Source organism: Magallana gigas, chromosome 1, assembly GCF_963853765.1.
Source record: "Magallana gigas chromosome 1, xbMagGiga1.1, whole genome shotgun sequence".
NCBI classification, from domain to species: domain Eukaryota; kingdom Metazoa; phylum Mollusca; class Bivalvia; order Ostreida; family Ostreidae; genus Magallana; species Magallana gigas.
In genome coordinates, this window is record NC_088853.1 from 1463670 (window position 1) to 1607848 (window position 144179).

Below are 144179 nucleotides of genomic sequence, written 5' to 3' on the forward strand. Positions count from 1 at the left end.
CAGACCACTTGCGGGTGAATCTAATAATTTCAGCTCCGGGGTAGGCTGTTTCGATGTTTTGGAGCCCGATGTTTTTATGCTTTTTTTCTAAAACCGTAAGTTTTACAATAGTATCTGTCCACAACTAATAGGTGCCATAAAAACTTCAGCCTACGGAATAAAATAACACTTTAAAAGGTCGACACCGCTTGATAATTACAGCACTAATGTCGACACGAGAGATGTCGGTGTATTTCATTTTTAATTTCCTTGGTGTACACAAAGGTCTGATTCTGTTAAACTAGATAGGGTACATTTACTTTCAGGTTAGCTTGACAGTCATAATGTTAGACTATAGGTTATAAACACTGAAAATTTTGGTCTTCATAGAACGGACATTCAGTGTTTCCGAGTCCGATTTTTTTAATTCGATTTAGATTAAATAGATGTAATAAAGGAGAGGTTATATCTTTTAAATATGAAATTGCATCAACACAATATATTTACAGTGTCATAACCAACTGCAAGTGAACCTAATAATATCATCTCTAGGGGAGGGTGTTTTGATGTTTCGGAACCCAATGTTTTTATTGTTATTTTCCCTAACTATAATTTCTACACTGGGACCTGTCCACCACTAGTAAGTGGCATGAAAACTTCAGCCCACAAGGTAAGAGCCTTTGTTGTTTCCGAGTACAATGTTCTTTGACCTTTTTTTAACATTATATAAAAATATCACTTTAAAAAGTCGACACCGCTTGATAAACAAAGCACTAATGTCAACAAGAAAGGTAAATAAGATGGTGTTTTTTTCATTTTTAATTCCCTCGGTGTACAGTAGGATCTGATTCTGTTAAACTTAATATGGCACATATACTTTTAGATTAACTTAACTGTGATAGTGTAAGACCAAAGGTTACTTACACTGGGAATTTCAGTCCCACAGACCGGGCATTCAATGTTTTTCGAGCCCGATGTTCATTATTGTTTTATTTGCTAGAGGGCCTAAATCTTTTAAAAATAAGTTGTATCAACACAATATGTTAACACGACCACTTGCAGGTGAACCTAATAATTTTTATCTCCTAGGTAGGGTGTTTTGATGTTTTGGAGCCAGATACTTTTATTGGTTTTTTTTCCCAAACAATAAGTCTTACAATGGTAGCTGTTCACAACTAATAGGTGCCATTAAAACTTCAGCCCACGGAGTAAGAGCCTTCGTTGTTTTCGAGTACATTGTTCTTTAACCCTTTTTTAACATATATAAAAATAACATTATAAAAGGTCGACACCGCTTGATAAACACAGCACTAATATCGACACGAGAGATGTATACGTCGGTGTATTTCATTTTTAATTCCCTCGGTGTACAGAAAAGTCTGATTCTGTCGACACTGCTTGATAAACACAGCACTAATGTCGACATGAAAGATATATATGTCGGTGTATTCATTTTTAATTCCCTTGGTGTACAGTATGGTCTGATTCTGTTAAACAAGATACGGAGGGTACATGTACTTTTTGGTGAACTTTACAGTGGAAGTGCTATCTAAATGCTTAGTAACACTGAAAATTTCGGTCCCCATAGAACGGAAATTCAATGTTTTCGAACGCAATATCTATAATTCTCTTTGTGTTAAATGAAAAAAAAATGACAAAAACAAACTCAACCATCTCAAAAATCCATAAAACAAAATACAAATTTATAGGAGAACAACATGGAACTCCAAAAAGAATCAGAGGCCTAGGAGGAGTGAGCATCCTCTGCTGACCGGTCGTACCCGCCGTGTGCTCCTTGAGATAATTTGGCATGTCATAATCGATGTAAATGTCAAAATCGGGAAAATGTCACAATAGGAAAAAAAACGAAACGTTGATTTTTTGGTTTGTTGTAAACAGATAGCCCTGCAATGACCTTGAATTGCCATTACATAATGGTCACTATGATATTTATGTGTACCTAGATGCTGCGCACTGAATGGTGTTAATGATAATTGACAGAATGAACTCTGTGACTCTTGTAGCAATGCGTAGTATTCCTAAATGATGTTATGAAACCAGGTCATAATACGGGCAGAATAATATCCAAATTGAGAGTTTAACAACATGTGACCTATTTGGCGATTCTGTGTCTGCAACGAATGCTCTAGTATTCTATATTGAGTCATGTATTGTGTATTCTATATATTAACCTTTGTAACCTTTTATGCCGTGTATGAATGAACGTATTGTGAGTAAGTGATGCCTCATACTAGGTGGGGGGGCTCCGAGACCCAGGACTCGGAGACCCACATCCTGCATCCAGACTCTTTGATTGGCAGTTTTGACGGTTTTGTTACTTTATTTAGAAATAAAATATTAATCTTAATTTTGAACACTAAATGTTCACTCATGATCGTCGTAAATGGGCCGAACTAGTCAGAACTGTCCATCATAAGTAAAATGTTATATATACCCATGTAAAATGATGTTGAACAGATTTAGATAGATTCCGCTTATTGAAATGAGATTGAGCAGACTCCTGATTTGGGCTGCTATTAGCTGATGTTATTGTAACTATACGATCACGCTTAATAAAACCGCTTGAGAAAGAAATACTGGACTTGTCATCTATAAGTTTGAGCTGACCCTCAATAGGATCCTGTAAGACGGAAGGCTTACATGAACTTTCTTGGTGCCAGTGACCAGGACTGAGCGAAGTTCAATACAGAGTAAGGTAAGAACCATTTCTATATGTCTCTTATAGCTATCTCGAAGTAAACAACTTTGTCTAAGCAACCAATATGGCGACAGGTGATGGGTTTTATAAAAAAGAACTTAGAAATCAAATGGAGCAATTAGAAAAACAATTTGCGGGGTTGGGTCAGAGCAAAGAAAACAAAGGGCAAGAAACAGGTCAAAAATCTTCAGAAAAAGAGCAGATTAAACAAAATACCTTTGAAACATATCATGATGCTAGGCCGTATGAAACTCGTGAACCTCGACACCGAGTCCCAGATCAGGATGAGGATAAAGATTTTTTCATTGGTCAAGTTAAAGCTATAACAGCCGCACTCTCAGTGCCCATATCTTCTGTGATAACTCCTTTTGAGGGAGATGCTCAAAAATTTAAACAGTGGATAAAGGAAATTGAAAAGTACAGTGTTATGTCTGGGAAACAGGGTCATGAGATCCCCATGCTTGCATACATAACGAGTAAGGGTTCAGTGGGGGATTATATTAAAAGGTATTTAGATGAAACGGATGCGTCTGAAGAAATCCCATCTTGGAACGATCTTAAGGAATCCCTTAAAAATAGATTTGCAGAAATAACAGATCCCCAACACGCGTTAGCAGTAATGCGTAAGACTCGACAAAATTCAAATGAAAGTGTTCAGTTGTTCGCCGAGAGACTATTACAAATCACGGAAGACGCCTACAGTAATGACAAACTAAAAGAGCCTTTGATACAACAACAGTTAGTAGATATCTTTTGTGACGGGTTGACATTCGACTACCTCAGAATGAAAATTTTGCGAGAAAACCCTAAAGATTTAGAATCCGCAATTCAAATAGCAATGCGAGAACAAAATCTGAGACAGAGGCTAGCGATAAGAGGGTCAAATATGACAGAAATTGTACAAAGTAATGACAACAGACGAACTCTTTCAAATTTTGATACTACTCTTCCCTTATTAAAGGATAGAGCAGATAATCGTACCTCAGTAGAAACAAGACATGTAGAACCAATGGAAATTGACCATACGCGAAATAGTATGTGCTTTAAATGCAAACAGACGGGTCATAGGGCTCGATTTTGTCCTCAAAATAAACCCCAAGTTAGATCTCAGCCTCAAATGAATAAAAGACTCAGTCAAAACAAACCCGTCCATAATATAGAGCAGAGACCCCGTTCACCTGTGGAATGTTGGAATTGTGGTAAAGTAGGTCGTGTGCGTGCAGATTGTTGGAGCTCGCATATGTATCAAAGAGCGCAGCAAAATCGGGGCAGACCATCAAATCGTCAAGGCCGAACATATGAATTTAGCGACCAAATAAATAAGGGACCATCTCAAAATTTCAAACCTCGCTCTTATTTTGACAAACAAAAACAGGAAAACTAAGACGTTCTTCCTTCGTTGAAGCCCGAAGAAAGAACTTTAAACAAAGACCTACATATGAAATTAATTTTACTAACAACCCCAGTAGCTGTTTATTAAAAGTAGGTAAAAATAAATTTAGAGCTTTGGTAGATACAGGCGCAGCCGTATCTCTAATTAGTAAGAAAATGTATGATAATCTATTTCCCCGCCCCAAGTTGTTTAATAATGACATCCCCTCTTTACAAGCAGCAAATGGCAATTCTTTAATTGCGATAGGGTATGTAAATATTTCCTTTAAGATTTCAGGGTTAACTTTAGACCACAAACTTTATGTGACAAAGGGACTCAACCGAAACATGATTCTCGGTCGTGATTGGCTCAAGAAAAACAATGTTCGTTTATACTTTGATCTTGGACTCATGCGTATTGATGGCAAAGTATACGCGGAACTTAAAGAAGATTTACATATCTCAACTATTGTAAGAACTCCTAAGACACTTATTATGAGACCAAACACGGTGACTGTATTCTATGGAAAAATAAATAACAATTTTCCTCTGGAAAAAAATGACTTGGTTGAAGTGAACGGCATAGACAATAACTGCATTATGGAAGACCCAGGACTATATTTAAAAGACGCCGTTTGTATAGTTCGGAAGGATAAGAAAGTTCCAATGATCTTCGTTAACCAAACTAACAAAAATTATAAAATTCCAAGAGGCTACATAGTAGGACGAATTACCGCATTAAAACAGAAGGAAATCTCAGAAATACAGACTACTCAAGACACAAAAGAAGAAATTGATGTACCTAGAAGATTTAAACACTCAATCAAAAGACTTGTGAGCAAAAACAATGATTTATTTGCAAAGAAAGACAGTGACCTTGGAGTGACTGATACTGTTAAAATGAAGATAGAAACTGGAGATCACCACCCAATAAAGAACAGACCCTACCGTGTACCCTTAAATAAAAGACAGATAATTGACAAGGCCATACTGGAAATGATGGACGCAAAGATAATTGAGAGATCACAATCGCCTTGGTCATTTCCCTTAGTAGTGGTGAAGAAAAAGGACGGATCAGACCGAATGTGCGTTGACTTTAGAAGCTTGAATAAGATAGTGAAACCCGTATCATTCCCGCTACCGTTGATTGATGACATCCTTTGTTTACTAGGTAAGGCAAAATATTTCACTGCACTAGACTTAAAGAGTGGATATTGGCAAGTGAAATTAGAAGATTCAAGTAAAGAAAAAACGGCCTTTGCATGTCACAAAGGACTATTTCAATTCAACCGTATGCCATTTGGGTTGAGTAATGCACCAGCAGTTTTTCAGGAGCTGATGAACATAGTTCTTCAAGGACAAGAAGCGTTTGCTATCGCATACCTGGATGACATTCTTATATTCTCAGAGACACCGGAAGATCATCTTCGTCATATTCAAGACGTTTTCAACCGCCTAAGAAAGCATGGACTTAAAATGAAGCTAAAGAAATGTAGTTTCTTCAAGGAACAGACAGAATATCTTGGTTTCATCATTGATGAACATGGCGTTACACCTGATCCAAAGAAAGTCGAAGCTATAAGAAAGTTACCAGCGCCCACTACAGTCCGAGAAGTTCGTGGCTTTATAGGTATGTGTAGTTATTACAGGAGATTTATACCGAACTTCTCTAAGATTGCAGAACCATTGATTGACTTAACCAGAAAATATGCAAGGTTCAAATGGACACCATGTTGCCAAAAAGCGTTTGACTTTATTAAAGAAAGTTTAACGGTAGTGCCTTTACTAGCATATCCAGATACTAATAAGCCTTACATCCTGTACACCGATGCCAGCGACAATTGTATTGGAGCGTGCCTTACTCAAAAGACAGATGAGGGAGAAGATAAGCCAATATATTACTTATCCCACAAGCTGAGTAAAACTCAAGAAAAGTGGTCAACCATAGAAAAGGAGGCATTTGCAATCCATTACGCCCTTCAGAAGTTAGACCATTATTTACACGGTGCTCAGTTTACTATAAGAACAGACCATAAGCCGCTCAAGTATATCTTAGAATCTCCAATGCAAAATAAGAAAATTCAACTATGGGCATTAAGTATTGCAGGATATAACTGTAAGGTAGAGTACATAGAAGGAAGATTTAACTGCTGTGCAGATCTCTTATCCAGATTACCGACAGTCAACCTCGAGTGTGAAGAGGAAGAACAATCAGAGCATGATGAACCAGATGTTAAGGACAATTTCTTTGAAGTGAACGTACTTAACTCCAATGCCTTTTCGCCTAAGAGATTGGCCAGATGTGAAGTTAAACAACACGACGAATTGGTCAAACCCTTTATTGATCTACCAGAAGGAATTAACATCAAAGAAAGTCAACAACACGATGAGCAGATCAAGAAACTGAAGAATCGGTTAAATAAAGGAACAGCAACGGCAACCGAAGAAAAGAAGTTTTTGGAAATTGATGGTTTAATGTACTATCTTTCAGATGGAGACTCAGAAGGCCCAAAACTTCGCCTGTATGTACCACGTGAGTTAGAACTTTTAGTAGTGCAACAGTATCATGACGGACTTGGACATATGGGAGTGGACAAAACATATGACGTTATCAGACAAAAGTACTACATACCAAATTTGTACAAAAGGTTATACTCTTATATAGAAGGATGTATAGTATGCCAAACGAGGAGCAATAAGAAAAATCAACCTCCACTTCAAGAGACAGATATACCACCTTTTCCAATGGCTAAAGTAGGACTTGATCTATCAGGACCATATCCAACATCCTTGTCGGGAAACAAGTACATAGTTTCTTTTATTGACATTTACTCTGGTTGGCCAGAAGCTTTTCCCGTACCTGATAAGTCAGCTGACAACATAGTACATCTTATCTTAGAAGAAATATATCCAAGATATGGCTGTCCTCTTCAAATCCTCACAGACAACGGAACAGAAAATGTGAATAAGAAAGTGGAAGAAACTTTAAAAGAATTGAATATCAACCATATCAAAACATCTTATTACAGCCCTCAAGGTAATGGTAAAGTAGAACGATTTCATAGAACTCTACATGACGTGATGGCTAAGAAAACAACAGACAACGCTCAAACATGGGATATTCATCTTAATCAGACGTTGGCAGCCATTCGTTTCCATCCTAACGATTCGTCAAAGTTTTCCCCATATTACCTTATGTACAACAGAGATGTCGTATTACCTCTTGATACGTTAATGAAACCTCGAAGGAGATATGCGGGAGAAGATCAACACAAGATCGCCCTTCAAGAACAGCATAAAGCTTTCCTGCTAGTACATCGTAATATGAAGGAAGCCAAGAAGAAACAGAAAGCTCAGGCCGATAAGAGAAGCAAAGATGAAAATTTTCAGGTAGGTGACCCTGTCTACCTTAAGAACAACAGAAGACAAAATAAGTTAGATAAAAAGTGGCTACCATATTATCGAATCATAGAGCAGAAAGGACCAGTTAGTTTCGTGGTGAGAGATCAATTGACTGGATTAACCACCAAATGCCATGCACGACAATTAAGACTGGCAGATATTTCGCACTGGCCCCTTTCACAAACTACTGAAGATGGTGGAAGAACTCTAAGAAAAACTAACTATGTGGTGCCACCAGAAGAGGAATCGTCGTCGGAAAATGAAGACATGCAACCTGAACCATTGGAAAGAGCTATACAGTCCAAACAATGGGAAAGAGAAGGATCTTCAGACGAAGAGGATATTCCCCTAGCAGAACTTCAAAGACGTATAAGAGCTAAGAATATCATGGATGATCAGCAGTATAAACACGAGAATGATCAGACCGTAGATTCAGAATCGGATGAGACCCATGAGTCAAATCAATGTGGTGAAAATAGTGGTCAAGACTATGAAATACCCTTAGATAATCCAAATGTACCCTTAGATGAAAATATGGAAATAGATGAAATAGTCCCTAAAGTAGGTCGAGGCTTCAAACCAATTCCTAAACCGCGTAAACTAATCCCTAAGCCCCGTAAGGAAAACAGCAAACAAAGGCATACTGAGGATTGTTTGGCTATTATGAAGCAATTACTCAATTTAGTAGGATAAATAAGTTAAATTTATCGTACATGTATATTGTAGATGTAAATAATCTTGAATAAGCTTAGCTTTGTATATATTGCACGCTTTTAAAAAGGTATGACAGGATGACCCCCTGTGACATAAAACATGTATTGAGATACGCCGACTAGCAAACGCGGACATAACACCTCGGTTATTTGTATGTATATGTGGAGTTAAAGAGACTTAACATATACTCGAAATACATGAAACAGCGACTAAGTAAAGAAACTGTAAGACTAATTTTTGTAAGTGATTTAAGATAATTCGTAAAAACAATCAAATTTTGCGATCAACATCTTGAGTTTGGGACAAGGTTGCTCAGGTTTTCATGGTTTAATGTCTTATGACTAAAGATATTAAAATTGTCCCTATGAATGCACTTATGGCAGAATTGCCAGTAACTAATTTGCAACCCATGAAATCCTCATCTTGGGTGGGAAGTCCCTGGATTTATGTGTGTTTAACTTTGGCAGTAACAATAACGATAGGACTTTGTATTAAGAAATGCAAAACTATTAAAAAGTGGGGTGGTATATGCTGTGGTGGTTGCTGGACAGGTTGTCGAAAAAGGGGTAGTGACGGAGATAAGAAAAGGTTCTTCCAAAGACAGTGTATTTTGTTGTGAGAATCCAGAGAAATGGACCTCTAGTGACATTATTGAACTTGAACCAATCCCGAAAGTCACTAGGATCCAAGAGAAACCCCGACGAAGCGGAAGAATCGCAACTCGCAAATTGACCAGTAACACGGGGACAATTTCGACTTAACTAGCACAACAATTTCTTGGAGAGGAGGAAAATGAATACTATCGACCGGACCCAGAGCTTGCACGTAAATACCTGGAAGAGAAGGCCGCGATGTCTACGCAACAGAGGAACGCAGGAGACGCTCCGCGAGAAGTCGCCTCGCCATCCGCGCCGACCCTCTATCCACGGGTGCCGATAATGGATGAATAATTGAGCTACAGCCGCGAGGAAGTTGTGTATTCCTTATGAAAGGATTGTGAAATTTAGCGAAAATTAAAAAAAATGTGAAATGTGTAAAGTAGAAATGTGCGTTATCTTGTGCTAATGTAAATCTTGTATTTGTTGATTCACTCTGGAGAAATTCAGGAAGAAACCGATGGACTCCGAACTTATGACGCTAACCTCGCCCCTAGGAAGGAAGAGATATTTTTGTGAACTTATAAGCATGCACTGACTTTTTATATATCTGTGACATCAAGCTTAATCATACTTAGTATTACTTTGATGATGAATTACGATTATATTCAACTATGGTTATTTCATCTTGGTCATTATTATCATACTTTATTCATTATTGTTTTCATGATTTTAATGCGATATAATCAAGCTATATGATTTTATGAACATGTATACATCCTGGGTATAGATTTGTTTTTATAGATGAATGGTGTTCCAAGCCGGAGGTGGAAACATGTCACTTGTTACTATCTCTTAACATAGATGTTCTGACTGGTATGTCACTAGGAAGTTCGTCTGATCAAGGGTAGATCAAGGACGCTTTCCTATTCCGGGCGCCAGGCATGAGAAATCTCCCTTCGGGATATTTCTTTTGTTTGGGGGACGTATGTAAACAGATAGCCCTGCAATGACCTTGAATTGCCATTACATAATGGTCACTATGATATTTATGTGTACCTAGATGCTGCGCACTGAATGGTGTTAATGATAATTGACAGAATGAACTCTGTGACTCTTGTAGCAATGCGTAGTATTCCTAAATGATGTTATGAAACCAGGTCATAATACGGGCAGAATAATATCCAAATTGAGAGTTTAACAACATGTGACCTATTTGGCGATTCTGTGTCTGCAACGAATGCTCTAGTATTCTATATTGAGTCATGTATTGTGTATTCTATATATTAACCTTTGTAACCTTTTATGCCGTGTATGAATGAACGTATTGTGAGTAAGTGATGCCTCATACTAGGTGGGGGGGCTCCGAGACCCAGGACTCGGAGACCCACATCCTGCATCCAGACTCTTTGATTGGCAGTTTTGACGGTTTTGTTACTTTATTTAGAAATAAAATATTAATCTTAATTTTGAACACTAAATGTTCACTCATGATCGTCGTAAATGGGCCGAACTAGTCAGAACTGTCCATCATAAGTAAAATGTTATATATACCCATGTAAAATGATGTTGAACAGATTTAGATAGATTCCGCTTATTGAAATGAGATTGAGCAGACTCCTGATTTGGGCTGCTATTAGCTGATGTTATTGTAACTATACGATCACGCTTAATAAAACCGCTTGAGAAAGAAATACTGGACTTGTCATCTATAAGTTTGAGCTGACCCTCAATAGGATCCTGTAAGACGGAAGGCTTACATTGTTTGGGGTGGTCAAAATACAAACCTTGAGCCATTACATTGAAGGTAGCATCAGGTGCTTAGGAGGAGTTAGCATTCTCTGCTGACCGGTCACACCCGCCGTGTGGTCTTTGTCGTAATCTGGACAAAACGGAAAAGTCCGTAGACAATTGGGTGTTAATTATGGTCTAACAATTTGTATGAAAAACTTCAGTAAGAATGCAATCCAGTGGAAGATTTTATTTGCCCACAAGGTCTTTGTATCGACCAAAGAACTTACGAAAAGATGACTTCAAACGAGACTGTTGATTGTCACGTTTATCAACTTGTTTGTCAGTAGCTTGCCTCGCCTTAGAAACTGTTCATACGTATGCCCTTGTATATCGAATTAACTGAGAGACAAAAACACCATATTCAGTTTATGAAGGTATATTGCTACATAAGTAAGGAAGGCTGACTATAAAAAAATTGAAGTCAACGCGTTTATCATAAAGTTTTGTTGTTAGGTTACCATCAATGTCCATTTCCAGTAAAATATCCAAATATGAAATAGATGACGCAGACGCTGTGGTATCTTTTATTTCAAGTTCACTGGGATATATTGAGTCGACGTCAGTAAGGAAATAACAATTGTTAATTGATAATACGTCATAGATATACCTGAATGTTGAATTGAAGGCCACAACGAGTGATTTATTTTTTCACGTACAAGTTTTTTTTAATAAATTCTGCTTCATAAGAATACAAAAAAAGGTCTGGTAACAATGGGGCACATTGGTACCCATGGGAATTCCAACAGATTGTTTGAAGACTTGATTTCCAAAAACTACATACAAGATGTTGCCTATCAGAAACTCAAGCATCTTTTTAGTGTCAACTTCAGAGTACTTGTGTGTGCAATCAGAATGGTTTTTAACAAAATATTTTTTTAGATTTCCAATGACAGGTAAGCATTTTCATGACTTCCATTTTTATAAAAGAAACAACAATCTATAATATCAAAAAACCTAGATTTTAATTTCTCATGGGGAATGGTTGTATAAAGTGTTGAAAAATCGTACGTTTCAATGCTATTGATTTTGGTAAGAATTGTGTTAAATAGATGTATTACAGGAGGACCTATATCTCTTTTAAAAAAATGTATCAACGCAATATTTGGACCGTGTAAGACCACTTGCAGGTGACCCTAACAATTTCAGCTCCAGGGTAGGGTGTTTCGATGTTTCGGAGCCTGGTGTTTTATTGTCTTTTCCCCTAACCATAAATTTTACAATGACAGCTGTCCACCACTAGAAGGTGCCATGAAAACTTCAGCCCACGGGGTAAGAGCCTGCGATGTTTTTTTCTTTATTTTTTTTTGAGTCAAATGTTCATTTACTCTTTTTTATACATACATGAAAACAACACTGTAAAAAGTCGAAAACGCTTAATAAACACAGCACTAATGTCGACTCGAAATACGTCGGTTCATTTTATTTTGAATTCCCTTGGTGTACAATAGGGTCTGATTCTGTTAACAGTGATAGTGCAAGCTTTTTGGTTGGTAACACTGAAAATTTCAGAACCCATAGGACGGACATTCAATGTTTCAAAGCCCGATGTGTATAATTCTAATTTTGTTAAATATATGTATCACAGGGGGGGGGGGGTGTCTATTTCTGTTAAAGGAAGTTGTATTAGCACAATATGTTGACAGTGTCAGACCACTTGCAATTTCAGCTCCGGGGTAGAGAAGTTTCGATGTTTCAGTGTCTGATGTTTTAATTATCTTTTAGTATTATTTATCAATTGAAAAATTACAGTAAGGATTGGATTTTTTAAACTAGAGATTGTATCATTATGTAATTTAATGTGGTAATGTTAACAACCAGTAGACGACCCTGATTATTGCAGGCCTCATGGTAGGGGGTTCCATGATTCCTGTTCTGATGTTTTAAAATTCCATCATCGTATGTAGATAGGTTACAAAAGGGCCTGGATCTTTTGAACTAGACATGTAACCCTAACAATAATTTTACAATGGTAGCTTACCACTACTGGTAGGTAGTATGAGAACTTAAGCCCACGTGGTAAGGGCCTCCAGTGTTTTTTATTTACACTTTTTGACATACTGTAGAAGGTCGACACCGCTTGATAAACACAGCACTTATGTCGACACGAAAGAGTTGGTGTTTACATTTTCAGTTCACTTGGTGTACAGTAGGGTCTGTCTCTTTTAAACTACATGGGGTACATATTCTTTTATCATAAGTTTACACTGATAGTGCTAGACTTTGTTAGTAACACTGAGAATTTTAGTCTCCACAGAACAGACCTTCAATGTTTCCAATCCCGATATTTGTAACTCTTATTACGTTAATTATGTATATTGAAGGAGAGCCTATATATCTTTTAATGTAGAAGATGTACCAACACAATACTTTGACAGTGTCTCGGTGTTTCTGAGCCCCATGTTTCAATTGCTATTTAATATTAGAAATATATTGAGATATTATAGCAAGGACTGTAGATGGTATCTTCGCTGTAATTTTGATATGGTAGTGCTTAACAACTAGTAAATGATCCTGAATACTTTAGGCCTCAGGGTACGGGATTTTAATGTTTCCGATTCCGATGTTTACAAATCCAATTATTTTTGTAGATGAATTACAAAAAGGCCTGGATCTTTTGAACTAGACTTGTAACCCTAACCATCAGGCCTGGATCTTTTGAACTAGACTTGTAACCCTCGACATAAGTTTTACAATGAAAATTGACCACCACTAGTAGGTGCCATGAGAATTGCGTCCACAAAGTAAGGGCCTCCAATGCTTTCGGGTCTGATGCTTTTTACTCTCTATTACATAATTATATAAAAACAACACTGTAAAAGGTCGACACCTCTTGATAAACATATCACTAATATCGACATGAAAGATATACATGTATACGTCGGTCTTTGAATGTTCAATTTACTTAGTGTACAATAAGGTCTGGATCTTTTGACATACAGAGGGCATGTGTTCTTTTATCATAACTTTACACTCATAGTGCTAGACTCAAGGTCAAAAATATTTTGTTTTATCCAGAACAGATACTTATCATTCAGTGCTCGTTTTGTAAAAGTCTATCTCAAAGTTCTTGAAAAGATTTTTTGTGACCCTTTCTTTTGATCTTATTTTCCAATATATCTGCCCTTGTTTATGGAACAGACTCTTTTTGGGGGGAATATATAAAAGCCCATTGGAAGCTTTGTGCTATATTTTATCAATATTTTGAAATATGGCCCTCTTTTCAAAAAGTATTGCAACTGAATCAATGTCAGAAGTTGGAGGATGACAGAATGTCTCATATTAAATAGAATATTTGGCTACGGCACATTTTCCAAAATATGAAAGTAGAAATCTATAGAATAAATGCATATTAAACATTTAAATATATATGTATGTATAAAACAACTCGAAATTTCATCAAAAAATTTTTTCATTTTATTTGCACCTTTCCAAACTAACTTTCTTAAACATGTCAAAACACTTGTGAACACATACATGTATAAATTCAATTTAAAAACAATTATTTGTAAATCTACCAAATATAAGTAAATAATCTGTAACACAAAAGCTATCTGAAAAATAAAAAAAATAATAAAAAGATAAAGTAGTTAAATTATAAATGACTATTTGCAGAAGCTGTTTAAAGCATCTGAGCAAGGTCCATGAATACTATGCAGGTATGTTAAGGTTTCCCAAATGAGTTCACAACGATGTGTAGAAAATAATTTGTTATTCAAATATGTCATTATTAACTTCGAAGTAACAATCGACTTTCTTTACAATATTTCTAAGACAGTGAATCGTAATAAGTGACTATTCGTGAACATAAATAAATCCGGTTGTTCTCTGTTATCAATAAGCGATTCTAAATTTCAATACAAGTGATACTTAATTTCATATTATCAATATTAAGTATCAAATAATCAGCTTTGTATTAGGTAAGTGACTATTTCTAAAATAGTGAGTTGGAGGCTCCACCTGCTACGTGTACACTAATGAATGGAGGTATTTAATGCATCTACAAATCATGCGATATTAGGATAATTTGCATGAACTTGGGAGAGAACATAAGTATCAGTATGACTCATGCAGGGGGATGTCTGGCCCAATTTTGTGTAATTCGAGCTTAAAAAGTACCTAATTTGAAGGATAGGGCACAATGTTTGGACGAGGAATCACCTATATCATATTACCGGTGTATGAAAATCATTAACGATCATTAACGATCTTAAATAAAGTCTTACTGCTTTTAAATAGAAATACTGAGTTTAGTTTTATTAGACAGTTTTGTATATCATATGAAACAAAGTTGTATAATAATCATAAGTAAAGGACAAGAGCGTACAAGGCCTGACAAATCCCCCCGTAACCAGGATTTTGAAATGGCATATGAACATATAAAACAAATCTTTACATTTGAAAGTGTACACCAGGACATGTACATGTATGATATAGAACTGCATTTTCTGACAAATAAATAGTAAACATTAATACATGCACTTGGTATTTATTTCCTTTGGTTTATTTGTTTGCTTTCTAATCATTACAGCATGATCTCTTATCTGTGCTAGCGCTATTTCTATCCGACATTGAGTGTAAAATGAACATTACGCAATAATTGTCATAATACAAATGGTATTAGATATTTTTTACATAATAGCCCAATAAAAAGGCAAAAAATGTTTTACTTAAAAGCAAATGAATTTTATATAAAACGCCGTTTAATGTTTCAAGCACCCTCTCAATCGAGAAGAATGGGGTGCAAGCCTCCGCCTATCCTAGTGAGCTAAGTTGACACATTAGGGTATAGGTGAATAAATTTAACTGCTTGACAATATTTAATACAGTAAAACTTTTTTGGTGAAACCCACGAATTTGGCCCATTATGGGTCTAGACTTCATTTTGAAAAATCAATAATAAAATTCATTAAAAACTTATTCTTTAAATAAAAGTACTTTTATGGTGGAGACTGGACCCATTCATACCTAGATTTTTGCAATTTAGAACAGTGAATGAACCAAGATTTTGGCATAAAACGCTGTGCAGCTTTATTTGGAAATCTATAACTGTCGTGTTTGTAGAACGAAAGCACAATATTGGCTTGAAATCCTGAAATTTATACTAAAAACAATGCATACAAACCAAAAATTAATATTCAAACTTCAATTGAAATTCTTTCGTCTCCATTGCTTCAAGTGGGGGATATACAACGCCTTGTACGCCCCTGTTCTTTAATACGTATCACATTCTATCGCACCACTTTAAAATACGCATATAATATCGTACCTTATTATATGATACAATATTGTATCACATTATACATTACAATGATATGTCTTGATACGGAACTACATCATATAATATATTATTTTGTAATACTCATATACTTATATTTGCTAATATGCGTACATAAATGAATATATAGAATAGCGAAACGTTTAATTCTGTGTGAACATTTTAATGATTTCACAATGATTACCGCACATGCTTATCACATGCTTATCACTTGACAGTTGCATTATTGTAAACATTAAAACACGATTATTTTAATAATTCTCAAGGGTTTGCCTATTTCAAATGTAAATATAAGTTAAAATCAGCATTATTATAATTTCATGTTAAATACTAAAATCTGATTGGTTTAGACGCAGTTGGTAATCCGTTCAATTACCCTGAGCGTTAGCAACACACTTGGCAACGGGTAACCCAACGAATTGCTACATGCGCGTAAATTATGCGCATATACCGATTGCCATAGAATTCACTTCATTTCTATTTAAAAGGAGAAAAATTTTCTTTAAAATTAAGACATTCATTATAATAAAATAAATAGCGCCCATTTGGGAGGGTAACTGTTGACACCCCTCGAAAACCATTGTTTACCCCCGCTTCGCGTCGGTTGACAATGGTTTTCTCGGGCACTTATTATATAACGTTAAATAAAATGTTCACCGGGATATGAACTCAGTTGGTACGTAATCAAGTCTTCCGAGAAGCCCTTTGGGCTTCACAGGATATGATCACGTGACAAACCAGGTCCGATAAAAAATTTCAATTGCTGTTTATTTCTTAAATATTATATTATTTTACAATACTACGTTATATTATTCAAAATTGTATCATATAACACAATACTGTATCATATCATCCAATACAATAATATAGGAATCATTTTATATAACAAGAAACTCATCTTTCAAACACGTTTGATTGAGGTACTTAGGACAATTGTTTTAGCATCCTTGATAATGAAGAGATCATTCTCTGTTTCTGAAGCAAGCCGTATGTATCAAATTCAAAGTTATATGATCCATATAAGTTTGTCAGGACAGCTGTTCTCCAGATATCAAACCTACATTCGACTACTCAAAAAATCTACACGTGCTCCATTATAATAACCTCCGGAATCCGGAAAATATGGTTCAGATTTAGCATCCATACATGTTGAGTGCATCAGTATCAAAACCTGCATCATTTATACAAATTTGATAAACACTAAACCAAAAACTAAGATGTGTCCATCAAAGGGCATCTGCTCCAAAAAAAATTAACCAACTCCAAAAACCTTAAATGTATCATCATTCAGCATCTGAAACCTATGGCTCAGATTAAGCATTTGATCCTGTCAACTGCATATCTATCATCAGACACACCTGTCATGCAAGTATGGTGGAGTTAGGACCAGTAGTAAGTAAGATATAGTCATCAAATGGCACCTGCTCCAAAAACTTTGCTCTGCTCTTAACATTTTTAAAGCCAACATCCAGAATTCAAGTTCCAGATTCAGCATCCAAGTCTTAAAAGTTCATTAGTTTGTCCAGATGCACCATCCATGCAAGTTTGATGAAGGTAAGTTAATTAATAATTTAGATACAAGACCTGCACCACAAACTTTTACCACGTCCAGACGCCAACGGTATAACATAAGCTCCAGTCAACCTCGTGTCAGTGAGCTAAAAAAGTTTTGATTAAATGTCAATTGCCACTTGCCCCAATGGGATTTACATAAATCATTTGCAATGTTATGATATGCATGTGACATGATTAAGTACGATAATTAAAACGTTACTGTAGTGACGTCTATGATCAATACAGTATAATGAAAATTACAGCTTATAGTTTCGTTTAACATCTTTAATCTTCTCATGAAATACAGGACATTTTCATTTCCGCATCTTCAGCCTCTTTGCACACAGATAGCAACAGACTTGATGGCTCGTGCCATCGTGAATGATGCTGCCTGTTTTAGCTCTTCTCAAACACAGGCCATTTGGACCTTTCTACATGGCAAATTGCTGCGGTAGGTAAGCAGAGAATGTCGCAACTTGGTGTTCTAGACAAGTGGTTTACGAGGGCATGGTGCCCTGGCTGTACGGACACACAATTAAAAAGTAAAAGTTGTCCTTAAACTTCTTGGTAGAGTTCATGTCTTGAGTGTGACAACTTCAACATCTTAGCAGAATTCGATGGAGAATGCATCTTCCATTTTCGTTCGCCAGACTGGACGAATCTTCAAGCAGAAGATACAGTGGCGTTGAAGGGGTTTGTTCTTTATACCTCATTCACATTCCAAGTGGAACTGAAATAAAACAAAAATGTTAGATATTCACTTGTTTGTTATATTAGGTTGAATCACTGGCATGGGATACCTCCATATTGTGACATAAAACGCTTAAATTAAGTAAAATATATACATATATATATATATTTCGCAGGTTTCTAATTTAAAGAAAGTGACTAATTCCCTGCAAAGGGTTGACCTTCTGTACCGCGTGCATGTTACACCATCACATGTCAGAAACTTACCGGTGTAAAGTTGACAATGTTCAATCCACCTACTTTTCATGTTATTTTACCTCCCATCTGTAACTTGCAATTTTACTGTGTAAAGTCAACACAACAGTCATAGCTGCAGGTTTTCGCATTTTACTTCTGATTCTCATGTACCTAACATATGGGGCCTACATATTGCATTTCAATTTCAACAAGTGACACCCCTCTAACTAATGATAATCATTAAAAATCATTTCATGAATTTTAGCAACACTCATAAGCCTTCAAGTACAGCAACTTTCAATTTTACAAAAATATTGACGGGTACTTTATCCGAAACTGTCCCTTGCTTCCTTTAACTTACACTAACATTCTCTGAAAAGTCATCTTGTCTTAAAATTAAAAAGCTTATCCTGTTCTGAGAAAAGGTACACCACATTTTGCCAATTCCATTGAGGTTTAAGAAAAATATGGCCATTTAAGTGAACCCACCATTTCCACTTTCCTCTATTTAACAGAGATTCATAGGGCTCCCCATAAATAAAGCATCTTTATCTAATCTTTTAGAGGTCAATTGTTGTTCAACCTCCTTAAAAAAGAAACCTTATTTAATACTACAAACATCTACCTGATATTATCATGATAAAAGCATCACATCACTTAAAAATACCATTACATGTATACCCTCCCCCTATCTTTTGATTTTCACAAGAAGCATTAGTTTGAACACTTTTACCTAATTTTCTGAAACTTGTGGCAATTTCCTTGAGTCATTTTCACACATAATAGAAAACAACCATCACTGATATCTAAAATTGATCTCTTTTGGAAAATGGATGATTTGTAGCATTTTTATTCACTAAAAGACATGCCGCCCTACATCTGATTTCTTGTTTTCATGAAAAAGTAAGCCTAAAATCATATTTAGTGGATATCATATATATTCTGGTTTCTCCTTTTAACTTTGCTAAAATAGTAAGACCTACATGTGTGATTTCTGCTTTTAATTAAAATGAAATTCAACCACACCTGAGTACCTGGGGACGGATGAGAATTCCATGAAAAATGTTCAAATTTTTCTACATTTTTGATGCATATATACAATGAAACGGTACAAATATGTTGTTTTTTGTTCATTTCAAGAGTAATTATCATACAGATGTTATTTCAAGGTCAAATGTACATTTACATATCCTACATGTAATGGTAATGGAGTCAACTGGAAAGAGGGGGTGGCTTTTTCAATTCTGTATAAATACATCTAAAATATCATTTATGGATAGGAAGGAGCAAAAACTTGATTTTTTTGACATATTGTATAATTTGATAACTGCATCTGTCTACATGTAAAGTTCGGTTGAAATAAAAATATGCTGTTTTAAAAAAATTCGGTCATATAAGTCAGGTGGCTTAATGTTATTTCATAAAATCAGACAGCGAAATGGCTGCAAATTCATAAATTTAATGATTCAATTGATCAAAACTGTTTTAAAGTATTTATTCTTATCTCATTAATTAACTGAAGCCTATTAATCGCACCAGGGTATGAAATACCTACTCTCTAATCCAATTTACTCTAGTGGTGGTCATTCTACACATTTAAGAGGGAGTTACTCCCCTTGAATATTTTTGCTAATAAATAATGTAATGACATCTACAGCCAAAAAATCATCCATTTTCACAAAATATATTACTTATGGTACAAAATCTACTCAAAATTACACTGAAATGAAAAATCTGAAAATACCATGTTGTCTTGAAGGTGGCACAGGACAGTTTTTTTTTTATACAATTCATTGTAGCCAGGGGATGCGTGTCTTCGGAACTCTGTAACTAGAATTTCCTCAGTTCCCATTCAGGTCAAATACCTTTAATTCACTCTTTATAAGGCCAATCACCAATTTCTGAAGAAAATTACTAGTCAAAACCTGTAAAATTCTCTACATATTGGTTTTTATTAGATTTTAACCCTTTCATATTTTGCTAATTTTTCAGCTTTTTAGACCTCCCCCAACTAATTCCCTGCAAAGGGTTGACATTCCGTACCGCGTGCATGTTGCACCATCACATGTCAGAAACTTACCGGTGTAAAGTTGACAATGTCCAATCCATCTACTTTTCGTGTTATTTTACCTCCCATCTGTAACTTGCAATTTCACTGTGTAAAGTCAACACAACAGTCATAGCCGCGGGTTTTGCATTTTACTTCTGATTCTCATGTACCTAACATATGGGGCCTACATATTGCATATCAATTTCAACAAGAGACACCCCTCTAACTAATGAAAATCATTAAAAATCATTTCATGAATTTTAGCAACACTCATAAGCCTTCAAGTACAGCAACTTTCAATTTTACAAAAATATTGAGGTTACTTTATCCGAAACTATCCCTTGCTACCTTAGGATGCTTCCACACAAATTTTCCTGACTGGTTAGTTTCTGAGAGGAAGATTTTTAAGGATTTACTCAATATATTCCTATGAAAAAATTCGACCCACCATTGTGGCCCCACCCTATCTTTAAAAGGTCATGATTTTCACAATCTATACTACCTTAGTATGCTTCCACACAAGTTTTAGCTTTCCTGGCGAATTGGTTCTTGAGAAGAAGATTTTTGAAAAGTTCTTAAATTTTTTCAATAATTCCTAATTATCTCCTCTTGAAAAAAAAGGTGGTCCTTAGTTTTCACAACTTTGTATCCCCTTTGCCTAATAATGCTCTGTGCCAAGTTTCGTTGAAATTGGCCCAGTGCTTCTGGAGAAGATGTTGAAAATATGAAAAGTTTACAAACAGACAAGCAACAGACAAAATGTGATCAGAATAGCTCACATGAGCTTTCAGCTCAAGTGAGCTAAAAATCCAGTTATACATTAGTACCCGACACAATTCATGCTTTTCACAGAAAGCAACTCAACAGCTATGCACCAGATCTTCAGGCGATTGAAACTGTCTATATAGAAGCATCATTCCAAATATTAATAAGTACACTGGGTTATTGCTTTAGTCCACTGAAAGGAACTTAACAGGTATATACCTGGTATTAATCTGTACCCTAGGCTATGGATAGCTCTATTGGGTGAAAAATATCAGCTACAAATTAGTATTTTTGGCTACTGATACTGTCACTGAGAGCAACTTAACGTCAATATTAGTACCCTAGGTTATTGGTAGTAGTCTCTTGAAAGCAACACAGCAGCTGTACATTAGTATAACTTACCTCTTGATATTCGCTTTCTGGTAAGAACATAACCATTGTACCATAGTAAACTTAGCTTTTCCTATGTTCACCATGACGACCTAGCTTATTGATATGGTCCACTGAGAGAAACATAATAATTGTAAAATAGTGCACTAGGCTATTGATATGATTCACAAAGAACAACATTATTTCCAAAATTTTAAAAATGCACTCTCTTTTTCTACAGTTTTGAGGTTTCTCCCCTTTGAATAAAGATCGGTCTTTCATTTCTGCAATTTATACTTGCCTTCCCATAAGGATGGTTTGTGCCAATTTTGGTTGAAATAGGCGAAGCGGTTTTACAAAAGAAGTTCAAAATGTTAAAAGTTAAAAGACGGACAGACGGACGATGGACAAAATGTGATCAGAATAGCTCACTTGAGCTTTCAGCTCAGGTGAGCTATAAATCAAAACTGAAGTAATGAAAACAAACCACATTTTCCACAGAGATTCAAAACTGTTACAAATGAGGAAATAGAGAAATTTTTCGACTCCAGGCAAGCAAAATCAACAAAAAGAAATACAGCATGGGGATTTTTCAAGGTAAATGTGTTTGCAGCAATTTGACATTTGTATAAAAATCTTTAAGGGTCAAGATTTGTTGCAGAATTTACACAACCAAACACAAGACCCCCAAACGTTACACAATGTCAGTCTCTAAAACACAACTCACTCCTTTTAGATTGGAACATGGAGATCTATGGTTCTGTACTAATGGTGCAACATTAGACCTGCAAACAGCAAATGTGTCAACTCTTGCCAGTCATCTCTCGTGATTTTATTGTGAAGCCAGCCCAAAAGAAAAAGTTGATGATGATGTTTAGCCTTTGTACCACAAAAATACTTTGATCAATATCAAAGGAGCAATAAATCGCCATCTTGCTGACATTCAGAAAGATGTAAATATAGTCCATGACAAGGAGTTCAGAACAGCCAATGGAATCTTGGATGGTTTCTTTAAAGAGCGAACCTGACTTGATCTGTCAAAACCAACATCACACAAAGATATTATCGAGATACATGATCTGCAGAAGATTTATAAATACCTCCAAGGTGCCACATCATCACCAGTGGTTTTGCGCCATGCTGTATGGTACTTTCTGTCCATCAATTTTATTACCAGAGGTTTAGAGTTCCACCATAAGTTTAATCATAACAGCTTTGTCTTCTGCACAGATGAAACTTGCCAATATGCTGCATTACAACACAAAACATTACAAAATAATCATCAAGGTGGTGTAGATGACGATGACAGCCATACAGACAAGATAATGTATGCAACTGATAATGAAAACTGCTGTCATGTTTATCTCTTAAAGTTACTGATGTCAAAAACAGATTCAAATGCTACAAATCTTTTCAACCAATACATATAAGAGAGAGTTCATTGTGATATTTGGTATTCAGCAAAACCCCTGCCAAAGCGCACTTTCAACAAGTCTCTCGGGGAGATTTGCTTTGCTGCTGGTGTGGAGCATAAATACACATCCCACTGTTTACGGGCCACTGCAAACACTTACCTTAATGATCAGGGATTTGAAGCACGACATATCATGTTCATGTCGAACCAAAGGAATGAGAGTTCAATGAGGTCATATAACAGATCGCTCTCCTCTAAGCAAAAAAAAACAGCATTCTGCGATGGCGTCTGCATCTTCATCCCCTTTTACGATCGTAGCTCTTCCACCGCTGTCGACCAGGTTCTCGAACTTGCCACCACGAACCCATGAAAATCAGGCTCAACTTGAAAACTTACCGTCACCATCTGCACATGAGACCACAACTCTCATATCGTCAAATTCCACAGCCACAACATCGTCCTCCATGCCAGCAACATTGAAAACAGTTAACATGAACATGCAAAACATTAATCCAACAGCTGGGTTTTTCAATAATGCAAACTTCAGGGAGAGCACATTTCGTTTTACTCAGTTGTGCTTACTGTATTGTTACGTGTTGATAATGTTTATTCTTAATGAATAAATCATCTTGTTGGAAAATACTCATGTATTGTTATTGAATTCAAACTTTTGCGATTAAATATAGCATTTCTCAAAAAAAAAAAAATCTTTCTTCATAATATTTTTGAGCACTATATTTCCCATGTCACAACAGCTGATTTTTTGGCTCTTCCATCAATTACCAACACCTGCTAGTAAAGGCGCAAATTTTAAAACTACGACCATTAATAAAATAAAAAATAAAATCAATATAAATATAATTTGTTTGCTCGCATTGGTGTGTCATAGGACCGACAAATCCAAAAAAAAAAAAGCATTCAATGCTTATATGCAAGATACATAACCATTGTACCTTAGAACAGTAAGTGCTTTGAGAGCAACATAATAGTAATACATAGGAACCCTAAGCCATCGATATGGTCAACTGAGACCAACACAACATTATTCTAAAAAACCAAACCAATTAGTAGCAACCTGTATACTGAAAGCAACTGAACAGTTGTACAATCCAGTTTTATAACAGTACTCAAGGCAAATGATGATGCTGTTGATACCAAGTTCCAATGCTAATGGTACGGTCTACTAAGAACAACAAAACAGTCATACATTCGTACCCGACACAATTCAAACTTTCCACTGAGAGCAAACCAACAACTTAGCACCTATTTACCTGGTCTTATTCAGTACACTGACCTATGAATACTGTCTATTGAGTGAAATAAAACAGCTACACATTAGTATTTTTTGTCTATTGATAATGTCACTGAGAGAAACTTAACATCAATAGTGGTACCTAAGGCAATTGGTAGTCTTCTGAGAGCAACACAACATCTATACATTAATATAACTTGTCTATTCATACACCTTCTGGTAAGAACATAACCATTGCACCTTAGTACAGTAAACTACACATATGTTCACCTAAGAAAACCATATTATCTTATGCATGATACCCTAGCTTATTCATAAGGTCCTCTGAGAGAAACATAATAATGGTACAATAGTACACTAGGCTATTGATGTGAATCACTAAGAACAAATTCCTATCATCCAATGAGACCAACATGGCATTTCATAGTAACATCTTAGGCAATGATACAGTTCACTAAGATTAACACAACAGTTTTCAATAAGTAATCTAGCATTTTGATCAAATGTCATTGGAAGAGCTACCAATCGTACAATAGTAACTCAGGCAATTGATACCATCTAATCAGAGCAACACGTAAGATACACATATGTTACACAATACTATTCACACTGTCCTTTGAGAGCAACATAATAGTAATACATCAGAACCCTAAGCCATCGATATGGTCAACTGAGACCAACACAACATTATTCTAAAGAACCAAACCAATTGGTAGCTATACTAAAAGCAACTGAACAGTTGTACAATCCAGTTTCATAACAGTACTCAAGGCAAATGATGATGCAGTTGATACCAAGTATCCAATGCTATTGGTACGGTCTACTAAGAACAACAAAACAGTCATACATTCGTACCCGACACAATTCAAACTTTCCACTGAGAGCAAACGAACAACTTAGCACCTATTTACCTGGTCTTATTCAGTACACTGACCTATGAATTCTGTCTATTGAGTGAAATAAAACAGCTACACATTAGTATTTTTTGTCTATTGATAATGTCACTGAGAGAAACTCAACATCAATAGTGGTACCTAAGGCAATTGGTAGTCTTCTGAGAGCAACACAACATCTATACATTAATATAACTTGCCTATTCATAAACCTTCTGGTAAGAACATAACCATTCCACCTTAGTACAGTAGGCTAAACATATGTTCACCTAAGAAAACCATATTGTTATGAATGATACCCTAGCTTATTGATAAAGTCCTCTGAGAGAAACATAATAATTGTACAATAGTACACTAGGCTATTGATGTGAATCACTAAGAACAAATTCCTATCATCCAATGAGACCAACATGACATTTCATAATAACATCTTAGGCAATGATACAGTTCACTAGGATTAACACAACAGTTTTCAATAAGTAATCTAGCCTTTTGATCAAATGTCATTGGAAGAGCTACCAATTGTACAATAGTAACTCAGGCAATTGATACCATCTAATCAGAGAAACACGTAAGATACACATGTTACACAATACGATTCACACTGTCCTTTGAGAGCAACATAATAGTAATACATCAGAACCCTAAACCATCGATATGGTCAACTGAGACCAACACAACATTATTCTAAAGAACCAAACCAATTGGTAGCTATACTAATAGCAACTGAACAGTTGTACAATCCAGTTTCATAACAGTTCTCAAGGCAAATGATGATGCAGTTGATACCAAGTATCCAATGCTATTGGTACGGTCTACTAAGAACAACAAAACAGTCATACATTCGTACCCAACACAATTCAAACTTTCCACTGAGAGCAACCCAACAACTTAGCACCTATTTACCTGGTATTAATCAGTACACTGACCTATGAATACTGTCTATTGAGTGAAATAAAACAGCTTTACATTAGTATTTTTTGTCTATTGATAATGTCACTGAGAGAAACTTAACATCAATAGTGGTACCTAAGGCAATTGGTAGTCTTCTGAGAGCAACACAACATCTATACATTAATATAACTTGTCTATTCATAAACCTCCTGGTAAGAACATAACCATTGCACCTTAGTACAGTAGGCTAAACATATGTTCACCTAAGAAAACCATATTATCTTATGCATGATACCCTAGCTTATTGATAATGTCCTCTGAAAGAAACATAATAATTGTACAATAGTACACTAGGCTACTGATGTGAATCACTAAGAACAAATTCCTATCATCCAATGAGACCAACATGACATTTCATAATAACATCTTAGGCAATGATACAGTTCACTAGGATTAACACAACAGTTTTCAATAAGTAATCTAGCCTTTTGATCAAATGTCATTGGAAGAGCTACCAATTGTACAACAGTAACTCAGTCAATTGATACCGTCTAATCAGAGCAACACGTAAGTTACACATGTTACACAATACGATTCACACTGTCCTTTGAGAGCAACATAATAGTAATACATCAGAACCCTAAACCATCGATATGGTCAACTGAGACCAACACAACATTATTCTAAAGAACCAAACCAATTGGTAGCTATACTAATAGCAACTGAACAGTTGTACAATCCAGTTTCATAACAGTTCTCAAGGCAAATGATGATGCAGTTGATACCAAGTATCCAATGCTATTGGTACGGTCTACTAAGAACAACAAAACAGTCATACATTCGTACCCAACACAATTCAAACTTTCCACTGAGAGCAACCCAACAACTTAGCACCTATTTACCTGGTATTAATCAGTACACTGACTTATGAATACTGTCTATTGAGTGAAATAAAACAGCTACACATTAGTATTTTTTGTCTATTGATAATGTCACTGAGAGAAACTTAACATCAATAGTGGTACCTAAGGCAATTGGTAGTCTTCTGAGAGCAACACAACATCTATACATTAATATAACTTGTCTATTCATAAACCTCCTGGTAAGAACATAACCATTGCACCTTAGTACAGTAGGCTAAACATATGTTCACCTAAGAAAACCATATTATCTTATGCATGATACCCTAGCTTATTGATAATGTCCTCTGAGAGAAACATAATAATTGTACAATAGTACACTAGGCTACTGATGTGAATCACTAAGAACAAATTCCTATCATCCAATGAGACCAACATGACATTTCATAATAACATCTTAGGCAATGATACAGTTCCCTAGGATTAACACAACAGTTTTCAATAAGTAATCTAGCCTTTTGATCAAATGTCATTGGAAGAGCTACCAATTGTACAACAGTAACTCAGGCAATTGATACCGTCTAATCAGAGCAACACGTAAGTTACACATGTTACACAATACGATTCACACTGTCCTTTGAGAGCAACATAATAGTAATACATCAGAACCCTAAACCATCGATATGGTCAACTGAGACCAACACAACATTATTCTAAAGAACCAAACCAATTGGTAGCTATACTAATAGCAACTGAACAGTTGTACAATCCAGTTTCATAACAGTTCTCAAGGCAAATGATGATGCAGTTGATACCAAGTATCCAATGCTATTGGTACGGTCTACTAAGAACAACAAAACAGTCATACATTCGTACCCAACACAATTCAAACTTTCCACTGAGAGCAACCCAACAACTTAGCACCTATTTACCTGGTATTAATCAGTACACTGACTTATGAATACTGTCTATTGAGTGAAATAAAACAGCTACACATTAGTATTTTTTGTCTATTGATAATGTCACTGAGAGAAACTTAACATCAATAGTGGTACCTAAGGCAATTGGTAGTCTTCTGAGAGCAACACAACATCTATACATTAATATAACTTGTCTATTCATAAACCTCCTGGTAAGAACATAACCATTCACCTTAGTACAGTAGGCTAAACATATGTTCACCTAAGAAAACCATATTATCTTATGCATGATACCCTAGCTTATTGATAATGTCCTCTGAGAGAAACATAATAATTGTACAATAGTACACTAGGCTACTGATGTGAATCACTAAGAACAAATTCCTATCATCCAATGAGACCAACATGACATTTCATAATAACATCTTAGGCAATGATACAGTTCACTAGGATTAACACAACAGTTTTCAATAAGTAATCTAGCCTTTTGATCAAATGTCATTGGAAGAGCTACCAATTGTACAACAGTAACTCAGTCAATTGATACCGTCTAATCAGAGCAACACGTAAGTTACACATGTTACACAATACGATTCACACTGTCCTTTGAGAGCAACATAATAGTAATACATCAGAACCCTAAACCATCGATATGGTCAACTGAGACCAACACAACATTATTCTAAAGAACCAAACCAATTGGTAGCTATACTAATAGCAACTGAACAGTTGTACAATCCAGTTTCATAACAGTTCTCAAGGCAAATGATGATGCAGTTGATACCAAGTATCCAATGCTATTGGTACGGTCTACTAAGAACAACAAAACAGTCATACATTCGTACCCAACACAATTCAAACTTTCCACTGAGAGCAACCCAACAACTTAGCACCTATTTACCTGGTATTAATCAGTACACTGACTTATGAATACTGTCTATTGAGTGAAATAAAACAGCTACACATTAGTATTTTTTGTCTATTGATAATGTCACTGAGAGAAACTTAACATCAATAGTGGTACCTAAGGCAATTGGTAGTCTTCTGAGAGCAACACAACATCTATACATTAATATAACTTGTCTATTCATAAACCTCCTGGTAAGAACATAACCATTGCACCTTAGTACAGTAGGCTAAACATATGTTCACCTAAGAAAACCATATTATCTGATGCATGATACCCTAGCTTATTGATAATGTCCTCTGAGAGAAACATAATAATTGTACAATAGTACACTAGGCTATTGATGTGAATCACTAAGAACAAATTCCTATCATCCAATGAGACCAACATGACATTTCATAATAACATCTTAGGCAATGATACAGTTCACTAGGATTAACACAACAGTTTTCAATAAGTAATCTAGCCTTTTGATCAAATGTCATTGGAAGAGCTACCAATTGTACAACAGTAACTCAGGCAATTGATACCATCTAATCAGAGAAACACGTAAGATACACATGTTACACAATACGATTCACACTGTCCTTTGAGAGCAACATAATAGTAATACATCAGAACCCTAAACCATCGATATGGTCAACTGAGACCAACACAACATTATTCTAAAGAACCAAACCAATTGGTAGCTATACTAATAGCAACTGAACAGTTGTACAATCCAGTTTCATAACAGTTCTCAAGGCAAATGATGATGCAGTTGATACCAAGTATCCAATGCTATTGGTACGGTCTACTAAGAACAACAAAACAGTCATACATTCGTACCCAACACAATTCAAACTTTCCACTGAGAGCAACCCAACAACTTAGCACCTATTTACCTGGTATTAATCAGTACACTGACTTATGAATACTGTCTATTGAGTGAAATAAAACAGCTACACATTAGTATTTTTTGTCTATTGATAATGTCACTGAGAGAAACTTAACATCAATAGTGGTACCTAAGGCAATTGGTAGTCTTCTGAGAGCAACACAACATCTATACATTAATATAACTTGTCTATTCATAAACCTCCTGGTAAGAACATAACCATTGCACCTTAGTACAGTAGGCTAAACATATGTTCACCTAAGAAAACCATATTATCTGATGCATGATACCCTAGCTTATTGATAATGTCCTCTGAGAGAAACATAATAATTGTACAATAGTACACTAGGCTATTGATGTGAATCACTAAGAACAAATTCCTATCATCCAATGAGACCAACATGACATTTCATAATAACATCTTAGGCAATGATACAGTTCACTAGGATTAACACAACAGTTTTCAATAAGTAATCTAGCCTTTTGATCAAATGTCATTGGAAGAGCTACCAATCGTACAATAGTAACTCAGGCAATTGATACCATCTAATCAGAGAAACACGTAAGATACACATGTTACACAATACGATTCACACTGTCCTTTGAGAGCAACATAATAGTAATACATCAGAACCCTAAACCATCGATATGGTCAACTGAGACCAACACAACATTATTCTAAAGAACCAAACCAATTGGTAGCTATACTAAAAGCAACTGAACAGTTGTACAATCCAGTTTCATAACAGTACTCAAGGCAAATGATGATGCAGTTGATACCAAGTATCCAATGCTATTGGTACGGTCTACTAAGAACAACAAAACAGTCATACATTCGTACCCGACACAATTCAAACTTTCCACTGAGAGCAAACGAACAACTTAGCACCTATTTACCTGGTCTTATTCAGTACACTGACCTATGAATTCTGTCTATTGAGTGAAATAAAACAGCTACACATTAGTATTTTTTGTCTATTGATAATGTCACTGAGAGAAACTCAACATCAATAGTGGTACCTAAGGCAATTGGTAGTCTTCTGAGAGCAACACAACATCTATACATTAATATAACTTGCCTATTCATAAACCTTCTGGTAAGAACATAACCATTCCACCTTAGTACAGTAGGCTAAACATATGTTCACCTAAGAAAACCATATTGTTATGAATGATACCCTAGCTTATTGATAAAGTCCTCTGAGAGAAACATAATAATTGTACAATAGTACACTAGGCTATTGATTTGAATCACTAAGAACAAATTCCTATCATCCAATGAGACCAACATGACATTTCATAATAACATCTTAGGCAATGATACAGTTCACTAGGATTAACAGAACAGTTTTCAACAAGTAATCTAGCATTTTGATCAAATGTCATTGGAAGAGCTACCAATTGTACAACAGTAACTCAGGCAATTGATACCGTCTAATCAGAGCAACACGTAAGTTACACATGTTACACAATACGATTAACACTGTCCTTTGAGAGCAACATAATAGTAATACATCAGAACCCTAAGCCACCGATATGGTCAACTGAGACCAACACAACATTATTCTAAAGAACCAAACCAATTGGTAGCTATACTAAAAGCAACTGAACAGTTGTACAATCCAGTTTCATAACAGTACTCAAGGCAAATGATTATGCAGTTGATACCAAGTATCCAATGCTATTGGTACGGTCTACTAAGAACAACAAAACAGTCATACATTCGTACCCGACACAATTCAAACTTTCCACTGAGAGCAACCCAACAACTTAGCACCTATTTACCTGGTATTATTCAGTACACTGACCTATGAATACTGTCTATTGAGTGAAATAAAACAGCTTTACATTAGTATTTTTTGTCTATTGATAATGTCACTGAGAGAAACTTAACATCAATAGTGGTACCTAAGGCAATTGGTAGTCTTCTGAGAGCAACACAACATCTATACATTAATATAACTTGTCTATTCATAAACCTCCTGGTAAGAACATAACCATTGCACCTTAGTACAGTAGGCTAAACATATGTTCACCTAAGAAAACCATATTATCTTATGCATGATACCCTAGCTTATTGATAATTTCCTCTGAGAGAAACATAATAATTGTACAATAGTACACTAGGCTATTGATGTGAATCACTAAGAACAAATTCCTATCATCCAATGAGACCAACATGACATTTCATAATAACATCTTAGGCAATGATACAGTTCACTAGGATTAACACAACAGTTTTCAATAAGTAATCTAGCCTTTTGATCAAATGTCATTGGAAGAGCTACCAATTGTACAATAGTAACTCAGGCAATTGATACCATCTAATCAGAGAAACACGTAAGATACACATGTTACACAATACGATTCACACTGTCCTTTGAGAGCAACATAATAGTAATACATCAGAACCCTAAACCATCGATATGGTCAACTGAGACCAACACAACATTATTCTAAAGAACCAAACCAATTGGTAGCTATACTAATAGCAACTGAACAGTTGTACAATCCAGTTTCATAACAGTTCTCAAGGCAAATGATGATGCAGTTGATACCAAGTATCCAATGCTATTGGTACGGTCTACTAAGAACAACAAAACAGTCATACATTCGTACCCAACACAATTCAAACTTTCCACTGAGAGCAACCCAACAACTTAGCACCTATTTACCTGGTATTAATCAGTACACTGACCTATGAATACTGTCTATTGAGTGAAATAAAACAGCTTTACATTAGTATTTTTTGTCTATTGATAATGTCACTGAGAGAAACTTAACATCAATAGTGGTACCTAAGGCAATTGGTAGTCTTCTGAGAGCAACACAACATCTATACATTAATATAACTTGTCTATTCATAAACCTCCTGGTAAGAACATAACCATTGCACCTTAGTACAGTAGGCTAAACATATGTTCACCTAAGAAAACCATATTATCTTATGCATGATACCCTAGCTTATTGATAATGTCCTCTGAGAGAAACATAATAATTGTACAATAGTACACTAGGCTACTGATGTGAATCACTAAGAACAAATTCCTATCATCCAATGAGACCAACATGACATTTCATAATAACATCTTAGGCAATGATACAGTTCACTAGGATTAACACAACAGTTTTCAATAAGTAATCTAGCCTTTTGATCAAATGTCATTGGAAGAGCTACCAATTGTACAACAGTAACTCAGTCAATTGATACCGTCTAATCAGAGCAACACGTAAGTTACACATGTTACACAATACGATTCACACTGTCCTTTGAGAGCAACATAATAGTAATACATCAGAACCCTAAACCATCGATATGGTCAACTGAGACCAACACAACATTATTCTAAAGAACCAAACCAATTGGTAGCTATACTAATAGCAACTGAACAGTTGTACAATCCAGTTTCATAACAGTTCTCAAGGCAAATGATGATGCAGTTGATACCAAGTATCCAATGCTATTGGTACGGTCTACTAAGAACAACAAAACAGTCATACATTCGTACCCAACACAATTCAAACTTTCCACTGAGAGCAACCCAACAACTTAGCACCTATTTACCTGGTATTAATCAGTACACTGACTTATGAATACTGTCTATTGAGTGAAATAAAACAGCTACACATTAGTATTTTTTGTCTATTGATAATGTCACTGAGAGAAACTTAACATCAATAGTGGTACCTAAGGCAATTGGTAGTCTTCTGAGAGCAACACAACATCTATACATTAATATAACTTGTCTATTCATAAACCTCCTGGTAAGAACATAACCATTGCACCTTAGTACAGTAGGCTAAACATATGTTCACCTAAGAAAACCATATTATCTTATGCATGATACCCTAGCTTATTGATAATGTCCTCTGAGAGAAACATAATAATTGTACAATAGTACACTAGGCTACTGATGTGAATCACTAAGAACAAATTCCTATCATCCAATGAGACCAACATGACATTTCATAATAACATCTTAGGCAATGATACAGTTCACTAGGATTAACACAACAGTTTTCAATAAGTAATCTAGCCTTTTGATCAAATGTCATTGGAAGAGCTACCAATTGTACAACAGTAACTCAGTCAATTGATACCGTCTAATCAGAGCAACACGTAAGTTACACATGTTACACAATACGATTCACACTGTCCTTTGAGAGCAACATAATAGTAATACATCAGAACCCTAAACCATCGATATGGTCAACTGAGACCAACACAACATTATTCTAAAGAACCAAACCAATTGGTAGCTATACTAATAGCAACTGAACAGTTGTACAATCCAGTTTCATAACAGTTCTCAAGGCAAATGATGATGCAGTTGATACCAAGTATCCAATGCTATTGGTACGGTCTACTAAGAACAACAAAACAGTCATACATTCGTACCCAACACAATTCAAACTTTCCACTGAGAGCAACCCAACAACTTAGCACCTATTTACCTGGTATCAATCAGTACACTGACTTATGAATACTGTCTATTGAGTGAAATAAAACAGCTACACATTAGTATTTTTTGTCTATTGATAATGTCACTGAGAGAAACTTAACATCAATAGTGGTACCTAAGGCAATTGGTAGTCTTCTGAGAGCAACACAACATCTATACATTAATATAACTTGTCTATTCATAAACCTCCTGGTAAGAACATAACCATTCACCTTAGTACAGTAGGCTAAACATATGTTCACCTAAGAAAACCATATTATCTGATGCATGATACCCTAGCTTATTGATAATGTCCTCTGAGAGAAACATAATAATTGTACAATAGTACACTAGGCTATTGATGTGAATAACTAAGAACAAATTCCTATCATCCAATGAGACCAACATGACATTTCATAATAACATCTTAGGCAATGATACAGTTCACTAGGATTAACACAACAGTTTTCAATAAGTAATCTAGCCTTTTGATCAAATGTCATTGGAAGAGCTACCAATTGTACAATAGTAACTCAGGCAATTGATACCATCTAATCAGAGAAACACGTAAGATACACATGTTACACAATACGATTCACACTGTCCTTTGAGAGCAACATAATAGTAATACATCAGAACCCTAAACCATCGATATGGTCAACTGAGACCAACACAACATTATTCTAAAGAACCAAACCAATTGGTAGCTATACTAATAGCAACTGAACAGTTGTACAATCCAGTTTCATAACAGTTCTCAAGGCAAATGATGATGCAGTTGATACCAAGTATCCAATGCTATTGGTACGGTCTACTAAGAACAACAAAACAGTCATACATTCGTACCCAACACAATTCAAACTTTCCACTGAGAGCAACCCAACAACTTAGCACCTATTTACCTGGTATTAATCAGTACACTGACCTATGAATACTGTCTATTGAGTGAAATAAAACAGCTTTACATTAGTATTTTTTGTCTATTGATAATGTCACTGAGAGAAACTTAACATCAATAATGGTACCTAAGGCAATTGGTAGTCTTCTGAGAGCAACACAACATCTATACATTAATATAACTTGTCTATTCATAAACCTCCTGGTAAGAACATAACCATTGCACCTTAGTACAGTAGGCTAAACATATGTTCACCTAAGAAAACCATATTATCTTATGCATGATACCCTAGCTTATTGATAATGTCCTCTGAGAGAAACATAATAATTGTACAATAGTACACTAGGCTATTGATGTGAATCACTAAGAACAAATTCCTATCATCCAATGAGACCAACATGACATTTCATAATAACATCTTAGGCAATGATACAGTTCACTAGGATTAACACAACAGTTTTCAATAAGTAATCTAGCCTTTTGATCAAATGTCATTGGAAGAGCTACCAATTGTACAACAGTAACTCAGTCAATTGATACCGTCTAATCAGAGCAACACGTAAGTTACACATGTTACACAATACGATTCACACTGTCCTTTGAGAGCAACATAATAGTAATACATCAGAACCCTAAACCATCGATATGGTCAACTGAGACCAACACAACATTATTCTAAAGAACCAAACCAATTGGTAGCTATACTAATAGCAACTGAACAGTTGTACAATCCAGTTTCATAACAGTTCTCAAGGCAAATGATGATGCAGTTGATACCAAGTATCCAATGCTATTGGTACGGTCTACTAAGAACAACAAAACAGTCATACATTCGTACCCAACACAATTCAAACTTTCCACTGAGAGCAACCCAACAACTTAGCACCTATTTACCTGGTATTAATCAGTACACTGACCTATGAATACTGTCTATTGAGTGAAATAAAACAGCTTTACATTAGTATTTTTTGTCTATTGATAATGTCACTGAGAGAAACTTAACATCAATAGTGGTACCTAAGGCAATTGGTAGTCTTCTGAGAGCAACACAACATCTATACATTAATATAACATTGTCTATTCATAAACCTCCTGGTAAGAACATAACCATTGCACCTTAGTACAGTAGGCTAAACATATGTTCACCTAAGAAAACCATATTATCTGATGCATGATACCCTAGCTTATTGATAATGTCCTCTGAGAGAAACATAATAATTGTACAATAGTACACTAGGCTATTGATGTGAATCACTAAGAACAAATTCCTATCATCCAATGACACCAACATGGCATTTCATAATAACATCTTAGGCAATGATACAGTTCACTAGGATTAACACAACAGTTTTCAATAAGTAATCTAGCCTTTTGATCAAATGTCATTGGAAGAGCTACCAATTGTACAACAGTAAATCAGTCAATTGATACCGTCTAATCAGAGCAACACGTAAGTTACACATGTTACACAATACGATTCACACTGTCCTTTGAGAGCAACATAATAGTAATACATCAGAACCCTAAGCCACCGATATGGTCAACTGAGACCAACATAACATTATTCTAAAGAACCATCCAATTGGTAGCTATACTAAAAGCAACTGAACAGTTGTACAATCCAGTTTCATAACAGTACTCAAGGCAAATGATGATGCAGTTGATACCAAGTATCCAATGCTATTGGTACGGTCTACTAAGAACAACAAAACAGTCATACATTCGTACCCGACACAATTCAAACTTTCCACTGAGAGCAACCCAACAACTTAGCACCTATTTACCTGGTATTATTCAGTACACTGACCTATGAATACTGTCTATTGACTGAAATAAAACAGCTTTACATTAGTATTTTTTGTCTATTGATAATGTCACTGAGAGAAACTTAACATCAATAGTGGTACCTAAGGCAATTGGTAGTCTTCTGAGAGCAACACAACATCTATACATTAATATAACATTGTCTATTCATAAACCTTCTGGTAAGAACATAACCATTGCACCTTAGTACAGTAGGCTAAACATATGTTCACCTAAGAAAACCATATTATCTGATGCATGATACCCTAGCTTATTGATAATGTCCTCTGAGAGAAACATAATAATTGTACAATAGTACACTAGGCTATTGATGTGAATCACTAAGAACAAATTCCTATCATCCAATGAGACCAACATGACATTTCATAATAACATCTTAGGCAATGATACAGTTCACTAGGATTAACACAACAGTTTTCAATAAGTAATCTAGCCTTTTGATCAAATGTCATTGGAAGAGCTACCAATTGTACAACAGTAAATCAGTCAATTGATACCGTCTAATCAGAGCAACACGTAAGTTACACATGTTACACAATACGATTCACACTGTCCTTTGAGAGCAACATAACAGTAATACATCAGAACCCTAAGCCACCGATATGGTCAACTGAGACCAACATAACATTATTCTAAAGAACCATCCAATTGGTAGCTATACTAAAAGCAACTGAACAGTTGTACAATCCAGTTTCATAACAGTTCTCAAGGCAAATGATGATGCAGTTGATACCAAGTATCCAATGCTATTGGTACGGTCTACTAAGAACAACAAAACAGTCATACATTCGTACCCGACACAATTCAAACTTTCCACTGAGAGCAACCCAACAACTTAGCACCTATTTACCTGGTATTATTCAGTACACTGACCTATGAATACTGTCTATTGAGTGAAATAAAACAGCTTTACATTAGTATTTTTTGTCTATTGATAATGTCACTGAGAGAAACTTAACATCAATAGTGGTACCTAAGGCAATTGGTAGTCTTCTGAGAGCAACACAACATCTATACATTAATATAACTTGCCTATTAATAAACCTTCTGGTAAGAACATAACCATTGCACCTTAGTACAGTAGGCTAAACATATGTTCACCTAAGAAAACCATATTATCTTATGCATGATACCCTAGCTTATTGATAATGTCCTCTGAGAGAAACATAATAATTGTACAATAGTACACTAGGCTATTGATGTGAATCACTAAGAACAAATTCCTATCATCCAATGAGACCAACATGGCATTTCATAATAACATCTTAGGCAATGATACAGTTCACTAGGATTAACACAACAGTTTTCAATAAGTAATCTAGCCTTTTGATCAAATGTCATTGGAAGAGCTACCAATTGTACAACAGTAACTCAGTCAATTGATACCGTCTAATCAGAGCAACACGTAAGTTACACATGTTACACAATACGATTCACACTGTCCTTTGAGAGCAACATAATAGTAATACATCAGAACCCTAAACCATCGATATGGTCAACTGAGAGCAACACAACATTATTCTAAAGAACCAAACCAATTGGTAGCTATACTAATAGCAACTGAACAGTTGTACAATCCAGTTTCATAACAGTTCTCAAGGCAAATGATGATGCAGTTGATACCAAGTATCCAATGCTATTGGTACGGTCTACTAAGAACAACAAAACAGTCATACATTCGTACCCAACACAATTCAAACTTTCCATTGAGAGCAACCCAACAACTTAGCACCTATTTACCTGGTATTAATCAGTACACTGACTTATGAATACTGTCTATTGAGTGAAATAAAACAGCTACACATTAGTATTTTTTGTCTATTGATAATGTCACTGAGAGAAACTTAACATCAATAGTGGTACCTAAGGCAATTGGTAGTCTTCTGAGAGCAACACAACATCTATACATTAATATAACTTGTCTATTCATAAACCTCCTGGTAAGAACATAACCATTGCACCTTAGTACAGTAGGCTAAACATATGTTCACCTAAGAAAACCATATTACCTGATGCATGATACCCTAGCTTATTGATAATGTCCTCTGAGAGAAACATAATAATTGTACAATAGTACACTAGGCTATTGATGTGAATCACTAAGAACAAATTCCTATCATCCAATGAGACCAACATGACATTTCATAATAACATCTTAGGCAATGATACAGTTCACTAGGATTAACACAACAGTTTTCAATAAGTAATCTAGCCTTTTGATCAAATGTCATTGGAAGAGCTACCAATTGTACAATAGTAACTCAGGCAATTGATACCATCTAATCAGAGAAACACGTAAGATACACATGTTACACAATACGATTCACACTGTCCTTTGAGAGCAACATAATAGTAATACATCAGAACCCTAAACCATCGATATGGTCAACTGAGACCAACACAACATTATTCTAAAGAACCAAACCAATTGGTAGCTATACTAATAGCAACTGAACAGTTGTACAATCCAGTTTCATAACAGTTCTCAAGGCAAATGATGATGCAGTTGATACCAAGTATCCAATGCTATTGGTACGGTCTACTAAGAACAACAAAACAGTCATACATTCGTACCCAACACAATTCAAACTTTCCACTGAGAGCAACCCAACAACTTAGCACCTATTTACCTAGTATTAATCAGTACACTGACCTATGAATACTGTCTATTGAGTGAAATAAAACAGCTACACATTAGTATTTTTTGTCTATTGATAATGTCACTGAGAGAAACTTAACATCAATAGTGGTACCTAAGGCAATTGGTAGTCTTCTGAGAGCAACACAACATCTATACATTAATATAACTTGTCTATTCATAAACCTCCTGGTAAGAACATAACCATTGCACCTTAGTACAGTAGGCTAAACATATGTTCACCTAAGAAAACCATATTATCTTATGCATGATACCCTAGCTTATTGATAATGTCCTCTGAGAGAAACATAATAATTGTACAATAGTACACTAGGCTATTGATGTGAATCACTAAGAACAAATTCCTATCATCCAATGACACCAACATGGCATTTCATAATAACATCTTAGGCAATGATACAGTTCACTAGGATTAACACAACAGTTTTCAATAAGTAATCTAGCCTTTTGATCAAATGTCATTGGAAGAGCTACCAATTGTACAACAGTAAATCAGTCAACTGATACCGTCTAATCAGAGCAACACGTAAGTTACACATGTTACACAATACGATTCACACTGTCCTTTGAGAGCAACATAATAGTAATACATCAGAACCCTAAGCCACCGATATGGTCAACTGAGACCAACACAACATTATTCTAAAGAACCAAACCAATTGGTAGCTATACTAATAGCAACTGAACAGTTGTACAATCCAGTTTCATAACAGTTCTCAAGGCAAATGATGATGCAGTTGATACCAAGTATCCAATGCTATTGGTACGGTCTACTAAGAACAACAAAACAGTCATACATTCGTACCCGACACAATTCAAACTTTCCACTGAGAGCAACCCAACAACTTAGCACCTATTTACCTGGTATTATTCAGTACACTGACCTATGAATACTGTCTATTGAGTGAAATAAAACAGCTTTACATTAGTATTTTTTGTCTATTGATAATGTCACTGAGAGAAACTTAACATCAATAGTGGTACCTAAGGCAATTGGTAGTCTTCTGAGAGCAACACAACATCTATACATTAATATAACTTGCCTATTCATAAACCTTCTGGTAAGAACATAACCATTGCACCTTAGTACAGTAGGCTAAACATATGTTCACCTAAGAAAACCATATTATCTTATGCATGATACCCTAGCTTATTGATAATGTCCTCTGAGAGAAACATAATAATTGTACAATAGTACACTAGGCTATTGATGTGAATCACTAAGAACAAATTCCTATCATCCAATGACACCAACATGGCATTTCATAATAACATCTTAGGCAATGATACAGTTCACTAGGATTAACACAACAGTTTTCAATAAGTAATCTAGCCTTTTGATCAAATGTCATTGGAAGAGCTACCAATTGTACAACAGTAAATCAGTCAATTGATACCGTCTAATCAGGGAAACACGTAAGTTACACATATGTTACACAATACGATTCACACTGTCCTTTGAGAGCAACATAATAGTAATACATCAGAACCCTAAACCATCGATATGGTCAACTGAGACCAACACAACATTATTCTAAAGAACCAAACCAATTGGTAGCTATACTAATAGCAACTGAACAGTTGTACAATCCAGTTTCATAACAGTTCTCAAGGCAAATGATGATGCAGTTGATACCAAGTATCCAATGCTATTGGTACGGTCTACTAAGAACAACAAAACAGTCATACATTCGTACCCAACACAATTCAAACTTTCCACTGAGAGCAACCCAACAACTTAGCACCTATTTACCTGGTATTAATCAGTACACTGACTTATGAATACTGTCTATTGAGTGAAATAAAACAGCTACACATTAGTATTTTTTGTCTATTGATAATGTCACTGAGAGAAACTTAACATCAATAGTGGTACCTAAGGCAATTGGTAGTCTTCTGAGAGCAACACAACATCTATACATTAATATAACTTGTCTATTCATAAACCTCCTGGTAAGAACATAACCATTGCACCTTAGTACAGTAGGCTAAACATATGTTCACCTAAGAAAACCATATTACCTGATGCATGATACCCTAGCTTATTGATAATGTCCTCTGAGAGAAACATAATAATTGTACAATAGTACACTAGGCTATTGATGTGAATCACTAAGAACAAATTCCTATCATCCAATGAGACCAACATGACATTTCATAATAACATCTTAGGCAATGATACAGTTCACTAGGATTAACACAACAGTTTTCAATAAGTAATCTAGCCTTTTGATCAAATGTCATTGGAAGAGCTACCAATTGTACAATAGTAACTCAGGCAATTGATACCATCTAATCAGAGAAACACGTAAGATACACATGTTACACAATACGATTCACACTGTCCTTTGAGAGCAACATAATAGTAATACATCAGAACCCTAAACCATCGATATGGTCAACTGAGACCAACACAACATTATTCTAAAGAACCAAACCAATTGGTAGCTATACTAATAGCAACTGAACAGTTGTACAATCCAGTTTCATAACAGTTCTCAAGGCAAATGATGATGCAGTTGATACCAAGTATCCAATGCTATTGGTACGGTCTACTAAGAACAACAAAACAGTCATACATTCGTACCCAACACAATTCAAACTTTCCACTGAGAGCAACCCAACAACTTAGCACCTATTTACCTGGTATTAATCAGTACACTGACCTATGAATACTGTCTATTGAGTGAAATAAAACAGCTTTACATTAGTATTTTTTGTCTATTGATAATGTCACTGAGAGAAACTTAACATCAATAGTGGTACCTAAGGCAATTGGTAGTCTTCTGAGAGCAACACAACATCTATACATTAATATAACATTATCTATTCATAAACCTCCTGGTAAGAACATAACCATTGCACCTTAGTACAGTAGGCTAAACATATGTTCACCTAAGAAAACCATATTATCTTATGCATGATACCCTAGCTTATTGATAATGTCCTCTGAGAGAAACATAATAATTGTACAATAGTACACTAGGCTATTGATGTGAATCACTAAGAACAAATTCCTATCATCCAATGAGACCAACATGACATTTCATAATAACATCTTAGGCAATGATACAGTTCACTAGGATTAACACAACAGTTTTCAATAAGTAATCTAGCCTTTTGATCAAATGTCATTGGAAGAGCTACCAATTGTACAACAGTAACTCAGTCAATTGATACCGTCTAATCAGGGAAACACGTAAGTTACACATATGTTACACAATACGATTCACACTGTCCTTTGAGAGCAACATAATAGTAATACATCAGAACCCTAAACCATCGATATGGTCAACTGAGACCAACACAACATTATTCTAAAGAACCAAACCAATTGGTAGCTATACTAATAGCAACTGAACAGTTGTACAATCCAGTTTCATAACAGTTCTCAAGGCAAATGATGATGCAGTTGATACCAAGTATCCAATGCTATTGGTACGGTCTACTAAGAACAACAAAACAGTCATACATTCGTACCCAACACAATTCAAACTTTCCACTGAGAGCAACCCAACAACTTAGCACCTATTTACCTGGTATTAATCAGTACACTGACTTATGAATACTGTCTATTGAGTGAAATAAAACAGCTACACATTAGTATTTTTTGTCTATTGATAATGTCACTGAGAGAAACTTAACATCAATAGTGGTACCTAAGGCAATTGGTAGTCTTCTGAGAGCAACACAACATCTATACATTAATATAACTTGTCTATTCATAAACCTCCTGGTAAGAACATAACCATTGCACCTTAGTACAGTAGGCTAAACATATGTTCACCTAAGAAAACCATATTACCTGATGCATGATACCCTAGCTTATTGATAATGTCCTCTGAGAGAAACATAATAATTGTACAATAGTACACTAGGCTATTGATGTGAATCACTAAGAACAAATTCCTATCATCCAATGAGACCAACATGACATTTCATAATAACATCTTAGGCAATGATACAGTTCACTAGGATTAACACAACAGTTTTCAATAAGTAATCTAGCCTTTTGATCAAATGTCATTGGAAGAGCTACCAATTGTACAATAGTAACTCAGGCAATTGATACCATCTAATCAGAGAAACACGTAAGATACACATGTTACACAATACGATTCACACTGTCCTTTGAGAGCAACATAATAGTAATACATCAGAACCCTAAACCATCGATATGGTCAACTGAGACCAACACAACATTATTCTAAAGAACCAAACCAATTGGTAGCTATACTAATAGCAACTGAACAGTTGTACAATCCAGTTTCATAACAGTTCTCAAGGCAAATGATGATGCAGTTGATACCAAGTATCCAATGCTATTGGTACGGTCTACTAAGAACAACAAAACAGTCATACATTCGTACCCAACACAATTCAAACTTTCCACTGAGAGCAACCCAACAACTTAGCACCTATTTACCTGGTATTAATCAGTACACTGACTTATGAATACTGTCTATTGAGTGAAATAAAACAGCTACACATTAGTATTTTTTGTCTATTGATAATGTCACTGAGAGAAACTTAACATCAATAGTGGTACCTAAGGCAATTGGTAGTCTTCTGAGAGCAACACAACATCTATACATTAATATAACTTGTCTATTCATAAACCTCCTGGTAAGAACATAACCATTGCACCTTAGTACAGTAGGCTAAACATATGTTCACCTAAGAAAACCATATTACCTGATGCATGATACCCTAGCTTATTGATAATGTCCTCTGAGAGAAACATAATAATTGTACAATAGTACACTAGGCTATTGATGTGAATCACTAAGAACAAATTCCTATCATCCAATGAGACCAACATGACATTTCATAATAACATCTTAGGCAATGATACAGTTCACTAGGATTAACACAACAGTTTTCAATAAGTAATCTAGCCTTTTGATCAAATGTCATTGGAAGAGCTACCAATTGTACAATAGTAACTCGGGCAATTGATACCATTTAATCAGAGAAACACGTAAGATACACATGTTACACAATACGATTCACACTGTCCTTTGAGAGCAACATAATAGTAATACATCAGAACCCTAAACCATCGATATGGTCAACTGAGACCAACACAACATTATTCTAAAGAACCAAACCAATTGGTAGCTATACTAATAGCAACTGAACAGTTGTACAATCTAGTTTCATAACAGTTCTCAAGGCAAATGATGATGCAGTTGATACCAAGTATCCAATGCTATTGGTACGGTCTACTAAGAACAACAAAACAGTCATACATTCGTACCCAACACAATTCAAACTTTCCACTGAGAGCAACCCAACAACTTAGCACCTATTGACCTGGTATTAATCAGTACACTGACCTATGAATACTGTCTATTGAGTGAAATAAAACAGCTTTACATTAGTATTTTTTGTCTATTGATAATGTCACTGAGAGAAACTTAACATCAATAGTGGTACCTAAGGCAATTGGTAGTCTTCTGAGAGCAACACAACATCTATACATTAATATAACTTGTCTATTCATAAACCTCCTGGTAAGAACATAACCATTGCACCTTAGTACAGTAGGCTAAACATATGTTCACCTAAGAAAACCATATTATCTTATGCATGATACCCTAGCTTATTGATAATGTCCTCTGAGAGAAACATAATAATTGTACAATAGTACACTAGGCTATTGATGTGAATCACTAAGAACAAATTCCTATCATCCAATGACACCAACATGGCATTTCATAATAACATCTTAGGCAATGATACAGTTCACTAGGATTAACACTACAGTTTTCAATAAGTAATCTAGCCTTTTGATCAAATGTCATTGGAAGAGCTACCAATTGTACAACAGTAAATCAGTCAATTGATACCGTCTAATCAGAGCAACACGTAAGTTACACATGTTACACAATACGATTCACACTGTCCTTTGAGAGCAACATAATAGTAATACATCAGAACCCTAAGCCACCGATATGGTCAACTGAGACCAACACAACATTATTCTAAAGAACCAAACCAATTGGTAGCTATACTAAAAGCAACTGAACAGTTGTACAATCCAGTTTCATAACAGTACTCAAGGCAAATGATGATGCAGTTGATACCAAGTATCCAATGCTATTGGTACGGTCTACTAAGAACAACAAAACAGTCATACATTCGTACCCGACACAATTCAAACTTTCCACTGAGAGCAACCCAACAACTTAGCACCTATTTACCTGGTATTATTCAGTACACTGACCTATGAATACTGTCTATTGAGTGAAATAAAACAGCTTTACATTAGTATTTTTTGTCTATTGATAATGTCACTGAGAGAAACTTAACATCAATAGTGGTACCTAAGGCAATTGGTAGTCTTCTGAGAGCAACACAACATCTATACATTAATATAACTTGCCTATTCATAAACCTTCTGGTAAGAACATAACCATTGCACCTTAGTACAGTAGGCTAAACATATGTTCACCTAAGAAAACCATATTATCTTATGCATGATACCCTAGCTTATTGATAATGTCCTCTGAGAGAAACATAATAATTGTACAATAGTACACTAGGCTATTGATGTGAATCACTAAGAACAAATTCCTATCATCCAATGACACCAACATGGCATTTCATAATAACATCTTAGGCAATGATACAGTTCACTAGGATTAACACAACAGTTTTCAATAAGTAATCTAGCCTTTTGATCAAATGTCATTGGAAGAGCTACCAATTGTACAACAGTAACTCAGTCAATTGATACCGTCTAATCAGGGAAACACGTAAGTTACACATATGTTACACAATACGATTCACACTGTCCTTTGAGAGCAACATAATAGTAATACATCAGAACCCTAAACCATCGATATGGTCAACTGAGACCAACACAACATTATTCTAAAGAACCAAACCAATTGGTAGCTATACTAATAGCAACTGAACAGTTGTACAATCCAGTTTCATAACAGTTCTCAAGGCAAATGATGATGCAGTTGATACCAAGTATCCAATGCTATTGGTACGGTCTACTAAGAACAACAAAACAGTCATACATTCGTACCCAACACAATTCAAACTTTCCATTGAGAGCAACCCAACAACTTAGCACCTATTTACCTGGTATTAATCAGTACACTGACTTATGAATACTGTCTATTGAGTGAAATAAAACAGCTACACATTAGTATTTTTTGTCTATTGATAATGTCACTGAGAGAAACTTAACATCAATAGTGGTACCTAAGGCAATTGGTAGTCTTCTGAGAGCAACACAACATCTATACATTAATATAACTTGTCTATTCATAAACCTCCTGGTAAGAACATAACCATTGCACCTTAGTACAGTAGGCTAAACATATGTTCACCTAAGAAAACCATATTATCTGATGCATGATACCCTAGCTTATTGATAATGTCCTCTGAGAGAAACATAATAATTGTACAATAGTACACTAGGCTATTGATGTGAATCACTAAGAACAAATTCCTATCATCCAATGAGACCAACATAACATTTCATAATAACATCTTAGGCAATGATACAGTTCACTAGGATTAACACAACAGTTTTCAATAAGTAATCTAGCCTTTTGATCAAATGTCATTGGAAGAGCTACCAATTGTACAACAGTAAATCAGTCAATTGATACCGTCTAATCAGAGCAACACGTAAGTTACACATGTTACACAATACGATTCACACTGTCCTTTGAGAGCAACATAATAGTAATACATCAGAACCCTAAGCCACCGATATGGTCAACTGAGACCAACATAACATTATTCTAAAGAACCATCCAATTGGTAGCTATACTAAAAGCAACTGAACAGTTGTACAATCCAGTTTCATAACAGTACTCAAGGCAAATGATGATGCAGTTGATACCAAGTATCCAATGCTATTGGTACGGTCTACTAAGAACAACAAAACAGTCATACATTCGTACCCGACACAATTCAAACTTTCCACTGAGAGCAACCCAACAACTTAGCACCTATTTACCTGGTATTATTCAGTACACTGACCTATGAATACTGTCTATTGACTGAAATAAAACAGCTTTACATTAGTATTTTTTGTCTATTGATAATGTCACTGAGAGAAACTTAACATCAATAGTGGTACCTAAGGCAATTGGTAGTCTTCTGAGAGCAACACAACATCTATACATTAATATAACATTGTCTATTCATAAACCTTCTGGTAAGAACATAACCATTGCACCTTAGTACAGTAGGCTAAACATATGTTCACCTAAGAAAACCATATTATCTGATGCATGATACCCTAGCTTATTGATAATGTCCTCTGAGAGAAACATAATAATTGTACAATAGTACACTAGGCTATTGATGTGAATCACTAAGAACAAATTCCTATCATCCAATGAGACCAACATGACATTTCATAATAACATCTTAGGCAATGATACAGTTCACTAGGATTAACACAACAGTTTTCAATAAGTAATCTAGCCTTTTGATCAAATGTCATTGGAAGAGCTACCAATTGTACAACAGTAAATCAGTCAATTGATACCGTCTAATCAGAGCAACACGTAAGTTACACATGTTACACAATACGATTCACACTGTCCTTTGAGAGCAACATAACAGTAATACATCAGAACCCTAAGCCACCGATATGGTCAACTGAGACCAACATAACATTATTCTAAAGAACCATCCAATTGGTAGCTATACTAAAAGCAACTGAACAGTTGTACAATCCAGTTTCATAACAGTTCTCAAGGCAAATGATGATGCAGTTGATACCAAGTATCCAATGCTATTGGTACGGTCTACTAAGAACAACAAAACAGTCATACATTCGTACCCGACACAATTCAAACTTTCCACTGAGAGCAACCCAACAACTTAGCACCTATTTACCTGGTATTATTCAGTACACTGACCTATGAATACTGTCTATTGAGTGAAATAAAACAGCTTTACATTAGTATTTTTTGTCTATTGATAATGTCACTGAGAGAAACTTAACATCAATAGTGGTACCTAAGGCAATTGGTAGTCTTCTGAGAGCAACACAACATCTATACATTAATATAACTTGCCTATTAATAAACCTTCTGGTAAGAACATAACCATTGCACCTTAGTACAGTAGGCTAAACATATGTTCACCTAAGAAAACCATATTATCTTATGCATGATACCCTAGCTTATTGATAATGTCCTCTGAGAGAAACATAATAATTGTACAATAGTACACTAGGCTATTGATGTGAATCACTAAGAACAAATTCCTATCATCCAATGAGACCAACATGGCATTTCATAATAACATCTTAGGCAATGATACAGTTCACTAGGATTAACACAACAGTTTTCAATAAGTAATCTAGCCTTTTGATCAAATGTCATTGGAAGAGCTACCAATTGTACAACAGTAACTCAGTCAATTGATACCGTCTAATCAGAGCAACACGTAAGTTACACATGTTACACAATACGATTCACACTGTCCTTTGAGAGCAACATAATAGTAATACATCAGAACCCTAAACCATCGATATGGTCAACTGAGAGCAACACAACATTATTCTAAAGAACCAAACCAATTGGTAGCTATACTAATAGCAACTGAACAGTTGTACAATCCAGTTTCATAACAGTTCTCAAGGCAAATGATGATGCAGTTGATACCAAGTATCCAATGCTATTGGTACGGTCTACTAAGAACAACAAAACAGTCATACATTCGTACCCAACACAATTCAAACTTTCCATTGAGAGCAACCCAACAACTTAGCACCTATTTACCTGGTATTAATCAGTACACTGACTTATGAATACTGTCTATTGAGTGAAATAAAACAGCTACACATTAGTATTTTTTGTCTATTGATAATGTCACTGAGAGAAACTTAACATCAATAGTGGTACCTAAGGCAATTGGTAGTCTTCTGAGAGCAACACAACATCTATACATTAATATAACTTGTCTATTCATAAACCTCCTGGTAAGAACATAACCATTGCACCTTAGTACAGTAGGCTAAACATATGTTCACCTAAGAAAACCATATTACCTGATGCATGATACCCTAGCTTATTGATAATGTCCTCTGAGAGAAACATAATAATTGTACAATAGTACACTAGGCTATTGATGTGAATCACTAAGAACAAATTCCTATCATCCAATGAGACCAACATGACATTTCATAATAACATCTTAGGCAATGATACAGTTCACTAGGATTAACACAACAGTTTTCAATAAGTAATCTAGCCTTTTGATCAAATGTCATTGGAAGAGCTACCAATTGTACAATAGTAACTCAGGCAATTGATACCATCTAATCAGAGAAACACGTAAGATACACATGTTACACAATACGATTCACACTGTCCTTTGAGAGCAACATAATAGTAATACATCAGAACCCTAAACCATCGATATGGTCAACTGAGACCAACACAACATTATTCTAAAGAACCAAACCAATTGGTAGCTATACTAATAGCAACTGAACAGTTGTACAATCCAGTTTCATAACAGTTCTCAAGGCAAATGATGATGCAGTTGATACCAAGTATCCAATGCTATTGGTACGGTCTACTAAGAACAACAAAACAGTCATACATTCGTACCCAACACAATTCAAACTTTCCACTGAGAGCAACCCAACAACTTAGCACCTATTTACCTAGTATTAATCAGTACACTGACCTATGAATACTGTCTATTGAGTGAAATAAAACAGCTACACATTAGTATTTTTTGTCTATTGATAATGTCACTGAGAGAAACTTAACATCAATAGTGGTACCTAAGGCAATTGGTAGTCTTCTGAGAGCAACACAACATCTATACATTAATATAACTTGTCTATTCATAAACCTCCTGGTAAGAACATAACCATTGCACCTTAGTACAGTAGGCTAAACATATGTTCACCTAAGAAAACCATATTATCTTATGCATGATACCCTAGCTTATTGATAATGTCCTCTGAGAGAAACATAATAATTGTACAATAGTACACTAGGCTATTGATGTGAATCACTAAGAACAAATTCCTATCATCCAATGACACCAACATGGCATTTCATAATAACATCTTAGGCAATGATACAGTTCACTAGGATTAACACAACAGTTTTCAATAAGTAATCTAGCCTTTTGATCAAATGTCATTGGAAGAGCTACCAATTGTACAACAGTAAATCAGTCAACTGATACCGTCTAATCAGAGCAACACGTAAGTTACACATGTTACACAATACGATTCACACTGTCCTTTGAGAGCAACATAATAGTAATACATCAGAACCCTAAGCCACCGATATGGTCAACTGAGACCAACACAACATTATTCTAAAGAACCAAACCAATTGGTAGCTATACTAATAGCAACTGAACAGTTGTACAATCCAGTTTCATAACAGTTCTCAAGGCAAATGATGATGCAGTTGATACCAAGTATCCAATGCTATTGGTACGGTCTACTAAGAACAACAAAACAGTCATACATTCGTACCCGACACAATTCAAACTTTCCACTGAGAGCAACCCAACAACTTAGCACCTATTTACCTGGTATTATTCAGTACACTGACCTATGAATACTGTCTATTGAGTGAAATAAAACAGCTTTACATTAGTATTTTTTGTCTATTGATAATGTCACTGAGAGAAACTTAACATCAATAGTGGTACCTAAGGCAATTGGTAGTCTTCTGAGAGCAACACAACATCTATACATTAATATAACTTGCCTATTCATAAACCTTCTGGTAAGAACATAACCATTGCACCTTAGTACAGTAGGCTAAACATATGTTCACCTAAGAAAACCATATTATCTTATGCATGATACCCTAGCTTATTGATAATGTCCTCTGAGAGAAACATAATAATTGTACAATAGTACACTAGGCTATTGATGTGAATCACTAAGAACAAATTCCTATCATCCAATGACACCAACATGGCATTTCATAATAACATCTTAGGCAATGATACAGTTCACTAGGATTAACACAACAGTTTTCAATAAGTAATCTAGCCTTTTGATCAAATGTCATTGGAAGAGCTACCAATTGTACAACAGTAAATCAGTCAATTGATACCGTCTAATCAGGGAAACACGTAAGTTACACATATGTTACACAATACGATTCACACTGTCCTTTGAGAGCAACATAATAGTAATACATCAGAACCCTAAACCATCGATATGGTCAACTGAGACCAACACAACATTATTCTAAAGAACCAAACCAATTGGTAGCTATACTAATAGCAACTGAACAGTTGTACAATCCAGTTTCATAACAGTTCTCAAGGCAAATGATGATGCAGTTGATACCAAGTATCCAATGCTATTGGTACGGTCTACTAAGAACAACAAAACAGTCATACATTCGTACCCAACACAATTCAAACTTTCCACTGAGAGCAACCCAACAACTTAGCACCTATTTACCTGGTATTAATCAGTACACTGACTTATGAATACTGTCTATTGAGTGAAATAAAACAGCTACACATTAGTATTTTTTGTCTATTGATAATGTCACTGAGAGAAACTTAACATCAATAGTGGTACCTAAGGCAATTGGTAGTCTTCTGAGAGCAACACAACATCTATACATTAATATAACTTGTCTATTCATAAACCTCCTGGTAAGAACATAACCATTGCACCTTAGTACAGTAGGCTAAACATATGTTCACCTAAGAAAACCATATTACCTGATGCATGATACCCTAGCTTATTGATAATGTCCTCTGAGAGAAACATAATAATTGTACAATAGTACACTAGGCTATTGATGTGAATCACTAAGAACAAATTCCTATCATCCAATGAGACCAACATGACATTTCATAATAACATCTTAGGCAATGATACAGTTCACTAGGATTAACACAACAGTTTTCAATAAGTAATCTAGCCTTTTGATCAAATGTCATTGGAAGAGCTACCAATTGTACAATAGTAACTCAGGCAATTGATACCATCTAATCAGAGAAACACGTAAGATACACATGTTACACAATACGATTCACACTGTCCTTTGAGAGCAACATAATAGTAATACATCAGAACCCTAAACCATCGATATGGTCAACTGAGACCAACACAACATTATTCTAAAGAACCAAACCAATTGGTAGCTATACTAATAGCAACTGAACAGTTGTACAATCCAGTTTCATAACAGTTCTCAAGGCAAATGATGATGCAGTTGATACCAAGTATCCAATGCTATTGGTACGGTCTACTAAGAACAACAAAACAGTCATACATTCGTACCCAACACAATTCAAACTTTCCACTGAGAGCAACCCAACAACTTAGCACCTATTTACCTGGTATTAATCAGTACACTGACCTATGAATACTGTCTATTGAGTGAAATAAAACAGCTTTACATTAGTATTTTTTGTCTATTGATAATGTCACTGAGAGAAACTTAACATCAATAGTGGTACCTAAGGCAATTGGTAGTCTTCTGAGAGCAACACAACATCTATACATTAATATAACATTATCTATTCATAAACCTCCTGGTAAGAACATAACCATTGCACCTTAGTACAGTAGGCTAAACATATGTTCACCTAAGAAAACCATATTATCTTATGCATGATACCCTAGCTTATTGATAATGTCCTCTGAGAGAAACATAATAATTGTACAATAGTACACTAGGCTATTGATGTGAATCACTAAGAACAAATTCCTATCATCCAATGACACCAACATGGCATTTCATAATAACATCTTAGGCAATGATACAGTTCACTAGGATTAACACAACAGTTTTCAATAAGTAATCTAGCCTTTTGATCAAATGTCATTGGAAGAGCTACCAATTGTACAACAGTAAATCAGTCAATTGATACCGTCTAATCAGAGCAACACGTAAGTTACACATGTTACACAATACGATTCACACTGTCCTTTGAGAGCAACATAATAGTAATACATCAGAACCCTAAGCCACCGATATGGTCAACTGAGACCAACACAACATTATTCTAAAGAACCATCCAATTGGTAGCTATACTAAAAGCAACTGAACAGTTGTACAATCCAGTTTCATAACAGTACTCAAGGCAAATGATGATGCAGTTGATACCAAGTATCCAATGCTATTGGTACGGTCTACTAAGAACAACAAAACAGTCATACATTCGTACCCGACACAATTCAAACTTTCCACTGAGAGCAACCCAACAACTTAGCACCTATTTACCTGGTATTATTCAGTACACTGACCTATGAATACTGTCTATTGAGTGAAATAAAACAGCTTTACATTAGTATTTTTTGTCTATTGATAATGTCACTGAGAGAAACTTAACATCAATAGTGGTACCTAAGGCAATTGGTAGTCTTCTGAGAGCAACACAACATCTATACATTAATATAACTTGCCTATTAATAAACCTTCTGGTAAGAACATAACCATTGCACCTTAGTACAGTAGGCTAAACATATGTTCACCTAAGAAAACCATATTATCTTATGCATGATACCCTAGCTTATTGATAATGTCCTCTGAGAGAAACATAATAATTGTACAATAGTACACTAGGCTATTGATGTGAATCACTAAGAACAAATTCCTATCATCCAATGAGACCAACATGACATTTCATAATAACATCTTAGGCAATGATACAGTTCACTAGGATTAACACAACAGTTTTCAATAAGTAATCTAGCCTTTTGATCAAATGTCATTGGAAGAGCTACCAATTGTACAACAGTAACTCAGTCAATTGATACCGTCTAATCAGGGAAACACGTAAGTTACACATATGTTACACAATACGATTCACACTGTCCTTTGAGAGCAACATAATAGTAATACATCAGAACCCTAAACCATCGATATGGTCAACTGAGACCAACACAACATTATTCTAAAGAACCAAACCAATTGGTAGCTATACTAATAGCAACTGAACAGTTGTACAATCCAGTTTCATAACAGTTCTCAAGGCAAATGATGATGCAGTTGATACCAAGTATCCAATGCTATTGGTACGGTCTACTAAGAACAACAAAACAGTCATACATTCGTACCCAACACAATTCAAACTTTCCACTGAGAGCAACCCAACAACTTAGCACCTATTTACCTGGTATTAATCAGTACACTGACTTATGAATACTGTCTATTGAGTGAAATAAAACAGCTACACATTAGTATTTTTTGTCTATTGATAATGTCACTGAGAGAAACTTAACATCAATAGTGGTACCTAAGGCAATTGGTAGTCTTCTGAGAGCAACACAACATCTATACATTAATATAACTTGTCTATTCATAAACCTCCTGGTAAGAACATAACCATTGCACCTTAGTACAGTAGGCTAAACATATGTTCACCTAAGAAAACCATATTACCTGATGCATGATACCCTAGCTTATTGATAATGTCCTCTGAGAGAAACATAATAATTGTACAATAGTACACTAGGCTATTGATGTGAATCACTAAGAACAAATTCCTATCATCCAATGAGACCAACATGACATTTCATAATAACATCTTAGGCAATGATACAGTTCACTAGGATTAACACAACAGTTTTCAATAAGTAATCTAGCCTTTTGATCAAATGTCATTGGAAGAGCTACCAATTGTACAATAGTAACTCAGGCAATTGATACCATCTAATCAGAGAAACACGTAAGATACACATGTTACACAATACGATTCACACTGTCCTTTGAGAGCAACATAATAGTAATACATCAGAACCCTAAACCATCGATATGGTCAACTGAGACCAACACAACATTATTCTAAAGAACCAAACCAATTGGTAGCTATACTAATAGCAACTGAACAGTTGTACAATCCAGTTTCATAACAGTTCTCAAGGCAAATGATGATGCAGTTGATACCAAGTATCCAATGCTATTGGTACGGTCTACTAAGAACAACAAAACAGTCATACATTCGTACCCAACACAATTCAAACTTTCCACTGAGAGCAACCCAACAACTTAGCACCTATTTACCTGGTATTAATCAGTACACTGACTTATGAATACTGTCTATTGAGTGAAATAAAACAGCTACACATTAGTATTTTTTGTCTATTGATAATGTCACTGAGAGAAACTTAACATCAATAGTGGTACCTAAGGCAATTGGTAGTCTTCTGAGAGCAACACAACATCTATACATTAATATAACTTGTCTATTCATAAACCTCCTGGTAAGAACATAACCATTGCACCTTAGTACAGTAGGCTAAACATATGTTCACCTAAGAAAACCATATTACCTGATGCATGATACCCTAGCTTATTGATAATGTCCTCTGAGAGAAACATAATAATTGTACAATAGTACACTAGGCTATTGATGTGAATCACTAAGAACAAATTCCTATCATCCAATGAGACCAACATGACATTTCATAATAACATCTTAGGCAATGATACAGTTCACTAGGATTAACACAACAGTTTTCAATAAGTAATCTAGCCTTTTGATCAAATGTCATTGGAAGAGCTACCAATTGTACAATAGTAACTCGGGCAATTGATACCATTTAATCAGAGAAACACGTAAGATACACATGTTACACAATACGATTCACACTGTCCTTTGAGAGCAACATAATAGTAATACATCAGAACCCTAAACCATCGATATGGTCAACTGAGACCAACACAACATTATTCTAAAGAACCAAACCAATTGGTAGCTATACTAATAGCAACTGAACAGTTGTACAATCTAGTTTCATAACAGTTCTCAAGGCAAATGATGATGCAGTTGATACCAAGTATCCAATGCTATTGGTACGGTCTACTAAGAACAACAAAACAGTCATACATTCGTACCCAACACAATTCAAACTTTCCACTGAGAGCAACCCAACAACTTAGCACCTATTGACCTGGTATTAATCAGTACACTGACCTATGAATACTGTCTATTGAGTGAAATAAAACAGCTTTACATTAGTATTTTTTGTCTATTGATAATGTCACTGAGAGAAACTTAACATCAATAGTGGTACCTAAGGCAATTGGTAGTCTTCTGAGAGCAACACAACATCTATACATTAATATAACTTGTCTATTCATAAACCTCCTGGTAAGAACATAACCATTGCACCTTAGTACAGTAGGCTAAACATATGTTCACCTAAGAAAACCATATTATCTTATGCATGATACCCTAGCTTATTGATAATGTCCTCTGAGAGAAACATAATAATTGTACAATAGTACACTAGGCTATTGATGTGAATCACTAAGAACAAATTCCTATCATCCAATGACACCAACATGGCATTTCATAATAACATCTTAGGCAATGATACAGTTCACTAGGATTAAAACTACAGTTTTCAATAAGTAATCTAGCCTTTTGATCAAATGTCATTGGAAGAGCTACCAATTGTACAACAGTAAATCAGTCAATTGATACCGTCTAATCAGAGCAACACGTAAGTTACACATGTTACACAATACGATTCACACTGTCCTTTGAGAGCAACATAATAGTAATACATCAGAACCCTAAGCCACCGATATGGTCAACTGAGACCAACACAACATTATTCTAAAGAACCAAACCAATTGGTAGCTATACTAAAAGCAACTGAACAGTTGTACAATCCAGTTTCATAACAGTACTCAAGGCAAATGATGATGCAGTTGATACCAAGTATCCAATGCTATTGGTACGGTCTACTAAGAACAACAAAACAGTCATACATTCGTACCCGACACAATTCAAACTTTCCACTGAGAGCAACCCAACAACTTAGCACCTATTTACCTGGTATTATTCAGTACACTGACCTATGAATACTGTCTATTGAGTGAAATAAAACAGCTTTACATTAGTATTTTTTGTCTATTGATAATGTCACTGAGAGAAACTTAACATCAATAGTGGTACCTAAGGCAATTGGTAGTCTTCTGAGAGCAACACAACATCTATACATTAATATAACTTGCCTATTCATAAACCTTCTGGTAAGAACATAACCATTGCACCTTAGTACAGTAGGCTAAACATATGTTCACCTAAGAAAACCATATTATCTTATGCATGATACCCTAGCTTATTGATAATGTCCTCTGAGAGAAACATAATAATTGTACAATAGTACACTAGGCTATTGATGTGAATCACTAAGAACAAATTCCTATCATCCAATGACACCAACATGGCATTTCATAATAACATCTTAGGCAATGATACAGTTCACTAGGATTAACACAACAGTTTTCAATAAGTAATCTAGCCTTTTGATCAAATGTCATTGGAAGAGCTACCAATTGTACAACAGTAACTCAGTCAATTGATACCGTCTAATCAGGGAAACACGTAAGTTACACATATGTTACACAATACGATTCACACTGTCCTTTGAGAGCAACATAATAGTAATACATCAGAACCCTAAACCATCGATATGGTCAACTGAGACCAACACAACATTATTCTAAAGAACCAAACCAATTGGTAGCTATACTAATAGCAACTGAACAGTTGTACAATCCAGTTTCATAACAGTTCTCAAGGCAAATGATGATGCAGTTGATACCAAGTATCCAATGCTATTGGTACGGTCTACTAAGAACAACAAAACAGTCATACATTCGTACCCAACACAATTCAAACTTTCCATTGAGAGCAACCCAACAACTTAGCACCTATTTACCTGGTATTAATCAGTACACTGACTTATGAATACTGTCTATTGAGTGAAATAAAACAGCTACACATTAGTATTTTTTGTCTATTGATAATGTCACTGAGAGAAACTTAACATCAATAGTGGTACCTAAGGCAATTGGTAGTCTTCTGAGAGCAACACAACATCTATACATTAATATAACTTGTCTATTCATAAACCTCCTGGTAAGAACATAACCATTGCACCTTAGTACAGTAGGCTAAACATATGTTCACCTAAGAAAACCATATTATCTGATGCATGATACCCTAGCTTATTGATAATGTCCTCTGAGAGAAACATAATAATTGTACAATAGTACACTAGGCTATTGATGTGAATCACTAAGAACAAATTCCTATCATCCAATGAGACCAACATAACATTTCATAATAACATCTTAGGCAATGATACAGTTCACTAGGATTAACACAACAGTTTTCAATAAGTAATCTAGCCTTTTGATCAAATGTCATTGGAAGAGCTACCAATTGTACAATAGTAACTCAGGCAATTGATACCATCTAATCAGAGAAACACGTAAGATACACATGTTACACAATACGATTCACACTGTCCTTTGAGAGCAACATAATAGTAATACATCAGAACCCTAAACCATCGATATGGTCAACTGAGACCAACACAACATTATTCTAAAGAACCAAACCAATTGGTAGCTATACTAATAGCAACTGAACAGTTGTACAATCCAGTTTCATAACAGTTCTCAAGGCAAATGATGATGCAGTTGATACCAAGTATCCAATGCTATTGGTACGGTCTACTAAGAACAACAAAACAGTCATACATTCGTACCCAACACAATTCAAACTTTCCACTCAGAGCAACCCAACAACTTAGCACCTATTTACCTGGTATTAATCAGTACACTGACCTATGAATACTGTCTATTGAGTGAAATAAAACAGCTTTACATTAGTATTTTTTGTCTATTGATAATGTCACTGAGAGAAACTTAACATCAATAGTGGTACCTAAGGCAATTGGTAGTCTTCTGAGAGCAACACAACATCTATACATTAATATAACTTGTCTATTCATAAACCTCCTGGTAAGAACATAACCATTGCACCTTAGTACAGTAGGCTAAACATATGTTCACCTAAGAAAACCATATTATCTTATGCATGATACCCTAGCTTATTGATAATGTCCTCTGAGAGAAACATAATAATTGTACAATAGTACACTAGGCTATTGATGTGAATCACTAAGAACAAATTCCTATCATCCAAAGACACCAACCTGGCATTTCATAATAACATCTTAGGCAATGATACAGTTCACTAGGATTAACACAACAGTTTTCAATAAGTAATCTAGCCTTTTGATCAAATGTCATTGGAAGAGCTACCAATTGTACAACAGTAAATCAGTCAATTGATACCAGAGCAACACGTAAGTTACACATGTTACACAATACGATTCACACTGTCCTTTGAGAGCAACATAATAGTAATACATCAGAACCCTAAGCCACCGATATGGTCAACTGAGACCAACACAACATTATTCTAATTAAAAGAACCAAACCAATTGGTAGCTATACTAAAAGCAACTGAACAGTTGTACAATCCAGTTTCATAACAGTACTCAAGGCAAATGATGATGCAGTTGATACCAAGTATCCAATGCTATTGGTACGGTCTACTAAGAACAACAAAACAGTCATACATTCGTACCCGACACAATTCAAACTTTCCACTGAGAGCAACCCAACAACTTAGCACCTATTTACCTGGTATTATTCAGTACACTGACCTATGAATACTGTCTATTGAGTGAAATAAAACAGCTTTACATTAGTATTTTTTGTCTATTGATAATGTCACTGAGAGAAACTTAACATCAATAGTGGTACCTAAGGCAATTGGTAGTCTTCTGAGAGCAACACAACATCTATACATTAATATAACTTGCCTATTCATAAACCTTCTGGTAAGAACATAACCATTGCACCTTAGTACAGTAGGCTAAACATATGTTCACCTAAGAAAACCATATTATCTTATGCATGATACCCTAGCTTATTGATAATGTCCTCTGAGAGAAACATAATAATTGTACAATAGTACACTAGGCTATTGATGTGAATCACTAAGAACAAATTCCTATCATCCAATGAGACCAACATGGCATTTCATAATAACATCTTAGGCAATGATACAGTTCACTAGGATTAACACAACAGTTTTCAATAAGTAATCTAGCCTTTTGATCAAATGTCATTGGAAGAGCTACCAATTGTACAACAGTAACTCAGTCAATTGATACCGTCTAATCAGGGAAACACGTAAGTTACACATATGTTACACAATACGATTCACACTGTCCTTTGAGAGCAACATAATAGTAATACATCAGAACCCTAAGCCACCGATATGGTCAACTGAGACCAACACAACATTATTCTAATTAAAAGAACCAAACCAATTGGTAGCTATACTAAAAGCAACTGAACAGTTGTACAATCCAGTTTCATAACAGTACTCAAGGCAAATGATGATGCAGTTGATACCAAGTATCCAATGCTATTGGTACGGTCTACTAAGAACAACAAAACAGTCATACATTCGTACCCGACACAATTCAAACTTTCCACTGAGAGCAACCCAACAACTTAGCACCTATTTACCTGGTATTATTCAGTACACTGACCTATGAATACTGTCTATTGAGTGAAATAAAACAGCTTTACATTAGTATTTTTTGTCTATTGATAATGTCACTGAGAGAAACTTAACATCAATAGTGGTACCTAAGGCAATTGGTAGTCTTCTGAGAGCAACACAACATCTATACATTAATATAACTTGCCTATTCATAAACCTTCTGGTAAGAACATAACCATTGCACCTTAGTACAGTAGGCTAAACATATGTTCACCTAAGAAAACCATATTATCTTATGCATGATACCCTAGCTTATTGATAATGTCCTCTGAGAGAAACATAATAATTGTACAATAGTACACTAGGCTATTGATGTGAATCACTAAGAACAAATTCCTATCATCCAATGACACCAACATGGCATTTCATAATAACATCTTAGGCAATGATACAGTTCACTAGGATTAACACAACAGTTTTCAATAAGTAATCTAGCCTTTTGATCAAATGTCATTGGAAGAGCTACCAATTGTACAACAGTAACTCAGTCAATTGATACCGTCTAATCAGGGAAACACGTAAGTTACACATATGTTACACAATACGATTCACACTGTCCTTTGAGAGCAACATAATAGTAATACATCAGAACCCTAAACCATCGATATGGTCAACTGAGACCAACACAACATTATTCTAAAGAACCAAACCAATTGGTAGCTATACTAAAAGCAACTGAACAGTTGTACAATCCAGTTTCATAACAGTTCTCAAGGCAAATGATGATGCAGTTGATACCAAGTATCCAATACTATTGGTACGGTCTACTAAGAACAACAAAACAGTCATACATTCGTACCCGACACAATTCAAACTTTCCACTGAGAGCAACCCAACAACTTAGCACCTATTTCCCTGGTATTAATCAGTACACTGACCTATGAATACTGTCTATTGAGTGAAATAAAACAGCTACACATTAGTATTTTTTGTCTATTGATAATGTCACTGAGAGAAACTTAACATCAATAGTGGTACCTAAGGCAATTGGTAGTCTTCTGAGAGCAACACAACATCTATACATTAATATAACTTGTCTATTCATAAACCTCCTGGTAAGAACATAACCATTGCACCTTAGTACAGTAGGCTAAACATATGTTCACCTAAGAAAACCATATTATCTTATGCATGATACCCTAGCTTATTGATAATGTCCTCTGAGAGAAACATAATAATTGTACAATAGTACACTAGGCTATTGATGTGAATCACTAAGAACAAATTCCTATCATCCAATGACACCAACATGGCATTTCATAATAACATCTTAGGCAATGATACAGTTCACTAGGATTAACACAACAGTTTTCAATAAGTAATCTAGCCTTTTGATCAAATGTCATTGGAAGAGCTACCAATTGTACAACAGTAACTCAGTCAATTGATACCGTCTAATCAGGGAAACACGTAAGTTACACATATGTTACACAATACGATTCACACTGTCCTTTGAGAGCAACATAATAGTAATACATCAGAACCCTAAGCCATCGATATGGTCAACTGAGACCAACACAACATTATTCTAAAGAACCAAACCAATTGGTAGCTATACTAAAAGCAACTGAACAGTTGTACAATCCAGTTTCATAACAGTTCTCAAGGCAAATGATGATGCAGTTGATACCAAGTATCTAATACTATTGGTACGGTCTACTAAGAACAACAAAACAGTCATACATTCGTACCCGACACAATTCAAACTTTCCACTGAGAGCAACCCAACAACTTAGCACCTATTTACCTGGTATTAATCAGTACACTGACTTATGAATACTGTCTATTGAGTGAAATAAAACAGCTACACATTAGTATTTTTTGTCTATTGATAATGTCACTGAGAGAAACTTAACATCAATAGTGGTACCTAAGGCAATTGGTAGTCTTCTGAGAGCAACACAACATCTATACATTAATATAACTTGTCTATTCATAAACCTCCTGGTAAGAACATAACCATTGCACCTTAGTACAGTAGGCTAAACATATGTTCACCTAAGAAAACCATATTATCTTATGCATGATACCCTAGCTTATTGATAGTGTCCTCTGAGAGAAACATAATAATTGTACAATAGTACACTAGGCTATTGATGTGAATCACTAAGAACAAATTCCTATCATCCAATGAGACCAACATGGCATTTCATAATAACATCTTAGGCAATGATACAGTTCACTAGGATTAACACAACAGTTTTCAATAAGTAATCTAGCCTTTTGATCAAATGTCATTGGAAGAGCTACCAATTGTACAACAGTAAATCAGTCAATTGATACCGTCTAATCAGAGCAACACGTAAGTTACACATGTTACACAATACGATTCACACTGTCCTTTGAGAGCAACATAATAGTAATACATCAGAACCCTAAGCCATCGATATGGTCAACTGAGAGCAACACAACATTATTCTAAAGAACCAAACCAATTGGTAGCTATACTAATAGCAACTGAACAGTTGTACAATCCAGTTTCATAACAGTTCTCAAGGCAAATGATGATGCAGTTGATACCAAGTTAAGTATCCAATGCTATTGGTACGGTCTACTAAGAACAACAAAAGAGTCATACATTCGTACCCGACACAATTCAAACTTTCCACTGAGAGCAACCCAACAACTTAGCACCTATTTCCCTGGTATTAATCAGTACACTGACTTATGAATACTGTCTATTGAGTGAAATAAAACAGCTACACATTAGTATTTTTTGTCTATTGATAATGTCACTGAGAGAAACTTAACATCAATAGTGGTACCTAAGGCAATTGGTAGTCTTCTGAGAGAAACACAACATCTATACATTAATATAACTTGTCTATTCATAAACCTCCTGGTAAGAACATAACCATTGCACCTTAGTACAGTAGGCTAAACATATGTTCACCTAAGAAAACCATATTATCTTATGCATGATACCCTAGCTTATTGATAATGTCCTCTGAGAGAAACATAATAATTGTACAATAGTACACTAGGCTATTGATGTGAATCACTAAGAACAAATTCCTATCATCCAATGACACCAACATGGCATTTCATAATAACATCTTAGGCAATGATACAGTTCACTAGGATTAACACAACAGTTTTCAATAAGTAATCTAGCCTTTTGATCAAATGTCATTGGAAGAGCTACCAATTGTACAACAGTAACTCAGTCAATTGATACCGTCTAATCAGGGAAACACGTAAGTTACACATATGTTACACAATACGATTCACACTGTCCTTTGAGAGCAACATAATAGTAATACATCAGAACCCTAAGCCATCGATATGGTCAACTGAGACCAACACAACATTATTCTAAAGAACCAAACCAATTGGTAGCTATACTAAAAGCAACTGAACAGTTGTACAATCCAGTTTCATAACAGTTCTCAAGGCAAATGATGATGCAGTTGATACCAAGTATCCAATACTATTGGTACGGTCTACTAAGAACAACAAAACAGTCATACATTCGTACCCGACACAATTCAAACTTTCCACTGAGAGCAACCCAACAACTTAGCACCTATTTCCCTGGTATTAATCAGTACACTGACTTATGAATACTGTCTATTGAGTGAAATAAAACAGCTACACATTAGTATTTTTTGTCTATTGATAATGTCACTGAGAGAAACTTAACATCAATAGTGGTACCTAAGGCAATTGGTAGTCTTCTCAGAGCAACACAACATCTATACATTAATATAACTTGTCTATTCATAAACCTCCTGGTAAGAACATAACCATTGCACCTTAGTACAGTAGGCTAAACATATGTTCACCTAAGAAAACCATATTATCTTATGCATGATACCCTAGCTTATTGATAATGTCCTCTGAGAGAAACATAATAATTGTACAATAGTACACTAGGCTATTGATGTGAATCACTAAGAACAAATTCCTATCATCCAATGAGACCAACATGGCATTTCATAATAACATCTTAGGCAATGATACAGTTCACTAGGATTAACACAACAGTTTTCAATAAGTAATCTAGCCTTTTGATCAAATGTCATTGGAAGAGCTACCAATTGTACAACAGTAACTCAGTCAATTGATACCGTCTAATCAGGGAAACACGTAAGTTACACATATGTTACACAATACGATTCACACTGTCCTTTGAGAGCAACATAATAGTAATACATCAGAACCCTAAGCCATCGATATGGTCAACTGAGACCAACACAACATTATTCTAAAGAACCAAACCAATTGGTAGCTATAGTAATAGCAACTGAACAGTTGTACAATCCAGTTTCATAACAGTTCTCAAGGCAAATGATGATGCAGTTGATACCAAGTATCCAATGCTATTGGTACGGTCTACTAAGAACAACAAAACAGTCATACATTCGTACCCGACACAATTCAAACTTTCCACTGAGAGCAACCCAACAACTTAGCACCTATTTCCCTGGTATTAATCAGTACACTGACTTATGAATACTGTCTATTGAGTGAAATAAAACAGCTACACATTAGTATTTTTTGTCTATTGATAATGTCACTGAGAGAAACTTAACATCAATAGTGGTACCTAAGGCAATTGGTAGTCTTCTGAGAGCAACACAACATCTATACATTAATATAACTTGTCTATTCATAAACCTCCTGGTAAGAACATAACCATTGCACCTTAGTACAGTAGGCTAAACATATGTTCACCTAAGAAAACCATATTATCTTATGCATGATACCCTAGCTTATTGATAATGTCCTCTGAGAGAAACATAATAATTGTACAATAGTACACTAGGCTATTGATGTGAATCACTAAGAACAAATTCCTATCATCCAATGAGACCAACATGGCATTTCATAATAACATCTTAGGCAATGATACAGTTCACTAGGATTAACACAACAGTTTTCAATAAGTAATCTAGCCTTTTGATCAAATGTCATTGGAAGAGCTACCAATTGTACAACAGTAACTCAGTCAATTGATACCGTCTAATCAGGGAAACACGTAAGTTACACATATGTTACACAATACGATTCACACTGTCCTTTGAGAGCAACATAATAGTAATACATCAGAACCCTAAGCCATCGATATGGTCAACTGAGACCAACACAACATTATTCTAAAGAACCAAACCAATTGGTAGCTATACTAAAAGCAACTGAACAGTTGTACAATCCAGTTTCATAACAGTTCTCAAGGCAAATGATGATGCAGTTGATACCAAGTATCCAATACTATTGGTACGGTCTACTAAGAACAACAAAACAGTCATACATTCGTACCCGACACAATTCAAACTTTCCACTGAGAGCAACCCAACAACTTAGCACCTATTTCCCTGGTATTAATCAGTACACTGACTTATGAATACTGTCTATTGAGTGAAATAAAACAGCTACACATTAGTATTTTTTGTCTATTGATAATGTCACTGAGAGAAACTTAACATCAATAGTGGTACCTAAGGCAATTGGTAGTCTTCTGAGAGCAACACAACATCTATACATTAATATAACTTGTCTATTCATAAACCTCCTGGTAAGAACATAACCATTGCACCTTAGTACAGTAGGCTAAACATATGTTCACCTAAGAAAACCATATTATCTTATGCATGATACCCTAGCTTATTGATAATGTCCTCTGAGAGAAACATAATAATTGTACAATAGTACACTAGGCTATTGATGTGAATCACTAAGAACAAATTCCTATCATCCAATGAGACCAACATGGCATTTCATAATAACATCTTAGGCAATGATACAGTTCACTAGGATTAACACAACAGTTTTCAATAAGTAATCTAGCCTTTTGATCAAATGTCATTGGAAGAGCTACCAATTGTACAACAGTAACTCAGTCAATTGATACCGTCTAATCAGAGCAACACGTAAGTTACACATGTTACACAATACGATTCACACTGTCCTTTGAGAGCAACATAATAGTAATACATCAGAACCCTAAGCCATCGATATGGTCAACTGAGACCAACACAACATTATTCTAAAGAACCAAACCAATTGGTAGCTATACTAAAAGCAACTGAACAGTTGTACAATCCAGTTTCATAACAGTTCTCAAGGCAAATGATGATGCAGTTGATACCAAGTATCCAATGCTATTGGTACGGTCTACTAAGAACAACAAAACAGTCATACATTCGTACCCGACACAATTCAAACTTTCCACTGAGAGCAACCCAACAACTTAGCACCTATTTACCTGGTATTATTCAGTACACTGACCTATGAATACTGTCTATTGAGTGAAATAAAACAGCTACACATTAGTATTTTTTGTCTATTGATAATGTCACTGAGAGAAACTTAACATCAATAGTGGTACCTAAGGCAATTGGTAGTCTTCTGAGAGCAACACAACATCTATACATTAATATAACTTGCCTATTCATAAACCTTCTGGTAAGAACATAACCATTCCACCTTAGTACAGTAGGCTAAACATATGTTCACCTAAGAAAACCATATTATCTTATGCATGATACCCTAGCTTATTGATAATGTCCTCTGAGAGAAACATAATAATTGTACAATAGTACACTAGGTTATTGATGTGAATCACTAAGAACAAATTCCTATCATCCAATGACACCAACATGGCATTTCATAATAACATCTTAGGCAATGATACAGTTCACTAGGATTAACACAACAGTTTTCAATAAGTAATCTAGCCTTTTGATCAAATGTCATTGGAAGAGCTACCAATTGTACAACAGTAACTCAGGCAATTGATACCGTCTAATCAGAGCAACACGTAAGTTACACATGTTACACAATACGATTCACACTGTCCTTTGAGAGCAACATAATAGTAATACATCAGAACCCTAAGCCATCGATATGGTCAACTGAGACCAACACAACATTATTCTAAAGAACCAAACCAATTGGTAGCTATAGTAAAAGCAACTGAACAGTTGTACAATCCAGTTTCATAACAGTACTCAAGGCAAATGATGATGCAGTTGATACCAAGTATCCAATGCTATTGGTACGGTCTACTAAGAACAACAAAACAGTCATACATTCGTACCCGACACAATTCAAACTTTCCACTGAGAGCAACCCAACAACTTAGCACCTATTTCCCTGGTATTAATCAGTACACTGACTTATGAATACTGTCTATTGAGTGAAATAAAACAGCTACACATTAGTATTTTTTGTCTATTGATAATGTCACTGAGAGAAACTTAACATCAATAGTGGTACCTAAGGCAATTGGTAGTCTTCTGAGAGCAACACAACATCTATACATTAATATAACTTGTCTATTCATAAACCTCCTGGTAAGAACATAACCATTGCACCCTAGTACAGTAGGCTAAACATATGTTCACCTAAGAAAACCATATTATCTTATGCATGATACCCTAGCTTATTGATAATGTCCTCTGAGAGAAACATAATAATTGTACAATAGTACACTAGGCTATTGATGTGAATCACTAAGAACAAATTCCTATCATCCAATGAGACCAACATGACATTTCATAATAACATCTTAGGCAATGATACAGTTCACTAGGATTAACACAACAGTTTTCAATAAGTAATCTAGCCTTTTGATCAAATGTCATTGGAAGAGCTACCAATTGTACAACAGTAACTCAGTCAATTGATACCGTCTAATCAGAGCAACACGTAAGTTACACATGTTACACAATACGATTCACACTGTCCTTTGAGAGCAACATAATAGTAATACATCAGAACCCTAAACCATCGATATGGTCAACTGAGAGCAACACAACATTATTCTAAAGAACCAAACCAATTGGTAGCTATACTAAAAGCAACTGAACAGTTGTACAATCCAGTTTCATAACAGTACTCAAGGCAAATGATGATGCAGTTGATACCAAGTATCCAATGCTATTGGTACGGTCTACTAAGAACAACAAAACAGTCATACATTCGTACCCGACACAATTCAAACTTTCCACTGAGAGCAACCCAACAACTTAGCACCTATTTACCTGGTATTAATCAGTACACTGACTTATGAATACTGTCTATTGAGTGAAATAAAACAGCTACACATTAGTATTTTTTGTCTATTGATAATGTCACTGAGAGAAACTTAACATCAATAGTGGTACCTAAGGCAATTGGTAGTCTTCTCAGAGCAACACAACATCTATAAATTAATATAACTTGTCTATTCATAAACCTCCTGGTAAGAACATAACCATTGCACCTTAGTACAGTAGGCTAAACATATGTTCACCTAAGAAAACCATATTATCTTATGCATGATACCCTAGCTTATTGATAATGTCCTCTGAGAGAAACATAATAATTGTACAATAGTACACTAGGCTATTGATGTGAATCACTAAGAACATATTCCTATCATCCAATGAGACCAACATGGCATTTCATAATAACATCTTAGGCAATGATACAGTTCACTAGGATTAACACAACAGTTTTCAATAAGTAATCTAGCCTTTTGATCAAATGTCATTGGAAGAGCTACCAATTGTACAACAGTAACTCAGTCAATTGATACCGTCTAATCAGGGAAACACGTAAGTTACACATATGTTACACAATACGATTCACACTGTCCTTTGAGAGCAACATAATAGTAATACATCAGAACCCTAAGCCATCGCTATGGTCAACTGAGACCAACACAACATTATTCTAAAGAACCAAACCAATTGGTAGCTATACTAAAAGCAACTGAACAGTTGTACAATCCAGTTTCATAACAGTTCTCAAGGCAAATGATGATGCAGTTGATACCAAGTATCCAATGCTATTGGTACGGTCTACTAAGAACAACAAAACAGTCATACATTCGTACCCGACACAATTCAAACTTTCCACTGAGAGCAACCCAACAACTTAGCACCTATTTACCTGGTATTAATCAGTACACTGACTTATGAATACTGTCTATTGAGTGAAATAAAACAGCTACACATTAGTATTTTTTGTCTATTGATAATGTCACTGAGAGAAACTTAACATCAATAGTGGTACCTAAGGCAATTGGTAGTCTTCTGAGAGCAACACAACATCTATACATTAATATAACTTGTCTATTCATAAACCTACTGGTAAGAACATAACCATTGCACCTTAGTACAGTTGGCTAAACATATGTTCACCTAAGAAAACCATATTATCTTATGCATGATACCCTAGCTTATTGATAATGTCCTCTGAGAGAAACATAATAATTGTACAATAGTACACTAGGCTATTGATGTGAATCACTAAGAACAAATTCCTATCATCCAATGAGACCAACATGACATTTCATAATAACATCTTAGGCAATGATACAGTTCACTAGGATTAACACAACAGTTTTCAATAAGTAATCTAGCCTTTTGATCAAATGTCATTGGAAGAGCTACCAATTGTACAACAGTAACTCAGTCAATTGATACCGTCTAATCAGAGCAACACGTAAGTTACACATGTTACACAATACGATTCACACTGTCCTTTGAGAGCAACATAATAGTAATACATCAGAACCCTAAACCATCGATATGGTCAACTGAGAGCAACACAACATTATTCTAAAGAACCAAACCAATTGGTAGCTATAGTAATAGCAACTGAACAGTTGTACAATCCAGTTTCATAACAGTTCTCAAGGCAAATGATGATGCAGTTGATACCAAGTATCCAATGCTATTGGTACGGTCTACTAAGAACAACAAAACAGTCATACATTCGTACCCGACACAATTCAAACTTTCCACTGAGAGCAACCCAACAACTTAGCACCTATTTACCTGGTATTAATCAGTACACTGACTTATGAATACTGTCTATTGAGTGAAATAAAACAGCTACACATTAGTATTTTTTGTCTATTGATAATGTCACTGAGAGAAACTTAACATCAATAGTGGTACCTAAGGCAATTGGTAGTCTTCTGAGAGCAACACAACATCTATACATTAATATAACTTGTCTATTCATAAACCTCCTGGTAAGAACATAACCATTGCACCTTAGTACAGTAGGCTAAACATATGTTCACCTAAGAAAACCATATTATCTTATGCATGATACCCTAGCTTATTGATAATGTCCTCTGAGAGAAACATAATAATTGTACAATAGTACACTAGGCTATTGATGTGAATCATTAAGAACAAATTCCTATCATCCAATGAGACCAACATGGCATTTCATAATAACATCTTAGGCAATGATACAGTTCACTAGGATTAACACAACAGTTTTCAATAAGTAATCTAACCTTTTGATCAAATGTCATTGGAAGAGCTACCAATTGTACAACAGTAACTCAGTCAATTGATACCGTCTAATCAGGGAAACACGTAAGTTACACATATGTTACACAATACGATTCACACTGTCCTTTGAGAGCAACATAATAGTAATACATCAGAACCCTAAGCCATCGATATGGTCAACTGAGACCAACACAACATTATTCTAAAGAACCAAACCAATTGGTAGCTATACTAAAAGCAACTGAACAGTTGTACAATCCAGTTTCATAACAGTTCTCAAGGCAAATGATGATGCAGTTGATACCAAGTATCCAATGCTATTGGTACGGTCTACTAAGAACAACAAAACAGTCATACATTCGTACCCGACACAATTCAAACTTTCCACTGAGAGCAACCCAACAACTTAGCACCTATTTACCTGGTATTAATCAGTACACTGACTTATGAATACTGTCTATTGAGTGAAATAAAACAGCTACACATTAGTATTTTTTGTCTATTGATAATGTCACTGAGAGAAACTTAACATCAATAGTGGTACCTAAGGCAATTGGTAGTCTTCTGAGAGCAACACAACATCTATACATTAATATAACTTGTCTATTCATAAACCTACTGGTAAGAACATAACCATTGCACCTTAGTACAGTAGGCTAAACATATGTTCACCTAAGAAAACCATATTATCTTATGCATGATACCCTAGCTTATTGATAATGTCCTCTGAGAGAAACATAATAATTGTACAATAGTACACTAGGCTATTGATGTGAATCACTAAGAACAAATTCCTATCATCCAATGAGACCAACATGGCATTTCATAATAACATCTTAGGCAATGATACAGTTCACTAGGATTAACACAACAGTTTTCAATAAGTAATCTAGCCTTTTGATCAAATGTCATTGGAAGAGCTACCAATTGTACAACAGTAACTCAGTCAATTGATACCGTCTAATCAGAGCAACACGTAAGTTACACATGTTACACAATACGATTCACACTGTCCTTTGAGAGCAACATAATAGTAATACATCAGAACCCTAAGCCATCGATATGGTCAACTGAGACCAACACAACATTATTCTAAAGAACCAAACCAATTGGTAGCTATAGTAATAGCAACTGAACAGTTGTACAATCCAGTTTCATAACAGTTCTCAAGGCAAATGATGATGCAGTTGATACCAAGTATCCAATGCTATTGGTACGGTCTACTAAGAACAACAAAACAGTCATACATTCGTACCCGACACAATTCAAACTTTCCACTGAGAGCAACCCAACAACTTAGCACCTATTTACCTGGTATTAATCAGTACACTGACTTATGAATACTGTCTATTGAGTGAAATAAAACAGCTACACATTAGTATTTTTTGTCTATTGATAATGTCACTGAGAGAAACTTAACATCAATAGTGGTACCTAAGGCAATTGGTAGTCTTCTGAGAGCAACACAACATCTATACATTAATATAACTTGTCTATTCATAAACCTCCTGGTAAGAACATAACCATTGCACCTTAGTACAGTAGGCTAAACATATGTTCACCTAAGAAAACCATATTATCTTATGCATGATACCCTAGCTTATTGATAATGTCCTCTGAGAGAAACATAATAATTGTACAATAGTACACTAGGCTATTGATGTGAATCACTAAGAACAAATTCCTATCATCCAATGAGACCAACATGGCATTTCATAATAACATCTTAGGCAATGATACAGTTCACTAGGATTAACACAACAGTTTTCAATAAGTAATCTAGCCTTTTGATCAAATGTCATTGGAAGAGCTACCAATTGTACAACAGTAACTCAGTCAATTGATACCGTCTAATCAGAGCAACACGTAAGTTACACATGTTACACAATACGATTCACACTGTCCTTTGAGAGCAACATAATAGTAATACATCAGAACCCTAAGCCATCGATATGGTCAACTGAGACCAACACAACATTATTCTAAAGAACCAAACCAATTGGTAGCTATACTAAAAGCAACTGAACAGTTGTACAATCCAGTTTCATAACAGTACTCAAAGCAAATGATGATGCAGTTGATACCAAGTATCCAATGCTATTGGTACGGTCTACTAAGAACAACAAAACAGTCATACATTCGTACCCGACACAATTCAAACTTTCCACTGAGAGCAACCCAACAACTTAGCACCTATTTACCTGGTATTATTCAGTACACTGACTTATGAATACTGTCTATTGAGTGAAATAAAACAGCTACACATTAGTATTTTTTGTCTATTGATAATGTCACTGAGAGAAACTTAACATCAATAGTGGTACCTAAGGCAATTGGTAGTCTTCTCAGAGCAACACAACATCTATACATTAATATAACTTGCCTATTCATAAACCTCCTGGTAAGAACATAACCATTCCACCTTAGTACAGTAGGCTAAACATATGTTCACCTAAGAAAACCATATTATCTTATGCATGATACCCTAGCTAATTAATAATGTCCTCTGAGAGAAACATAATAATTGTACAATAGTACACTAGGCTATTGATGTGAATCACTAAGAACAAATTCCTATCATCCAATGAGACCAACATGACATTTCATAATAACATCTTAGGCAATGATACAGTTCACTAGGATTAACACAACAGTTTTCAATAAGTAATCTAGCCTTTTGATCAAATGTCATTGGAAGAGCTACCAATTGTACAACAGTAACTCAGTCAATTGATACCGTCTAATCAGGGAAACACGTAAGTTAAATATAGGTTACACAATACGATTCACAATGTCCTTTGAGAGCAACATAATAGTAATACATCAGAACACTAAGCCATCGATATGGTCAACTGAGACCAACACAACATTATTCTAAAGAACCAAACCAATTGGTAGCTATACTAATAGCAACTGAACAGTTGTACAATCCAGTTTCATAACAGTTCTCAAGGCAAATGATGATGCAGTTGATACCAAGTATCCAATGCTATTGGTACGGTCTACTAAGAACAACAAAACAGTCATACATTCGTACCCGACACAATTCAAACTTTCCACTGAGAGCAACCCAACAACTTAGCACCTATTTACCTGGTATTAATCAGTACACTGACTTATGAATACTGTCTATTGAGTGAAATAAAACAGCTACACATTAGTATTTTTTGTCTATTGATAATGTCACTGAGAGAAACTTAACATCAATAGTGGTACCTAAGGCAATTGGTAGTCTTCTGAGAGCAACACAACATCTATACATTAATATAACTTGTCTATTCATAAACCTTCTGGTAAGAACATAACCATTGCACCTTAGTACAGTAGGCTAAACATATGTTCACCTAAGAAAACCATATTATCTTATGCATGATACCCTAGCTTATTGATAATGTCCTCTGAGAGAAACATAATAATTGTACAATAGTACACTAGGCTATTGATGTGAATCACTAAGAACAAATTCCTATCATCCAATGAGACCAACATGGCATTTCATAATAACATCTTAGGCAATGATACAGTTCACTAGGATTAACACAACAGTTTTCAATAAGTAATCTAGCCTTTTGATCAAATGTCATTGGAAAAGCTACCAATTGTACAATAGTAACTCAGGCAATTGATACCGTCTAATCAGAGCAACACCTAAGTTACACATATGTTACACAATACGATTCACATTGTCCTTTGAGAGCAACATATTAGTAATACATCAGAACCCTAAGCCATCGATATGGTCAACTGAGACCAACACAACATTATTCTAAAGAACCAAACCAATTGGTAGCTATACTGAAAGCAACTGAACAGTTGTACAATCCAGTTTCATAACAGTACTCAAGGCAAATGATGATGCAGTTGATACCAAATATCCAATGCTATTGGTACGGTTTACTAAGAACAACAAAACAGTCATACATTCGTACCCGACACAATTCATACTTTCCACTGAGAGCAACCCAACAACTTAGCACCTATTTACCTGGTATTAATCAGTACACTGACCTATGAATACGGTCTATTGAGTGAAATAAAACAGCTACACATTAGTATTTTTTGTCTATTGATAATGTCACTGAGAGAAACTTAACATCAATAGTGGTACCTAAGGCAATTGGTAGTCTTCTGAGAGCAACACAACATCTATACATAAAGATAACTTGTCTATTCATAAACCTGCTGGTAAGAACATAACCATTGCACCTTAGTACAGTAGGCTAAACATATGTTCACCTAAGAAAACCATATTATGTTATGGTATACTAAGAGCAACAAAACAGTGATTCATTCATACCCGACACAATTTATTTTTTCCACTGAGAGCAACCCAACAGCTATGTACCTGTACTCAGGATATTGAAACTGTCAATAAGGGAGCAACATTATATTTATTAATATGAACTGGTCAATTGCTATAGTCCACTGAGAGCAACTTTACAGCTATATCACTGGTATTCATCAACTGGGCATGAAATATAAACTTTGATAAGACCCCTGGAACAAACCAAGAGGTAAAAGGTATTTTTTATTCGACCATTTGATGCTTTGTAGCGATAACTTTTATATGTGTAGCAGAAAAAAATTCCCTAGGGCAGAAAGTAAAAAAAATTAAAAAAAATGTGTAAAATTGACACATTTCAAACCAAATCAAATTTCAAATCCTATAGAATTTTATGTTTAAAATTAACAAACTTTGAGATGAGGTATAAGTAGTAGAAATTCAGATAAGAAGTTTCATTAAAAAAGCTAGGACAGAACAAATTAGACCCGGTTTCGTTGAGTGATTTTCCCATCGATGAAAATGAAGGGAGGGTAATTGGAGGGTTATAATTTCTTACACCTTTACAAAGACATGAAATCATTAAAAAAGGATGGATACTCTAAGTATTCCGGTCTCTGTAGACTTAGGCAAGACCACAAATGAGCTACATCGTGATGGAAACGAATAAGTGGCATCAACGAAACCTGTATTTTAACAGTTTTATAAAACATACGCTTTTGGAACCCAAGATGGGCGATGATTATAAAAAAAAGCCTCCCTCATCTATTTCATCAACAATAAAAAGGGAAAAAATGCTTCCCTCTCACATCCATTTCTAGAAAAGTTGACCCGAGAACCATTATTTCAACTTTATGTGGCCTTAGTTCATTAACTAAACTCTCAGAGTATTATAAATGAAATAGAATTTACTGTTAAATGCTTTGAGACTAACTTGAGACCAGGAAAATAATGACTTGCTTGGTTTCTAAGAGAGAAAATTAAATATAAGCATACCCACCCCTAAAAACAAATGGGTTTCACAGGTTGAAAAACAAACTCAACACCATCCAGGAAGTTGTATCATTATGCGTGTCTAAAAAAAAAATAGTTCCATTAAATTCAATGTGATCATTCCACTAAAGTGATAGTTTTCCTAGCAAATAAGTCCAGAATCAATACTATAGGCCTAAGATAAGATACCATAAAAAGAAACGAGATATCTGTGATAACCCCTAGTGATACCCGGCTCTAATGTGAAAATACATAAAGGCAAAGTCATCATTTTAACAGGAGGTTGATGTTTGTTTTGTAAAAAAAAAACCAAATCATACCATATAGCATGTCTAAAAAAAGAGTGTGACAAAATTTCAAGCAGCTCTGATGAATAGTTGCTGAGAAATCTCTGATGACTATTTGTTTGAAATGTAAGGCTACAAATAAATAAAGGTGTCATTTAACAGGAAGTTGACATCTCATTAGTACAAAAATGAATCCCACCATAAGGCATGCCTAAGCAAAAGGTGTGTTAAAATTTCAAGCATCTGCGATAAAAAAAATTGTTAATAATATGGACATACACAGAGAAGGACAGATAGACACACAAGGGTAAACAGTTTACCCCCTCTCCTTCCGAGCGGGGGTATTATTAGTTAATAGTCATGTAGTGACCGGGAACGGGATAATACCTGGTTAGTAAATTTCATACCTGGTGAGGCAAATTTACTAACCAGGTATCATCCCATACCCGGTCACTACATGACTATGTAATGATTATATCTTACCGACTGCCTTTGTGTTAATGACATAAAATTAATTCAACACTGAAAATCAAGCGTCTTATAACAAAGTTACAAGTTTCAATCTGGGTACAAAACCTGACGTCACAATACTCTAAGAATGATGTCATAATCCTCAAAGGGAAGATATATTTTGTTCTGACTGTGTATGGAATATACACGGTCTCCACGTGACTGCTGTTAGCCAATGATTTCTTTACAATTCAGCAGAAGGTAAGATATAAAAAGAAATTGTGACTATATACATATATACGGAATGACTAATAACTGTAATTAACAAAGTTTATTTTGATTGGCTATTTCCTTGCTAAAAACCTTTAAGAAGTCAACTCAAATTTTATGAAATTAAATGAAATTTGCAGAAAATATTTATCAATTATTTATAAATGTCATACTGTAGATTCCATATTTTATGCAAGTACTTAATTCTGTGATTCAATTGTTTTTTATTAAGACACTAGAATATGAAATATGAAACAGCAAATTTGTATCCTGATTTCTAATAATCTACATTCATACGAAAAATGAAAATGAAATTCCGCAAGATGTGCTCCTCACGATTTTATGCAGATATCAATTTCTCACATTTAATTAGGAATTTACAGTATGCTAGTGTAAGAAATCTACTTCTGGCTCTAAGGGATGAAAAAGTATTCTGATCTACTCTTAAAATATTGCTGAACTCTGGAGAAAATGTCTTTTAAAATTCATCTTCTGTATAGTAAATAATTTAATGTCCAATAAAATTGAATCAGTGAAATGTTGAGAAAAAAAATTAAATTAAATTAAATCTGAAATGTTTGAACTTGAGTACCAATTCAACATTAATTAATAGAATTAATTACGAAAACAAGAAGTCTACTAAAGGAATTAAATAGCAAAAGTTAATAATTTCAATTCTAAGACAAAGTCAGGGACTGCAAAAAAAAAAAAATGGTGCCAGAAGAGACTTCCATAATGTACCTGGGAGCTTTGATAACGGTGGTCACTGATTAATGGCTAGTGATTAAGATAACAAGTTCTTTAGCAAAGGAAGTGATGAGGCTTTTCCATCAGTCATCAAAGAATGGAGTTTCTCTAAGAAGACATGGCAGCTCTAAAATATAATAAACAGGATGAAAGTTTACAAAATATATACCTGTTAACCTTTCACTGCTGCTATGTGGGAGAAACTCCCCCTAACCAACTTGGCTAAGGGGGAGAATTTGCTTAAACAACGATTTTGCGCGTGAAATGCAAATAGGGACCAAAGTGGTTGTATCAACATCAGTACATAACATAGAACTCACTGAGATGGGGCAATACCTTTACAAGATCACTCTCATCATATTCTATGAAAATCATAGTTTTTAATCTTTATCATTATATCATATATTAATGTGTGGTTTGACACAATATCATATATTATTATACCTTCATAAATTATTTTACCTCAATATGAATATTCTATATAACGCATCATCCAATTGGTTCTAGACAATCACATGTCTGGGCAATAAAACTTCCATAGTCATATTTTGGATTTGGAGGCCTTGTGCACTTTCCTGCAAGAGTTGTCATTCATTTAAGGTATTTGATCCATAATAGCCCCAGATTCAATGAATCTGGGATCATAACAGATATGTATGGACTTAGTACGGTAATTAGTATACTTGGACATAATTTTCATATATAAGTATCAACATGTAACAGTGGAACGTGTCCTTATCAATGACCTTTCCCTTTTCTTGAAGAGTTGTCCCCCTTTGCTTTTATTCTATAAAAATTATAATTCTAGAAAATCTATATGGTATAAAAATTATTTTCATTAGTTTTTGTATTCCTAATGATAAAATACATCTTTATGACGTCCTGAATGTCGGTTCAATACAGACGCACTTATTGAAGTTGGTTGATTAAAATTTTCCAGAGAGCTATTACCGGTATAATACACCTTTACAGCCACTTGTGAACATGTACTGTTTACCATATAGCAGCTAATTAATTTTGCAAAATTATAGTCAATACAGTATATATTTTAAAATATCTTATAATTAAAACTCTACCAGTTCACATACGATCAAATTCATCTGACCCACCCCGTTCCTTACTTTCAGAAATCCAATTTCCGAATAAATTGGAATTCCAATGTGGCCCCACCCTACTCCTCAAGATTTTGATTTGAAAGATTTTTGAACATTATCAGAGGTTGCTTTCAGTAAAGATACAGCTTTTCTAAGCAAGTGGTTTTTAGAAAAAGATATTTTAAAATTTTTTCTATTTTTTATAATCCTATGCTATGTAAATTTTAAATAAATGATTTTTGAGAAGAAAATTTTAAATATTTACACTTTACTCTTATGTAAAAGTACAACCCTCCATTGTGGCCTCACCCTACCCCTGAGGGTCATGATTTTCACAACTTTAAATCTACACTACATGAGGAAGCTTTCACACAAGTTTCACATTTCCTGGCTGATTGGTTGCTGAGAAGAAGTATTTTAAAGATTGATTCTATATATTGTATGTAAAACTCCAACCCCCCCCCCTCCCATTGTGGCCCCACCTTACCACCAGGGGCAATGATTTGAACAAACTTGAATCTACACTATCTGAGGATGCTTCCACACAAGTTTCAGCTTTCCTGGCCAAATGGTTTCTGAGAAGAAGATTTTTGAAAAATATCAACAACATTTCATTAAATCCTAATGATCTCCCATTGAAAGAGAGCAGGGCCCCACATTTTAACAAACTTGAATCCCCTTCACCCAATGATGATGCTTTGTGGCTAGTTTGGTTAAAACTGGCCAAGTGGTTTCGGAGAAGAAGTCAAAAATGTAAAAAGTTTACAGACAGACAGACGGACGGATGGACGGACAGACAGACAGACGGATGCCAGAAAAAAAGTGATCAGAAAAGCTCACTAGAGCTTTCAGCTCAAGTGAGCTTAAAACCTTAACCTCCTCCAGCACCTGAAACAGATGCAATTAGTTGTTTCAAATTTTCCTCACTTTCTCCTATGGTACAATGGAACTCCATATCAGAAAATTGATCCCATAGGACTATGATTTTCTTTGATGAGCTTGTTAAAATTAAAAAACTCTCAAAACATTACCATAATTACCATACTATGTAAAAATATGTAAAAAAGAAAATTCAATATTACAAACAATTTTAAAATTGCCAAAAACACTACAATCATATCAGTAATTTTAAATTTCATCTAAATCAATGCCCTATAGGGTCATTTCATCAATTTACTTGAATAAAAATAGTTAACTTCTTTATAAATAATGATAATATTTATTTCCTAATAATGATAGAAACTTTTGGTTTACATGAACAAGTGATGATTTTTTTTTTCTATAGAAGTTGTTATCTAAATGATTAAACTTAATTGTTGAACTTGTTGGAAATTTAGTTTGTTCACATAAATGAGAGGATGTACGAAAGAGAAACACACGTTTATCATCATAGTTGCAAGTAAACCACGAATTTGCCCTACCAGCATGGAGCTCCATTTTCCATAGGCGGTAATGTTTATGTTCCAGCCCGAATTTTCGTTCAGCAACGAGAGACCTCTGGAATGAAAGCTCATCAAATTGTCTTTTTCCTGTTAAAATTTCGTGGTGTGAAGTCAGATTCATTTTCCGGCAAAATGCATGTGTATTGAAAAACTCTGAAAATGAAAGTAAAAGTAGGGAATTTTACAGTTTGGGAAAGGGTGTACATCAAACGCCTCCTAAAGTCTATGCCCCACGTCCCTGTCGTAGGAGGTGGAAACGGGTTATGCCGGCTAACGGGGCTATGCCTGCAGCATGGGGCCAGTCACCCCTTCTGCGGTGAACACTGACTACAGAAACAGACACACAGAGAAAAGTATTACCTGGTTCACCAGTAGGTAACATCAGAAATGAAAGCATGACGTCTAGTCAGGAAAATCATCAGAGAACTACTAGACTGAGAAGCTACCTTCTGAGACCAAACCGCAACATCAACATAGCAGCATGGAACGTGCGGACTATGTTTGAAACTAGCAGATCAGCACAGATCGCCAAAGAGATGAAGCAATATGATATCAGCATTCTTGGCATAAGTGAAGCACGTTGGACAGGCTCTTGAAAAATAACTTGTAATAGTGAGACCATCATCTACTCAGGCAAGGATCAAGATCACCAGAGTGGCGTAGCAATAATGATGAGTAAAGAAACATCAAAGACACTGATAGAATGGTACCCTGTGAACGACAGAATACTGTACGCTAGGTTCGATTCCAAACACATCAAGCTCAGTGTGATTCAGTGTTACTCGCCAACCAACGATGCTAATGATGATGAAAAGGACACTTTCTACAATCAACTTCAGAGCGTGCTACATCGAACACCGAAACACGATATGGTGATAGTTATGGGAGACCTAAATGCTAAAGTGGGAAAGGATAACACCGGCAAGGAGGCATGTATGGGAGCACATGGCATTGGACAATTAAATGAAAATGGAGAACGTCTACTAGACTTCTGCGAGATAAATGGACTAGTGGTCTGCAACACAATCTTTGCACACAAGGACATTCACAAGTACACATGGGTTTCGCCAGATAAGAGAACAAAGAACCAAATAGACTACATCATGATCAATAAGAGGTGGAGGAGATCAGTTATAGATGCTCGGACGTACAGAGGTGCAGATATTAACAGCGATCACATACTCTTACGTGCCAAAATACAACTTAAGTTAAAGGCAACGAGGAAAGTGCAAGGACGTAGGAAGTTTGCAGTGAATAAACTTAAACAGCTAGAGGTAAAGGAAGCCTTTAAACTGGAACTGAGGAACAGATTCTCTGCACTAGAGACCATGAATGATGAAAACAACATAGACGGAAAGTGGGATAATATCAAGGACTGTTTTACTTCCGCTGCAACTGACACATTGGGATATAGGAAAAGTGTGAAAGAAGAATGGATAACATCAGATACATGGACTCTATTATCAGAGAGAAAGAAGATCAGATCTAAAATATTAGATTGTAAAGACAACACAGAGATGGAATCCTTGTCAAAGTCTTACAGAGACAAGGACAGAGAGGTCAAGAGGAGTGCAAGACGTGACAAACGAAAACGCATAGAAGACAGTGCCTGTAGAGCTGAGGAAGCAGCAAGGACTGGAAATATCCAAGAACTCTATAAAATTACATCAAAGGCCGGAACGGCCACAAAGGCGTCGAGCTGACATTTTCTTTTATATAGAATGATATCAATAATTTGAATTTCTGTACTAATATATATAGTCGTTTATCAAATAATATTAGAATAAAAAAGGAAATAAATAACGTTTTGTGCTGTTTCAAAAACAATATTAAATCAGTATATTTCGTTATAAAATAGGTAGTGATGAGTTTATAATACAATAACTCATCATGGTTACAAAAATCGAAGAAATTTCAAAGTTAAAAAAAAAATTATTATTTTCTTTCTGCTTTAAAAAGTCTTTGCACATTTCACAGGCTCATAATTTGAATACATTAAGTGTGTCCCTAATTATAATAATAAAACATACTTTTATTTATTTCAATTCCCGTTTGAAACAAGATTACCTATGCTATGGTTGTTTACAAACAAATCCACAACACGTGCTATCTAAAATGCTCGACCAAACCAACTGCATTATCGTGTTTATTAATTGCAATAAAATCTATAGATAAGTTTATCGCTTACAATTATTTTGGAGACCATGCCCGATAACAAATACATTTACATATCAAATTTTATTTCTATCGGGCACAGTCTCCAATCAAAATGTAAGCGATAAACTTAAATAATATTTTAGTGAATGTTTACATTGCACCTTATTGTATTCATCCGCCATTTCTTGATTAAGCAAATTTATACTAATGCAATGAGTTGTCAATAACCAGGGAGGCAAAGTTGGTTTTTTTGTACACAATTTAGTTGAATAAAAGGAATACAAATCTTGTAATACGTTTAATACTTCAAGGAACTTATTTTTTATGCGCATTAAAAAGGCGGTGCAGTGCATGAATTTTTGGACGATTGCCAATCCAGACGATCGCTAGAAGGCTGCCGAGCATTAGCTCGACGCCTTAAAAAATGATGTCTGGAAAATTTACCAACAATTCAAGTGTTGTGAAAGACCATCATGGCAACATTCTTTCCAAGGACAGCGACATCATGAAAAGGTGGGCAGAACATTTTAGATCAGTTTTGAACAGAGGAGACCCATGCCAACCACCAGACATTGACAACGAAAATGTAACAGAACTTGACATTAGTGTGGAGGAAATAAGCCTAATGGAAATACAGAAAGCAATCAGGAAAATGAAAGACAACAAGGCTGCAGGAGTAGATGACATCCCAGCAGAATTACTAAAAGCAGACATTGAAGCAACATCTATTGTTATGCACAACCTTTTCCAAGATATTTGGAGAACCACCAAGATACCATCAGATTGGAAAAGTGGAATTATTATAAAACTTCCAAAAAAGGGAGATAAAACAGAATGCAACAACTGGAGGGGAATCACACTTTTACCAACAATAAGTAAAGTTTTTACCAGAGTTCTCTTGGACAGAGTAAAACACCAAGTTGATGCACAACTTAGAAAGGAGCAAGCAGGATTCAGACCAGGTAGATCATGCTGTGACCAAATCTTTGTATTACGAAACATCATAGAACAGTCAATAGAGTGGCAGTCCTCTTTATACCTCAACTTTGTTGACTTCGAGAAGGCCTTCGACAGTGTACATCGGGAAAGTTTATGGAAACTCCTAAGACTGTACGGACTACCACTGAAGATCATTAACATCATTAGAATACTACATGAAGGATTTCAGTGTAGTGTGATGGTTGACAAAGGCCAAACCGAGTGGTTCCCAGTAACATCAGGGCTGAAACAAGGCTGTATGCTATCACCTCTACTCTTTTTAGTGGCCATAGACTGGGTCATGAGAGAATCCACCAGAGACCAGAATAACGGCATTAGATGGAATATGGGAAACAAACTGGATGACCTAGATTATGCCGATGACCTATGCCTTATCTCTTCCACTCATCAGCATATTCAGGAAAAAACAACCAAACTGCACACAACATCTACAAGCCTAGGACTTAACATCAATTTAAAGAAGACCAAAATAATGAGAATAAATGCACGGAACAAGAACTCCGTACAAGTAAATGGAGAGCCTTTGGAAGATGTAGACACCTTTACATACCTGGGCAGCATTATAACAACATCAGGAGGTACGGACGAGGATATTACATCAAGAATTAATAAAGCCCGTCATGTGTTTGCCATCTTAAAACCAGTATGGACATCCTCCTATATGACCACAAGAACAAAACTCAGGATTTTCAACAGCAATGTAAAATCAGTATTGCTATATGGCTCAGAATGCTGGAAGCTCCGGAAAGACCTCACAAAGAAACTGAGAGTATTCGTAAACCGATGCTTACGGTCCATATTCAAGATCAGATGGCCAAAAGTAATATCTAATAACGAACTCAGAGATATGGCAGGTCAAGAAGACATATCCGTGGAAATCGCTAGAAGGAAGTGGAGATGGATCGGCCATGTGCTCAGAAAAGACCAGCACGACATTACCAGAGAAAGCATCTTCTGGACAGCTGATGGGAAAAGGAAAAGGGGTAGGCCTAAAACAACATGGCGAAGAACAGCAGAGAGTGAGCTGAAAAAGATAGAGCTAACATGGAAAACAGTGGTGGCAAAAGCAAAGAATCGGACTGGGTGGAGAGACTGTGTGGCTGCCTTATGTGCCACCTGGCATGAAGAGGCCTAAGTAAGTAAGTAAGTACATCAAACATTTTCAATTCCTTCCTTCAAATGATAATAATAATTCAATTTTGACACTTGCTATTAAAATTGCAAATACTCTTGTCTTACATGTGTCACACATTCTGATTTAAAATGTCCCAATAAATGTAAATACACTCTGAAAGTATAGGAACTATTTTGCTTAAAGGCACTACTTTGTTGTCCTACACACATTCTAAAAATAGTTAAAGGGATATACCCACATGTTGACAAACAGACTCGGCACCGTAAATAACAGTTCCATTTAATTTAGTGTGACAATTCCACTCAAGTAATAATTTTCCTAGCAAATGAGTCCAAATTTAATACTGTAGGCCTAAAAAAAAATTGTGCCAAAAAAGAAACAAAAGAAAAGAAATTGTCTCTATATGAATGGAACTACAATTGATTAAGTACACATTTTGATTGGCTATATCCTTGTGTAATACCTTTAAGAGACTTCCGTCAAATTTTTTCAGCCCTGACGAATATCGATGAGATTTATAGTAGACCATAACATTACAACCAGAAACAACAAGTTCATGATTAAACAACCTGAGAATGCGTCCACACAAGTTTTAGCTTTTCTGGCCAAATAGTTTTTAAGAAGGAGATTTTTAAAGATTTTCTCTATATATTCCCATGTAAAATTTGATCCCCCCATGGTGGCCCCATCCTACCATCGGGGACCATGATTTGAAAAACTTTAATCTACACTACCCAAGGATTTATTTAGGAGAAGATTTTTTAAAATACCAACAAATTTTTTTATAATTCTGAATTATCTCGCGCCCCATTTATACCTCATTTGAACTTATTAAAGTGTATAGTACAAAATCAATATTATTATAGTTATCCAGGTCCAATCAAGGGGTATGAGGATTTATCCTGGGTTGTATTCCATACAGCCTGAGGCTGCAGGCCCGAAGGGTGTATGGGGACATAACTCTGTCAAAAATTGCTCGATCGTACCCAAAATCAAACTTGACCGAGATATTATGATACTTCTGTATACCAAATTTCATTGCAACCTATGAAAAGAAAACGAACAGAAACTAAAGTAAGAACCAGTAATAACTAAGATATAATCATCAGAGGGCACCTGCTCCATTATGTAATTTTCTTTTGTACCATATCATAACATATGGTAACTTCTTTGTATTTTCCGTATGAAAAAAAGGGAAACTTAATATCTATTATAGTTACTTAAGCAATAGCTGACATTTAATTAGCTAAACAATAGATTTGAAAGACTGGCCTTCGCAAGTCGCCTGGGATACCTGCGCCAGGTTCCCTGAAAACCTGGAAGGTGGGAACACTCTGGATCAGGTCTGTCAACGTGGCCAAACTTCGAAGGAGTTGGTCAGCCAACCACTCGCACACTCTAAGTCGCATAGCCGTGGCTTCATCCCCCAAGGGCATGGACCTCCTAACACAGGGTGAAGGTGGGAGAGCGTCACATGATCCCTCAACTTGTTCGTCCTCTCGGCACAATTGGGAAAGGGGCAGGAAGAGAGTGGCGATCATCTCCTCCTGCTGCGAAGCTGGTCGTCTCTGGGTGGAGCTGGACCACTTGGACTAGGAGCTTGCCACGCTCCATGCTCTTCGCAGGGTAGGGATCCCCCTTCTTGTCACTGGCTTGCCAGGATGGCCTCCTGGCACACGCTCCATAAGACAGTGGTGGCCCCTCGGGGGCAGCCATCAAGGCTTCCTCTTCCTCATGATGTGATGGCGGCTCCACAGGGGGGCCAGCCATCGGGTCTCCCCTGTCTCCGCCGGCCTGCTCGGTAGGCGCCCCAGCGTTGCATTCGTGCCACAATGGTGCCATGGGTGTTCTCTCATTCCGCCACTCCCGGCGGGAGGAGGTGCAGTCTTCTTCGCTGTCAGAATTTCTGTAAAGGAGAACAAGACGAATAACAACCCCCCCCCCCCCAACACAGTTTGGGCACACAAATTGTTTAAAGGTGGAGGCCTCCTCAGGGGTGACACCCACACACAGACCGTGAAACCATTCGTCACTGTACCATTAACTTCTCATCGTCAGGGCGCCGACAGGTACAAACACAATCTCATTAGATGGGCCCAATGATGAGGGGCATGTGGGGGAGGCTACATTAGGTTTTGGTTACGGGGACGCCCCTGATGTCTGGGGGGGGCTTGGGAGAACTGTCAGGAGGCCCTCTGGCAGCAGGAGAGTGTTTTGGGGGCCGACCTCGGCGTGGCTGCTGCCTGAGGGGGATTCGGGAAGCTTGCAGGCACCCGCCGCCCCTGCAGGGGGGCTGGAAGCCAAGACGCTCCCGGTCTCCTGCTTGGCACTCTCAGAGTTCTCAAAGTTCTCCCTAAACCGAACGAGCCATGGGGGGATGTCCCTGTCAACACACTTCTTCAAGCGGTCGTGATTGGCCACAATGACTGCCGACTTGGTCTTTACTTGGTACAGGTGGGGGGTCAGCTTCTTGACTATGATACCAGGGCCCTTCCAGGACGGGCTACGCTTGCAACACTTCCCCTTCACCGTCGCGGTGTCCAGCTCATACACAACATCTTCTTCTTCAAAGGGGCGGGTAGCGGCCTTGATGTTATAATCTCTTTTTATCTCTCCTCAGAGGTGTGCAGGCGCCTCCTGGCTGTCTCATGACCAGTCAGTATTTTGTCTTCAAGGTCCCTCACATATGTCTCGATATCTGCAGGGCCCTCCTGCAGGGGGGACCTGTACATCAGGCTAGCTGGTGTATTGACCTCTCTACAAAGCATGAGTTTGTTGGCGATGAACCTTGAATTACAATTGACTGCAGAGCGGAAGGCCCCCCTATCTGGGCCAGATGCTCGTCCAACAGTCTTGGGCCTTATCAATATAACACCTTACCGCATCCATAAGGGTTCTATTGTAGCGCTCCACCTGTCCATTGGCAGACGGACGGTAGGGGGTGGTGGGGGCCTTAAGTATTCAGAGGAGGTCACACACAGCAGTAAACAACTTACTTTCAAAGTTGCGCCCCTGATCTGTAAATATCTCAAGGGGGCAGCCGAACCTAACAAAGAATTCGTCCACTGCCGCTTTGGCAGTAACCTCAGCTGTCTGGGAGGGGAGGGGGACACAATCCACCCACTTAGTAAATTGGTCCACCATGACTAGGACATACTCATTCCCCTTTGGAGTCTTAGGGCGCGGTCCAAGGAAGTCAAGGTGCACCCTCTCCATGGGTGCCCCGGCATGATACTTAATCATTTCTGCCCTGGCGTGGCACTGTGGGCGCTTATTTCTACTGCAGGGGCCACAAGTGCTAACAAACCTCTCGGCCCCCCACATCATCCTGTACCAATATAAATGCAATCTCATCCGGGCCTTGGTGTGCTCGATCCCTTGATGTCCAGCCGCTGGTATATCGTAGCAGAGTCGCACAACCTCTCTCCTCAGCTCTATGGGGACGACCAGAACTTTCCTTTTCTCTCCCCCCTCCTCTGTCTCTTTCCAAAGGACCCTGTCGTTGTCCAACTGCAACAAAATCCTGTTGATATAGTAATGTTTGACAGCTGGACTGGCTAGGAACAGTTTGTCTTCCTGGGTCACTTTACTGGCTACGGCTCATCTCCTCGGGGGTGAGGCCCACCAAGGAAGGCGGTCCAACCAAGCCTTCCAAGGAAATTCCTATGATACAGGCGAAACTGGGGGTAATGATTTATTTGGATCTGAGACTGGCATGGGCCATTTGGACTGCTCTTACCCTCACAGTTGTCTTCACGGATCCGGCCCATAAGCTTCTTGGAGACATAGCCCAGAGCTGCCTCGCTGATAGAGGGCCGGGCTTCTTCTCGGTCAACAATAATGGGGCTCTGATCCTTCGTAAGGCTAGATTCTTCCCCCAACAAGGGGGAATATGTCCAACTACCAGGCCTAGCTGGAGGGACCACATCGTCAACTTCATCCGCAAAAGCAATCCAGAACTGGTGGGCTCTAGTACACTTAAGGCAGCCACCACAAGGCAAATCACTAAAGTTAACGGTGAAATCCACCCCCCTACACCTGGATGGGGGTGGCGGTCTGTACAGTGCATCAGCGTTCACATGGTGCCTTTCTGGTCTATGTTGGATCACCATATCGTACTGACTAAGCTCCTCGAGCCAGCGAGCAAGCTGATCTTGAGGGGTACTTGAAGTTGAGCAACTAAATAAGGCTATGGTGATGTGTGCGAACGACAAATATACGGCCAAGCAAGTAATGTCTGTACATGTGCGTGAATCTGATAATTGCTAGGAGCTCCTTCCAGGTAGTGCAATTCCTCCTCTGTTCTGCTAACAGGCTGAGACTACCTTAGGCTATCAGCTTTTCTTGCCCCTCCTGGATCTGTGAGAGCTCAGCACCTATCGCCTCCGCTGACGCGTCAGTGTCCAGTACAAACTCGTCCTCTGCAGTAGGGAGGGCTAAGATTGGGGGTGAAGTGAGAACTTTCCGGAGGGCCGCAACAGCAGTCCGCTGCTGTGGTCCTCATAAACAAGGTTTCTTCCCAGTGACACTGTACAACGGTTGGGCAATCTGGGCAAAGCCGGCAATGAACCCCCTGTGGTAGTTGGCAAAGCTGAGGAACCGCTCAACACAGTGGTAGGCGTCGTCCAGTCCTTTACAGCCTCTATGTACTCATCCCCCACTCATCAGCGCTGAAACACTGTCCTCAGATTGGCTAGGTGATCCTCAAAGTCGCACCTAAGCACTAAGGCATAGTCCAGAAATGCCAGGACTATGCTCCATGTGAGCCCCCACAGAACTAAGTTCATGGCTCGGAAAAAGGTTGCTGGGGCGTTACACAAGCCGAAACCCATATGCCGGAACTCAAACAGGCCATATCGGGTGACGAAGGCAGTCTTCTTCCGGTCCTTAGGTCTTAACATAACTTGATGGAAGGCGGAGTTCCCATCCAGCTTGGAAAACCAAATGTTCCCTGACAAAGTTTTGAAACACTCGTCGATCAATGGGAGAGGAAATACATCCTTCCTTGTAACGTTGTTCAGCCTGCGGTAGTCCAGGCACCATCGGACTTGCCCATCCTTCTTACCGATGAGCACCAGCGCTGCTGCCCACTCAGACATAGAGGGCTGAATCACCCCAGCGTCCAGCATATTCTTGAGATGCGCCGAGGATCATTCTAGCAGGTCCTGCAAATGGGTGGGCACCTTAGGGTGAGATCCCCCAGGCTCACACACAGCTTAACTCCAGGCCGCTCTCCTAGGGTAGGGCGCAGGCAAATGAGCCTCAACTACCTCTCCCAGGAAGCTCCCCTCCTTCAGAGTAATTTCCAAAGCGTTCACCAGGCAAGCCACGAAGGCATCTCCAGCGGCAAGGTAAGTATGGGGCATAAGCAAAGCCTCTGACACTTTCTCTATCCCCAGAATGGTCATGAATTCAGACAGACTCCTGTCCAGCTTGAAGGGCCACAATACAGCAGAGCCGGCACAAACGCAGACCTCACGCACTAGCGTCATGCAAGCAACGCTCTCCGTCTCACCTCTACCATAGGTCATCTGCATCTCTTCCCCACACAAGTTTATCACCCCGAGCTCCAGTCCATCTTAGCCTTGTGTTCCCATAGGATGTCAATTCCCAACAACTAGTGATGGGAATCGGTGAGATTTTCATTATCGATAATCAGTTTCCCTTAACTAATTAATCATCAATTATAATCGGAAATTTTTATATTTTATAGTGTAGTGTAAAATAAATGTAAATAAACAAGTTACAATGAACAGACTCATTACTAGGCTTTTGTAATTTGATTTACTTAGTATTTCTAGCGATAAAAAAACTATATTCAAAAGATTTTCCTTTGTAGGCAGTCCAACATTAATTTTCTTGAAACCAAAATGCGTCCAAATTCTAGAATGTGCTATGTGCGATAAGAATATCGAGCTCGTCTGACATGTCAGCCATTTTCAGACCACGCACCTTTTTAGGGTATAGATAGTTCGCGTTTAGAATATTCTGTTTATGATATGTGCTTGTTGAAAGGGAAAAAAACCTTAACTGATTATTCGTAATGAAACCTTTTATGATCGAGCGCTTAGAATGCAATAACAATCGATCGATTTTCGATCATAATCGATGACTGGAAATCACTACCAACAACATCCTGTCCTTAAGAGGGGCCACATAAAGATCCACCTGATGAGTGTGCTGGCCTACACCAAGGTCAAATGGGCCGGCAACAAATTTCTGGAGATGGGCTTCATTTCCGGCTTGCAGCAAAGTGACCTGTCTCTTAATGGGGGGCTTTGACTCCAAATTGTCATAGAACTTCCTCCCAAGTACACTCACTTCTGCCCCAGTATCCACCACAGCTTCAATGGGGGCTCCCTGGATCCTCAGCTTTATGGTAAATGCAGTCCATGGGCAATGCTGGCTTTCTGTGACACACAACTCCCCCTCCATAGGGACTGCCTGTGGGTTTAAAGACATCCTACTTTTATCCTCGCTGTTTTCATGGGGCCCAGACTCTGAGGTCATATCCTCCCTCGGTGGCTCCTGCAGCTTCAGACTGTGGTCTTCTGGAGTCAGGATCTCATCACTAGGAACCGGAGATTCCTCCTCTCCAGTCAGCAGCTCCTCCTCAGGAAATGGTTCAGTTATGGGCTGATTCCTGACACGCACTCCAAATCCACCACCCTGCTTGGAATGCTCAAGACGGGTTTCCCCTGACTGACCAAACTCTGGCTTCACACTCTGCATGTCCTCTTTAAAACATTGGCTAGCTCTGGCTGCCCCCGGCCCTCCTAGTGGAGGAGATGGCGGTGACGGAGGCATCGGGTCTGCTGGGGCCCTGCCACTCTCCCTCAATTCTCAAACTGCTGCATCGGCTTCTGAGTTCCTTAATCTCACTCTCCCCTTCACCATCCTTCTGGCTATCTACAGATACCTTGTCCTTATCCGCCATGGACCTAACCGCCTCCCGCTTAGGCTTGGGGGGTCTGCTCTGACGCGAATGCTGGAAGTACTGCATGTGGTCGACAGCTTCCTCCATAGTCTTGGGTTGGCCATCCAAAGTGTACAAACCCGCCTCCCGGTCCTCCGCTCCATAACACAGACGAGGTATAGCCTGGGCATGAACATCCGGTAGCTGGGGGAATGCACGAGTAGCCAAGGTGAGCACTCAGTCAGACCACTGTCGCAGGGATCCACCACTATTCTGTGTCGCCGATTGAAAATTAAGTTGATGAGTGAGGTCTGGTGCTGATGAGCCAAAGCGCTTGTCAAACTTCCTGAGTATTTCGCTGAACCTCAGGCGGGGGTAGTCTCCAGCATCAAAGTGTAATACTCAATGGCCGGGCCCTCCAGAAAGAAACAGAATTGATCATGTTGCTCGGTCTCATTCCACTGTTGGCGAACAAATTTATGAAGGAAGGCTTTCAAGTTGCACTTGCCATCATAGCGGAGATCCTTATATCTAGGTCTATTCCGGACGGTCCGGTGGCTGGAACTGGCTGGTAGTGCAGCATAGTCTTGAGGATTGTACCGCACCACAGGCAGCTGCACATCTCCAGATGAGCCATAGGTCGCAATGGGCGTCTGCGAAAACTCCGGGGCATGGCGAGATGCTGCGGATAACCGCGCGTGCTCATGGGGATGATGAGGCGCTGCGGATAACCGCACATGTTCATGGGGATGATGAGGCGCTGCAGATAACCGCGCATCTTCATGGGTATGATGAGACGCTGCGGATATCCGTGCATATTCAGGGGGACTGCAAGACGCAGCGGGATTACGCGCGTGACTTGCATTAGAAGGTACATCTCTAGTGGGGGGCTCATATGCATGAGGTACTGGGATGTATGAATGGTCACCCAGGAGATGGGGTTCCCCAGACAAGGGCTCATGATACTGTGGCTGGACTTGTGCTATTCTACTTCCCTCTCCCTCAGGACTGTAAGGCTGGGAGGAGGCCTCAAGCGTTGGGACCGCATAACCTGTAAAATACTGGTGCAGTCCCAACATTGTCCCCCCCTGCACAGTAACATACTGATCATCCCCGGGCTGAGGTGTTGGGTAATAACAGCTGGGTGCGACCGGCTGGGTTACAGCAGTGCACATGCGCAGACCAAAGTATCCCTGTGAGGTATGGACCAAGGACTCCTGGACCCTAGTGGCAAGGTACTCCCCCCCAGGGGAAGGATGGCGAGGCACCCAATGAGGGGGCCTACTACCTGGCATGGAGTTACTATTCCCTGGGGCAGGGCTAGGCTGAGCAAGTGAAGCTTGGGGTTGAGAATCAACAATTTGAGATGCATGTGGCAAATCAACAAGCTGCCCTTGGTTTACACTAGCAGGGTCCTGGGGTTGGTTAGTTGAACTAGTAGGGCAATAGCTACAGGGCTGGGGTGTGGGCTGGTATGTGGGTCTGACAGGCCCACCGGGCATGGAGTTGGAGGGGGACGGGGTGATGGGGGGATCAAGGTCTAGCAGGTGGGGTCTCAGGTCCCCTTGAACATTAGGCGGATGCAGCGGGGTGACTCCAATGGTATCCTAAGGCCCTTGGATGACAGGAACATCCCTAACAGTTAGGTCACACTTACGGGTAATGGTCATATGGAAAAGACGTGACATGGGGACCCCTACATATTCGCTAGGTGGGACAAATTCCCTATAACAAACTGGTGAACTGCATCTTACCGAAGAGCCAGGGGACACCCCTGGCTGAATACTACTGGCTGGTCCAGGCACAACAGAGTGTGCCACCTTGACCTCTGGCTCCCTTACTGTACCCTGCCAAACCAACCTCCCACACTTGGGATAGTCTGCCTGCCCTCCTGGAAAGCGGAATGGGCCGGCAGCCTGACCTAACCTAACAATGCTAGGAGCACAGTAACCCATATTGCCCGGAGTTCTAACACCTACTGTATCTGGGCCAAGATGTCTGCTCCTCATCAGGTGTTAAAGTGTCGTCTAACCCCAATAGTGTAGCGGCTTAGGTCAATATTTCAGCAAGATATTTCACTTGTGGATACAAGCCCCAAATTTTGCATGAAGGTTTCTTGAACATTACTTGATCAAAAAATATCGTTGGCCATTCAAGTTTTGGTCATTTTCAAGATGGCCGCCTCTTATTTCAAAATGGCGTCTTTTTTTCATAATGTTTTCATGATATTTTGAATATTTCTGGGTAATGTTTTTATTTTCTGTGAAATTATAAAGAAGAATTTGTTGTATGATATAATTTGATGTTCATTTCAGATATGAACACTCTGCGCATGAATTCGAGTTTGGTGCTTGTATCCACAAGTGAAATATTTCATCCACTATCCGCTACACTACAAGGCTTGCAAAGCCTCTTCAAATGAAACATTCATGATGAGCGAATGGTACAATACACAAAAACCTTCCAAGTCAAAATCAACACAGACTATGCGAGAAAATGCAAATTATATGCTAAATGCAACAAACTATACCTATCAACAATGGAATGAAAACTTTAAATGGAAAAAACTATGCACAAAATATGCAGAGGTGAAAATAAATTCACAAATTAATCCTACAATCCTAAGCATGTGGTGGCCCCCAAAATGGGGGCTACACCCGTATATCTACAGAAGAAAAAAAAACGCCTAATAAACAGCTTTGACACTTTGCGGGAAAAAAATTGTTCCTGTCTTATATATACAGTGAGTTAAGGGCCACGAGTTGGGCGCCAATATGGTGTTTATATACCTAACACTGCCTATGATATTAACCGTGGGTTACCCCGAACTCACCTGTACATCTCTATCCGTTGCTGTCAACTTCTAGAAAGGCGATTGGGTCCAAATCCCTTTTAGCTCGCGCAGGGGTTCCCGCTATGTGACGTCACGGGCTATTAGATAGCCCGTACGGGAAACGATTCCACAAACACCACACACACAAGAAATCCAAACTAATTAAATCTGTAAGCGAAAAAAAAAAAAAAAATGTGTGCAAAGATACAGCTATTACCATACATATTCTGGTATTCTATTATTAATATGAAAATTATCCCTTCCCCACCACAAAAGCTTGAAAAATACACACAAAATCACATATGTATCATTTGAAAGTTAGAAAATTTATTGTAAAAAAACCAAACACTTTTCACGTATGCTTATATGTACATGTATTCATTTTTTAAATACATGTAGTACAACTGTTTGTTGCATGAACATTTATGTAGGATCCATTCATATATGTAGGGGATACAATCAACAGTCAGAGGTTTCTAAATTTTTGGAGTAAAGAATTTTGTTACTTTTATAAGTATGAACATTTGAAGTTTCCATTTGATAAGTCAGGTTATTAATTATATGAAGAATAATCAATAAATGACTTTATTTTAGTAATACAGAACTGTAGTTTTCAAGTTGACAATATTTGATCTTTAATATTGAAAAATTTTCGGACAAGTGAAGTTAAAGTTTGGACTAGTAAATTCTTGGTCACTTGTCCAAATGGACAATGTAGAGCCCTGGCCTTTATCAAATGTTGTGGATTTTCCAAAATCTAAACATAGGTAATCACAGATTACAAAGCTCACCGAGACGAGGCATCACCCCTATGAGACCACCTTTATCATATTATATGAAAATCATACTTTATGATCTTGGATATTCATGGATTCTGTTTTGACACAAAATCAGATATCATCTGTTAAAAAATTGTATGATAATCATATGTTCATATATTAATCAATATAATAATATAAAATTAAATATTGCATCCTATCATACTTACAATACATATCATATAATACAATAAAATACTGTAATAAACAAAGATGATATTGTAAATATGAAATGACATTGTATTGTGTTAAACCTTATTGTATTTGATCACATAATACAACATTATTATATATACGAGGGTCAATCAAAAAATACGAAGACAATGTGGCTGTCTATCATATGTTTTTCATGAAAGTCATACTTAACAGATTAATCTTTGCACCGACACTTATGTTATTGATATGCGAAGTTTTAGTCCATTTGATGAAACAGTATTTTTGTTACCCCTTTTTAAAAACATTATGTTTTGTCACCACGGCGCACGGTAACTTTCAAAACATGACGTCAAGATTAAACATGCACAGTTTATAGATATACCCCATCTTTATATCATGCTTAGTCTCTTGTGCCTTTCTCCATTCAATTTAAAATGGCACTGAACGCACACATTTGTTCGAGAATCATAAGTTAGTTCATTAAAGTTTTCATTTTCTTACCGTGTATTTCTTAGTTTACAGTAAGGATAACCCTGAACGTCGATTTACGTTACTTATTTTTTTACCAAATATTTACAGATATTCTACTCTCTTTCGGACTGTTTTATATTCAAAATACAATGACCGCCACCCTCACAAAATTTATTACAGTTAAACACAAACTTGCATATAATTGTTGACTTATTTTTTGCACCATTGAGCATTTTCACAGCTTCTATCGGCTTTTTCCTGAGTTAGATCCATTTTATTTGTACTTCACGTTGCGCCGTGACGTCCGGCGACGTCGATGTTTTTAGTCAACTCTAAAGAGGACTATCTGTCTTTAGTTACTAATATCTGTTCGACAAAACAATATATCCCTTCATTATTTGGTACATAGAATACCATGACTATACTAAATTTGAAGTTTCAATATTATTTGGTTTTATGCCCAATTAATAGAGATATTACTTTCAACATTATATGGTTTATTGTAGACATAACACAAATTTTGACCGTGCGCCGTGACCTCATTTTTGCAGGATTAAATTCTAAATAATTCTTAGAAATAAAGAAATTAATTAACTTTTTTCCTTGCAAATTCTTTGAAACTATTGCTAAATTATGTCTACCAAATTTAGTAATGATACGACGTTAAGTAACATAACTATGACAAAAGTCTTCGTATTTTTTGATTGACCCTCGTAATACAATATTGTATTATATGATACAATATCATATTACATAATACATCATAACATTGAAACATATGATATTATATTGTATAATATAGTATGATATATTGTATTGTATGATATTGTATAATATTTGATACATAATATGATATTGTATCATATGATACAATATAATTTGATATAACATTGTATCATATCAAATGATTACAATATTATGTGATAAAGTAAAATATTATATAATACAATATTATACATACATATTGTATCATATGATACAATAATATATCATATAAACTAATATCATATTATACAATATCGTATGATACGATAATATATAATATTACAATATCATATAATACAGTTCAGCTTGATATAATTGTAAATTACAGAAACCAATATCATATTATACAATATCATATGATACAATATAATATTGTATCATAATATACAATACTATACAAAACAATATCATGATACACTATCAAATCATAAAATATCAAAAAAATTGATACAATATCATATCATATCATATAACTTTTTACAATATAACATATGATATTATATTGTATCATATTAAACAAAAGTGTTTCATATCATACAATACTTTATCATAGGAATCGTGTTATATCATTTAACAACAACCTCATCTTTCTATCAAGCAGGTTTAAGTGAGGTAGGAGATTTCTTTAGCATCCTTGATAATGGAGATCAGGCTCTGCATCTGAAGCAACCTCTGCGTTTCATTTATAATATAGTTAAATCAACTATGCAAGCTATCATCTATAAATCATGTGACCTGTTCAAAAAAATCTAAACCTCATCCAGCATCCGAAACCTATGGCTCAGATTCAGCATTCAAGCCTGTCAGGTGCATCAGTATACATAAGACGCATCTCCATGCAAGTTTGGTGAAGTTCAGACCAGTAATAACTAAGATATCATCATCAGAGGGCACTAGCAATTAAAACTTAACCTGCTCCAGCATCCACAACATATGGCTCAGATTCAGCATCCATGCCTGTCAGGTGCATCTGTATCATAAGACACACCATCCATTCAAGTTTGGTGAAGTTAGGACCTGTAATAACTAAGATATATTTTTTAGCATCCTTGATAAATGAGATCAAGCTCTGCATCTGAAGCTTCCTCTGTGATTCATTCATATTACAGTTTAGTCAACTATGCAAGTTTGAAATAGTACTATCATCTATAATTAAACATGTGACCCGTTCCAAAAAACTTAACCATATCCAGCATCTGAAACCTATGGCTCAGACTCAGCATTCAAGCCTGTCAGGTGCATCAGTATCATAAGACGCACCATCCATGGAAGTCTGGTGAAGTTAGGACAAGCAATAACTAAGATATAATCATCAGAGGGCACCTGTTTCAAAAACTTTAACCAGCTCTAAAAACCTTAACCTCCTCCAGCATCCGAAACCTATGGCTCAGATTCAGCATTCAAGCCTGTCTGGTGCATCAGTATCATAAGATGCACCATCCATAGAAGTCTGGTGAAGTTAGGACCAGTAGTAACTAAGATATCATCATCAGAGGGCACCTGCAACAAAAACTTTAACCAGCTCTAAAAACCTTAACCTCCTTCAGCATCTGTAACCTATAGCTCAGATTCAGCACCCAAGCCTGCCTGGTGCATCAGTATCATAAGACACACCATCCATGCAAGTTTGATGAAGTACGGACCAGCAGTAACTTAGATATTGCTATCAAAGGGCACCTGCAACAAAAACTTTAACCTGCTCCAAAAACCTTAACCTCCTCCAGCATCCGAAACCTATAGCTCAGATTCAGCATTCAAGCCTGTCTGGTGCATCAGTATCATAAGACACACCATCCATGCAAGTTTGGTGAAGTACGGACCAGCAGTAACTTAGATATTGCTATCAAAGGGCACCTGCAACAAAAACTTTAACCTGCTCCAAAAACCTTAACCTCCTCCAGCATCCGAAACCTATAGCTCAGATTCAGCATTCAAGCCTGTCTGGTGCATCAGTATCATAAGACACACCATCCATGCAAGTTTGGTGAAGTACGGACCTGCAGTAACTTAGATATTGCTATCAAAGGGCACCTGCAACAAAAACTTTAACCTGGTCCAACAACCTAAACCTCCTCCAGCATCTGAAATTTAGGACTCAGATTCAGCATCCTAGTCTTTCAAGTCCATAAGTAGGTCCAGATGCATCATCCATGCAAGTTTGGTGAAGATAGGACAAGTAATAGCTTAGATACAGGACATGCAACAAAAACTTTAACCAGGTCCCGACGCCGACGCCGACACCGAGGGTATAGCATAAGCTCCCCCTGACTTCGTCTCGGTGAGCTAAAAATAGCACAAAGCTCACTCGATGGTGTTAGCTTGGTTGCGATATGCTAGAACTGTTTATTTGATGTGAAAATATTGGAAACTTGGAAGCAAATGTGCTTAATAAAGAAAAAAAATTTACAGATAATTGCAAGTAATACATATAAGTATGCCTCTAAAAATGCTTGTGTGCACATGTATAGGGACTGACTGCAAAGATAAAGTACAGTAACTGGCGTATTTTTTTGGACGAATCGTCTATGCAAACACCTAGTTGAATTGCTCATTTTTAGCCCAAATTTACAAAAAAAAATCCTACGATACGTCAATTCAGACAACACATAGAACTTATCGCTTTAACATGGCGTATCAAACTGCAAGTAACATTATTTAGTGTATGACGACAGAATGTCCCCGATATTGCTACCAATTATTATTAATGATTAACATTTAAACAATTACGCTTTATACTTATGCATTGTATTTTCAAATACCAGTAACATCTATAAAGTCGCTTGCATTGTATACAATTCCCGATATCGCGTGTTATGCAAATTGTATGAGAGTAAACTAACCTTACTTTGTCAGAAATATTTTATTCCCATGTATTAAAATAAATATCCACTCTGACAATCGCTAGTGTACACCATTACGTAACAAGCCACCTGTTGACTCGGTGCGTGGTCAATGTTTGTTTAACAATTTTCAGTGTCAGAAGCATGCTCCTGTCTCGTTTTGGACTTCAAAGGGGGATCTCAAGTGCAGAAAGCTTAGCAATTACTATGATTTAATGAAATTGTTTACTTTGTATCCAGTAATGCAGTTACGTTACACGCTATTTTTTTTACATAGACACTGTTAGAAATAGACCAATCACTTGTCCGATTTGATAATGACGATATAAGACATATATACGTTTCCTAAAATTTTAATTTTACAACTTTCAAAGAATTGGACAATAATTAATCAATGAACATTATTTAGCACAACTGGTGTCAGCCTATTGTATAAACAAAAGTATTGATAATTGCCGATTATGTATTTAAAGAATTAATTTGACTTAAAAACCATTTCTTATTTATACTTTCCACTAACAACTCTTTACCAATAAAATAACTAAAATTAAAAACATTCCCTGTACTGCAATAATTTTTTCCATTCATTTTTGGTTTTAATTTTACTTTACAGTATTATCTTCCCACTTAGTCTAGTGATATATGGAACCATGTGACGATGTATTTATAAAAAAACAGAACAGTAAAATTTTCAATTGATTAAAGACATGAACCATTTTTTAAATTACCGTTATTATTATGTATACTACTGTTAACAAATGAGAGAAAACAATACTTAATAAAGATGAACAATGAATTCAATAAGGTAATTTCCAATCACACAGCCAACTCAAGATGATTAAAACCAAGATTTTGAATGCTATTTTTAACAATTTTCTGACCTCAAGCCTTAGACAAGTCGATTTAGATGATAAGTCTGGTGCTCTGCTTCAGAGAAAATAAATACCGACTAATCATCGGAAAATACGGTAAATTCAATTAAATTTAAACTAGAGGTACTGTGAGCAATTAATTAAGCTCACAATTGAACACCCCCCCCCCCCCCCCGCTAAGAAAAAAATCATAACTCATGTATTTTTGCTATTATAGAAAATATTGGATGAATCTATTTCACTGTCCATTTTCTATAAATAACAACTGCTCTATTTTTAAAACTGTTAATGCTATAATATAAGTACACAAACCAATTTCTATCCTTTAAACGAAATACCACGTCAAGCAGTCATTTAATATAAACATTTTGAATTATTAGTCTGTGCCTAATTTTTTTCCGAAATTTTTTTTCCCGCACATTTTTTTTTCAATCAAAAAAAATACATCGGGGCAGGTCATTTTCAGAGAGACGGGGATGATAATCTAAAAAATAATTCTATATGGCCTGAGACAAGCAAGCTTTGTGTCAAATTTTAGCTTCTAATTAATTCAATTAATACAAGACATGACACAGACAGGAATTAAGGATTTTTTAAACAATGACCTTGAACTTTCTCAATTGACGCACCCTGGGAAAAGGAATCCTGGTACCTATATTCAATTTGACGTCATTTTAAAGAGGTCAAGGGCTTGTTAAACGTTGTTTTAGGAGAGACTGTAGGCATTTTAAATACCATATTTTTCTGGGCATAGGCCGTAATTTTTTTTCTCCGATGAGCGAGCCCCGGCCTATCCCCCGGGATCAGCTAATCTTAGACTCAAAGTTAAAAAAATTTAACATTAAAATATAAAATCCACTGTTTTTATCCGTTGTACTTTTGTAGCAGTTTATTATGTGGGTTGGGTTTTTTTTTCATCCGTTTGAACTATTGTTCGATAGTTGTCCTGTTGATAATTTTTGTAATGACATCATGAGTAATAAAATGTACAGTACTGTACGAGGTATTTCCTTACAATCCCAATCAAAAGAATTTTTTTCCCACATTCGTGTATGAACCCTGGAAACTATTATTGCGTAGTAAAAAAAAAAACGAAACCGGGTAGAATGTAATATGACAGAATTTTTGTGAATTCTTCATGTCTGCGTTCGTGGGAATCACTTGTCTTGGGTGTAGAATAAATCAAATGCTTTGTGTTTTTACAATTAATTTTCTGTTGGATGAAATAATGGTATTCTGGTGTCGTGTGTATATACAAAGGTGTGAAACCGTGACTAAAACACAGCCTGGGGGCACGTAGCCTAGTGTACACCGTTACACTTCATTGCATTAACTGTGTTTTTAACATTACAACTTCTCTGCATAACGGCAAGTCACTATTTAATTAATTAATGGAAAGAACACAAATTAAATATTTTATGTTTGGTATTTCGTTTTCTCATTCATAGCGATTACAGGGGATAACTTTATTTGAATATGACACCACGTGTTGAGCTAATGGACGCCATACCCGTATTTACAAGTAGCTTTCAAAGTATAACTTGATTAAATGAGATTTAGCAATAAGGTATTAATAAAATATAAAAGGTTTGGTAAAATATTATACTTAGTTCTACCAGACAGAACCACGGAGGTTGGTGTTGCAATTAAATTTACACTATGTAAAATTACGATACATAACGATATACCGACGAATACGGAAGAGACCAAACAGCCACAAAACACAGATTAATTTTTAAAAATTGCTTAAAATATATCTGTTAAGCAAATTTAATAACTTTAATTACTCTTTTGACTTTCTACATTGATATTCTAAAAATATATACTTAATACGATGACTTCCTTAATCAGCTGTCATACTTTCACTATAGTAATCATCGATTGAAAATCGGCTTATCCCCCAATTCGGCTAGTCTAAGGATTTTTCTTGAATTTTGTCTAAAAATTAGCAATTCGGCCTATGCCCCACATCGACATATGCCCCAAAAATACGGTACATTTCATTAGTCAAAAATGGACAAAACTCTGAGATTTGTTAATCTTATCCTTCATATTTCATAGAAAATGGTTGTTTAAAACATGATTTTTCATTGTGTCTACCAAAAATTTAAGCCCCAGTACACCCTATGAAACAAAGATATTGTTGTGAAGCATCATCAAAAGAATTTATGTCTTGAATTTCATTAACCTGTAGGCACCTTTCATTTACTAGATCTTGACCTTAAGTTGCGAAAATGATTTGACGCTCAAATGGCTCTACATCACATGATCAGGGTTTGAAATTAACAGTCGCTAACTTGCCATTTGCTACTAATTTTTAGTGTTGGCGATTTATCCCTTAGGCCGCTACGAGCGACAATTGTCACGCTGAAATTTCAGGTCGGCCACTGCTATGCGCGACTATTGACGTTTTTCCAAGAGCAAGTTATCTAAGGTTTCCCCAAGCCTCGCTTTGAACAAAAACAGGATGGCTATTCTTGGGAATGAAATATGATTGGTCAATTGATGTTTTCGTAAGGTTTCTAAAGTTTCCATAGTTTAAAATAAAGTCTATAGAGCTGTAAACTTCGGAGAAATGCTTTGAATTGTAGCATACATAGAATGAAGTTTTTTCACAGTGATAGCAAAGAAAAAATAATTTTGATGGATTTAATCCTACAGTACATAATTTAGAAGATGTTAATTTATTGATTTATGTGTCTTTGATGGACTTTGTGCCAAGAAATGAGCGAGAATTTGATCTCGATCTCGAGGTAAGCTTGTCGCGTGTTGATCCACTGCCATTCAATATCCCATTCACCAGAGAGGAAAAATTATTTAAACACTAAAATGGAGGATTATGAACCTTCATCGTTTCTAAATTATTTTTTAATGATGTTTATGAAAATTCTTGTTTAATTGATCAATATCTATACTGAGAGACGTGTGCAGTCCGAGAATGTGAACCAGAACAACATTAAACAAGAGGCCCATGGGCCACATATCGCTCACCTGAAAAATAGTTCTTGTATCATTTTATTTCAAAAGAGTTTATAATGAAGTGAACTCTGAAAGAAAAAAAATTGTAAAAGTCTCATATATTTCAGAATTTTGCCATATATTAAACAATACATAACAAGAGGCCCAATGGGCCACATCGCTCACCTAAGCAACACTGGCTTTATATGGGCGTTCAAAGGATATTGTGCCATGTGGCCCCTCGGTAGATTAACCAAAAATGAATATCCAAATTTTTACTTATTTTTGCATCTTTGACATATTTACCTTCATGGAATACAATTTTACCGAAAATAAGATCATTCGCAATATAAATAACTAAATTTTCAGTTGGTGTTCACGGTTAACTTCCAATTCCCTTTATTTTAGCCCCCCCCCCCCCCAATCACTTTATAAAATGATTAAAATACATGAGAGCATAAAGGTACATTTTCTTCCTCCACTACTTGCTACTTATTGTATTTTCAAAAATTCTATATGTGAAAGAAGAAAAGTGTACCTCAATGCACCACAATGAATGCACTCAATTCCTCAAATTAAAAACATTGAAAAATTTAATTGGCCTTCTCCATTATAGACAATTGTCATTTCCCAGGCATGAATTCATTTCGTATGACCTTTCATATCCTTACTCACTTGATTGAAGAAAATAAACTTAACTGAAAATGTTGTCACATATGTTAAAGAGCTATAATTCAAATTAATGTATTGGCAGGCATGTCGCTCTATTGTACCAAGGCCCTTCCAATATATTATTTTCATCTTTATTAAAAAACAACAAATGTGTACAAACAAAGATGATTTTCCATTGCAATAATTTTTTAAGAACATTAATAATGCTTTTATCCTCATAATAATAATGTGTCAGGCCTATGGAAACTGTTTAAAAGGCATTGTTTTCATTCACTTGTGTTTGAAAAACTATCAAAAATTTGTGTAGATTTTATGCAATTCATCGTTGAAGAAGGGGCACCAGAAAGTAATTACAGCATATCATCCTTTTAGCAAGACATTTCTATTGATCAACCAAAATTACAGTGTCAATCATAAGCAAGATACGTAGCTTGGTTTGAGTCATGTTTCTGTTCACATGAGTGTATTACATTCAACTTAAGAATTTTAAACTTGGTATTTCCTATTCAGCATAGCTGCATTTAAAATATAAACAAACTAAAGAATGACCTCAGCTTTGTGTACAAACATATAGTAGCATTGTGCGCAAAGCTCTGTATCTTGCTTATAACTCGAAGCTTGACTCTCAGGTTAGTAAAATTATAGGAATTTAAACAAAGAAAAAACTCAATTTATTTTTTATCATATATATACTTTAGTAATATATTTCTAGCAGCGAGAATAATCTCGGTTTAGATTGAAATTGCTGAACATCTTAATAGAACATGTTGCATTAATCAACTATTGCGTAGAGATAATACCGAATTACACGCACCACCATAATTTGACCCTGCATGGTGGCCCCACCCTATCCCCTGAAATCATGGTTTGAAAAAAACTAGAATGAATCAACACTACCTGAGGATGCTTCATCACAAGTTACAGCTTTTCGGGCCAATTGGTTTTTGAGAAGAAAATTTTTTAAAGATTTTTCGCTATGTATTCCTATGTAAAATTCGACCCACCCATTGTGGCCGCACTCTACCCCTAGCTGGGATCATGGTTTGAACAAATTTGAATCTACACTACCTGAGGATGCTTCCATACAAGTTACAGTTTTCTGGCCTACTGGTTTTTGTTGAGAAGATTTTTCTCTATGTATTCCTATGTCAAAATTTCGACCCCCCATTGTGGCCCCACCTTACCTCCGGGGATCGTGATTTGAAAAAAGTTGAATCTGCACTACCTGAAGAAGCTTCCACAGTTCAAAATTTCTGGCTAACTGGTTTTTGAAAAGAAGATTTTAATGATTTTTCTTTATACATTTGTATCTAAAAATTTGATCCCTCATTGGGACCCCACCGTTCCCCCAGGGATCATGGTTTGGACAAGCTTGAATCTACACTACTTGAGGATGATTGATTTTTGAGAAGAATATTTTTAAAGATATTTTTCTGTATATTTCACCTCAGGTGAGCTAACAATTATTCATGTCTCTGCTACATGTACACGCACTTAGTATTTTCATCAGCAAAATTAATCTCCGTTTAGACTGAATAGACGAGAAAATACTTTTAACTAGCCTAAAACACATTGCAGTAATCAACTATTACGCAAAACACATACCGTATTATCATTAGAACTTGTATTTTAGTTGTTAAAGTACCATACCTGTTAATGTATCTTATTTTCTGCAAGTAACAGTCAGCTGTCTTACTTTCCGATGTCTATATTTGATTGGTACGTAAAAATTACAAAATACAGGCGATAGTTCCCCTAAGTTACAAACCGTAATTCATGAAAACGAAACGAAAATCAAAACAAGCTAAAACCACCGTCAAAGGTGAAAATGTCAATGCATTGGAATATCTAATCTCAATTTACTCCACAAAATCAGCATTAATGTATCTTGCACGTTTCAAATATTCCTTTCGCAAGCAAACTGTTCCACAACAACCAAATTCATCTTTGTCAGATTGACCCATTTCTTATACGTTCAAAATGACCGCTTCTTTGTTTCAAAGAGGGTTTTGAGATATGGAATACCAAACCCGAAGTTAAACCGATTGACCCTCATTCTCTCTGTCTTATTATCATTTCCATAAATTTCCATAAATTACTCAAATTTGAAACAGAATTAGCCCTTAATTTTTGCAATTTATATTTTCCTTCCCATAAGGATAATTTATGCTAAACTACGTTGAATTGACTCAGTAGTTCTTGAGAAGAAGAATTTTTAAAAATGCACCCCCCTTTTTCTACAGTTTCAAGGTTTTCAGCTTTGAATAAAGATAGGTCTTTCATTTCTGCAATTTATATTTGCCTTTCCATAAGGATGCTTTGTGCCAAATTTGGTTGAGATTGGATAAGCCGTTTTAGAGAAGAAGTTTAAAACGTGAAAAGTTTACAGACGGACAGACAGACAGACAGACAAACAGACGATGGACAAACTGTGATCAGAAAACAGCACTTGAGCTTTCAGCTCAGGTGAGCTAAAAAGGAGAAAAAATCATATCTTTGCCAATTGGCATGTTTGTATTCATAATTATTTTACACATCAAATGCACTTAATTTTAAGCTCTAAAATACCCATTTGCAGTAAAAAAAAAAACAATTCCATTTCACTGAAAAATATTCATTGAATAATTCAAAGATGATAATTCACTATTGTCTATGTTTTGTATTTCAATCATTTAAAGATTCTTTATGGATTCATCAAATAAAATATTGCAGGTGTGGTGAGGACATTCATAGACATGTTAGATTTTGCATTCTCATCTGTCTTATAGACTGAACTCAAAAAACATGGAAAGCCTATATATAGTTGATATAGTTATCAATGATTCCTACTTTTCTTTCCATAACCTTTATTATCTTTTGTTCCTCTATCTTTCCTAACTGTGTGTTTGTGAATTAAAACTTCCTAAGAACTTAGATCCACACCTTTTGAAGTTTTTTGAATTTATGATCTTTGATCCCGATCACTCAATGGATATGTTAGTAATTGATGTCAGGATCGAAATTCCGAAAACCTAGTCGATAAACATATTTCCAGAATGATAATTTAACTATGATATAAACTTATCATGGAAATTTCTTTTTTTTATTTTTGAATACTTCTTTTATTAAAAAGAATAAGAGTTTAAAATCATTTTCCCATTATATAAGTCTATGTTAAACTTTGGACATCTTTTGGGGCCTTAGTATTAGTCCTTGGGTCACGGTTTTCACAATTCATAATCAACACTATCTTAATAGGGTACTTGTATAGAAATATCACTATTTGTAGCATTGTAGTCCTTGAGAATATATTTTACTTGTGACCTGAACTGTATCTGGCCACATTGTTTACAAGCAGCACTGATTTTAATTAATAAACTGATTAACAAATACTGTTCTCTCAACCAATCGCTAAGCCCCTCTCTATTCTAAAGGTTTCCCAACATTGGGTATCAACTTCAGATGGACAGAAGAACGCTCCATCTCTTCTTTCTATCATCATCCAAATTGACTACACAACTCAACAATTTTTACCTTCACTCAAGAAACAAGCGACATAGCGTAGTGGTAACACTCTCGCCTATTATTCTTAGGGTTCTCAGATGGATACGGATGTGCGGAACCAATTTTTTTTTTTTTTAATTCTTGGATATTGATTTTTCTCTAATTATTAACATTTTTGGGAATTTTTTTTAATCTTTGTGAAAGGTGGAAAGGCCTCTACTTGTTCCGTGAACAATAAGTCTACTAGTTTTAATTGATTTTCACATTTGAACGTACCTAGATTGATAAATACAAGTAAAATGAGGAAAATGAGCATTGCATTGAAATCTTCAACATTTTCTCTTGCATTTAAATATAAGTTTGGTAACTGTTGAATAAATAGTTGCTGACAGAGATATATTATTTTAAAACTTGATGGTCAATTACCATGAATTGTAATTAATTAATTCAGCAGTGGTGGCCATCTTGGCGAAAATTAAAGCAGCAGCCTTAGGGTTAATTTAAATTGCAAAAATGATTTGACAGTGGGTAAGTGTTGATTATTTGTGATATATGGCTGAAATAATGTTAAAATTTAGAAATAATAGGTCTGTTACAAAAACTCAGGGAAACTGGAGTTAAAACATGGGGAGAAGCGTAGACCGTCTTCGGTTCCGACATTAACACATTTTCCAGAATCAAAATATGAGGGCTAACGAAGAGAAGTGGATGTAGGCTATGCCCGTCCACTTCTCAAAAGAGAAAAGAGATGAATCAACTAAAACAGCTGTAAAGGAACAACAAGAAATGTGTTTGATCTGAGTTATTAGATTTTAGAAAATGAAGTGTTTGAAAATCTAAGAAAAATAGAAATTGAATTTGAATTTATATATACATGTAATTAAATGAGATTAAAAATATTTTTCTTTCTTTTATTAAAATAAAAGATTGGGCAACTAAATTTTGATGTGGGCCCCTTGAATGATGAAGATTAGTAGCCCACATGGCTAGCAAAAAACCAAGTTAGTGTAAAACCCAGGTGATAAGAACTCAAATTACATGAATTGTTATCAACCCTTCACCATCTTGCCAAAATAATTTGTCAAGAAGTTCGTAATATGTAGCCCAAAACACGATGGAATAGTGATATGATTCGGAATAGGTTCTCATATCAGACTGCATGTGAACCGGTGGCGTCATTGAAGATTGAACAGTTGAAATCAACTTGAAGATGCAAAATTCGATCGAGAAATGAAACCTTATGAAGCAAACCAAACAAAAAATAAATACAAGCATGCATAGTAGTGCCTATGAAATACTTATTACCTTCATTGCCTCAGCTTGGATTACTTTTCGATTCGCCCAATAGTTTTTTATACGACGCCTACGTTCAGCTTCCCCGCCATCGACACGGTTTTCTTGAAGACTTCCGGTTTACGAGCCCGATCTAATTAAAGGTTCATACCAAAAAACTTCTCATTATCAATCTGAATGTAATATTTAATTATCTACTGTGTAGTCTAAAAAATATTTTTTTCCCGAATTTCAAATGAGGTGACCACTCAACCAATCATCACATAAAATAAAATTTCAATCTCTCTCTCTCTCTCTCTCTCTCTCTCTCTCTCTGAGAGATACAATGCATATATATTTGAGAGAGAGAGAGAGAGAGAGAGAGAGAGAGAGAGAAAGAGAGAGAGAGAGAGAGAGAGAGAGAGAGAGAGAGAGAGAGAGAGAGAGAGAGAGGGGGGTAAAAATTGGATTCCAGTATCAAAATTCTCATTTTTACCATTTTTATAAAAAATAAATTTCTGTTTTTTCATAGAAGTGCTTTGAAGAAGACATTGCATAAAAAACACTCAGCTGTTTCTCAGCACATCTTATTTTGTAAATATAGTACTTTAACCAAAGAAAAAAGATAATAAGGATATATTTTTGCTTTTACCAATGGTGCCTAGAATAAAAGATTTTATTGGTAAATGTAACCTGAAAATTGATTTTTTTCTTCTAAATAATGTTTAAAATTTTCTAATAAAGATTGAACACATTCACAATTCCACAATATATGTAAATATGTTCTATAGTTTCCTCTTCTCTGTGACAAAAGTTTTAGGGTTTACTTTTTTAATTTTGAAAAAAAAGGGTTTGTTGCTAAAATTTTGTCAATTATTCTGTATTAGAACCATTGAAGTTTACAGTCTTAATTTTGTTGTTATGAAAGGTAGTTTATTGATTATTTTCCACTCCATGTCCTCTATATTCAATAATTCATTCCAGGCACCTTCTTTTACCTGTTGTCACAGAGATATTACTGAGTAAAATATCATAGAAGAACTTTGACTTTTTACATTTCATAACTGTGTAATGTTTTCTCTAATAAGCAGGTTTATGTATGTATGTCTAATGTATGTCTTCATAGCATGGATTATGCTTGCATATTCTCAAAAGTTGACCTTTACATCTGTATACATATCACAATACTTATCAAAACTAAAAAAAGTACCATCTTCTTCCATGATATCATTGATATATCTAGACTAAAATCAAATATTATTGTCAAATAGTAGCTGTTTATTAAAAAAAGATTTCCCTCTAATATGGATCAAAGGGTTATAAAATAATGGTGAGTCTGCAGCTACACCAGACTTTATTGTATTATGCAGGTCAACCCATGCTTTAAATACATCTATCCAGAACTTGTTTTTTTATTATTTCATAAGTATATCAATGTATTCAATATCATGTAATGTAAATTTTGATTAAAATTAGGCATGAATTAAACCCCCTGTTTGTAATGATAAGCTGTCTCTCTCCTTATGTATATACATTTATCTTAAAACCTCTCTCTATTTTTTCTACTGTTCTGCATCTGTTTGATCTCTCTGTCTCTCTGTTTTTCATATTTTTCCTATTTCTATAATCTCTCTCTCTCTTTCTCCCTCTATCTTTCTCTATCTCTCTGTTTCTTTCTCTTTCCCTGTCTCTGCATTTTTGGCCTCCAATCAATCTCTCATTTACTCTCTCTCTCTCTCTCTCTCTCTCTGTCTGCCTCCGTCTCACTGTCTGCGTCTCTCTCCTTATGTATATACATATAAAAACCTCTCTCTATCTGCTCTTCATCTGTTTGATCTTTCTGTCTCTCTGTCTTTCATATTTTTTTTTCTATTTCTCTAAATTCTCTCTCTTTCTCCCTCTTATCTCTCTCTCTTTCCCTCTCTCTCTTTCTCTCTCTGTTTCATTCTCTATCCCTCTATCTCTCTTTTTGAGCCTTTTTTGTCTCCAATCAATATCTCTCACTGTCTGTCTGTCTGTCTGTCTGTCTCTCTCTCTCTCTTTCTCTCTCTCTCTCCATTGTATTCTTGCTAAATGTCTTTTTCTTTGAGAGATGTTTCTGTCCATGTTTTTATCTGTATCTGTATCTTTTAACTTTCTATCACTTATTTTATTCCCCTTTCTTTCTCATTCTCTCTTTCTCACTCTGTATATATCTCTCCCTTTTTTATATACAATTGTCTTAATCTCTCTCTCTCTCTCTCTCTCTCTCTCTCTCTCTCTGTCTCTCTGTCTCTCTCCGCTCTCTGTGTGTGCATGTCTGTTATGTCTTAACCCTGTGTAAAAAAAGCTTTAAATGACTTTTTTTTAATCTATTCTGTCTGATTTGATCTCTAGCTCTCTCTATATATTTTTTTATTTCATGTGATTTTTAATTTAACCTCATCCTCTCTTGGGGCCCCTTTTCTTCATTCGTTTTTCTGTCCCAGACTTGATAAACGCTGCATATGTGTTTAACCTCATCCTCTCTTGGGGCCCCTTTTCTTCATTCGTTTTTCTGTCCCAGACTTGATAAACGCTGCATATGTGTTTCAGCGGAGTATCATATTTCTAATCTGACTCAGCTCTGGCACGACATTCCAATGTGGTTTTAACTCCCCAACTAGGCTTGCTATCGACACCAGACAGTTCGTGGACCACCCCCCACCCCCCATCTCCAAATTTATTCAGCTAGCTAACATAAAGAAATGTAATGTTACATTATAAAATAGATCTGTTTACAATAAAATGAAAGTTCAAAGAAAACTACCCGGTATTGTAAAATATGACAAAGGATCAAGTTAAAAAAAAATAATGATGTAGTACATATATCTAATGAAAAATGAATAAAATATATAGCCATTAATTAATCTGCAATTGATTTCTCCTGACTGAATTAAATTAGCAATCAAGGTCACATGGAATCTCGGATTAATATTTCATTAAGAAACTAAAAAAATAAAGAAGTACCATTCAGGTTTATAAACACACCTAAACAGAATCGAAGGGTCAAAATATAACCTATAATTTATCACTGTTTATCTCATTATTTTTATAAATTGAAGTGCATGTATACCCTCTCTCTCTCTCTCTCTCTCTCTCTCTCTCTTGTTTGTTAATTCTATCTCTTTCTAGTTTGTTCTCAGCTCTCTCTCTCTCTCTCTCTCTCTCTCTCTCTCTCTCTCTCTCTCTCTCTCTGAGCACATGCATGGATAGTGCATGGAAACAGGCAGAGTATGAGATATTTTCTACAATGTGTTTATGGAATGGAATACACCTAGGGTAGTTAATAGCCTAAAACTAGTCATTGTTAAAATTTGAATTCAAGATGAGATCTGTTATGCCATTCAATATTTGAAAAAACATTAGAAATTGATCCTTCACACTCAATCTTATATGTTAAAACATGACCTTTTTTATTGGTGATTTGAAAAATTCATCTTATTGTAATGGGTTTGTAATGATTAAATCCCATAATTTGATAGACACAGTTCCCTTTAGGATTATAATGAAGAGACATGCCAGCTATTTAGTGTTGATCACAATGTGGTATGTTATTTTAATGAATAAATGTTGATGATGTGTAATGATTGATGAATGTAAAGTGTCTTCTTGATCACTTTTCCAATAGCAGAGGAATATTAGTGCTTATTAGAAATAAGAAATATGAAAGAATTACCCCAAAACTCTAAATGTTGAATCAGATAGGACTTGATCATTTCCCATCTGCACATGAGCACACAGATATAGCATTGAAAGAGTCAGTAGATACATGTAGTTTTCCACCAAGATGTGTCCATGGAATTGAACACTCTGGGTTATAGTTAATCGCCTGAAAACCATTCGTCGCTTAAACATGAACACAAAATGGGATTAATTTTTGCATGTCATTTATATGAAAAAAAAAACAAGAGAGAATGATCCTTTACACGCAATACAATGTGATAAAATATGATATTTTTATAGTCACTTTGTGAAATTCATCTCTCCATATTCTGATGAGTTTGTAGTGATTAAATCTTATAACATGATAGACACAATTTCCTTTGATTGGTATCTGATTTAGAGAAATAAATTTTGATGAGGTGTAATGATTGGTAAATGTAAAATGTCATCTTAATCACTTTTCCAATGAGGAGAAATTGTGCTTATAAGAAATAAAGAATCTGAAGGATTTGACCAAAAAAACTGAAAACGTTGAATCCCATAGGACTTGAACATTTTCCCTCCAAGCTCCCATCTGCACGTGAGCACACGGCTAGTGAATGGCAATAGGCAGTGTATGAGAGAGTTTCCAAAATGTGTTCATAGAATGCAACACTCTGTGTGTAGTTAATCGCCTGCAAACCACTCATTGCTAAAATATAAATTCAAAATGGGTTTTTGCATGTCGTTTATAAGAAAAAAAGCCATTAATTAAATGATCCCTAACATACAATTCAATGTGATAAAATATAATGATATTTGATAGTCGATTTGTGTTATTCATCTTATTTAGATGAGTTTTTAATGATTAAATTGTATAATTTGATAGACACAGTTCCCTTTAGGATTAATGAAGAGACCTGCCAGCTATTTAGTGTTGATTGGAATGTGATGTCATTTTTTAGGAATAAATTTTGATGATGTGTAATAAATGGTGAATGTAAAGTATTTTCCCTCTAAGTCTAAACTCCCATCTGCACATGAGGAGGACATGGATAGTACATGGAAACTGGCAGTGTATGAGATATTTGTTTAAAATGTGTTTATGGAATGGAACACATCTATTATAGGGTAGTTAATCCTTAGTCTCGGGAGAATGTTTCAAACATACATTGTCCTATATTTTTTCCAGTAAAAGTTAACCTAAAAGGGAAACAAATTGAAAGTGGGGGGGGGGGCTAGCCTAATCATCAAAAAAACTTGACAAGCAAAAAAACAAAAACAACAACAAAAAACCTTATTTCCCAAAATCATGAAAATCCTAATGCGTGTGTGTGTGTGTGTGGGGGGGGGGGGGGGGAAGGAGCTAGTATATTAATTTAGGAACTATTATGTTTGCTGCAAGAAAAGTGCGTGGGGGGGGGGGGGGGGGGGCTGGACCCTCCTATGTGCCTAATGGTTAGGTCTAACTTTGCAAAAAAGTGGGCTATTAACATGTCTAACATGTTCTTATCATGAAATTGTTTAGAGTACCATAAACTGGAAATGATAATCATTAAAGTATGTAAAACAATACGAATGTAAACCTTTGCACTCTCTCTCTCTCTCTCTCTCTCTCTCTCTCTCTCTCTCTCTCTCTCTCTCTCTCCTGTAAAACAGTATGTTGGTTACTTTATAATTTGTACTTTTATAATATAAGAGTTGAGATTATTTCATTCAAATATGAAATACCAAATAAATAAACTAAAGTATATACAAAATGTTACATATAGATGACTTAATTTTTGTTTATCACAGTTTTTAGGTGTAAATGTTATATTGTTGTGGGTTTTTTTAATGACAAATAGTAGTCTTTAATTACCATGTTAATTTAAATATTTAATACATTCATTTTGTATGTTTTTTCTATAATGTCCTTGTATAAAAATATGCATTAATACTAGTAAGCCTCTGTTATAGTTACCCTTTTATTTAAGGCATATTTCTCTTTCAAATTAAGTTTACATTGAGACAAAGCAATTATCATTGAATACAAAATGTAAAAAATCAAGTTTTTAGCTCCTTCCTGTCCAAAGGTGAAATTTTATATATATTTACGTAGTTGAAAAATCACCCACTCCTTCCAATTGTCTCAATTTACATTCTAGTAGGATATGTAAATGTACATTTTACATAAATTAAAATAACATCTGCTAAAATAACTACTTTTGAAATGAACAAGAAGCAACACTATTTTTATCTTTGTGTTGTACTTATGCATCAAATAAGTAGAAAAACATGCAAAATTTGAACATTTTTCGTGGATTTCTTATCCGTCTCCAGCTACCCGGGTGTGTTTGAATTTTATTTTTATTTTGATTAAAGGCTGGCATCACACCGGTAGGTCTTAATTTTTTTATCATGGTTGAAAAGGGAGTAGAATTAGAAACCAGAATAAATAAGATTTTCATTAAATATGATTGTTAAGCTTACTTTTTAATAAAAACAAGAAATTACATGCAGGACGGCATGTATATTTGTCACTAAAAATGCTACAATTCATCCAATTTATCAAAATAGGTCAATTTTTAGTGTCTGTGATACTTGTTTTTAGATATGTCTGAAAACTGATACAAGGAAATTGCCACAAGTTTCATAATATTAAGTCAGTGAAAGATTTCAAACCACGGCTTTTAATGAAAATCAATACATAGGAGGAGGGTATACATGCAAGGGTGTTTCTAAGTGATGTGGTGCTTTAATAATGATAATATCATGTAGATACATGCAGTACTGAAAAAGGTTTCTTATTAAAAGAGTTTAAACAACAATTGACCTCTAAAAGTAAAGATGTTTTGCTGAAGAAGAACCATATGAATCTATGTTAAATAGAGTAAAGTGGAAATGGTGGTTTCACCTAAATGACCATATATTTCTTAAACCTCAATGGAATTGGCAATATGGGGTATACTTTTTTTCAGAATTGCATAAGCTTTCTTATTCTAAGACAGGATGTCTTTTCATAGAATGTTAGTGTAAGGTAAACCCTATAAATTAATTAGAAACATTTTTGGACTGTTTTATTATACATGTACCTCATTTATTTACATATTGAAAGGAATTTATAATGGTATTTTGAAGCTATTACATTGTACTTTAACAGTGTTATATAGACAACAAGAAAAGAAAGGTTTTGAAAACTTGCAGACTTTATAGGATGGAACCCTGAAAATGATATAGATGTTCAACATATAATTATTGATAATTCACTAAATTCAAACTTATTGAAATCTCAAAGCAAAATCCTTTTTCTTCATATATAGGCAGTAAAAAAGAATGATGGGTAACCAAGTGATTACCAAGTGGTTAACTCAGTTAACACAGTGTTAGCTAACCAATGCGTTAAATTGCTTTTGATCAACAGAATTTAACTACTGCGTTAGCTAATCACTTGATTAGGATTTAACACGTCGTTATCCTTAACACAGTGTTAAATTTAACCACCTTTCGAAAAACCGGGCCCAGATGTATACTTAAATTGACTAAATGGTATGCTGTATATTCTACGTTCTCTTTTTAGTTGAAACTTTATTTGTGCGGAGGTTTTCGACGGTTGTTCAGTCAACATCCGGTATTATGCATCGTACATGTAATTATAGCCTGGCCATGAATTAAAATAACATCTGCTATAATAACTACTTTTGAAATGAAATCACATGCAGGATGCCATGTATTTTTGTCTCTAAAATGCTACAATTCATCCAATTTTCAAAATAAGTCAATTTTTAGTGTTGGTGATACATGTTTTCAAATATGTGTGAAAATTGACACTAGGAAATTGCCACAAGTTTCGTAATATTAGGTGATAGATTTCAAACTACTGCTTTTTGTGAAAATCAATACATAGGATGAGGGTATGCATGCAAGGGTATTTCTAAGTGATGTGGTGCTTTTACAATGATACTTAATCCTGAGTAATCCTTTTAATTATTTATCTGTTATGCCAAGAGTAACTAATGTATGTCTTGCCTATAAAGTGATCGTTATTCACATTGATCATCAGTTGGAGACTGGACCTTGTATTGTCCATGCCGGCTGCATAGATCGTGTACAAAATGTTTGGATCGTTAATAAATTGTAAGGTCATATTTTTTCCCCAGATGTGTTTATGGTATGCGAACGTCTCACTGTTCAAATCAAAGTACTGGAAGTACTGATAGACGGAGGCATCATTTCGGAGGAAGTTAAACTAATGACAATATATGATTTTTTTTTTATTTAAGAAAAAACAGCGCGCTTACCGCTTATCATGTTAGAATATTCGCAAAGCGGTTTAGTATTATGGCAATTTAAGGTCGCGAGGATATTTTTCAAGCTGACACCAGAGTTAGGTAGATAATATTAAAATAATTAGTGTTGTTCTCTTATCTAAACCTTATAAGCTTGTTATATTACTACTTAAATGTGTTTATTATTTACCAAAAAAGGAAGGAGGAAAATATTTTGCATCACAAAACAACATGGGAAACTGCACATGTTATTAAATGCATACAACTCGAATTACTCGAAAAATACAATGCAAACTATTTATGTACACATTTCTTTTCTTCCGTATATTTAGTTTAAGGTAGTCCTATACTCGGCACTTAATGGGCTCAATCATTAAAAGCTTAGCTTTAAATGATAAATAAACATTCTAGCAATACATATACAAAAGAAAATATGTATGTTTACATGCTAGTTTGTTTATTATCACCTCTCAGACGGGTGTACCCCCTTGCGAAAATTATTGACAATTATGAAATTTGCCAGACGTCCGTTTTTCATAAAAATAATTACAAATTTTGGGAAAATTAGAACTGAACATACAAAATAGAGTATAAATATTTATTTAAGCCATATCTCATCAATAATTTTGCGCAAATTTTTGTAAGTAAGTACGCTTTATAGACCTGATGTATCAAAATAGAATACAAAAAATGTAATGCTAGTATCACGTTTGGTAATTTATTTACTAATTTATGGACTCAAACTTAAATTTATGGTGTTTATTCTATAGATTGACATCTTAGAAAAAAGATATGGTAAAATAAATTATATGTTGACGGATTACTTTTCACGCTATAAGCTCTAAACCAAGTAGATCCTGACGAAAAAATCCGTAAAAGTCACATTTTGCTACAGTTTTCTGCCTAGATCTGTCAACAATGTTAGATATCATTTAAACATTAATTAATTGACGATTGATTAAATTCGAAATAGCTTCTGTCTCTAAATTTAAACCGGTTTTTGTAAAAGAAAAAGAAAAATTCGGGGGGGGGGGGGGGGGGGGGGTCAAAACAAAGAAGATATAAGTATACCTGAGATTCTGGTTAATCAGAAACTTCTTTTTTCATTTTACTTTCACAGAATAGAGTTTTTCAACATTAGTCATTTCTATCTCTCATAGAATACTTATTACCGTTCTAATTGCTTATTATTGCCATTGTTTACAACAGCGATGTAGAGCAAAATCAATACCGGGTATCAAAAACGCTGTGTAAAAGTCGAACCAATATTGTAAAATCCGTATTATGACGTAGTGCGATACTAGGACTACTTTAAGTCTATATTATTTCCTGTGTTTAATGATTTGCAAACCCAAGGTAGAAAACGGCATGTCCAAGAAGTTTTCACACCGTTCAAGTCAAAAGATAACCTCTAAATTGCAAACTACTTCGTCTAACCGTACAACACCCCCCCCCCTTCTATCATACAGAAGGGGTTTCTTGATTAACGAGTGTCGTCGATCCAGATATTCTCTTATTATGATCGTTATGAGAGAGAGAGAGAGAGAGAGAGAGAGAGAGAGAGAGAGAGAGAGAGAGAGAGAGAGAGAGAGAGAGAGAGAGAGAGAGAGAAAGAGCGTTTTAGGCGTATTTTACATTCATTTGAAATACACTAATTATTATATTATGTATTCATACAATTAGTACAAAAGAATATAGTACACTGTGATTGAATATAGCATGCAGGTTTAGCCACGTGTTACCCCTGTTAATCAAATCAACGCGCGAGATGCACCACGTGTTCCTTCCAAGATAAGGGAATAAAGTTTCGTTCTTATAGTTTTCATATCAAGTAAGGAGAAAAGAAGTATGCATAACAAAAAAGTATTATACACTGTTTGTGATGTTTGATGTAAAGATTGATATACTGTGTTTTTGAATTTAATTCGTATACTTCTTTTTTCTTAACAAATATATATCTCTCTCTCTCTTTCTCTCTCTCTCTCTCTCCCTCTCTCTCTCTCTCTCTCTCTCTCTCTCTTTCTCTCTCTCTCTCTCTCTCGTTTAGACTATGAACACAATAAACAAATGAGCTTAATTTTTGCTATTTATTTTGAATTTCCAGAGAACTCAAGTTCAGTAATATAGTACCAGTGTTAATGATATATATCATGGCAATTGTTTGCTTCAGCTCTTTTGTCAATTCTAGCTAAAAAAAATTTCACGCGCGACAGAATTATCAGCATGTAAAAACATAGTGACTTCCCAAATCACTTGCCGGGGAGGGGGGGGGGTTGCAGCTGTTAAGAAAGATACGTCTCCGCGGGAGATTGATTGATAATACCCGAACGATATACGACGGAGACAAAGAAGCACACAATGTTTATTCATTGAATCTCATAATTATTCATGATTATGTCCACCGCTAGATGGTGCTTAAGAAATCCTCATTATTTGACGTCACGGGCAAGACAAACACAATATACGGAGTTATACAGCCTCCGTTTAAAAATGAACAGATAAACACCATATATTTATATATGAAAAACATGAGAATTTAATTATTAACACTCAATGCAATCTGTTCAAACATTTCAATGTTACGCTAAAAATAACAATACAGGAAAATGTAGACTAATTTCTTTATACCTAAGAAATGACATGTGGTGTTAACGAACAATGTTCAAAGGAAAAGTACAAGAGCAGAGCAAACACGGAACAGAGGTAGTGTCAGGTACAATGGAGGAGTGAGCATCCTCTTCTGACCGGTCGCATCCATCGGTTGCTGTTTGTCGTAATCGAGAAAAACGGGAAAAAATCATCCGTTGACAGGTTATTGATTATGGCCTAACAATAAGTATGAAAAACGTCAGTCAGCCTGCAACCCAGTGGATGATTGTATTTGCTGACAAGGTCGTTGTATCGACCATAGAACTTACGAAAAGATGACTTCAAACGAGACTGTTGATAGTCCTGTTTTATCAACTTATTTGTCAGTAGCTTGCCTCGCCTTAGAAACTGTTCATAATAAGTAAGGAAAGTTGCATGACTATAGAAAAATTGAAGTCATCACGTTTATCGTGAAGTTTTGTTGTTAGGTTACCATCAATGCCCTTTTACATTCCAGTAAAATATCCAATTATGAAACAGGTGACGCAAACTCTGTGGTATCTTTTGTTTCAAAATCACTGGAATATATCGAGTCGATGTAAGTATGGAAGTAGCAACTGATATGACAACTGATTGTCAATATACCTGAATGCTGAGTTGAAGACCACAGTGAGCGTTTTATTTTTTCACGTACAATTGCAAGTTTTTGAATAAATTCTGCTTCATATGAATACAAAAATAGGTCTGCTAACAATGGGACGAAACTAGTACCCATGGGAATTCAAACAGATTGTTGGAAGACATGATTTCCAAAAAATACATAGATGTTGTCTTTCAGAAACTCAAGCATCTTTTTAATATGCACTTCAGAGTACTTATGTACACAATACGAATGGTTTTAAACAAAATAATTTTGCAAATGACCGATGTGACAAGTTTTACGTGATCCACTTTTATTGAAAAAGTAGGTATCGATGATGTTAAAAAGCCTTGACTTTGATATAAAATATGTGAATTACCATGAAAGACCAAAATGACGTGCCATACTTTTAAGAAGGTTTTATCTGTATAATTTGTTTCCATATGTACAAGGGTAGATCCAAAAGTAATGTCATACTATGCACCACGTTTCACGCTGGCGCTGTTTTGTATAAAATGATACGTCCATTTCCGTATGTACAAGGGTTGATCCAAAAGTAATGTCACACTATGCACCACGTTTCACGCTGGCGCTGTATTGTATAAAATGATACATCAAAACTTTTCTTTATCAAAATTCTGATTTAAAGTAAAATTTTGACTAAATTTCGTTGAACACTTAACAAGATATTGATGTTTGTAGGATGATATATACGTGACATCGCCGCGTCATGAATTTACGTCTTTTAAAAGGTTTGTATTTATGCATAAACTACATGCATCCAAAATTTGAAAAAGACAAAAACAACACAATATATTGAAACAGATATATACTTTTTCTAACTGTTTTGAAAATTTAGGGACCGTTACCGTCCATTTCGGACATATACGCAATGCCCTTTGTCTATATATCAAGGAATAAAAATACTGGACCTGTGAATAGTGATACGAGGCATTTTTTGCTTCGATGGATAGAAATCATTAGAAAATCTACTGGAACTGACATAACAATCTAAAATTGAGAGCGAATGAAAAGGGTTCCCTTAAAGTTGTTCCAATATTTAATAAAAGCATATGTCACGTTAATAAATAAATTAAATAGACAGAAGGTATTCGCTCTGAAGGAAAGTTAAAACTAGGTTCATACGCCATGAGCTGTATCATAAAGCTACCATCATGACTTCTTGAAGAGATTTCGCAAAATGATTGCACATTAAAAAATATCCATCATATTACCCCATCGATTACAAAAAGAGTAAATGGTTACTTTATGAATTAAAATGGATTAAGAATTTTAAATAGAGCATCGTGGCCAATTTTTATATAGTACCAAATTAAGAAATTCTACAAGAACGTCAAAGAACTATAAGAAATGACGTCGCTAGCGTGCAGCGATTTTCCTTGCTTAACACTCTAAAATATACATTATCTTCAGAAATATTGATCATAATAACGCATCAAAATTTTTAGATCTGAACTGAAATAGGTAGATATCTCAAAGCACAAGTTTTTTGCCACTTTACGCGGATTTTTCACGATTTTATTGCATCTGTGACATTACTTTTTGATCAACACTCGTAATTATTCTTTTTAAATATGATTCAATACCGACAAACTAAAAATTCAAAATTAAAACGACTAGCAAAGATGTTTGAGGCAGTCATCAAACATGCAGGATGGAAGAGAATTGACAAATGTGTGACCGAACTGGTTAGTTAGGCTAACAGGAAGTGAGTGGTTGATCAAAACTAAATAGATAATTTGTACAAAAGATATTTAGCCTATATTAAACACAAAATAATTAGCTTGTGATAAAGATATTTATACCAAACTGAAAATAAGTAAGTTTATAAAAAAAACTTTTCATAAATCTTAAAATTAAACTATAGACAACACAGCCTGTGTTTTAATAGTTACTGGCATTGAGGAATGGCCGTTACCACAGCTACCGTCTTCCAACATGACGACGACCAAAAAGACACGAAGTTCCCATGTTGATAATTTGCTAATTTGTGATATTTTTATTGCTTTCTAGTTATCTTCGTTCTTTTTATACATTTTTAGTGAAATATGAAGCGACAGCATGTTCTTACATGTAACTGAAATCCAATGCAAGCGGTGTTTTATAAGTGGACGATGTTGAATACTAACACGAAGTTAAGAAAAAGATGTAATTTACTTCAGAGACTGGTGTCAGCTACTATAATTTGAATAAATTGAATAATTAAATCAAATGAAAGTTTAATAAATAAATAAATAAATAAGCATTCGTAAAATCATTTTTGGGAGTTGATTTTAATCAACTCTCCTATGCAGTTACTCTGGCAAACCGATAGTGAAACAGTGTTTAGACCTAAGCACAAATCATCACCGCTGACAAGACTTGGTTCTAGAAATTAATAGAAAAATGCGATGTAATGTATGCTGAAGCATTGTTTTTTAAGGAAACTTATCTATAAACACTTTGAAAATAGTCAGATTTTATATAATACGAACAATTTAGATATTTTTGTAGTCTTATGTGTTCCTACGCCAGAGTTTAATAAACAACCAGATGCTCGGCTGTCTCCGTAAATCTCCGAAAAGTAGAGAGGCTTTCCTGCCAATCGCAACTTCTCGGGCCTTTCCGGCAACCTCGGAGACGATGTGTTTTTCGAGTTTGCCAGAAAGGTCAGAGAAGCTGCGATTGGCTCTCTAGTTTGTCGGAGATTAACGGAGACAGCCGAGCGTCTGGTTGAACGAGACTAGAGTTCGATATCAATAGTGCCTGGATCCATACGATTATTAGAATTGTTTCAATTACTAATACATAGTTTGAAATATATCTTTAAATATTACACAACATGATTCATATGGGGTTTCTTGAAATTATTGTCGGAGAAGTCTGAAAATTCATAATAAAAAAAGCGTAATTCAAATACAGACTAGAAACTAATTGCCATGCAAGATAAGTTGATTTTAAAATAAATGATAATCGATAAAATCAACTCCCGTCAGTACTTCAGTACTTTGATTTAAAAAGTACAATCATATTTTTAACAAAAAGTTTTAACTTGCACATTTATTTCCTGTGTAGAAAAAACTAAAGTTTACTCACGGTAGATCAAATTTATTAAAAAATGCATATCACATTTATTAGACCAGTTCTTGTAAATGCTTCTGTAGTATGGGGCGGTTGTAATATGTTTAACATGGAGAGATTAGAAAAAGTTCAATTAAGTGCTGCAAGGATAGTTACTGGGTTACCTATTTAAGCATCTACACAGAAACTGACTGGGAACCTCTTGTCAGTCTGTACAGAAGAAACATTATTGAATCACTTAATTGTATTTGTGGTCAAAAGGAGGATGTTTCTCATTCTTTTGTGTGTGCAAGAATTATGTAAATGCTAGAAACAATCTATTTGAACTACTTTTTAATAGGCTTGAAGAAACAATCTTAATTAATTCACATTTGATTTATTGGGATAGTGACAATTTGTCTTGTAATACAAACTGCTTTATTTTTTCAGAAGTTCAAAATTTTATTAAAGTCTGGAGGATTTAATAACTAATTTTTCTTGTTTATGCTATTTTATACTGTATGCCAACACTATTTATTATATATTTGCAAATACTTTGTAAATGCATATTTATGAATATTACTACTTTAAAGTTATTAACTATAAGTAACATGTAACATAAAAATGATAATTGTGTATATTGTATGTATTATCATCAGGAGAGGAACACGTAAGTTGTAAGAACTTGTTTCCAATCTTCTTGTGTAATTACACAATAAAATATGTTCAAATCAAATCTGTGTAGAAATGTAAACTGCATTGAAATAAATACTGCAGTAGCAATATACACATTTAGGCATTAATTCAGGAAAAGTGCTTTTTTGCGTCGTATATCAGAACAAAATATCATGTAAACCTTTATATCTAATTCACTTTATTTAAGACATCCCACCAGCTGTCTTATTCTCAATAAACTCAACAGTAAGCATGTAGATTGTGAACCAGCACTTCTAAAACTAAGATGAACTAATATATACATCAGGTAATAGTACTTTGGGATATAAATAAGCACACAAACAATAAATCTAGATGTACATGCATTTGGATGTTATTGGGAGATACAGTTGATGGATTCACTGAATACACTTACCTACATGTATACATTTTTCTTTACTTGTATTTGAGTCTAAATATAATACAAACAACATATGAATGAATTATTTGCGGAAATATTTGCGGGAGGGGATGGTTGGTAACCAGGGATAATATCTAATAATATTTACATTTGCTTTTCGGGAGGGTGCGATGCCTATTTTCATTAAACTAAATATGTGATTCTCCCGTTTTCTATATTTCCAGAAAGTTTTCCATCTTATATATTTACATGTAGATCTAAATGAGCCTTTTTGTAATTTGTATTTTATTAAAAATAACAATATGCGGCCTGATCGGCATATAATATAATATATCCAGTTACAAGAGTTTAAATGTGTATCTTACCATTACTTGTAGGAGGTTTTGAAACTCTGTCTCGGGTCTCGGAGGATTTCGATTCTAAATAAGGTGACCAAGCCTTGCTGATTTTTGAAATGGGAGATAAAATTTAAATACAAAAAGGGACACACTTTTTACTAAACGTATAACAGTCATTCTCAGAATTGTTACTCCATAACACTGGTTACGTTGTTAAAAAAATAAGTTTGCCAGATTGTTTTAATAATTTGTTTTTCAAAAGAACATCATCTATGATACTTTTTCTGAAAATATTCCCCACATAATTTTTTTAATTTACAAATCTAGCTCAGATTCTTTGCATGGGGGGGGGGGGGTGAAATCACAGTAACGGATGTTAATCTTATAAAAACCGTGGGTTTTTTTCAGCAATAAAAAAATAAATAGTTTAAAAATTCACTAATTCTATATATCTTTTAAATTATAGAGCAGTCTATTGCTACATGTAAAACCTTTAAAACCGAGGACAATTGAGGCAAATTTGCTTACATACAAAGATCCATTTCAAAGATAGTTACTTTAATGTGAGAAACATATATATGTCTGAGTGGTACAAAATGAAAAGATAAAGTAACGGATGTTAAACGAAACTCTATATTAACTACATTCCTTTATATGATACCAGGTAAGTATATCTTCAATAGGCAATTCAATATTGCTAATAATAACGTTCATTGACAAAAAATTTAAAACATTTAAAATTTACTTTTCCTCTCTCATTTTATTATTTTTGCCCTTGATTTTTTCCCAATACCGGCGTTTGCATTTCTGCTGTGTAAATTACCGCTGAGGAAAAAAATCATGTTAAATTAAATCAGGTAATGTTTTACTGCTTTAAGAATATTAATATAGATTTTACCATTTAAGAATGCAAATATTATAGACGAATTTATATGACGTTTTCAATCTAAATTATTACTGGATTAGCTTGAGCAGATCCACATTTCTTTAAGAGGGGGATCCGAGGATTATCTTCGTTTGCTGAGAGAAGGGGCCTATTTTCGATAAATTTATTATGTACGGTAGATATAATTTTTCAGTTGGGATCCGGACCCCTCCCCCTTCCATATAGAACCGCAAATACACCGTGACCAATTATTTCATTCAATACACTTTTCATGTTGAATTAATTGCTTATAAATCATTATACAAGAGAAATATTGAAATGTGTCTTTACATATATAAACAATGAAAACACCTACCCGATAAAGAAATAACTTAAAACTGTATCTTTGTGTAATAAAGGCGGTAACGGGCGTTGTATTATAACTTCTTTATACATAACAAAGCTCCTTATCATCCGTTACCATTGCTCTTAGAGTCAGTGCATATTTTTACCAAAAAGAAAATATATACAGCTTTGAATGGATGTCGTTATAATGATTTGTATACTCATGTTCTCAATACATGTATGTGCATTGTCAAAAAAAAGTCATAAACGTCATATGATCTATAGTCGAATGTACTAGTACACATGAAGATAAAAACTTTAAGTAACAAATGTTGCGATCTTTCAAAAATGCTGCTGTTGTGGTAAATTTTTTCTTACTAGTGGTTTTTACTTTACTGTTACGTCACGGCTGCCTAGATATTTGAAAAATCTCGATAAGTAATATTCGTTTCGAAAATAAAAGAAAGCAACGCTTGTTCACGGTAACACTTGTTAACAAAAAGTCATATATTTTATTGGTTTTTTTTTACATCACATCTTTATTAACTTTGAATATCGCCAAAAATTAAGCTATATAACTACCCAATGGATATATAGGATAGGATTATTTAGAGTGTATTGTTTACGCAGAGAAAAAGCGAAAGCACTTGTTAACCCATATTCATATTACAGTGAAAAGAATCGGAAGATGGCGATTTTTTTTACCAACGCAAATGTCATACAGTAAAAACTGATCATCTACTTAAATGCCTACAAAAAGATATATTCAAATGAAACTTTATTCACACAATATCGTCTTTGGCTTAGTTTCTATCGGAGGTAGGTAGGTAATGCTAACACTGCGACAAGTTTTATCAATCCTTGATTAAAAAATATTGACGAATGGCAAAAACGTTAGTCTCTAAATGATGGGGTTTTATTACATCAAAAATGTATATTTTCATTTTTTCATTTGTCTACTTCAATAGCAAAAAAAAAAAAAATAAAAAAAAATAAAAAATAAAAAAAAAGGACAAACATTATCATTAGCCTATATAGTGACGTATGGAAACCACTGTGCCATCTATAATTCGGCTGTTGAAATAACAATAATGCATTTCAAACGGCGATTTATTACATATAAATTGGAAAGAAACTTCCAAAATCATTTACATGTCCTGCAAAACATGTATAATTTTATCCCTTCACTTTAAGAAAGAACGATCTTAACTTGAGCGACAATGATATTTCAAAATCGAGTCACATAAATGAGAATGACTGATAAATATGTAATGAGTGATACAAAATTGAGCATTGGTGAATCAAATACCACACTAGGGATCTTTGAAAATGTATTTGCTTAATATTCAAGTATGTTTATGATTGACAATCACATTAATTGTTCACATATTTTGTTGATATTTTCATTTTTAAAAGGATACAGTTTATCTAAGATATTTTAATTTAGAATAGCTTCAGTTTATATCCTTTCTAAGCGTGGTAATAAGATATGTCTTAAGACAAATCCCATGACAAGTCTTCGGATAGATCTTAAGATCTTTTATGAACCTGGGCTGGGTTTCACAAAAGTATCATAAGATTTGTCATAAGACAGATCTTAAGATTGTCATAAGATCTGACTTATGACAATCATAAGATCTATCACTTGCGTTTCACAAAACAATCGTAAGTGTTATAAATCTTAAGATATGTTTATATTTGTATATACTTTTTAAACATATACAACTTTTAATGCGATATGTTAAAAAAGATGCGCTCACACTGGGATTATTTTCATTTCATTATTTATCTATTATTATTTTGATTTTTAAAACATATTCAACTTATCTAAACAATTTTCATATGTTTTACCTTAAGTTTTTAAAAATATACTTAATTGCATTTATTGCTGTATTCATAAGTGTTTTTTTCGGAAGTAAGGGAATTGTTGTCTTGCTATACTAGTATACAATGTACGCACATGGAATACAATTTTGAAAAAAAAAAAATTAAAATATAAAATTTTAACAAAAAATAAGAGATATAAAATATCATTACAAGTAATGTGATCCACCCCTGCCTTTGTGTCTATTCAAGAAGAAAAAACAAAGCATGATGTTTTAATGCACTCAGTTGTGACCAGTAAGCGGGTAGGAAATCGAAAGTCCGTGCGGTCAGAGAAACAAAATTAAGTGAGCTCGCTGCAGAAATATCTGTTTTAACAGATGAAGTTGAAAGTAAGAAAGACATTCTTTTTTCAAAACAAAACTCCACTGTCTCAAATGCTTTAAAGCGAGATGCATGGAAAGAAGTGGCATTAAAAGTGAATGCAGTAAATAAAACAGGGTACATGTACGTCAGGACGGGGGAAGAAATGAAGAAGAAGTGGATTTGCTTGAGCAGTGAAAGTAGGAAAAAGCTAGCCTTGAATAGGAGAGAGCAGAGAAAGACTGGAGGGGGGTGTTTGCCATCAGAAGCTACACTACGACCCACAGACGAGAAGATAGAGGGAATTATCGGAGAAACTTCCATATCCGGAGTTGAAGGTGGCATTGATGTCCTAGACTCTTCTACGACCACGGATGCATTATTACCATCTGCAAGCAACATGACACATGCCTCAATAGGTATAAAATGTAATTACATGTGCACTAAGTTATTTTTAAACACGCATCTTTTACGTGGAATATTTTTGGTTGACAAAGAGATGCTCGTCATCTTTTGGAGCTTTTATAGGAATGTGAGTTCCATCTATGGCACCAATGACATTATGGAAATTGGATATGCGGGAAAAGCCCAGTATGGTGTCATTTATGCTTTTGTCATCGCGTGGAAATCTTACATAATTTGGGGTTAAAGTTACAAGTGCTGATGTTACAGTATTTACAACTCTTGACACACTAGCTTTGCTTATACCATGGACATCCCCGTTAACAGTCTGAAAGTTCCCACTGGCATAACATCTGAGTGCTACCATGACTTGCAGGGATGGGGGTATGGCATACCTACCGGTCAGGTGTTCCAGATGGACCCTGAGCTCCCCACATAAATCTAGTATCAGAAAACGCGGTAGTCGAAACTTATCTATGATATCTACGTCGTCCATATAGTCCAAGGGATTATTTCTATCTCTAAACACCCGTTCTCTTCTTAATTGTCTTCTGTTTTGAATCAAAACAAGGCCGCCGTCATGTTACGTTTGGACTTATGACATGTATATGGTTATCTTAAGATTAAGACGGATCTTATGATTATCATAAGATATGACAGTTTTGTGAAACAGCAGTGATGAAAACTTACGACAAAGTTTGGTCTTAAGACAGATCTTAGTCATAAGATTGTTTTGTGAAACGGGCCCCTGGTCACATGTTTAAAAGCGTTGATAGTTTGATTTACTTGTATTCATACTGATGGTGGAATTCTGTTCAGATAACTCTTACCGTATACTAGTAGTTTACTCGACATAATTGAATTCAAAGTTGAAAAATTGACATACATGTAAAACATATTTATTGAATTCCAATACATATGCATAATGTTTCCGTCGGTTTGGTTGGTGAGGGGGATGGGGTTTAAACATACAGTGTGCTAATTTGTTTAAAGAAATTGTAAACTATCATAAATGCGCTTATAATAAGACTTGAACTCTATTATTGTTCCTTCATGTAATATATTACTGTAGCGGCTGTCTGCTTAATTTTACTTGATGTATAACAAATGCTCCCCGTATTTAAATTGAATATTTATAATAATAATTGATGTGTTGTAACTTTATCTCCAATAAAAAAATATATATTCAACTGCAACAATAATGGTATCAATACAATCATTTAGGCAGTTGCAAACAATCCTTTTGTTAATCAATCAGTAGTTACCGTCATCAAATGATATAGTTACTGACATCGTTGCATTTTTAAACGTCGATAAAACTCAATATGTAAGTACTAATGACCTGTCATCACTTCATATTTATAATTCGTCAACGGCGATAAACGTGTTCTAATATTTCTACTTAGCAAGTTATCGTCTTGAAAATGTTATGCCTTTTGTGGTCATCGCCATATTGAATGACGGCTACTGCAGTAACGGACGGCCGCGGAGGCTTAACACCTATGAATAGTGGTTCAAAAGTGATACTTATAATGAAATTCATTCTCATCTGTAATGGAAAAAATTATTTCAATAGTGGTTGCAGAGAGAGAGAGAGAGAGAGAGAGAGAGAGAGAGAGAGAGAGAGAGAGAGAGAGAGTATATGGGATGCATCATATTTGAATTTGCTTTCTGGGAGTGGGTTGGGTGGTTCAAAGACCTATTTTTAGTAACTCTACCTATTGATTTTAGTTAGTTTGAATTTTAAACGACCCGACCCTACACCCCATCTATGTTTGCACATGGCTTATGTATTATTGAGTGCAAAATCTGTTTTGAAAATTTCAGAAGATTTTCAGTTTTTATGAATCACTCAAGATCTAAATAAACATTTTTTATCTAATTCAATGTATCAGTAAAATGATGATAATAATATAAGTATCAATATTAATATCTTGACGGGAGAGAAAATTCGTATATTAATATAAAAATTAATCTATATTTATTTGATGAATAGCGGTCAGTTGGACACAATTTAAAATTAATGATCACGTAATGAATATCATTACATGTACATATATCAAGGAAAAAACTTGAAAGCTTGAAATCGAACGTTTCCTCTTTAACTCCAAGACGGTTCCTCTTCAAGTTCTTTAGAAATCCCCTCCCTTCCCCAAATCTGAAGTTACATAGGTTGGATTTTGTATCTAATAACTACTAGAAGGAGTGTTTAACACTATGTCTCAGACCATAGAACTTCGATTCCAAGTATAAGGTGACAATGGCACGTTGATATCTAAACTGAGTGGAAAAAAATACTTTTTAGGGAGCATATTCACTGAATGTATACGTAAAGGTAATGTTAATACGAAATCGGCGCGCATAAAATGACTAAACGTCATTGGTAGATCAAATGCCACATTATATAGAGTAGCTGAATATTCAATATATCTATGATAGACACAATACTATTTGAAATTTGAGTAGTTTGATTTCACTTCACATTATATTTTGTTGATATCTTATTTAAGAAAAAACGAATTGTATCAAAATTATGTCATAAGATTTATCCTAAGACATTTTTAATATCTTAAGATACTTTTATGAACATGATCACTGTATCCATAATAAATAAAGATTTTAAAACCCAATTATGAAGATTCTCTAAATACATGTACAAAAAAAAAACAAACCAATAGAAACAAACAAGCATGAAAGTGATTCGTACGTATCTTCTTTCCTTTCCCAAACACAGTTTAGGTAGCATGCGTAAATAAAAATTTACATAACAACTGTCTAATTTCATTTTGTATGAATTATATTTTTTCTGTTGTCATGAAGAAGATATTTCGGAACTTTTGTATTATTGCCATTACTAGAAATGTTTCTTCAAAATTGACAAAAAGATGCTGATATTAAAATATCAGTTGCAAATTATCTTTATAAGTAAATAGCATCTGAAATATTAAAGATTTTTTTTTCAATTTGAATCAGATTTAGCTCTGGGAATTATGTTATCTTGATAAAAAGTACTGTATGGAGAGTTTACTGGGGTATATCGATTTACACAAATTTCGAGTTAAAGGACACAGCAAGTTATTTCTTCTTCTCGTGTACAAATTCTGCTTCATATGAATATAAAATAGGTTTGCTAACAATGGGGCGCAATTGGTACCCATGGCAATTCCAAAAAAATTGTTGGAAGACCCGTTATCCAGATGAGATATTGTTGCACAAGATTTACTTAGCAAATTCCCACCTTTTAACTAAAGATTCTCATCCCGTTTTCAAATAATGATTCAGTAGAAGCTAAATTGGAAGTCCCGTGACAATGCTGTAGCTTCATGTAGTTATCATAACGGAAATTGTATAGAAATTGGTTAAAGAACACGCGTTATATAGATAGCGTATAATTGTTTTTGCTCATTAAGAAATGTAAAATGAAGTGCTGTGATGAGTTTGTTGACGCTGGGTCATAAAATAAAAATAAACGTCTATCGCTGACTACGTTGCGTCAAATCATTAGTATGGACGCATTTACTTATTAGGATGCGAATGTCCGTGCGTATAAAATGGAGGTAAGGAAAACACAGCTCTCCAGTAGTCTTTCTGTCTCCTTTTTTTTTATACAGGAAAGACCATTGCACTTGTGCGCATTCTCACAAGTAATGTTAAGAGATCCATGGGGTTCAACTAATATTTGATTTTCAGAGATTTTTGTATTGAATATTAATGTTGATAAACTTAATTGTAATTAATATGAATATCTATTGTTAAAATGTTGTATCTGAATAAAAGATACTCAAATGGAAGCTGTCTTTCTGCTTCCTCTTTCTATACAGATTAAGACATAGGCTACTCCCCATGTAGAGGAAGATACTTTTTAGTAACACCTTGGCAAGGACACCGCCAGGTGTGGGCAAATTGGAAATGAGATCTCGGGGATCTATTTCATAAATATTATAACACTCCATATGACACACAAGCGGACTATTATGATATGGTAGTAGAAGAGTTAATAAATGGCTATCAAGAGTATGTAAAAGCAAGCAGACATGTTCATGAACCTATCCTAGGACCATGCTCTTAACAAACGTCAGTTTAGTTTAAGATCAGTTTCTCTAAGCTCTCCTAAATTCAGGAACCTGCATTTCGTCGTCCTAGCTTTAGATCAGCATTAGTTTAAATCACGATTTCCCGAACTATTTGGTGTTTTTTGATGTTATTTGTAAAGATCGGTAAAATAGGGTGTTCAAATCTTTATTCTCATCACCTTACAACCCTTTTATAGATACTTTTTAAAATTATACAACACATTAGCTTGTACGTATATTTTTCTATATATGAATATAACAAAACAGTACATTGACAAAAATAAAAAGATGGACCACCAACCCCCCCTCCCCTCCCCCGTTGCTACGTGCCTTACTGTGAGCTTATGTATTAATCAATTTGTTTTTTTTCTTTTTTCGTTTTTGTTTTTTTTTTTTGGTTTTGTTTTTTTTTTTTTACAAAATATTGTCTCTGTGTGGCGAAAATGAAAATTGTTCATCTATTTAATCATAACATTGATTTAAATAAATTAAATTTATTGCTTTGCAAATTGACCAATAAATTATGAAAATATTTTTTGCTAAAGAGTTAATTTACTTTAATTAGTATAAGCCATGCAAGATAATTTTTACATTTTCATTTTGTTCCTGAAAAATAATTGGAAGAGACTTGCAGCTTTGTTTGATGAATTAAGTAAAAAAATTGTGTTTTCAGAAACAACGACAGAGTAAAAGATAGTGAGTGGTGGCACATTGGTAATGATGTTTGAGAAATTGTAAATCAATTCACTTACTTAGGAATACTTTTCAACTTTAACAACAAATTTACTAAAGCTGAAAAACAATTATCTGAACAAGGTAGAAAGGCATTGTTTGCGCTTACAAAAAATATACGGGGAATGTTTTATTGGCGGAATTGTTAATTATTGTTCAGAAATATGGGGAAATAATATTGGTTGCATTATTGAAACACTTCATACAGAATTTCTGTAAACAAGTTCTCGGAGTTAAGAAAAATACAAATACTGCTTATTTATATGCTGGATTAGGCCATGTGCCCCTTGTACATTATAGAATGTTTAACGTTATTACGTTTTGGAAAAATGTCTAATTAGTGACAATTGTATAATTAGACATTGCTACGAAGTTAATTATATTAATTGTGAAGAACACGGTTATAAAAACTGGGTTTTCGATGTTAAGAAAATTCTCATTGACCTCGGTTTCTTTTATATGTGGACTAACCAAAAAATAAACAATGGTATTTACTACTTGTTAAACAATGAATTTTTGATCAGGCCAAACAAGATATTTTTGCAAATGTTGAAAATTCGAAAAAGTGTTCCATTTACAAATATCTTATCGATGATATGCATTTTCAATACTATTTAGGAAAACCTATTCCCATTTTAAATTACAGATATATATAATTCAATAACGACTATCGTCACATCGCCTGGCTATTGAAACTGGCAGATATAATAACACAAATAGAGAAAATAGATTTTGTCCAAATTGCAAAACTAGTGTTGAAGATGAATTCCATTTTTTATTTCTTTGTCCTTTAAACAGAACATTGCGCATATTAAACATGAAAGAATATTATTATAAAAAAAACCTTCTATGTTTAAATTAATTCAACTTTTAATACTGAAATTGTTAAAGATCTTGGCAAATTCATTTCTAAAAGAATGCTATTTGTATTACATAATTGTTAGTCTTTTGTTTTGTATTCTCAACCGGTATATATAGTATAGTATATGTTATTATTTGTACGTGCACAAGTTCTCCTGTAAATACACTACCACCTCATGTTATACATATGTTATACTGATACTAGTAAGCTATAAAGATTAAAGTAATAAAGAATTGAAATTGACTTGTGTAATGTATTTTTGAGGTAGATTAATACCAATTTTTTTTATAATCATACTTGTAACTAACATTAATATTCTATTCATTGCAAATTTAAAGTGATTTTATTACCCCCCCCCCCCCATGAATTCTATGAAAAGGTGCCTTCTCGTGTATTACCCGTATGGTAAGAGTGTCTAATTTCAAGAAAATTTCTTGTTAAAATAATCATTGGATTGTATTATATTCTCATGTTTTACTAGCTACTAATTTCCTTGTAAATCTTAATAGATACCTTTATTTAAAAAATGTATACAAATTGAAATATACTGGTTTTTATCGTGTTAATTAATTTTTTTCTGTCAAAATTCATAGTGATTTTCCCCATAAAAGTCTCTTAAATTAAAGTACTGAATATAATATTTTAAAATAATTTTTTTGATAAGGTTTTTCTAGGATACCGTCGATCTACATCATAAGGTATGTCTTAAGCTGATCTAAGGGTTTTTCTAACTTTTTACCTAAGTCATATGTGAGTAACACTCTTAAGTCACAACTTAGGAAAGTTTTGTGAACATGTCTGCTGGTTTATCTTTTGTCTACTTAAAAAATCATATTACAGAACAATATATTACAGAAAAAATTGAACTGTAATAATGAAGAATTTATTCAGGTGCAAAAATGTGCCTTCACCTTTTTGAATAAAACAAGTTCAAAAAATCCGTTGGCCATCGTTTGAAATTTTTGAATGTATCAAGATCAGGAATTGAAACTCATTTCTGGTGTTGTAAAACTCAGTAGCAACAGACTGTAGTACAAAATCAGCTTGCTTAATTTCAAGACTCATCAAGTACTTCAATCAATAGCCACACCATATGACAGGATCAACTATCTGAAATAAAATAGGGTTTTTTAAAATTAAAATTAAAAAAAACCCACAAATCAAAATGCAAGAAACGGGAAAAAATGTTTTTAAAAATATTTAATTTTCTACATACATGATTCCCGGTATAATATTCGTACGGTATAAAAATCGTACAAATTTTAATTTCTTTATTTACCAATTAAGGCCCTCAAGGGGCAACATGAAGATTGTACATACAGCATCCAATGTACATAAAACATTCAATAAACATGTACGAGAGGGAAAGAGTTGGATGATTGAAAGAGCTAGGACAGACAGGAACATTTAATTAGTATATATATATGTATGGTTCTATACACTCAATACAATGTCCTCTGTATATTTATGTTTAACACCATACATAAATATGTCAAAATACAAATGTACATACAAACATGAAATAGTTTATCATATGATTAAAAAGTAAAAACTCAATATTTGACCAGGAAATACAAATTAAGGCAATGCCTTTTGTAAAAATTTACCAAGAGAGTGAAATATATCTAATTCTTCACAGTTTAAAATCCAAAATAATTTTTGCTTATCTTGCAAACTAGTAAAATGTTTTGCTTTAGATGAAATGAAATCAGTAGTTTCTCTCTTTCCTTTGTAACGTTGCTGCATTTGATAAGAAAATGGTCTTTATCTTCAATTCTATATTAAGTGTACACTTTTTACATATTTAGCTATGTGAAGCATGGTTCATACTTTTCTTATTCAAACCCAATATGGTTTTACAAAATTTGAGATGTAACGTTTCAGCTATTAAGTTGTTATAACACTGTTGTATTAATATATCATCAGACCGTTTTATTTTTATGTTATTGACATTAAGGATTCCTCATATTTCAGAGTCATAAAGTAAAATCAATTGGCTTTATAGTGTGGTCAAATACATTTAATCTAGTGGATATCCCGGGGTTTAGACTCAGGAAATCTTTCCGTAGTTTGAAATAAGCTTTCAATCCCTTGTTGTGTAATTCAACCTTAGCCAGTGAGAAAGCCCCTGATGCCGTGAAATGAATGCCTATAAGTATTTGTAACTTGGTACACATTCAATATTGGAAATTTTGAAACAAAATTTATGTTTCATTGTTCTCCCGGCTTTGTTAAATATGATAACTTTGGTTTTATTGAAATTAACTTGCATACCCCAGTCATCACAATATTTCTCTTAAGTCATTAATTTTTGCTGAAGTCCTTTTGGTGACTATGGTGGTTATGGTGATGATAAACATTTAGTGAATATTGGTTTTGTGACGGCTTTTAATGAATTTGAAGTTTCCTCGCTTTTAAAAAAAAAAGGAATTTGAATATTTTACTTGCCATAATAAAGAAAAACCCAGAAAAATTATGTACATGCCACATTATTTTCACCGGCCAAAACACGTGTGCTAGGAATGGTGAAGGGAAGATAATTCCCGTGTTTTGCCACTTTGTTTACAAGTTATTTTTAGACTACGGCATTCCATTTACAAGGACTGCAACTCGTTTGTTTACATTTTAAAAACAGGAATAAAGAACATGTACTATTCCTAGTTTCTGGTTAGATTTAGTGGATATCTATACTCCGATTATAAATAATCAAACTCCGATTTTAAATAATCAAAATTAAATCAGTTATACCCAATAAAAAAAAACTTGACTTAAAATTTTCAGCAACACCCTGCTTCAACAACAAAAAGTAAATGAAAAAAACCAGAATTTTTTTCTCCTCTCATTGAATGAATTTTTAGTTTTTTCAAAAAATAACCTACGTTTTTGCGTATAAAAACTTATTCTGTTAAGAACTTCATTATATTTTTGTAAAAACTGTAAATGAAGAAAAAAACTTACATTCACCTATGTTTTAATATTAATTGAAGATATTTCTTTTACAATAAATAACAAAATAAACACGTCTTGTGAGAGTATATTTATCACAAAACAATCCATTTAATGTTTTTATATCATATTGATTTCACGCAAAATGCATGTATGGAATATTTTAGATGGTTCATATTCTTGAAAATTAGACGTGAAATATTAAAAGCTTAGGGTTTATATTTCATATATTTGGCAAATTAAGACGATAGATAAATGTATGACAAATAAAGAAAAAATTAAACCGTTCTTTGACCCTTAAAGATAATTGTCACATGAAAATGATAATTTTCTGTACCCAGGACAGTGTTTTGCATTTATCGAATAATTCTCTTGCATCTGAAATACATTCTTGTAGTCAAACAAAATTGCAAAATCAGAAAATATTGATCGGCAAAAATCCTATTTTAGATCTCTTGTGTTTTGTTATATGTATGACAACTTCAACTATTTCCATTCCAATATTATGGGTAAACAAAGAATGCTATTGACACACACATCATATTTTAAGATTAATTAAACGACGCAAATCGATGTAATTCACGGTACACAATTTAATATTTTAATAAAGTTTTTTTTACAGCAGATTCAAATGAGGAATAGTGGCGATAAAGAGAAAATCTAACCCAGAAAAATAACTGTTACTTTCTAGCGTGTAGTTCATGTGTAAACAAAGGAGGTATTACCTACCGAAAATACGAATAATATAGCTAAAAGCATGATCACAAGAATACAATTAATGAAGATACTTACGTTAACAACACCAATGAACAAAAAGTAACCTTAAAATACTCCATTGAACTCGCAAAATTCATGAAAACAATAAAAATTCTCCTGAAGCGAACTAGCCTAGTCCGCCATTGTTTTCAAGCTAAATAAACCGCCTGACGTCACAAAATGTATATACAGTTTGAATGCCGGTTTTAGAGCCTGTTAAAATAGAAATTCCGAAGTCCTTTAAACATTACTGAAAAAATCATTGTGATATCTTCAGGTTATATCAATTCTTTACTACTTTAACGTATGCACTCATTCTTTTATTCTTATATAGTTAGAATTATTAAAAGAAAGTCAAAAAACATGCCTGTCGACATTCTCACTATGATTATCAAGGTGGCGATATATACTTCCGAGGAGGGTACCCTCCTTCCAAAGATAAAAACACGAAAGCAGATAAGTTTAAAGAAACCAAAGCAGAGTTTTATTTACAACTAAATGTCAATCTTTCGAATAATAACAAGAAAAACGACATCCAGTAAGCAGATCATACCAAACCAGAAGGGTGCGGAACAATGTCAACACCGATGTGTTGACATTCTTCCGGGTCGACATTGATGCTATGTTTATCCGACGCAGTGTTGACCTTATACAGGATCCTCGTATATATATATATATATATATATATATATATATATATATATATATATATATATATAGTTTATGGTAAACTACGACCCTATGTCGAATAAAACAACTTAATTTTTAATTTTAAGTACGTAAATAAATCTCGTGCAGGAATGGGTCAATCTGATGATTCGCTTGCTACATGCTATTACGTCACATAGTTTACTCCGTATTTAGTGGTACACGTACTTATAAATCTTGATCAACTCTTGTTTGGTTTTGCAGGATACATGACTCTGATCGTAATGACTCAGATGGGGAAGATAGTGAGGTCTCTGCCACTTTAACCCAGTTTTCCCTTGATGAACTTATAAAATGGAAAAAGAAAGATTTACAGAGTTGGTAACAAAAAAGAAATATGAAGATTTCAGGATGTAAGTCTGTTCTGGAACACAGAATATTGAGAAGCGTTAACTTTGATACCAGTGAGGAATCTTTAGAATCTGAAGATTCAGGTGATGACATTTCATACACTGTGCCAGACTTTGACAGTATTTCAAGCTGGGAATACGTTACTTTTGAAAATTGTTTGAATGTACGCCATGAAGATGTACTAAATTATTTCATCTACACAAAAAACCCAGTGAGTGGAAAAACTAAAAACTGTCACAGACAACTTAAAAAGGCAAAAACGTTTTGCAATGAAAATTTCTTAGGAAATTTATTTGTCAGCAATACCAATAGTCAGTTCTCTGCTATAAAGGCTCAATGAAAACAAAGCATGAAGACATTTGCAGTAAACAAAGATGCATAGTATTCTATCAAGCTGGTATTACTTAAAAAAAAAGCTTTTGTACACTTGGCAGTGTGTACTTGGAAAGCTGGATTGTCTGGGGGTGTGCAGTCATGTTGGAGGGCTTCTTTTTACCCTTGTGAAGATAAAAAGTTCATGTTTTTCTCAAAGTATGTCAGTGGCAGCGACCTAGAAAAATAACGAACCCACCTTCTCCTAAGAATCTAGCAGATTTGCAGTTTATTGTGACTGATGGTGAAAGAAATACCTCAGAAACCATATCCAGGTGTCTATCAAGCAAGTTTATGCAACGATCCTGATAAATTCTTAGCAGAAGTTTTAGATGGTCTAAAAACAGCTCGCCCATCTAGTGTACTTTATCAAACTATGTCTGATGCTGTGCATATTAAAGAAATCTTAAATAAGTATGAACCACAATTTATGTATATGGACCATGTTGATTTGAAATCAAATGTATGTCATTCAGTATTTATTGATCACATTAATTCTTTACAACTAATTCATCAATAAATAGATGATGTCTGTAAGGCAACTAAAAGACAGTCAGCATCAAATTTTGCCCTAATTTGCAAAAAAAAAAAGATGCTACACCCCCAGACAACCTCATCAAGCATTTACGTTCATACAGGTTACCACCAGCAACTGTTCCAAGCTTGCATCATGGACGAAAATATGAAGCGAAGGCCCGCAGATGATATGCAGAACAACATCATAAAAAATGTGGTGGGAATGTTTCAGTAAAGAATGTTGGTATTATTATTTCCTCACAATTTCCTTTTCTAGGAGCTAGTGTTGATGGAGCCATATCATGTTCCATATGAGTAGGAATATTGGAAACAAAGTGCCCATATGGAAAAGGAACAGACAAGTGGAGAAATAAAGTACCTGAAGAATGTTCTTCGAATAAGAACTTCTTTGCGGAGCTTAGTGATACTGGAAAATTATTGTTAAAAAGAACACAAAATTACTATTATCAGGTTATTGGACAGCTCGCTGTACTCGAGCTTAAGTGGGCAGATTTCACAATCTGGACGAAGAAAGGACTAACAATTGAAAGAATTGAATTTGAAACCCAAATGTTTTTTTAAACTGAAATATTTTTATTCTCATTTCTTAACTACATAACTATTTACAGAGAGAGTTAAACGTGGATTGAAATTGTATAATTGAATGACATGTTAGTCTGTCCCAAGATATTTATGCTGCACATTTGGACGATTTTTAATAAAAAATACACATACCTGTGAAAGAAGTACAATTGAAATCGATAAACGGGAAAATTTCCAAGATAAATTCATTTCACACATTATTATTTTTCCCTAGTAAAAATTTAAAGGAATGAAAACAGAATTCTTATGGAGATTCATAATGGGGAATGTTGACATCTTTTCTTCATTTGGAAGTCACTTGAAGTTCTTCGCACTATTTTTCAACGTTATCATCCGGGCTTAATTATGGCTGATGCAATGCAAACTCCCCGTAGACTTTCTACTGTATATTTAGCTGTGTTTTGAAACCTTGCAAGCTAGAGGGGGTTTCAAATAGTAAATCTTGGGATTTGTTGATACCATTGAATGAACATTGTCTGAATCAAGAGGTTTTTATAAATATTGAATAATTTAAGAAAATATGTGGCAAAAATATCTTGGGACAGACTATAGACATGTACATGTAACTAAACACTGTAAAATTCAAACTCTAATGAAATGTCAAATGAAGCAGCTGTGACATGACCATGTATTGCATAGTTTATAAATTATATGGAAAATGAAATATTAAAGAGGTTTTCTCTTCAGGTTTTTGAATGATTGTCATTACTATTATTTCAAGTGCCAGTCTCCTTAAATGAATATGAAGTCATAGTGTAAACATCATTATCTTTAGTTAACAAATACCTATGATTTTTTTCCTTTGTTTTATGATGTGAACCATAATCAAACAGTTGGCTCACATAGCTTACAAAGTATATAACTAAGCCATAATAAGAAGGCTGTTCTAGCTGTCATGTGATGAGCAAATGGCTGTAAGAAGATAATAACTTTTCATAATTTGGAATTCTTATCTTGGACAAAGACAATGGAAAAAATTAACAATATAGAATATGTACAACTAAGTTTATCAAATCAATCATCCATCATTAGATGACGAGCTTGTATGACGAGCTTGCAGAACAAATGAACAGAAAATCTATTGATGTGCAAAATTCACATCATAAACAGTGCACTGAATAATGATTCATATGAAAGAACCATGGGCCTTGGTAATGACTATCATGATCATTATTTCAAACTGTTTGAGTACATATATGTTGTGTTATAAACAATATTCATAATTTAAGTGACATGTGCACACATTGGGTTTTTTCACATTTGCATGTTGGTGGGGGAATTTGAGTCGTACTCTAGTTTAAATGCCAAAAATCTGACTGTTTGATGTTCAGGTTTTTGAAGATTGCATTATTCATTTACAACAAAACTGATCAGAATATACCAATACTACATAAGACTTAAGTGTTTTTTAAAATTCAAATACAATAAATTTAAGTTTATGACAACTAATGGTTATTACAGAACTTAAATACATGAAACAACAATTTTCTTAAAAATCACTCATATGACTTGATACAAATGCATAAATAAATATGTCAGAATGAACCAGAGCATATTAGCTAATCTAATTGTAAATTCTGCAAAATGGAACAGATTCACTGATACAGTCATTATTATTTCAACAAAGGGGGGTTTAAATTAGTTATAGCAGTACATATAACAATCATTTGCTCTGCAAGATGTGCCTCAGTCAAATGAAGTACATTCTGTAAGATTTTGAAGTTTTTTATTTGTTCCATTTTCATTTCTACAACAATTCTAGGGGCTGCAATTTGTTGTGTCTTAAACAATTCTTTCTGAGTCATTTGTGCATTTGAAGCAATAAAAGGGGGCATATTTAAACCAATGTGACCTGGCAGCAAGTCATCTATAGTGAATCCTTTATCTGCTAGTATAATGTCACCACTCTCAAGGAGTGGTAAAAAAGGTGACCATCTTTCTGAACAATATGTCTGTCTGATGCTCGACCTCCCCAAACACGTGATATAAATGACACAAGACCATTTGGTGCAACACCGATCAAAACCTTAAAAGTATTGTGATTTTCATATTCACTCCAAGTCAAGTATTGTGCAGTAAGACCACTAGGTTTTTCGCAAAAAAATCTGTAGCATCAATTACTATTCTTACATCAGGCATTTCAACAAAACTTGTCGGCAAATTTGCTAATATTTGTTCTCTAGTGGGCCAGGGAATAAGCCCTTTCATATGATCATACATACAATTAATCCATGTGTTAAGAATACTAGATGCAGACATTATTGAAATTCCAAAAAGATCTGCTAAAATTTCTTGTAATAAACCTAATCGGAGTCGTAGACAAACTAAATAAAACTCATTGATTGGACGTTATTTTCTTTTCCTTCCTGGTTTCGAAATAAATTCATTGACATATCTTCTGTCTTCTATTACTGTAGTTCTCTTTTGACCTTCCCAGTATGTCAATTTATCTGCCCCATGTTGTAACAATAATTTAAAAATTAATGTAAATGTTGCAAAGTTTAAAAATCCAGTGTAATAACGTGTTTTTTCATCGTTGTTCTCCAAATCTTCAGGCACACGTTTGGGTATATGTGTTTGAGTTCCTCTTTTTTGCTGTTCATGGGCATTTGTACTGTTAGTCTGTGTTGATATATTGGTATTCACAACAGATGACTGGGTTGAAACATCCTGGGTTTTACTTGTTATTGTAATGCTAGGAATAATAGTACAGTTATCATTATCATCATCGGAGATATTGTCAAACTTTTCACTGCTATTATTTTCATCCAATTTTTTCGAAAATGGGGACGACGTGAAGAGCTTTCTTTTTTTGGTTTAGAAAGGTCCATATGAATAGGCACTGACAATTTAGTACAGGCATTTCCTTCAAAATGAAGGTTACAAAGTCTTGTATTAGAAGAAAGTGGAGCATTTGGCCTGACTAGTTTTATTCTCTGAAACAAAATTGACCGCCGCTTTATCTCCTCTTTACTTGAACCTCCAGGCAGGCAATGCAGTGAAATTTTGGTGCCATTTTCAAGAATCTGCCCTTGACTGTTTGAGCAAAGAACACAGTATCTCTTCTCACCACTACATATTTTGTTTTCCATAATGACCTGAATTTTTTTTAAGTTCTTTAACTTTAATTTGAAACATTAGCACATATGTACACCTCCCCCTTTGCCAGTGTTTGCATGATAAATTTTTAACTAGTTACACGCTTGAACGCATTAAAAAGTTTGCATTAACAAAGAAATTCTTCAAAAGCTTAATAACACCATCAAATCAATTTATCCCAGATCATCCCGCGATTTCGATTGTTATAGATGCAATTTTTGCAATGTCATTCTGCAAATAACATTTGAGTATATATTTAGTATGATATGAAGTTTTATTATAGTCATGTATCCAAATCTATATAAATAACACTTACCTCTTCGTCAATGTTAAGTCGTAAAACTTGTAATCGCTAAAATTAGATAGGTTTGTTATGATCAAAGTGAAACCGGAACTACTTCGGTCATTACTGCTAATTTTTTTTAGAACAGTTTTTATCCGGCTTGCTATACAACCTGGCCCAATTTTGTATAACATTGAGCAATGAGATAGGTCTCCAGTTACCAAGGGAGAATTTACTCTTTCCCTCTTTTGGTATACAAGTTATAATTCCTTGTTTCTGAGTAGATGATAATTCTCCTACTTTATATCCATAATTAAAAGATCTAACAACAAAGGAGCATATTTTATTCCAAAACATTTTTAAAAATTCAACCGTGAGCCCATCACTGCCTGGACTTTTATTGTTTGACATACTATTTAAAACCGAAGAAGCTTCCTTATATGTTATATATATATCCTTCAATTGATTTTCTTTCATTGTCAAATAATTTAGGGACAGAATAATCTTTTAGAATGTCACTTAGTGAAATATCTGTACTTTCTGCTATCATCAAA

At 35.2% G+C, this 144179-nt stretch overlaps 1 protein-coding gene and 2 long non-coding RNA genes across 5 annotated transcripts; 1 reads left to right on the forward strand and 2 right to left on the reverse strand.

The window, feature by feature from the left end:
- Positions 1-16730: 16730 nt before the first annotated feature.
- On the forward strand, positions 16731-23571 carry LOC136272997 (uncharacterized). 2 transcript variants are annotated; one of them, XR_010711118.1, is made up of 4 exons: positions 16731-17859; positions 17976-18097; positions 22017-22112; positions 22252-23571. It is a non-coding gene; the product is annotated as an uncharacterized lncRNA (long non-coding RNA). The 2 variants fall into 2 exon arrangements; XR_010711120.1 differs by having other exon boundaries at positions 16731-17855.
- LOC136273009 (uncharacterized) lies at positions 17994-78118 on the reverse strand. Its single transcript, XR_010711131.1, has 3 exons — positions 78004-78118; positions 76263-76337; positions 17994-18134 (listed from the first exon to the last, which is right to left on the reverse strand). It is a non-coding gene; the product is annotated as an uncharacterized lncRNA (long non-coding RNA).
- A 358-nt stretch (positions 78119-78476) lies between these two features.
- LOC136272991 (uncharacterized) lies at positions 78477-94737 on the reverse strand. Of its 2 annotated transcripts, none has more exons than XR_010711110.1 (3): positions 94586-94737; positions 80525-80698; positions 78477-78584 (listed from the first exon to the last, which is right to left on the reverse strand). XR_010711110.1 is itself a non-coding variant. In XM_066076461.1 (3 exons), exons 1-3 carry the CDS (start codon positions 86243-86245, stop codon positions 78499-78501), a joined length of 375 nt encoding a protein of 124 aa, XP_065932533.1. In that variant the 5' UTR covers positions 86246-86271; the 3' UTR covers positions 78477-78498. The 2 variants fall into 2 exon arrangements, 1 of the variants encoding a protein (XP_065932533.1); XM_066076461.1 differs by lacking the exon at positions 94586-94737 and adding an exon at positions 86131-86271.
- Positions 94738-144179: the final 49442 nt, after the last annotated feature.

Excerpts from the sequence above, each read along its gene's own strand:
- LOC136272991 (XM_066076461.1), bottom strand. The coding sequence starts at position 86,245 with ATGCGACTTAGAGTGTGCGAGTGGTTGGCTGACCAACTCCTTCGAAGT. Across the intron at positions 80,699-86,130 it reads TTTCAGGGAACCTGGCGCAG|AGTTTTTCAATACACATGCA; the intron begins GTATCCCAGGCG and ends TTTCATTTTCAG. Across the intron at positions 78,585-80,524 it reads GAAAATGGAGCTCCATGCTG|GAAAGTGCACAAGGCCTCCA; the intron begins GTAGGGCAAATT and ends CAACTCTTGCAG.